The sequence below is a fragment of the Lissotriton vulgaris genome, chromosome 12 (assembly GCF_964263255.1).
Source record: "Lissotriton vulgaris chromosome 12, aLisVul1.2, whole genome shotgun sequence".
Classification (NCBI taxonomy): Eukaryota; Metazoa; Chordata; class Amphibia; order Caudata; family Salamandridae; genus Lissotriton; species Lissotriton vulgaris.
The window spans coordinates 748616059-748751797 of NC_141700.1; the positions used below are offsets into that span (position 1 = coordinate 748616059).

A 135739-nucleotide genomic window follows, 5' to 3' on the forward strand; every position below is an offset into this window, starting at 1 on the left:
TTCTAGTCTCTTATGAATTTTGGGGATAGTGTAGAAATATGGTATTGTTGGTTTCTTATTAGTCAGAAACTCTATCTCTTTCTTACTCAACCAATCGTTGGTTTGAGACTCCTCTGTTAGGTAGGCAATCGAGATCCTTAATCGTTCTCTGGGATCTTTGTCCAGTATGGCGTAGTTTCTTGTGTCCCCTAACAGGCGAAGGCATTCTCTTCTGTAATCTGTGGTGTTCTGTAGGACGATTGCCCCGCCTTTGTCGGCTGGCTTGATGGTAATGAGGTTGTTTTTTGAGAGTTCTAGTATTGCTGATTGTTCAGCTTTACTCGTATTGTGAAATACTTTGATTGTGCGTGGGTCCAACTCCTGTACCTCCTTCATGACTGCTTTCTCAAAGGTCAGTATTTCCACGGGTAGGCTGTGGGCCGGTGGGACAAAATTTGATTTCTTTTGTAGTCCAGTGTCACTCTTAGATCGTTCTGCGGAGTCTTTGTCTTGAAAAAAGACCTGTAGTTTGATTTTTCTCAGGAATTCTTTTAATTCACAGCAAAGTTTGAACTTGTCTGTGGTTGGGGTTGGTACAAAACCTAAACTCTTATTCAGTACTTGGATCTGTGTGTTTGTCAGGGTTATTGAGGACAGATTTACCACTAGACCGAGTTGGTACTCGTGGTGGGTTCCGGGGGGCCCTTGCTCCGTGTGTGACGTACTGTTGTCACCACTGGTTCCGCCCATTGTACTCCTTGGCTGGGTTTGTTCTTTGCTCGTTGGGCTGGGCGGCCTCTCCCTAAAAAAGGTTTCCTCTGGTTGCCTTGATTGCCTTGATTATTTCCCCAGTTTTGAAAGTTTGGTTGATGGTACATTGGTGGGCCATAGAAAAAAGGTGGAGGTGGAGGACCGTAGTTGTACGGGTCCTGGTACATTGGCCACATAGGTGCTTGGTTGCCCCTATAACCTCTTGTGTTGCCTCTGCCTCTTCTGGGTCTTCTGTTGGGGGTAGTATTGTAATTGCTTGATCCCCCTGAGCTGTCTGATCCTGCGTCAGAGCCATCGCTGTCAGTGTTATATCCAGGGTTCCTGCTACTGGTTCTGTAGTCATCCCTGACATAAGGATAAGCTTTTTCATGTGAAAATATCTTCTTATCCTTGGATAGTTTGATATATTTCGAATCCTTTAGGCTAATTTCGAATTCAGACATAGTTTTATTCAGCTCGTTTAGTCTTTTTGTGAGTTCTGCTGGGGTTTGGAAAGATTTCAGGCGAATCTCCATGGAATTAATCTCCTCTTTTAGGGAGTCTACTAGTCTGGTCGCTGTTTTTATGATCAGAACTAGCCAGTCTCTAGTACAGTGCCAAGATATTTGTGACCAGTCTAGTTTAAATTGTTTGTCGTGCTGAAATATAAATGGTTCGTTCCTGACTATGAGGCCTCTTGGTGCGGCATTCGCTTGTAAGTATTCTGCCATCATGATACCATGAATCAATGTTTTTATCTGTGTTCTCTTCAGTTCTGTTAGTTCGTCCCAACACTGGCTTGCATCACTGTTTTCTCCAGTAGGTGCCCCTGCATGTGGTAGCATAGAGGCGATAGCCCTGTCTACTTCATCTTCCGAGAAAGATAGTCCTGTATTTTGTGCCATGATGATTTTAGTGAGATCTTTAGTGTGTAATGTCTAGTCACTGGATCAACTAGGTATGTACCTTACAGTTGACCTTTTTTTGAAAAAACTCCCGCAGCCCGTGGCTGCTGAATGCAAGAACAGAAAATGGAGGGAGAGGGAGGTTAAACCAGACCAGGTCGGCCTCCAGTCAGTATACGCAATACAGGAACCCAATGTGAAGGGTTCAGAGACCTGGTTGGTGTTTTCTGGTTACTGCTTACTAAGTCAGTGTGTACCAAGAGTTTGAGAAAGAAAAATTTCATTACTAGAGTCCCCTCACTCACCGGGGTTGCCCCACGGTGAGATGCTTCATCATTGGGGCCATCCCAGTTCTCTACGAAAAGGGGCGTGCTGCGACAAGACGACTACGCAGGAGCACTTGTTTTGTGAGATGACTATGTGTGGTGTAAGTGTGGTGATGGTGGAGTGGGTGTGTAATTAAAAATACCGTGCTAGTGGGCCTCAACAATTTATTTTGCTCCTAGTGTGGTATAAATTAAAAAGGGGTAACACTGTATTCCAACTTTGAGATTGAGCTAGATCAGTGTTATGGTCGACATGTTTCAAGCTCCCCCAGGCTTTTCATCAGGACCATACAGGGTCCAGCCCTGTATTTCCACTCCTATATTCTAATGAATAGGTGTTTAAAAATAAATGCTAGTTATTTATGCTATACGCTGTTAATGATAAAACATGCGTGTTTTATATGGCAATTCAATCACTAGTTATCTCAAGAATCGAATACGGATGTACAACCCTAGCTGGTCTACCGAAAATTTCCACTGCACCTCTGAAAGCATGCCTCAATGCAGCAGCAAGGCTCGTTACCGGATCGAGGAAATTTGACCATATCTCCCCACATCTAAAAGCTCTAAACTGGCTGCCATAAGAAAGCCAGAATCCAATTCAAGATGGCATGTGTCACCCACAAAGCACTTCATTTCAAAACACCAAGATATCTGGCCCAGAAGCTTGAACTTTCAGGAGGAATCAGACCAACCAGGAACGCCAATGCGCTGATACTGAAACCACCCATCTTCCGAAAAAAGAAAACATACGATAGAGCCTTCTCAGGAGCAGCACCCAGAATATGGAACTCACTCCCTCCAAATATCAGGAAAATGACTAACACTACAGCATTCAAAAAGGAAACCAAGATCTTCTTAATGAGTAAGTTCCTTACATAGCAAGGAAATGACCTCAACAACACCACGTGCTAAACTTCTCCCTACGGACTAAGAGAAGAAGGAAGTGAGAGTCGCAAAATAGATGGGAACTTGCCTCAAGTGCCTTATGGACCCAAAACCGAGAAGAAGTATACACAAACAAAGATAATTTGCCTGATCTATATTTAAAGGAATACAATGATCAAATATATTCGAAGAGCCGTAGACGCTGACTGAAAATACTGATAATGTGTAAACAGATGTCAAATACTAGACTATACTAGAATATTCTATGTTATGTCCCTGATAGACCTATACAGACCCTAGCTCACAGAAATGTAAATGTGTACCTTATTGATCTTTGATGGATTCTTTTATAGAACTTTTATATGACCTATCTACCTCATAGCAGTGGGATATGCTACCATATAGCCACACATTTACCTACCTCACTCGCCATATAACAATTTGTATGTATTTAGTGCGAATTATATAACTCATGTATATGTCATTGTGAAGTGCTCTGATACCCATGGGTCACGTCCGCGCTATATAAAACTCTTTAAATAAATAAATAAATATACATACAGTTTGTATTTTACTCGTACTGCTGTAAAAGAGAATGACATTTGTTTAGTGGCAAACATCCCCCTTCAAAAAGGGGGAAAAACACACATGCAGCTCACTTCATCTAGGGCGTGGGTGTGCCCTGGGCACCATACTGGTGCGTGCTGGTTTTCAAACCGGTGTGGAAGATAAAACACTGTGAATAAAGTGGTTTAGTGATTTCACACAAAAGACATAAGACTTAATGTGACTATTGACAAGACACACAACACATACACATAAAATAATATATATCATGGCAGATAGTATATTTACATATATGAGTGTTAAGTTACACTTCATGGTCTTAGGAGAGGGCAGGATCGCCTCGTGGAAACATTGCTGTAAGGGGTTCAAGGTAAAGGTTATAATCCTCCTTATCTGTAGTTTCCTTCACGGAAAGTAAGTTTAACCCTTAAGAAAGGTTTGGTATGGTGGCATTACTGCGCCATTCTGTACTTACTTCCTATCGGCAAACCCGCTCGGTACTACCTGTTCACTCCTCACCCGACCGCATACTAAAGCAGAAAGGGTTTGCCGGTGTATTTAGATACATCGCGCTTCCGGGTTGCCGGGCCTTCCGAGACGACTAGAACGTTTCGTCTATGGCGGCCATCTTAGGAGTGTGTCGTTGGGATCGACACGAGTATTTGGCAATTTTGTGTGTAAAATCGGCATTTGGCCGAATTTCGGAGTGCGGGGTAATTTTGAGTGATGCTTAAGTGAAGGGCTTAGTTACAGTATAATTTAGAACACAGATTTCTATTTGTTAAAAGGAAGGGAAAAACGGATGGTAATTGTGGAGAGTTATTGAACTCATCCATTTTTGTTGTGGTGTGTTTTTAGGATGCTCAGACAGAGGATTGGTGTTTCACTTTGTCGTTAATAGATGTTTCTGTTTTCCTTCCAGAGGAAGGAGGAGGGTGGGGTTTGGACAGTTTCAGAAATAGTTTCAGTTTTTAAAAATAAGGTACTTGTCCTTATTAATTTGTACATAGCGGGTCTAGGGTCGAAATGCCCCCCATGGGATTCCATCGTTGAGCCCCAGGGTGTCAGTGTGCAAGCGGAACACCCATCTTTGTTCTCGTTCATGGAGGATTCTTTCCAGGTTGTCCTTATTCTTCACTACTTCCAGGACTACCCAAGTGAGGTCATTTGGTGTGTGGTTATGCTCAATGAAGTGGGTGGTCATTCTGGTGGTAGCTCGTTTGCACCTTATGTTGCTTCTGTGTTCTACTATGCGGGTGCTGACCTTCCTTGTGGTCATCCCTACATAGTGTAAGTTGCATGTGCAAGTTATCAGGTACACCACTCCACTGGTGTTACAATTGGAAAAACCTCTTAGTTCCCATCTTGTAGCATTGTTGAAGGTTATGGTTTTCGTTGTGGACGTTAAATGACAAACACTGCAATTGTTACATGGAAAATTACCACTTGGTAGTGGTTGGGATCTTATTGTTTGATTTGTTAGTATGGGGCGGGTATGTACCAAAAAGTCTTTCAAGTTTTTGCCACGTCTATGGCTGAACATGGGGGTAGGTATGGTTAGTCCACCACTGTTGATTATCGGCCAGTGTTTTTTGATTATTTTAGACACAGTGTCTGAAACTTGATTAAATGTAGTGATACAAATTGGTCTGTTGTTCTCAGATTGAGTTCTCTCCTTTGGTTCTAATAGGGCTTCCCTATTATTATTTGCTGCTCGTTTTTTTGCTTCCTTAATCAGTTTGTTTGGGTATTTTCTGTTTCTCAGCTTGTTGCCCAGGTCTTCTGCTTGGGTTAGGTAGTCAGTTTTTTTGCTACAATTCCTTCGTAAACGGAGGAATTGCCCGAATGGGAGGTTCTGTCTAAGATGGCGAGGGTGGAAACTGTCAAAGGCCAAGAGACAGTTTTGTGCTGTCTCTTTGAAGTGAGTTGTTGTCACTAATTTTCCTGACTCAGCATGTATATTAAGATCTAAGAATACCAAGTCAGTCTTGCTCATTGAGCAAGTGAATTTCAGGAAGGGATCCTGTTCGTTGAGCCACGTCAAAAAGGTTTGTGCTTCTTCCTCTGTACCTTGCCAGATCAACAGAATATCGTCGATATAACGTTTCCATTCCAGAATTCGGTGTCTGTGGGGGTTCCTCTCATTTAGTATGTTGTTTTTCTCCAACTGATGGACATACAGTCCGGCTATGCTCGGCGCGAAAGTGCTGCCCATGCTGGTCCCATGTTGTTGTTTATATAGTGTTGATTCAAAACGGAAAAAGTTTTCAGACAATGCTAATTGACAACATTCCATCACCACATGTCGTGGGGTGTGGAATTCCCACTCGCTCTCGTACAGTACTTCCTCCAATATCTGCAAGGTCTCCCTGTGTGGCAAGCTGGTGTACAGACTTTCAACGTCCAGACTAATTAGAATACTGGATGTTGGGTCAAAGGTTAGATCTTTTAGGAGGCATAGTACGTCCTTAGTGTCTCTAAGGTAGGTGTCAGTTTTCTGCACCAAGGGTCTGAGAAAGGCGTCCGCAAATTGTGACAGGGGTTCTAGGATTGACCCTATCCCCGAGACTATTGGTCTTCCTGGTGGATTTTCTAGTCTCTTATGAATTTTGGGGAAAGTGTAGAAATATGGTATTGTTGGTTTCTTATTAGTCAGAAACTCTATCTCTTTCTTACTCAACCAATCATTGGTTTGACACTCCTCTGTTAGGTAGGCAATCGAGATCCTTAATCGTTCTATGGGATCTTCATCCAGTATGGCGTAGTTTCTTGTGTCCCCTAACAGGCGAAAGCATTCTCTTCTGTAATCTGTGGTGTTCTGTAGGACGATTGCCCCGCCTTTGTCGGCTGGCTTGATGGTAATGAGGTTGTTTTTTGAGAGTTCTTGTATTGCTGATTGTTCAGCTTTACTCGAATTGTGAAATACTTTGATTGTGCTTGGGTCCAACTCCTGTTAAATAACTAGCATTTATTTTTAAACACCTATTCATTAGAATATAGGAGTGGAAATACAGGGCTGGACCCTGTATGGTCCTGATGAAAAGCCTGGGGGAGCTTGAAACATGTCGACCATAACACTGATCTAGCTCAATCTCAAAGTTGGAATACAGTGTTACCCCTTTTTAATTCATACCACACTAGGAGCAAAATAAATTGTTGAGGCCCACTAGCACGGTATTTTTAATTACACACCCACTCCACCATCACCACACTTACACCACACATAGTCATCTCACAAAACAAGTGCTCCTGCGTAGTCGTCTTGTCGCAGCACGCCCCTTTTTGTAGAGAACTGGGATGGCCCCAATGATGAAGCATGTCAACGTGGGGCAACCCCGGTGAGTGAGGGGACTCTAGAAAGAAAGTTTTCTTTCTCAAACTCTTGGTACACACTGACTTAGTAAGCAGTAACCAGAAAACACCAACCAGGTCTCTGAACCCTTCACATTGGGTTCCTGTATTGCGTATACTGACTGGAGGCCGACCTGGTCTGGTTTAACCTCCCTCTCCCTCCATTTTTTGTTCTTGCATTCAGCAGCCACGGGCTGTGGGAGTTTTTTCAAAAAAAGGTCAACTGTAAGGTACATACCTAGTTGATCCAGTGACTAGACATTACACACTAAAGATCTCACTAAAATCATCATGGCACAAAATACAGGACTATCTTTCTCGGAAGATGAAGTAGACAGGGCTATCGCCTCTATGCTACCACATGCAGGGGCACCAACTGGAGAAAACAGTGATGCAAGCCAGTGTTGGGACGAACTAACAGAACTGAAGAGAACACAGATAAAAACATTGATTCATGGTATCATGATGGCAGAATACTTACAAGCGAATGCCGCACCAAGAGGCCTCAAAGTCAGGAACGAACCATTTATATTTCAGCACGACAAACAATTTAAACTAGACTGGTCACAAATATCTTGGCACTGTACTAGAGACTGGCTAGTTCTGATCATAAAAACAGCGACCAGACTAGTAGACTCCCTAAAAGAGGAGATTAATTCCATGGAGATTCGCCTGAAATCTTTCCAAACCCCAGCAGAACTCACAAAAAGACTAAACGAGCTGAATAAAACTATGTCCAAATTCGAAATTAGCCTAAAGGATTCGAAATATATCAAACTATCCAAGGATAAGAAGATATTTTCACATGAAAAAGCCTATCCTTATGTCAGGGATGACTACAGAACCAGTAGCAGGAACCCTGGATATAACACTGACAGCGATGGCTCTGACGCAGGATCAGACAGCTCAGGGGGATCAAGCAATTACAATACTACCCCCAACAGAAGACCCAGAAGAGGCAGAGGCAACACAAGAGGTTATAGGGGCAACCAAGCACCTATGTGGCCAATGTACCAGGACCCGTACAACTACGGTCCTCCACCTCTACCTTTTTTCTATGGCCCACCAATGTACCATCAACCAAACTTTCAAAACTGGGGAAATAATCAAGGCAATCAAGGCAACCAGAGGAAACCTTTTTTAGGGAGAGGCCGCCCAGCCCAACGAGCAAAGAACAAACCCAGCCAAGGAGTACAATGGGTGGAACCAGTGGTGACAACAGTACGTCACACACGGAGCAAGGGCCCCCCGGAACCCACCACGAGTACCAACTCGGTCTAGTGGTAAATCTGTCCTCAATAACCCTGACAAACACACAGATCCAAGTACTGAATAAGGGTTTAGGTTTTGTACCAACCCCAACCACAGACAAGTTCAAACTTTGCTGTGAATTAAAAGAATTCCTGAGAAAAATCAAACTACAGGTCTTTTTTCAAGACAAAGACTCCGCAGAACGATCTAAGAGTGACACTGGACTACAAAAGAAATCAAATTTTGTCCCACCGGCCCACAGCCTACCCGTGGAAATACTGACCTTTGAGAAAGCAGTCATGAAGGAGGTACAGGAGTTGGACCCACGCACAATCAAAGTATTTCACAATACGAGTAAAGCTGAACAATCAGCAATACAAGAACTCTCAAAAAACAACCTCATTACCATCAAGCCAGCCGACAAAGGCGGGGCAATCGTCCTACAGAACACCACAGATTACAGAAGAGAATGCCTTCGCCTGTTAGGGGACACAAGAAACTACGCCATACTGGATGAAGATCCCACAGAACGATTAAGGATCTCGATTGCCTACCTAACAGAGGAGTGTCAAACCAACGATTGGTTGAGTAAGAAAGAGATAGAGTTTCTGACTAATAAGAAACCAACAATACCACATTTCTACACTATCCCCAAAATTCATAAGAGACTAGAAAATCCAAGAGGGAGGCCAATAGTCTCGGGGATAGGGTCAATCATAGAACCCCTGTCACAATTTGCGGACGCCTTTCTCAGACCCTTGGTGCAGAAAACTGACACCTACCTTAGAGACACTAAGGACGTACTATGCCTCCTAAAAGATCTAACCTTTGACCCAACATCCAGTATTCTAATTAGTCTGGACATTGAAAGTCTGTACACCAGCTTGCCACACAGGGAGACCTTGCAGATATTGGAGGAAGTACTGTACGAGAGCGAGTGGGAATTCCACACCCCACGACATGTGGTGATGGAATGTTGTCAATTAGCATTGTCTGAAAACTTTTTCCGTTTTGAATCAACACTATATAAACAATAACATGGGACCAGCATGGGCAGCACTTTCGCGCCGAGCATAGCCGGACTGTATGTCCATCAGTTGGAGAAAAACAAAATACTAAATGAGAGGAACCCCCACAGACACCGAATTCTGGAATGGAAACGTTATATCGACGATATTCTGTTGATCTGGCAAGGTACAGAGGAAGAAGCACAAACCTTTTTGACGTGGCTCAACGAACAGGATCCCTTCCTGAAATTCACTTGCTCAATGAGCAAGACTGACTTGGTATTCTTAGATCTGAATATACATGCTGAGTCAGGAAAATTAGTGACAACAACTCACTTCAAAGAGACAGCAGAAAACTGTCTCTTGGCCTTTGACAGTTTCCACCCTCGCCATCTTAGACAGAACCTCCCATTCGGGCAATTCCTCCATTTACGAAGGAATTGTAGCAAAACAACTGACTACCTAACCCAAGCAGAAGACCTGGGCAACAAGCTGAGAAACAGAAAATACCCAAACAAACTGATTAAGGAAGCAAAAAAATGAGCAGCAAATAATAATAGGGAAGCCCTATTAGAACCAAAGGAGAGAACTCAATCTGAGAACAACAGACCAATTTGTATCACTACATTTAATCAAGTTTCAGACACTGTGTCTAAAATAATCAAAAAACACTGGCCGATAATCAACAGTGGTGGACTAACCATACCTACCCCCATGTTCAGCCATAGACGTGGCAAAAACTTGAAAGACTTTTTGGTACATACCCGCCCCATACTAACAAATCAAACAATAAGATCCCAACCACTACCAAGTGGTCATTTTCCATGTAACAATTGCAGTGTTTGTCATTTAACGTCCACAACGAAAACCATAACCTTCAACAATGCTACAAGATGGGAACTAAGAGGTTTTTCCAATTGTAACACCAGTGGAGTGGTGTACCTGATAACTTGCACATGCAACTTACACTATGTAGGGATGACCACAAGGAAGGTCAGCACCCGCATAGTAGAACACAGAAGCAACATAAGGTGCAAACGAGCTACCACCAGAATGACCACCCACTTCATTGAGCATAACCACACACCAAATGACCTCACTTGGGTAGTCCTGGAAGTAGTGAAGAATAAGGACAACCTGGAAAGAATCCTCCATGAACGAGAACAAAGATGGGTGTTCGGCTTGCACACTGACACCCTGGGGCTCAACGATGAAATCCCATGGGGGGCATTTCGACCCCAGACCCGCTATGTACAAATTAATGAGGACAAGTACCTTATTTTTAAAAACTGAAACTATTTCTGAAACTGTCCAAACCCCACCCTCCTACTTCCTCTGGAAGGAAAACAGAAACATCTATTAACGACAAAGTGAAACACCAATCCTCTGTCTGAGCATCCTAAAAACACACCACAACAAAAATGGATGAGTTCAATAACTCTCCACAATTACCATCCGTTTTTCCCTTCCTTTTAACAAATAGAAATCTGTGTTCTAAATTATACTGTAACTAAGCCCTTCACTTAAGCATCACTCAAAATTACCCCGCACTCCGAAATTCGGCCAAATGCCGATTTTACACACAAAATTGCCAAATACTTGTGTCGATCGCAACGACACACTCCTAAGATGGCCGCCATAGACGAAACGTTCTAGTCGTCTCGGAAGGCCCGGCAACCCGGAAGCGCGATGTATCTAATACACCGGCAAACCCTTTCTGCTTTAGTATGCGGTCGGGTGAGGAGTGAACAGGTAGTACCGAGCGGATTTGCCGATAGGAAGTAAGTACAGAATGGCGCAGTAATGCCACTATACCAAACCTTTCTTAAGGGATAAACTTACTTTCCGTGAAGGAAACTACAGATAAGGAGGATTATAACCTGTACCTTGAACCCCTTACAGCAATGTTTCCACGAGGCGATCCTGCCCTCTCCTAAGACCATGAAGTGTAACTTAACACTCATATATGTAAATATACTATCTGCCATGATATATATTCTTTTATGTGTATGTGTTGTGTGTCTTGTCAATAGTCACATTAAGTCTTATGTCTTTTGTGTGAAATCACTAAACCACTTTATTCACAGTGTTTTATCTTCCACACAGGTTTGAAAACCAGCACGCACCAGTATGGGGCCCAGGGCACACCCACGCCCTAGATGAAGTGAGCTGCATGTGTGTTTTTTCCCCCTTTTTGAAGGGGGATGTTTGCCACTAAACAAATGTCATTCTCTTTTACAGCAGTACGAGTAAAATACAAACCGTATGTATATAAAACACGCATGTTTTATCATTAACAGCGTATAGCATAAATAACTAGCATTTATTTTTAAACACCTATTCATTAGAATATAGGAGTGGAAATACAGGGCTGGACCCTGTATGGTCCTGATGAAAAGCCTGGGGGAGCTTGAAACATGTCGACCATAACACTGATCTAGCTCAATCTCAAAGTTGGAATACAGTGTTACCCCTTTTTAATTTATACCACACTAGGAGCAAAATAAATTGTTGAGGCCCACTAGCACGGTATTTTTAATTACACACCCACTCCACCATCACCACACTTACACCACACATAGTCATCTCACAAAACAAGTGCTCCTGCGTAGTCGTCTTGGCGCAGCACGCCCCTTTTCGTAGAGAACTGGGATGGCCCCAATGATGAAGCATGTCACCGTGGGGCAACCCCGGTGAGTGAGGGGACTCTAGAAAGAAATTTTTCTTTCTCAAACTCTTGGTACACACTGACTTAGTAAGCAGTAACCAGAAAACACCAACCAGGTCTCTGAACCCTTCACATTGGGTTCCTGTATTGCGTATACTGTAATGGCCTATACATCAATATCCAATCCTCTCTTCTCAGAAAGTTGCAAACGGTACAAAATGCCACTGCAAGACTCATACTGGATATCCCCAAACATCAGTTTGTTAGAACAGGGATTCAGGACCTGCACTGGTTGCTAGTCGGTCAGCGGGTAACATTCAAGGCGCTCTGTATCGCTCACAAGGCACACCATAGAGAAGGTCCGACATTTTTATGGGACCTTTTCAGATGGTACTTACCCAACAGACCTCTACGATCGGCATATACCAATCTGATGCCTACTATCAGAATCAAAAAAACAAAGGGAGGGAGGAGTTTTAGCACCAATACCATAAAGGAATAGAACTCCCTTCCATTACATCTTAGGAAGATTCCCTCTCTTCCTGAGTTCAAACAGGAACTAAAGACGTGGCTCTTTTAGCTTTTAGGAATAGTGGTCTGAAACACAGTATGGAGAACCGGAAGCGCCAAGACACCTAAAGGTATATGTGCGTTATACAAGTCATAATAACATACGTAACATAACTTAAAGTATTTTGACCCCCCTACCAGACAGCTTGTGGTCCAGGCCTCAATTCTATCTCGGCTGGACTACGGCAGCTCGCTGATGTTAGGGGTGAATCAAGTGGAGGCCTCTAGGCTTCAAAGGGTGCAAAATGCCGCGGCACGGGCCATTGTGGGCCTCCCCAGACATTGCTCAGTGTCTGGTACTATCATGGCCTTACATTGGCTACCGTTCAGACAGCGAATTAAGTTCAAAGCGCTGTGCCTGGCCTTTAAAATTTTGAAATCTTCTTCGCCGCCGGCACTTGCCAACCTACTCACTCCCTATATTCCTTTGAGATCCTTGAGATCGGAGGCGCTCCACCTGGCTGTCTGCCCCCGTTTTAAACTGAGCAGAATGGGTGGCCGCTCCTTTAGGGTGCTTGCGGCAGGTTTATGGAACTCGCTTCCGGTGCACATCCGAGCTCTTGATGACTTGCTCGCCTTCAGGCAGGCGATTAAAACTTTCTTGTTTCCCGTGTCTGAATTGTTGCCTTTTTCTTTTATTGTGTGTTATGTTATAGTGTCTGTCAAAGCGCCAGGACGTCCCTTTGCCCGGGGCAGCTGTGCGCTATAAAAATATAAATAACATAACATAACATAACATAACATAACTTGTTCAGCATGTTGGTTTTCACCGCAATTAGCTCTAGAGAGAGCAGCATCACTATTGTGACACAGACAAAATTCATTATAAATCCATCTTAAAAGTTTATCAGAAAAATCTTAGGAAAACCTGCAGCTCCTTTTATACGCATTGCATTAAGCAGGCGGGCAATGATGGGAAAAAGATTTCCAAGATTGTAGCCAAGTTTATTGACCCCAAATTTACCTCTCCCTCTTTGGATCATAGAAAGTCTTTATGCTCCTATCTTATTGATTTGTTTGAGGATAAAATCCTCAAGATCCTGTATAATTTAGCTGGGATGAATAGCGCACCCAGGGGGTTAGAAACCCTAGTCCTGATTGTTCCATCATCAGACTCTAAATTTGTGACTTTCTCAACCTTTTCTTTGGAGGATGTGACTGCCACTTTTGGGAATTGCAAGTCAGGTTCACCAACAGACTACATACCTTCTCACATCTTGAGGTCTGTATTGAATATCATTGCTCTCTATATCGAGAGTTGGTTGTTATCTACCTTAAGTCGTGGTCGTGCCAGATGCCTGGAAGAGAGGTAATGTGATCCATTTTCTCAAAAATGCTAATGTGGATCCCTTATTCCTGTCTAATTTTAGACTGGTTTCCCTACTCCCAGCAGCTTCAAACGTTTTGCAACTCTAACTGATAACAACTTGCTTCATCCTTCTCAATCAGGATTTATAGCCCGTCACAGCACTGAAATCACATTACTTGATGTTTCAGAGGCCATTACTTTCAATTTGGATTCCGGTCGCAGTGTAGCTCTGGTGCTGCTGAACCTGTCAGCTGCAATTGACACAGTGGATCATAATATCTTGTTGGACAGGTTAGAACATCTAGGTGGGCTCAGCACAGAGCTGGCTGGGTTCATTTCACGAGAGACGTGAGAAGGAGGTTTGGATGAAGCCATGTGCTTCACGGGCAAAAGAGTTGAAATGGGGAGTGCCACAACATTTCTCTCTTAATCCTACACTTTTCCTTATTTACATGGTCCTCTTGGCATATTTGGCTGAATCCTTTAACATTAAAGTAATCTCATATACAGATGTCACAAAACTCCTGCTCTTGTACCATGAGCATGCTAACAATGTAAGGGTCACATTTGTTCAGTGCATGACAGCACTGCTTGATTGGCTAAAGGCTAATTGCCTGTGATGCAATCCAGCTAAAACTGAAATCTTACTGTTTGGAGGGACCCCCTTACAGGATGATCAGTAGTCTGGCCTAACAAAGTCTCACCACCACCCCCTCCATTGGCATTTGCGAGAAATGTGGGTATTATATTTGATGAGCTCTAGTGTCAGCTGCTTGCTTCTATATCCTTTGTATGCTGAAGAAGTGCCTGTACTTGTTTCCACAAGAGAGGCTGGTTATTGTGGTTAGGGCTTTAATCCTTTCTAGGCTGGACCATGCCAATGTTTTGTACCTGGGTCACCCAGATTTCTTAATGCAGCTGTTACAAGTTATTTCAAACATGGCAGTCAAGACTACTGTATAAAATTCCTAGAGGTGCGTCTGTGTCCTTGTTCAGGGACAGATTGCGTTGGCTGGCTGTGCACCAACGAATAATGTACAAGACACTGTTCCTAATGCATCAAGCCCTTCATGATAGGGGACCTATGTATTTGAAGGAACAGATCAGGGAATACATCCCAGGGAGACATCTTCACTCCAAGAAAGCCAGACTTATTGCAATCACTCGTTTTCAAAAGCAACAGAGGGGAGGTTCCTCCTTTTCCGTCATAGCAGCAGGGATGTGGAATCAGCTGCCCTATAACTGAGGTTTATATCGGAGGAAAACAAATTTTAAAATGAGCTGAAAACATCTGTATTCTGATTGAAAAAGTGTGAGCATTGTGTTAGTTTTTGGTTTCCATCTTGATCTTTACCTAAAGTGCCGGGACACTCTTTATGAGGAGCAGTGCGCTAGAGAAGTAATTTAATTCGTTCTTTCATCCACCTGCACTGTGAATACGTGTTGAGACTTTAAAGCATCCGCTCCGTTTTTCACATGAATACAGTGCAAGTTCGCAGCTGCCCTGGGAGAAGTGCATTGACTATAATGTGGCACACTATCCTGGTTAGCGCTGAGCGCTCCTTTTGATAGGCTTCCCAGCGCTAAACATGAAAATGCGCAGTATTGGTAATACGGCCCCAGAGAGGCAAAATTCTAAAATATTTTAAATGAATTACTTTATCTCTTTTCCATGTGGTCATATATGGAATATAGGTTTGGTAAGTTTCAGGTGACAGCAGGTACCAGAGAATAGTGCAATGTACATCAATCTGAAGCCATTTATCCCTAATATCATAGCCAGATTGAGTCCTTTTGCGCAGGGAAAATACTACATGGTCCATCTTTCATGCATTCCAATGTGTCTACCACTTGCTGACAGTTTTACCATCAAGAAAGTTTTGGGTAGGTTGCCGTATTTATCATTGAAATCATGTCAGTGGATCAATGGAGGAAAATTCTTCATGGCTATTATGAAATAAATGAGATCTGTAGGCCCATAAATATGTTAGATGTGCCCAAATTCTATATCACATCATGGAATTTGTACAAAGGATTCCTGTGGATAGTAGTGTACAGCTTGGAGTAGCCAGATACTAAAGATGTGAACAAGAATCACAGGTACCACATGGACACACATGTCCTCAAAAGAATCCAATGTGTACATGTCACAGTAATGTCAATTTTAGGTAAAGCTATCATACACAGTGTGGTATGCAAATTATGTAATTAGAAATGCACATTACTTCTAAAAACAACACAAAACACCTACCTGTGTCAACACTATGTAACATAGATGTGAAGTCAACAATAAGCTAACAATGGGAGATAAAAATAATGATCTTTAGCATATTTGAATTTATTGGTAGTGTAAGTATCTAGAGTGTATGTACCATGTCAGACACATATGACAGAAAATGAAGGAAAATGTATATCTAACTTCAACAGGTTTACAGTAGTAGACTAGAATTTCTTGGTTTGTCCTGCACCACGGCCCATTAGATATTCTTTGGTATTCCTTTTAGGTCTCAAGAGAATTATGTAACATTTTGGTGAAAAAATACACAAAACCAAAGCTAAGGTAGAAGACAAAATAGCAAAAATCTCCATGGCCACCATGTACTTGCCCTTGGTACTGAGATAGGCTGGAATAAATGAGAGCCAGACGCTGAGGAAGGCTAGCATGCTAAAGGTGATGTATTGAGCCTCGTTGAAGCTGTCAGGCAGTTTCCTAGCCAGGAAGGCCACTATGAAGCTTATGGAGGCCAGAAGCCCAAGGTATCCCAGCATGCACCAGAAAGCGACAGGGGAACCCTCATTGCATTCTGCGATGATAATTCCAGGTTGGGTGTGGGTGTTATATTCAGCAAAAGGGGGATTGAGAAGCAACCAAAAAACACATAGAAGAATCTGACTCAGAGTACTAATGCTAATGATCGTATAAGACAGGTTAGGTCCAACCCATTTCTTGAAGGCACTGTTGGGTTTGGTGGCATTGAACGCAATGACCACCATGATGGTTTTGGCCAAAATGCAAGCAACACAGAGAGCAAATGTGATTCCAAATGCAGCCTGGCGGAACATGCATTTTTCAGCTGAGGGGTATCCAATGAAAGCCAAAGCACAGAGAAAGCACAGGATGAGAGAAAGAAGTAGCAGGTAGCTGAGGTTAGAGTTGCTTGCTTTGACAATGGGTGTGTTTCTGTAATAGACAAAGATTCCAAGGATTAAAGCAGGAATCACTGATAACAAAATGCTGGTTGCTGTCAGTGTAGCTCCAAAAGCTTCCTTAAATGAGAGAAAGTCTGTGACCTTTGGAATGCATCTTTCACTTTTCTTATTGGGCCACTGATCCCAGGGGCATTTGAAGCATTCAATGGAATCTGAGATATGAAATAATGAAATGTGCATTAGTGCGTTGTTCTTGACCAACCAAATGAACATGCTCATTTCTCTTACCTGTTTGGTTAGAAATCTCCCCTAGTAAGCACTGGACACACTGGAAACAGCAAATGGGCTTGCCTGGTATAGTAAACTTTCTAAATCCAGTGGGACAGCTCGGATTGCACACAGACACAGGAACCTGGGCACAGAAAAAAGGGTCATAATGAGTAAGGGATTAATGTTCAGGGTATATTGGTTGTTTAAATTGCCATTAAAATGTTCAACCACTTTAAAAGGCGCTGCTCCTAATGATGAGAGGCCATAGAAAGGAAGCACAAAGGGTGAGTTACTACTGGAAACCATCGATTACTAGGAATGATTTGAAGGAGTTAAACCAATTCTCCAATAGCTTAGTTGCTACTAGGCTATTGATTGACTTTTGGGTCCCACTTTGGTAATTTTGGAACTGTCAGACGCAGAGCAGTCTCCCCAAATATTTCCCTTCTCTCTTCTTTTTTTGCTGAATTTGTTTTTTGTTGGCCTTGGGGATTCTCTGCACTTTATCAGTGCTAACCAGTGCTAAAGTGATTGGGCTCATTCAGTTCACTTGTAAGACCCAATAAAGGCCTACTATGGGTACCAACGGCCTGTAAATTAAATTAAATTAGCGAATCTGCAGCACTGATAGGGCTTTCTACTTCAGTAGCTTTTCAAACATGTCCCAGGCCTGCAACGGCAGCGTGTGTGTGCAGCTGGGACTGCCATCTGAACCTTGTGAAATAAAATGTTTGCCCCACACAAACATTCCTTTCTAATACATATAACACACTTCATGGAAGGCCCTAAACAGCCCATAGGGATGGGAGCATTGAATTTAAAGGGTTGGCCATTTACTTTTACGTTTTACATGTCCTGTGAGTGCAAAACGTTAGAAATTTGTTTTCCACTATTGCAAGGCCTACATCTCTCATAGGATAACTTTGGGTTACCTTATTACTTTAATAAGTGATAATCTGTGATTAGAGGGCAGGTAGGAATATTATGTTTGGTGTCACAATTATATAAATACCACATGCAGAACAATGGCATTTTCTTGTAATAACAATTTGGTGCCTACAAAATGTTTCCTGGGTCGCAAGACCAGGTGTAGTTAGTAGTGGGCTTTTGGGTATTCCTGCCAGACAGCAATAGAGGGTCAGGGTGTTGGCAGGATCGGCCATCCCTGTCAGGATAGAGGGTGGAGGTGTCACCTACCTCGCCTGACTTTCAAAGGCACTGGCTCAGCTCACACACAAAGGACTTGCATTTGCCCAATGTGCCCCGAGACAGACTGGGACCAATGCAGGGAGGCAGGAAATTCCAGAGACCTCTATAGGGGGAAACTCAAGAAGCTTCTCCTACTTCAAAAAAGGTATCAGGCATAAAAAGAGGAAGGACTCTTAGACCCAATCTTCAGTACACTTCTGGACCTGTGGATACTATAGAAGAAGGAAACCCTGATGCCCTGCTGCTTGAGGTCTGTTGTGCTTGTTGAGAAGTAAGACTGAGCGGCTCCTTTCATCCCAGTGCAAAGTGACTCCAATGGTCAGCTGACTGATGTATTTTAAGCCACAGGGACAAAACAAGATCTAGAGGCCTCACTGCATATATCCAACTGACCTGCTGCCTGGCACTGCAATGGAACCTGCAACTGGAGCTGCCTGAGTTCTGCAGGACACTGCCGGGGTGAGTTATTGATACTCAAAAGGTGCCCTGCAGATCTTGAATCCCTGGTGTAGCAGATGTTGAGATCATCCTTGAAGGAAAGGCAAAGTCCTAAAAGTTTTTGTCTCTGTGAAACTGAGAAAAGGCCAGTTCGCTCCAAGAGTTTGCTGCCTATGCCCCTGGCCAAAATGAAGCTCGGCTGAACCCAGCTCTTCACGCTACAGCCCCCAGAGCAACAGCCAGCAAAGCGAGATCTGTAGTTAGCGCTGCAACATCACCAGCCATCACCAGCCAGCGGTGGCCACCACTGCAAATCTCCAGCAATGACAGTCTGTATTCCCCACAGAATATTTGCACTAAAGAGAAGACTGACACCTAGCCTGCTCTTTGCACTACAGTGATAACCATCTGCAATGCTCTACCCAGTCCTCACCACCTTCTATACCACAAACTGGGCTCTTTGCACTTGTCATTAGAAGGTAACTCTTAAAACAGGAATAACCTGGTCCCTGTGCTCCATCGAGTTCAGCCTGAACTCTAACCCAGTCTTCCATGACAAAATAACTGCGAGTGGCACTTTGTTCTTTCAGGCACTATGCTTACCTTACTTTTTGTAATGTAATGTAAATGTGTTTTTGTATAGCGCAGCTATCACTCCAGGGAGCATATTGGCGCTGGGAACAAGTACCAGATTGATGAAAAAACTGGTCAACTGCTCTTATCAGTGGGGCTATACAATCAAATTAAAGCTTTACACCGTGTATCGGGAAGGCTCTAAATCCAGGTCTTAAGTAATTTCCTAAGACTGATTCAGAGGCGGTTTGGCAAAGAAGAAAGGGAAGTTGATTCCAAGCCTTAGATCCTAAAACTGCCAGAGATTTCCCTCCCTTTGTGATCAGTCTGAAGGCGGCAATGGTCAGCAAGTTTGCATTGGAGGATCTCAGGTTACGGGTTGGGAGATATCGTATGAAGCTCTTTTGAAGATACTTGGGCCCTCGTGAGTGAAAGGCCCTAAAAGTGATATCTAGGACCTTAAACAACACACGCTTGTTATGTTATGTTATGTTATTTTATTTTGTAAAGCGCAACGGATGCCGCAGCCAAGAGGCGTCCCGGCGCTTAGGAGAAGGTAAAAACACAACACGGAAACTAGTGACCAGAAAAGACTAAACAGTGGAAAATAACAAGGTCTTCAAGGCTTTTCTGAACGGGAGCAGATCAGGAATGGAACGAAGAGAGGCGGGCAGGGAATTCCAGAGAGCTGCTGCCATCACAGCAAAAGAGCGTCCGCCCATCCTTGCTCTTTTAAAACGTGGCACTACAGCAAGGTTAGTCCCTGAGGATCGGAGAGCTCTAGATGGCTCATAATGACAGATTAATTGAGACAAAATAGGGGGAGAAGCCAACTTCAAGATTTTAAAAGTTAGACAAAGGGTTTTGAATTTGATTCTTTGCCCCATAGGCAGCCAGTGAAGATCCTGAATAGTGCGACGCGCAGAAACAAACTTCGGAAGACCCACCAACATCCTGGCGGCCGCATTTTGCACCCACTGGAGGCGAACTAGTTCTGCTTGATTAACGCCTAAGAACAAAGAGCTGGCGTAATCTAATCTAGCCAAGACTGTGGCCTGGACAATGATCTGTCTCGTGTCAGCATCGAAAAACTTAAAAATGGGTCGCAAACACCTCAGGGCACCAAAACAAGTTCCGGCAACCCATTTAGTGTGGGCGGTGAATGAAAGTTTATCATCCAACCACACCCCAAGGTTCCTAACTTCAGCCACTGGGGTGGGAATAGGGCCTAATTCAGATGGCCACCACTGCTCGCCCCAAAGCTCACTTTCCCTACCAAAAATAATAACCTCGGTTTTAGAGGCATTCAGTTGGAGGCGATTGTTCGCCATCCAGCCCACCACAGCTTTTAACGCGGTCTGAAAAGAGGCAGCATCCATGTTGGTCTCTCCATTAAGTGCCACCGCCAGCTGCGTGTCATCGGCGTATGACACCATGGAGAGACCAAAACTATGGGCGACCTGAGCCAGCGGTTGGACATACAAATTAAATAAGGTAGGGCTTAGGGCCGACCCCTGCGGGATGCCCTGCAGGATCGGACGAGGAGCAGAAACAAAAGGGGGAGTGGAAACTTTAAAAGTTCGATCAGTGAGAAAAGATCGAAACCACTCGGGTGCTCTCTCTCCAACTCCGGCCTCCTCGAGGCGATGGAGGAGGATCTGATGGGACACCGTGTCAAACGCGGCACTAAGATCCAATAGGATCAGTGCCGCCGTTTGACCTTGGTCCAACATCTTCCTGATGTTCTCCACCACTGCTAGAAGAGCCGTTTCGGTACTGTGACCCGCACGGAACCCGTTTTGTGATTTATCCAGTATTTTCGCTTCCTGCAGATGGAGTGACAGGATGCGGTTAGCGTGAGATTCTGCTAATTTCGCTAGCCAGGGAAGCAGGGAAATCGGCCGATAATGTTCCGATTTAGTGGGGTCGAGGGCCGTTTTTTTTAGAATGGGAATGATGGTAGCCTGCTTCCAAGCACTAGGCACACAGCCGGTGTTAAAAGACAGCTCGATGAGACTGTGCATGGCCGGGTAGCAGCACTCAGCAAATTCCTGGAATTGAATGGGTCTCATGGGGTCATCAGGTGAGCCGGATTTAACCTTCGTTGTCAAGGCTTTAAATTCCTCTAGCGTAGGGCTGGGAATAGTCAGCAGTGGTATGGAAGCCTTAGGTGTTGTGTTATTCTCCTGGATGATAGACTGGGAGAATGACTTATAAATGGCCTCGACTTTTTCAATAAAGAATGACGCCAGATCCTCACAGTGCTCTAGGGAGGCTGCCAGAGTGGCAGATTGATTTTGTTTACTTGTAAGGTCTTTGCAGACCATAAAAATTACTTTTGTGGGATTGGAACTATTTTTTATCTCCCGGGAGTAAAAGGCTGCTCTGGCAGAGCAGATGGCCCGATGATAGACTCTCGTGCAGGCCCTGTAGGCGGACTTAAGATCCGCGTCGTAAGTTTTACGCCATGCACGTTCAGCTTTTTTACAGGTAGATTTGAGCAGTCTAAGGGATTCATCATACCAAGGGCTGGAAGGGCTAGATCTAGTCTTGCTCCACCTAGCTGGTATTAACACATCTAGGGAGTGATTAAGCCACTCGCAGAAGTTGTCATACCCAAGAGAGACCTCCGATGGAGGTTGAGGATGATGTTCCATCAACAACTGATGGAAATGTTCCAGATCGAGTTTTCTCCAAGGGCGCTTAAAAAGACCCGGGGTATTATTATTGTAGGAGGGATTAGGGATGGTGACATGGGCTTCTATCAAACAGTGATCAGTCCAAGCCATAGGCTTAGGCGAAAGCACAAGAATATTAGTGGTAAGATTTGTCAGAACAGGATCTAACAAATGACCACCTATATGGGTCGGTGATTGCACCAGTTGATTTATTTGAAAGGCTTCAAGATCAGCCAACAAGTTGGAGACCAGATTAGAAAGGGGGGCGTCCATGTGTAAATTCAGGTCGCCGATTATCGTAAAGTTGGATGATTTCAAAATCAAAGAGGAAACAACCTCTAAGAGACTATGGCAAAAGGAGCCCTCAGGGCCAGGTGGCCTATAGATTAATAATCCCGATAAAGAAAAATTGGGATTAACTGAGATATTAAAATGCGCGCTCTCACACCCAGCTATAGTGATGGGCTTCCACACACATGAATAGCAGGATTTTAGTGCAAGTGCGATACCTCCACCTCTAGTAGTCCGGTGTAGAGAGTGCATGGTGTATCCCGGCGGGAGGGCTAAATTTATAACAGCGTTGGATTGATCATGCAACCAAGTTTCAGAAAAGAAAAATATGTCCGGTTTGTCATCAGTAATCAGGGTGAATACATCTTGGTAGTGACAGGGCAAAGACCTGACATTCAGATGGAATATTTTAAGACTTGGTTGTCTGGCGGCATCAGTCGCCAGCTCCGAGTCACAAGTAGTAGGAGGACTAGAGAGTAAACTACAAATGGGCTGCGATTTTGGGATATTAAAACAACAGGTGGGACACTGAAAAGGCCCACTTAAAGGGTCCGGAGAGCCATGAGGACAATCTCTTACCTTACGACGCAGCGAGCGCAAAGTCGCCGCCGATAGCATCCGGCGAGAGCCAGAGTCCCCCGCCATAGCCCTGCCTGCCTGTGAATAGGTAGCCAGTGCAGGGCATCCAATGCAGCTGAGGCAGATGATTTCCTGGGCCATCTCAGCACCAGTCGGGCAGCTGCATGATGACCCATCTGCAGCTTATGCATAACTGCTTTGTTTTGACCTGCATACAAACTGTTACAGTAGTCCAGCCGGGATGTTATAAGGGGAACCGCCACCATTTGTCTGGCTGAGAGTGGTATTAGGTCAAAGAATTTCCTCAGACCTTTAATGATGTTAAAACAGCTGCCAGCCACGGCCAAGGCCTGTTGCTTCAATGACAGAGTAGCATCAAACTTAATTCCTAAGTACCTAGCTGCATTGATTGTGCTAGGGGGTGCAATGGCATTTTTTAGGTCACCACCGCTTTGGAATGAAATGATTTTGTAGCCCAAAAGTCAGAATTTCTGTTTTTCTTGAGTTGCACCTCAGGTAGTTGTTACTCATCCATTCAAAGGTGGCTGAGAGGCAGTTTTTAAGATTTTCTTCTGCCTCCGTCTAGTCGTTGTCCAGCACCAGGATGAGCTGCGTATCGTCTGCATAAGAGATGGTGTTAATCTTAAAGGACGATATTAGCTTAGTCAGGGGGGCCATATATACATTAAAAAGCGTCGGGCTCAGGCTAAAATCCTGAGGGACCCCTGATGTCAGCGCTTTTTCTTCTGAGCTGAACTGCCCTAACGTGATCACTTGCCGCCTGTTCTTCAGGAAGTTCTTAATCCATTCTAAAATGTTTCCTGCTATGCCAGATGTAGCTAGACGGTCTACGAAGATGGCATGTGAGACCGTGTCAAAGGCCGCAGACAGGTCTAATAGTACCAGAACAGCCTTTTTGCCCTGATCCATTGTAGAACGTAGGGTTTCCGCAGTAAAAAGGAGTGCTGACTCTGTAGAGTGTTGGGCCCTAAAACCCGATTGATTGGGGTGCCAAACATTGTTGTCCTCTAGGAAGGTCGTAAGTTGCCTATTCACAAATATTTCAGTTAGTTTACACAGAACTGGTAGAAGCGAAATAGGCCGTAGATTTGAAAGGGTTGTGGGATCTGCCAATTGCTTCTTCTGGCAGAGGCTTTACCGCGGCAAGTTTCCATTCTGTAGGAATCATTGCCAGACCAAGTGAGGAGTTAATTATATTATTAATAATGGGGTTGACAGTGTCAACAAGGGCCTGTACTATGGGGTGCAAGGATCAAACAGAGAACCCGTCTTAATAGACAATATAGCCTGGCGAGTTTCCTCCAGGTTGATGGGCAGGAAGGTGTTCATGCAGGCAGTGTCGGTACCTGCAGGGATCCCCTCATCTGGACTCGATAGAGTCGGGTGAAGAAAATCTTTAATAGGAGTCTGCACTTTTTCTTCAAAGAAGTCATCTAAGGCGTTACAGAGAATCTGAGAGGGGGGATTTCTTTCAGCAAGCTTTTAGGGTTTCTGAACATGTTTACTATCTTAAAGATCTCTTTCTGCTTGTTATCATTGTTTTTTATGGCTTCCATATAGAAGTTCATTTTAGCCGTCTTGGTCAGGGCATTATATTGTTTCCGTGAAGATTTATAAATGCTAAGATTCTTACTCTTATAATTTCGGTGCCACCTACGTTCTAATGCCCTTACTTCCCCTTGCTTTTCTTTCAAAAGGACTGAAAACCAAGGTGCGGACATTTTCTTATTACGTGCCCTACTTCTCGGAGCTGTGGGACTCCACTGCTCACTAAGTTCAAGCATCCAGTCCCCAAACAGCTGATTATCCGTAATCGGGTTTCCTGTCATAGTGGGTCTCCTTTCAAGAGCTTTAATCAAAAAATCAGGGTGTCCTATAACCGTTTTCCAGCAAGGTTTACCCTGTTAGGACATTATTGCTTTACCTTTGCCTGTGGGGCTATCCTTCACTGAAAGTTCAAATGGAATACATTTATTATCCGACCATGTTTGTGTGAGTGGAGGCTTTACTTTAAGCGTTTCTAAGTTAGAGCAGATGCAGTCGAGGATATGGCCTGCCCTGTGTGTGATATCCAGGGTGAGTTGTATTAGGCAGAGAACACTCATTATATCCTTGAAACAGATTGCAGCCATATCTATGGGGGAGTCCAGATGAAGATTTATATCACCTAGTAGCGTGAAATTAGAAAACCTGAGAGCCAGGTTACTGAGCACCTCCCCAATGCTCTCTGGGAACTCATTTTGCTGTCCAGGAGGTCAATAAACTAAAGCACCTGCAAAGGTAAAAGAGTTGTGAACCTGAAAGCAGAAGCTGATACTTTCCGCTCCTTTAAGATCCGGAAGCTCATTTGTTTTGCACTTCAGGGTCTCACAATAGATTATTGTGAGGCCTCTTCCACGTTGTTCAGGTCTATCTGCCCTTTGGATTAAAAATCAGGGGGGGAGAGAGTTCACAATTTCTGGGTTACACCAGGTTTTTAAACAAGTCTCAGTTATGAACAGACAGTCTAGTTCCCCCTCTGTTATTAAATCATAGAAATGCAGAGCATGTTTGCACATTGATCGAGCATTTATAAGCCCCCCGCGTAGGCCTTTAAATGGAACCTTTACCAGTGATGCTTGAGAGAAGCCAAAAGACCTTCTACAATGGTTGCAGCTAATCGGACCCTCCCAGTTGGCCACATTCAAGGACTAATGGCATATGTTTCGACCAGTATTTAGTGATATTATAAGATCCCTAGTGAGAGATTGTTTTGGGCCTGGAGAGGCAGCATATCTGGCCCTGGGCCCGTACCTGGCGCGGATCGGCGCAGACAGGCTTGCCTTTGACGCGCCTGCGCCATCAGTGCTGTAATTAGGAGGATGAGCTCTGTCCTAGTACGAAGACTAGACCGTCACCTCAGCCAAAATGGCCTCCTCTGATGTGCCCCCAGAAGTGAGTGTGATTCACTCCCCGTGTACCGCGCTTGCAGCCTCCCTCGACGCAAACAGCACAAGCTGCGGTGGACCGGGGAGAGAAGCAGCGCCTTAACAGTGAGTATCACAGATAAAAGTAAAATATAGTACACATAAACCAGAAACAAATAATGAATTTAAAAAGTGCTCTGCTGAATCGTAAATCAATCAGACAGTAATTGCGAGTGACAATCTAAAAACGGTTCCTTTAAAAATGAAGAGCTTAGTAAAGTGCCAGGTTACTTCTAAAGGCAGTCAATTCTGCCGCGCGTCAGTCCCAAAGCCCTCTAAATACGAGGCTGAGCTCGGTCCTAGTACGAAGACTAGACCGTCACCTCAGCCAAAATGGCCTCCTCTGATGTGCCCCCGGAAGTGAGTGTGATTCACTCCCCGTGTACCGCGCTTGCAGCCTCCCTCAACACAAACAGCACAAGCTGCAGTGGACCAGGGAGAGAAGTGGTGCCTTAACAGTGAGTATCACAGGTAAAAGTAAAATATAGTGCACATAAACCAGAAACAAATAATGAATTTAAAAAGTGCTATGCTGAATCGTAAATCATTCAGACAGTAATTGCGAGCAACAATCTAAAAACGATTCCTTTACAAATGCAGAGCTTAGTAAAGTGCCAGGATACTTCTAAAGGCAGTTGATTCTGCCGCGCGTCAGACACAAAGCCCTCTAAATAGGAGGCTGATCTAGGTCCTAAAAGGCAGACTAGACCGTCACCTCAGCCAAAATGGCCTCCTCCGATGTGCCCCCTGCAGAGTTTGTTTCTACTGATTGTATTTTTGTCATTTTTATGTCATATCATTAATTACATTCTGCTCTATTTTTCTAAATTGGTGAGGGATTTTCCTTTGATGAGTTTTCACTTTATATCTGTTTATGTGCTGCATAAATACTTTAACATTGCCTTTAAGTTAGGTCAGAATGCTTTTGTGCCAAGCTACTAGAGGGTTAAACACAGGTGAATTTGATGACATTTTTGGTTTACTCTGACATGAATTGTGGCTGTTGCTTGAGAAGGGCTCACACCCCCCTCAACCACAACCCAATTTTTCAAAGTATTGGCTAATGAGGCAGGTTGATTCTTAGGTGATGACATGTACCTAGAGTTGCCCTACATAGAAAACCTGTCTAATAGGGAGCAAATCCAGGGACACTGCCCCAAATTTGCTTCATGCTCTTGGTTTTAAATTCCATAGTGAATTAGTTTGGGGATTTTAGAATCTGAGTAGCTCTAGACTGCATGAACACAGAGTTAATGATACAATCAGCACAATAAAAACACAGAGATTGGTTGCCCAAACAAATATATTAAAGGTGTTTAGTATAGCTGGATTATTTTTTCTGATTTTATTCCTTTGTAATATAGACATAATGTGCATAAGAAGGGTGCTTAAAATAAGTATCCTTAAACAATGATAAAATAAGCCCTACATAGAAGTAGTGCATTTCAACCCTACAGAAGTCTACATATTCCTTCAAATGATCAAAAGGGCTGTATGACGTTGTAATGCATTCTGTTGCAACGCATGCCTTTACAACGCGAATAACATTGCCACGCAAAACCTGTACCACAAAAATGCCTTTATCATGCATACCTTTACAACGATTTTCGTTGTAAAACCATGCATGATATTGAAATATTCATGGTAAAGGCTCAGATCCCCTGCCCCAATTCAGCACTTGGATTCTCAGCTGTGATACAAGAATCTTTTTTTCTCTACTAGATGGCACCTGCTGCATTTATATGCAGTTTACTTTCAAGAATGTTCTTTTTTAATTCATTTTTCAATTCTTTTTGATTTAACAATTAATTTACAAATAAAAAGTTACTTTGCCCCATTCCTTTCTATGAATACCCCTGCCCTTAACACTTAAAATGTTGCCCTGCATGTTTTGTTTTTGTGGGGAGACCCCCTCAACACCCCCATTTTCAATCACACGTATTTTGGGGGGTTTTTTGGGGGGGGGAACACCCAACCCCCCTTTTTTAATTTTTCCTTTAGCCCCTATGCCTTTACTATGTATCTCGTAGTAAAGGTATGCATGGTAAAGGCTATTTGTGGTAACCACACATGCGTTGTAATGCATGCGTGGTTATGGTATTGCGTGGAAATGCCCGCGTTGTAGTGGCCGTTCCCCGATCAAAAGACATTAGTGTCATTAATTATTGTAAAGGTGATAGGTAGCCATATTACAAGTGCATTATAGCCTACAGAGCTTGTAATAAGGTAATGGAATGCCTTCACGTTTGTGATGGGGAAACGCGTCCGCCAAACTCTAAATCATACCCCAGGTTTTATGTTGTTACATGAGCAAAATTGCTGACCATCCTTCAGCAATATATTTGGCAGTGTCTCGTCACCAGATTAGGTAGTAAATGCTTGTTGCGAGTGGGATATTATCATGCATATAACTTAATACTAGCCTGATGAAACCATTTCTGACACTTTGCAAGAAGCCCAACTTGGTGAAAGCTTTCTTCCAGAAAGGGGTGTTATGCAGAATTTCCCCCAAAAATATTTACAGCAGCACCTGCTTTTTCCGTTTATCAGGAGAATAAACATCCCTTTCCCTTTGGTATTTTTATTATATTTGTAGAAGTTGGGGGTGCTTCCTGGGCTCCCTCTTTACATATTTATCTTCCTTTGTCCCTCTTTCAATGTACCATTTGAGTTTATGTTTCTTTATCCACACTGTTCTTGTTAAACACTGTTCTTTCCCAATAAAAAAATACAGGCTTTGCAACATTTAACCAACATTTGAACTACCAGTGGCAGCAAATTTACATCAGCCTTATTCGACCACATCTAATCCTAGATGCTGTTTCCGTTAATGTATCATCATCATCATCTTTATTTCGGTTGTAAAACCATAAAAGATACAAACATATTCTTCATTAACAGTAGGACCCATGATACAGTTAACACTAGTAAAAGTAGATATTTAGTGCACCAGGTTCAAATGGTCAAGTATCATATCATAAGAATTGTAAACACGGAGGAAATCACTAAGATGCAACATTTCTATGTGTATACTCAATTACAAATCAAGTAAAAGGATAAAACATGGATAAAGTGCAATATTGACTAACAATATCCACAATTTAAAAATGTTTGATAAAAGCTTTAAGAAGAAAGTTAAAAACAGGATCCTAAGGATTAAAGCACCCTTGAGTCATGAGATTTTTATTACAGCTGGTCCCTGGCAAAAGGAAGATTGGACAGGAGCCTTCGCCTAATGGCCCAAAACCGGCCAAGAAATGTTGCAATGGCACATACAAAGGAAGGTCTCGTATCTGATCTTAGAATTCGTAGTGCGTCAAGATGGCTGTGGGTCCCCAGCAGTCTGCATAGTGGGACCAACCAATTCCTTCATGGTCTGTCGTAGGCTGGACATGCAAAGAAAACATGGCCCACAGTTTTGTTTGGGCCGGGACAGGATGGGCATCCCTTGGGCTGGCTGATGTTATTTAGCCAAAGGTTGGTAAAGGCATTGATGGGTAAGCAGCCAAACTTAAACAGGGTATACAATTTCCTGTCCCCAGGCACTTTGATGATATCGAGATATTTCTCAAGGTATTTCAAGGTTTTTATGTCTAAAAAAACATCGGTTAGACAACCATGACGAATCCTCGAATAGGTGGTCTGTTCTACCCATAGCCAATATTAACGCTTTAGCTGGTCCTTTCAGTACTGTAGTGGAGAACTAGCAGGCTCATTAGGGAGGCCAATTGCTGCCCGAACAGTGTGAACATATTTTATCCACCCAATTTTTTTGTTCCTGTCTAGGGCGGACACTTCATTAAAAGCAGCAACATAAGGGGCCAGGTCGGGGTGGTGATCAACCTATACCAAAAAAGCAAGGGGTGCAGACTCGCATGGTCATTTTTAGACCTAACTCCCAGGTTAAGTTTCAAAGGAAGGAGGGGGTGCTAAAAGGCAAGGCTACAAGACTTCTAAAAAACTTGTTTTCAACTGTTGTTAATTTCCTTGCGTCCACCAGAACCCACAGTTCTGCACATTAGAGTACACTACTCACAACCTTTGAGCTGTAGAGTTTAAGAGCTGGGGCTACAGGCTTCGTATATGATAAGCAAATCTCCCGTCGTAATGCCCCTGCTAGCTGGGAGAATTTTAGAGACGCCTTATTCAACTGATTATTTCAGGTCATACTATCGGAGACCACTATTCCCAAATATTCAAAGGAGCTAACCCTCTCCAAAGGGACATTATCTAGGACCAGGTTCAGTTTAAAGGATATACGAGGGTTCATTACCATCAACTTGGTTTTGAGGGTATAACCAAGCCCCTCGCATCACAGAACGCCTTAAATTTGTCCAGCAGCTTCTGGAGACCCATAGGAGGTTTAGATACCAAAAGGGTATCATCAGCGAAGAGCAAATTAGCTATCTTCTGATTCGCCAATGAAGGGGCATCAGCTGGAGTTGAACATAAAAGGTCGACAATCTGGTTGACATAAAGAGAAAACAGGGTAGGGGCCAAGACGCACCCTTGCCATACCCCATGCCGAATCTTGATTGGGTCGGAAAGTTACCCTGGTTGCCCCACCTCACACATTCAAAGTTATCTTCATGCAACCTGACCAAAGGTTTTAGAATTTCGAGGGGCATTCCCATGTTCATGAGGGTTTGCCAGAGTTGGTCTCTAGGGACAAGGTCGAAGGCGTTTTTAGGTAGATAAAGGCAAGATATAAACTGCCTTTGCCCAACACAACCACCTTCCAATATAGCAAGAGAAGGCGAAAAGCCTGATCAGTAGTGCTGGTCTTCTGTTGAAAGCCTGCCTGTAAGGGAGAAAGGATGTTCTTCTCATCCATCCAAGGTTTGGATTTTAATTAAAAGCGAGTGACAGAAGCACAATCGATCAAGCTAATTGGGCAGTAGTTGGAGGGCATAGACCACTTTTGAAGATTGGAATCACTTCAGCCCCCTTCCACAAGTTCAGAATATTTCCTCCTCCGGCAATGTCATTGGCCAAGTTCCTAAAGTAAGTTACCCAGTTCGCCCTGTCAGCGCAAAAGAGATCGCCTGGGATGCCGTCTGGGCCTGGGGCTTTAGCAGGTATAATGGCATCCAAGGAGCTCATAATCTCTTTCCTGGTAAATACAATTATACTTCATTGGACGCCCAAACTGGGGGGCATCCGAAAACTATTGGTAGTATTACCAGAACATAGCTCAATAAAGTGATTGTACCATTCTAATGATGTAATGTTGTTGGCCAGGGGAGGGTTGCGTTCAAAATTTGTCTTGGCCACTAACAGCCGATATAGTCGAGAGTCAGGATGACCAATGGCTTCCTCTAGCTCTTCCCATCTCCCTTCCTCCCATAGCTTTTTGGCTATGCCCTGTACCTGTTTATAGGCCCTTCTGCAGTCACGGATGCTTACTAGGTCCCTGTTTTTAATAGCTGTGGTCAATCTTGCTCTAGCAAGCCTACAATCTTTATTATACCATGGATTTGCTCCAAGGCGGCTACCCCGAAAGAATCTGGTCTTTGAAAGTTAATGTATCAATATAGTATAATACCATATGCAGTCCTACATATAGGCACATTATGCTCAATATGTTTTACTTGTTTGCTTAATTGTTCGAGGAAATGGAGGTGCTTCACGCGCATACCAATCACCCAACCTGAAAGCCACTGTGGCAAAAATAAAATATAACAAAAATTCTCAGGCTCTAATCGGGTAAAATAGGGACTGATTCTCACAGCCACTTGGTCATTTAATTGGCACCAAGGAACTCATATTGAGGTCCTAACAATGGCTGCCAAGGTGCTCTGAATGCCAAATGGATCGAGCATTTACAAGTCAGTACCTTTGCCTCTGGACAGTGCTTTGAACAGTGAAAATTGCAATTTAAAGGGAAATCACAATCAGGTGGTACTGTTTTAAAAGAAATTGCACAGGTGCAGCCAATCAGAAACCCTTTAAAACTGATGCAGAAGCCCCCTGAAGCTTTTCACAATGGCAGCACTCTACGTGATAGCAAGAAGGATGAGGATCCATGCAGCAGCCCAGCGCAGAAAAAGAATACAGGAGAGGATTTTCAGAGTGCGCATCACATTGCTGGGACAAACAGAGGATGAAATCTGTGATAAGTAAAGGCTGAACAGTGCAATGATCATCCACCTAACAGCAGCAATGGAACCCCTAATGCAGCGCCAAACCCGTAGGACCCATGCTATCCCGCACATGTACAGGTCCTCTGTTGCCTGCACCTACTAGCCTCAGGCAGTTTCCAGGGGGTAGTAGCTGTAGCTGGAAGGGTATCACAAATCCCACTTTCACGCTTCTTCAAAACCTTCCTTGACGCCATGATGACAAGGATCCATACCCATATCACCTTCCCCACAACCCCACAGGATTTTAATATGACAAAATTGGACTTTACCAGGCAGCGCAATTCCCTCATGTGATCGGCTGCATAGACAGTACACATGTCGCTATTTGTCTCCCAGCAGTGAATGAATATATCTTCACGAACAGGAAATTCTATCACTCAATCAATGTGCAAGTAGTGTGCAATGCAAAGCACATTATAATGGACATCATGGCATAATTCCCTGGAAGCACTCATGGAAAGGGGCGACCACTCGGTCCCCCCGAACGTATGGCGGAGTACCACGATCCCCCCGGGAAGCCATCTTGGGCGGGAGGCGAGTCTCGGCTGGTATGCCCGAAGCGGCGTAGCCGGGGCCCGCCTTTTTCCCGCCCTGGAGTGGGCTGGCCTAGACACTGACGCGGCCGGGCCACGCCCTCGGGGCAGGCCGGGGCGGGTTTACGCCCGCCCTGAAGACGGATAAAAGGAGCAACAAGCCAAGGAAGCATCCTCTTGTTCCTGTGCTCTGAAGCTGCACCACCTCGCTGCACGTGAGCTCGAGACGGAACGAAGAGCCAATTTTGAGCGTTGTAATCTTTCTTGTTTGTTTTGCAGATACTCTGTCGGAGAATGCCTAAGAAGGCGGGAAAGCGAATGACTACCGACCAGATGCTGCGTGTTCTCATGAAAGAGGTGACCGACCTAAAGAAGCGAATGGCGGAGAAAGACGAGGAAGGGGGGCCGAAACGTCCTCTGGCAGGAGCAGCTCCAGGAGGAAAAGGCAAGAGGCCCAGAAGGGGAGCAGCTGGGGGAGACGTCCCAGTTCCCTGTACTCCACTCGAAGCACCCCCTGTGCCGGAGGAAGGGAATCCGATTCCCGTGGTGGTCACCCCCGTGTCCGGGGAGGATATGCCGCCCGAGCTGGCAGCACAATTAGCAGCGTGGTTGGGTAAAGGTAGCAAGGGCGCCACGGCTGACGACGCGCAGGTGTTGATGAAGCAGCTGCGGGAAACAAGGGAAGCGACGAAGGCACCATCGCCGGCTGCGGCAGTAGAGAAACCACCTGGGTCAGGTCCAGTCGCAGATACAGCTTCCGGTTCAGGTAAGCGGCCATTGCCGATTGCGAGGGATGAGTCGGCACCCTCTCGAAGGGAAAAGTTGGGTCAACATGTCCCTCTGGCTATCAAAGAGAAGATATGGGCAGGGGAGTATATAAACATCTTCTCGTTGCTTACCGATCATTATGAGATGGAGCATGTTAAGAGCCAGAAGGAGCTCATGCATCCGAGTGTTTGGCGCGCAAAGATGGCCACCTTTAAGGTAAATGAAAACATTGGTAATTGGGGCAAAGCATGGGGGGTTTTTACATCCATCTTGGGTGAACGTAGGCCCGAATTGCTGCCCGAATTGCCGATTTATCAGTCACGGATCATGGGGTATTCAGTATCTCACGAGGGCAACCATTGGTTTTGTTACGATAATATTTTCAGAAAAGCGAAAGAGCATGATAAAAACTTAACTTGGGATTGTTATGATTCTGTGTCCTGGTCCAAAATGGAGGATTCTGGTATGTTGAAGGTGCCATTGGTAGGGAGTAACGTTGGTGAATCCTCCCGCCAATATGCGGGGACGCCCTTTCGATCAGGTACGAGTAACGACAATCACTCGAGGCCAATCGGCAACGCAGGTAAAAGGGGGGTTTGTTGGAACTTTAACAGGGGGAAATGTACTAGGCCCCAGGGGTCATGCAAATTTAGGCACGAATGTGGGGGGTGTGGGCAATCATCCCACCCTGAGTCCATGTGCAGAGCCAAAACGGGTGATAACGGGGGTAGAGGAGGCGCCAAACAGGTCTGACATAGTCCGAGGGGCGCCTTTACCTACTCCGATTGATACCATGGCAATGATTCCCTGGCTCAGCGTATACCCGGATCACGCTTCCGCTGGGGTGTTGCGGAACGGATTTTCATATGGTTTCCGCATCCCAGTGGGGGAGTTTCAGGGTATAGCAAAATGTAAAAACCAGATATCGGTCTTACAGCATACGACCGTGGTACAGAAAAAGATCGGGAAGGAGGTGGCTCGAGGTCGAGTCGCCGGTCCATTTAATATGCCACCAGTTGCTAACTTTGTTTGTTCCCCTTTAGGGGTGGTCCCCAAGAAGGACCCGGGTGAGTTTCGGCTGATACATAATTTATCTGCCCCACGTGGTCTTTCCGTAAACGATGCGATAGACCCGGAAGTGTGTTCGGTGCGGTACGCATCCTTCGATGAGGCCGTAGCCATATTGAATCGCCTGGGGCCCGGTGCGCTGATGGCAAAATCTGATATCGAGTCAGCGTTCCGGTTGCTCCCGGTACATCCAGACGATCAGCGTCTCCTTGGTTTCATGTTTCAGGGTCACTATTACATGGATAGGTGTATGCCGATGGGGTGCTCTATATCATGTGCCTATTTCGAAAAGTTCAGTTGCTTCCTGCAATGGGTCTTCACAAAGAAGACGGGGTTTCAACATGTTATGCATTATCTCGATGACTTTTTGTTTCTGGGGGCAGCCGGGGATCCGGAATGTGGACAGGCTTTGACTGCATTTTGTGTCTTGATGAATCAGTTTGGCGTGCCATTGGCACCAGGTAAGACTGTGGGTCCCTCGACTTGCCTCGAGTTTCTGGGGATCGAGCTCGATTCCGAAGAAGGTTGTTTTCGTTTACCAGGTGACAAAGTGTTAAGATTCAGGGCATCCCTGCAAATGTGTATAAGTGAGTCTAAGGTTAAGCTACATCAATTACAGCAATTGGTGGGGCAGTTGAATTTTGCCCTAAGAGTTATTCCGATGGCCCGCCCCTTTTCTCGCTCGATCGCTCAAGCCATGGTCGGCCTGAAGGAGGGTCATCATCGCACAAGGCTCTCGGCAGAGGTTCGCCAGGACATGCGCATTTGGTTGGCATTTCTGGCGGATTTCAATGGTCGAATTGTCTGGAACAAACCGGCCGTGTCCTCTGAGGAGCTGGGGCTGTGGACAGATTCGGCAGGGAGCATTGGTCATGGTGGCATGATAGTGGTCTGACAAGTAACATTGCTTTCCTAGAACTTTTTCCCATTCTGGTGGCCCTGAGAACTTGGCCCGAGGGGTTCAGAGATCACTCTGTGGTATTCTGGTCTGATAACATGACCGTTGTTGAGTGTATCAATAGCCAGGCAGCACGATGCAAATGGATTCTGAGATTGCTCAAGGAAATTGTGTTATTGTGTATGCAATTGAATGTACTATTTAAGGCAAGACATGTCCCGGGGGTGATGAACCAGGCGGCTGATGCGCTTTCTCGTTTTCGTATGCAGGCCTTCTGGGGTTTTCTGCCCACAGCGGACCCGGTGGCAGCACCCTTTCCCGAAGCTCTCTGGTCTCTCGGTGCCCCGAACTACAGCACCTCGTGGGAGAGAGTTTAGCACCCAGGACGAGGAAGGCATATGAAGGGGCGTTCCGTTCCTATTGGGCCTTTTTGGGGGCGGCTAGAGGGGAGCTTTGGGGCCAGGAGGAGTTGGTAGTGAAATTCCTACTGTCTTTACGTCAGGCAGGCAAATCAGTGGCTACGGCCCAGAGGCATCGGGCCGCCATTTCCTTTGTGGCTAGGGCTCATGGGATCCAGGACCCGACAGCATCTTTCGTTGTGCAAAAAGCGCTATGTGGGTGGCAACGCCTTGAGGGTCGCAGAGTAGATGAAAGGCGCCCGATAGGTTTGGATAGGTTGGCCCTGTTATTATCTAGACTCCCTGCAACATGCTCATCCCAGTATGAAACAGTGTTATTCCGAGCCGCTTTTACGCTGGCATTCCATGGGGGTATGCGGGTAAGCGAACTAGTGGCGAGGAACAAGCAGGACGTGATGGGGGGACTGTGCCATGAGCACGTTCAGATCAGAGGGGAGACAATGACTGTCTCGTTCGTCAGGTCCAAGACCGATCAGGGTGCGATGGGTGATTGCATAATCATACAAAGGATCCCCGGGTCCTCCATGTGCCCGGTGAGTTGTGTAGAGGAATATTTAGCACAAAGGGTGGCATCATGGGGGGGGACCTTGTTGAGACACGCTGACGCCACCCCACTGACGAGGTTTCAGTTTCAGCGGGTGCTTGCGATGTCGATTACTGCTGCGGGCTTGAACCCGGGCGAGTTTGGGACCCATTCCTTTCGGATAGGGGCTGCTACAGAGGCTACAGCCAGGGGTCTGAATGTCGAACAAGTTAAACGTGTGGGGCGTTGGTCCTCCAATTGTTATAAGAGGTATGTGCGGTTGCACATGTTGTGAAGCTGTAATGATGTACTCACGCTTCTTGTTTTGTTTGGTTTCAGTTGCGCAAGCCTACGAGGCGGGGCGGACTATGCAGTCGACCCAACACCGGGCCAGCGGTCAGACTTCACCGGCTGTGAAAAAGGAGGTGTGGGTCGTGGGCCACTCATACGTGAGGCGTGCCGCGGACATATTCAAAGCAGGTGACATGATTCACGTGGCTGGGGAATACGGGTACAGTGTGTCCTTCTACGGAAAGGGCGGACTCTGTATTGACCAGTTTCAATCATTTTTTGAGGGTTTGCTAGGGCGGACGAGGTCACCGCCGTCTATAGTCATAGTACATCTTGGGGGCAATGATTTGGTCACCACTGGTAGACGACTTCTTCTTGAGGCGATGCTTTCCACTGTAAGTTGGTTGGCGAGGAGAGTTCCAGGGTGCACGATTGCATGGTCACATATGATCCCACGAAAAGTATGGCGGGGGGCTATTTCTGTTTCTGCTCTGAATCATTCAGTAAGAAAAATTAATAACAAAGTGAGTAGATTGTTCCGTTCCAATACACTGCATTCTATTTCGCATGGTTGTATTACTGGTGACAGTATGTATTTGGGGGATGGTGTTCATTTGTCCCGGGTGGGGAACGAGTTACTCATAGGAGACTGTATAGCTTGGCTAAAGACTTTAAGACATGACCTTTAGGTAGGAGTGTTGTGGGGGGTCCGGATAGCCGGTCAACTATCCGGCCTGTGGCGGTAAGGTCATGATCGGTGAGCACTAATTGGAAGATCCCTATGAGTGGGCGTCACCCATTACGGATGGGAGCGCTCGAGGGAGGTGGCCATTGGCCCCTCAACGGGGAAGGCGGTCCCTTCTAAGGATGGGCCGCCGAAAGGAAAGGAAAGGCGGTCAAGGCCCCTTCCTGGGTAGGAGGGGCTACAGCCCCCTCCTGGAGAATTTCCCGGGGCCAAGACATCTGCGACGGCAGATGTGGTAAGTTGTGTGGGGTTTGGGGGAGGGTCTACGCTACCTTCTAGATTCCTCACACGAGTCCTCGGACGACCTTTAAGTGGCGTCGAGTTTATAGGGGCCCCCGTCAAGTCAAGGGAAATTGGTAGTTGCACTCGAGGTACACCTCTGTGCGGTCGCCCCTCACAAGTGAGGGGGATATTTCTGGTTAGGGATCTTGACACCGGTTACGACCTTGCCGTTGGCCCTTAAACGTTAGGATGTACAATTTCAAAATTTCAAGTAAAATGTTTTGTAGGATGTTAGTTCGGCTAGGAGAACCTTTGTATTAGAGAATATGTTAAGGTTAGCCAAACATCGCAATGTGGTAATGAAATTGTACATAATATGAAACTGTTATTTTAATGTTTTAATTTTGTTTCATATTTTAATAAATACGGCCGGGAGGGTCACTCCCTCCCGTCTTCCAAAAGTTCAGAACTGTTTCCGGTTTCCCATCCTTGGGGATTGTGTTGAGAGGGGGTGGCGGGTATCTCAGCCATATGACTCCTATATATTCGGACGCAGTGGCATCCACACACGTCTGCTCAGGGGTGAATTTGGCGAAGGACATCTACTTAGTACACACATATACCTATTTGCAACATTAAACAAACAAGTGTCAATGAATAACTGTGGCTAACACTTTGCTTTCCACCCTGTAGGTGACAGCGCATACGCCAAGAGGAACTACATTTTGACAACAAACAACAAGAAACAAAACAAAAGTCAGTTGGTGCACTCTAGTAATCTTGTGGTACTCTTGTTTATCTGCGTAGGTTTTGTGCTACTTCAACCCAGTGCTTTGTCTGGAAGCACTTTCATTTGAAAATAGTTAAGGTAGGATGGAAGGTTCCGCCCTGGTGGGTGCGTGCACATTTACATAACTGGTGAAGTTTTCTCAGTTTATTCTCTTTTGTAATAAATTCATTCCACACTTTATCCTTTTTCAAGAATCATATTTTATTCCATATATCCTTGTGTATCTTTATTTCATTCTCATTTGAATAAACCATCTCATTGTTTCTTCATGGATTTTTAGTTTACCCAATGCATTTCGGGTCTTGAATCTGACCCTTCCTCAGGGGTCTGGGTAGGAGAGAAACCGAAACTTAAAGAGATAACCTCTTATAAATCTATAATATTATCATGCACATATATATACTAGACATTAAATTCACTTATGTACAATTGCAATCATCATCTTAGCTAATCGTCGTCGATATACCTTTAATACATAATCTCAGGTTAATGGCCAAAGTGAGGTGGTTTCTTCTCTTACATAAAAATATACTTTAGGTTGCGAGGGAAATCTGTTCTCTTCATTGCCTTAATCAGAATAGGCTTAAAGCCAGTTCAACCACTCATTTTACCTCAAACGCTGGAATACTCATCCCTGTATGGGAGAATTAGCAACCCGGGCTCAGCGGACAATGTACCTATAATTCTGAATTTGTAGCTAAGATTAGTTATCTGGGAGTAGATGAATAGTTGACAGAACAATGATCAGCCTGAGCACTACCCCTTTTGGCTCAGAGATGCCAAGGAAGACTTCTCATATTCTTTCCCAGGATCCTCCAAGATAGCCAGGCTCTAGTTGCAATGGGGAGTGGCTTTTGAGATGAAGACTGGCTTGCGTGGCAGCATACTGGTTTAGCCATCTTGAAACTGGGACTCATGGGTAATTTCTCAAAAGGCAAAGAGTAATTGCTGCAAAAGGGAATTAATAGATAATAGTTAGGATTAGGTGATAGAATTTTTCCAATCACTTACTAGTGAACAAGATAAATCTATCACTTCCACCACCATTTTCTCAGAACAGTTCTGTGCCTTGTATTATTCCAACAGGGTAAAAAGGCCCTGCTGGAAGAAGTCTCCTGGTTTCTGCTGGAAGAAGAAGACTTGCACACGACCTAAAGGACTAACTCCTGCTGGACACATAGTTTGGAACTGCTCTCAGAGGATCAAGTGGTTAGGCTCCTGTTTTCCTGCTTCAGGGAGACAAAAAAAAGCAAAGAGTGGACCATGCAACAGACTTGGCTGGAGAAAGACCCTGTGCCTAGAAGGAGCTGGGGGCTGCAGAACTACCCAGGAGGAGCTTTTACAGAACTTTGAAAAAATTGTGACTTAGTACTTTTTTCCACCTCTGGAGGACTAGAATAAGGGGCCAGCTGTACAACTGTTTTTTTGGCGGCAAACAGGAAATCAGCCTGTTTGCGACTGCAAAAAATGTTGTCAGTATGTAGAAACAATATTCTGCGAGCATGTGATTCGCAAAATAGTGTTTGCTAGTTGCTATTAACAAGGGGTGTGCCAAGGGCATCCGTTCCTAATAGTGAGTCAGAATGGTATGTAACATTGTTTTGCGACCGTATTTACGATCGCAAAACACTTGCAGTTTACAACCTACTTGAAGTAGGTGGTAAGCCACTCGCAAATGGGAAGGGTGCCCAGAGAACCCCTCCCCGTTTGTGAATTCATGCGAAAAATTATTTTTAAGAGCAGGCAGTGGTCTCACAGACCACTGCCTACTTAAAAAGATAAAACAGAACCATTTAATTTTTCTTTTTTAAATGCATCCCATTTTCAAAGGAAAATGGGCTGCAGTTAAAAATAAATTTCTGCTTTATTGAAGAAGCAGTCACAGACATGGTCTGATGACCCCAGCAGGCCATCTTCCCTGCGAGTGCTGTCCATTCACAATAGGCCGCAAATTGCAACTTACCTCATTAATATTGATATGCAAGCCATTAGGAATCGCAAACACATTTCTGGAATGGTCGCACACCTGGCCCAATGTGCTGAGGCATGCCGACAAGGGGTGCACCCAAGGTGAGAAAGAAAACTAATACACAAATTAATTCTTTCCACCCTGATGTATTTGCCTTGCTGAAAACTTGTTCAGCCTCACCTTCCAGCAAAGATAAGTGGAGTTGTGGAGCACTACCTTGCTATGGCTTGCAGTCATACCTCATTGGAAGAATTTGACTTAAGAAAATTTTATTACGACTGCAGGTGAAACCTTGGACTGGGGAGAGGTGGTAAATCTATCCAACTGACAAAGCATCCTCAAAATCCTGATTTGTCCCAGTCTGAGCTTTTGACACCAAAAACAATGGGCTCAGTGGGAGCACTACGACAACATATTCAACTTTGAGGGACCCTCACCATCCATAACATTGGACCTTGCCTGGCTCTAAGAGTTTGACATCCATTGTTATTGATTTGATCATTTTAATTGTGTTGTATTATCTACTTTAAAATTGTCAGTGTTGCCTGAACTTAGCACACAGTTCTAAGTTAATTACCTGCTACTTATGAGATAGCTACCAGTGTTTTTTTTTTTTCTATCTTCCATTGCTTTTTTATCCAATTCTTCATTGTTTTTAACTCAGCTGAGTCCTATAGATAATTCAGTGTGAATGTTTTATTTATAGGGAAATGCACCTATTTTGTAGAGGAGAATCATACTGACAGTTATCCTTATGTGTTCTCCCACCCTTTAGGTCGCATTATTCGAAGCAGGACCAATTGGCCTGCATCACAGACCAACCAAATTAAGGTTGTATACAAGCTCTACATTTCACTGTGTAGTACTAGTCGCCAAGGTCCTGAAGAATTGCTAGTTTAGCATGAAACATGTCGACCTCACCAGAGGGTTGTAGATAGTTCTGCCTAAAACTTCTGTAGCGCTCTATCTCCCCTCCCACCATTTTAACCAAGGGAGTCAGCCACGTTAATAAAAATCCTTGTGGACTGACCAACCTTTTTTAATCACCACCACCTTCTCACGACTACACTTTTTTGCCCTCTCACACGCATGCAGCATATGGCAGGAACAAAAGATCTCTGCTAAAGAGCCCCTTCGCGGGTGCCCGTCGGACATTGCAGCGCCAGTCTGACGAGGAGCAGGACCCATATGATGAAGCATGACACCTAGCTTGCTGGGTGTGTGAGGGTTCTAGTTCCCAAGAGGGGATTCCCCCTTCTTCCTCCCCCTCTTGGCTTTCCTTATACACTTTCACACTCTTCCTTCTCAGCCTTTTCTGGGGAACTTTGTGCTTTACTTTGCTAAACTATAGCTACCAGTGGCTCAGCAGAGATTTTCTCAGAACTCAGTTTTTACCTAACCAGAGCTGGTTAATTCTTGTGCTAGAGATGCCCCTCCCAACACCAAGTTAATAAGCCCATTTCAGATAACTACTATTGATTATTTATTAAGGCATGTATATGGATTTTAATTATCCCTGACTAGTAACAGCTTGCTCCATGTAGTATGATAAACAAATACCTATGGGCAAGCACATTAAAAAACATAAGTCCTAATTGGCGGCCATAATACTAACCAAGCCAGATTCTTGATCATATCCAATTCCTAGTTAGGGTTCTCCTTTTAAATATTCTACTTTTCTTATAAGCATTTCCTTATTCATGCGTGGCACTGGATCAAAGAAGCCATCTTGTCAATGACGTGACAATGGAGCTCTGAACACCTATAGTTGCTGAAGGCTTTGATGCATGACTGATCAAAGAGAACCATTTTTTCTTTCTCTGCACTGAATGTCCCCTATAAGATGTTCAGAAAAAATGTTTCAAACCTCTTCCTTACAGGTGTTAATCTCCTACCTGTTCCTTTCCAGTGATCCATTGTACAGCACTGGCATTGATGTTCAGGATTTTCCCATTAGGTGCATTAGAGTCATAGCTGCCCACCTTCACGTGCTTGATGGTGCCCGCTGGACCCCGCTGCCAGTTTACAATGTCATACCGTGCTGGGGGATTGCCATATTCATCAAAAAATGCCTTTTTGTCTTCTTTCTGCAAGCGCACCTTCTTGATATAGTGAAGAAGCTGGAGGTAGAGGCAAGTTAGAAGACATTTAGTAAGCAACATGCATTACTTTTGTTGTCACAGATGCACCATTTAGGGTCAGTCATGCATACCATTTTGACTGTAATCATCTTGGGGCATGTTTCTTAAAAAATGTTGCCTTAAACATATATTTCGATTGGCAATTGGACTCTTTCAATTTCAAATTTACTGCAAATGTAACCTGCTGTCATGCTTTGAATCATCCCTGAGTGACATTCGGGCCATACTTTTCATGTAGTTGCGTCACTTTTGCACCACGTAACAGGGGGTATGAGCCACGCAACTAGTAAGTGCAATTTATCAAGCAAAACATGCCGACCTTGCTTGGCCCAGAGTGGCTTGACAAATCTCGAGTAACGCAATACAGCACAAATTTCTGTGCTGCTTTATGGGGAGATGTTCCATGGGTGGTACATGGGTGTTCCCACGCAACACCCAGCGATTTTGGTGCATTTCTAGATTTGCCATAAGTGGTAGACCTGGGAATGCATCAAAACTGCTACACATCCCCAGGGGGATGCAACGAGGAAAATTTTATTTATGTCTCCTTATTTTTTCCTCTTTCTATGTACACTGCATTTTTCAGCACACATAGAAAGAGGAAAATGCCTCAATTATACCAAGTATTGCAATGTCAAAAGGGTAACATCATGCTGTGATGTTGTGCTTCACCTGTTAGAAGTGATGTTAATCCTTTGGGTTATGGGGATAAACCCATCAAAATGTTGGGTTACTTCATTGCGAAAGTTGAATTGGTTAGTTGTATAACAGTTGGAAAGATATACGTGACAAAGAAAGGTGATGCTTTGTTGAGTTGGTTACATCAGCAAGATCTTGGTGTTCAACTCAATCCTAATGCATCGCCTCAAGTTATAGTCCAAGAGATACGGGACATGTCGTCCATGTTTTCAGAGAAATTTCCTAATGTTTTTAAAGAAAGTTTAGGATGTTTGAAGGGATACAAACATCATATTAAATTAAAGGAGCATGCTGTTCCTGTGGTAGCAAAAATAAGAAGAATTCCATTATCTCAACAAGCTAGTGTTCAGAAAGAAATTGAAAGACTTGTTAAGAATGAAATTATTGAATCAGTTGAGGCCACGGAATGGTTGGCACCAGTGGTCATTGCTAAAAAAACGAATAATGGGATTAGTTTATGTATTGATTTATGTGCTTTAAACAAGGAGGTGGTTGTAGACCGATTTCCTCTTCCTAACATCGATGAGATGGTTGGTACACTAGAGGGTGCAAAATACTTTACCACATTAGATTTAGCTTCCGCCTATCACCAGGTGGAGTTAGATGAAGTCTCTTAGGATTTGACTGCCTTTATTACACCTATGGGTACGTTCAAATTCAGGAGGATGCCTTTTGGCCTTGTTTCGGCAGCCTCTGTATTTCAACGTATTATGTCCAGGATCCTGAAAGGTCTTAAGGGGGTGAAATGCTACCAGGATGATCTTTTGATCTATGGTAAGAACATTCAGGAGCATGTCTTTAAAAAAGGAAAAATGTAAATTTGGATTAGAAGAAGTAAATTATCTGGGTCTTCGTATTACGTGCCAAGGTGTGTTTCCAAAAAAGAATTAGTTGACTCCATTGACAAAGTTAAAGAGCCAGTTAACAAAGATAAATTACTTTCTTTTCTTGGCATGGTGGAATGTTATGGAAAGTTCATAACGAACTTTGCAGAAAAGTTATAAAATTTAAGGAAATTGACAGCAAAAAATGTCATGTATGAGTGGTCGTCTGAATGCAAGCAAGAGTGTGAGTGTATAAAGAATGAATCAAAAAAAGCTCCTTCTCTTCATGCTTTTGTTCCTGGTCTTCCTACTTATATGTTTACTTTTTTTTTTTTTTTTTTTTTTTAATTGTTTTATTTTCCTTCATTACAACATATTGTTATGAGCATTACATATATCACAATTTTATACATTAATTTATAATATAATACTTTAAACACCAGCATTAATTAATAATAACATACCACTTGTATACTACATCTACCTAAAGAAAACTTACGCATACTAATATTCAGCTATAATAATCGGTCAAACTCAAAAAATACCACAAAAAATAGAGAAGATGAAAACCACAGACAATAATGGTAACGATACCATCAACATTCTCCTTCCCCCTCCCCTAGTTACTCCTTCTTTGCCTCTCTTTCCAGTTACATATTGGCTCCCAAATTCTACTCCCCAATCGTCTTCCATTTCTCCCCTTTCGAGCGTACATTTTTTCCTCTATATTATATGCATACAGAGTGTTTGCTAGCCAGCATTGCAAGCTCGGAGGGCTTTTATCTAGCCAGGCCCTTGCTATTGTGAGCCTATAGACCGCCATTATTAGAAACATAAATTCAGCATATTGAACCTGCTCCTCATTATTCACACCTAACATAATCCACGTTGGCGTAAGGGATATCTCAATGCCGAGTGAAGTTGCCAGAAACCCCTCGATTCCACTAATCAATGAACGCAACTTGGGGCATGTTGCAAAAATATGTACACTATCTGCTTCCAGCTCGTTGCATCTAGGGCAGTTGATACCTTGATTCCCCCCCCATTTTGCAATCTTTGCAGGCGTAAAATACAGGAAATACAGTGTTTTATAATGCTGCGATTGCAACGGGGCAGCGCAGATTATCGTACAGCCCAGGTTTAGAGAATCATAAAACAAACTACCATCAATTCCCAATTTATCCTCCCATTTCTTACTAAATTTATCTAAATCACCTTGCTTCTCTTCCACCAATGCTGCATAAAAAGTTTTAATAGAGCAATCCCCCATCAGTTTTATTTTCTCCATAATCCCTATTTTATTAAAGCCCGCTGGACCTCCGACTTTGTTGTTAAGAAAGCTTCTGACCTGTAGATATTTAAAGAATCCCCTATTATCTAGGCCGTATGTATCTCTCAGCTCTGAGAATTGCTTAAAGCCATCCTGTGAGAGTAAATCACCAATTTGCATGACCCCCCTTGTAGCCCAGTCTGCCATAACATAATCAGCAAAAATTTCCTTAGGCAGTGAACTATTATTAAATAATTGGACATACCTATTATACCTTCCCATCTTTACTTTCTTTAAAAATGCATTCCAAACCGTCACTGCCGCTCTTACGGTTTTAAACTTAGTCCGTTTAAAATAACTATAGTCAATACATTTTAAAAAGCAATTCTCAGCGTTTACCCCTAACGCGACAGCATAAACCTCTGTCGACATCTGCTGCAAACTTACATCATCAGAATTTCCGCCAATAAGGCCTTGAATATATTGGAGCACCGTAGCCATGTAATATAAACGAAAATCTGGTGCCCCCCACCCTCCTTTTTCTCTAGGAAGCGTCATGTACCTATAGGCCCTCCTGGTCTTACCTTGGGCCCAGATAAATCTATTACATATTGCCTCTATAGTGTTAAACCAGCTGGCTTCGATCAACAAGGGTACAGCCCTGAACACATACAAAAATTTAGGTAAAATCATCATTTTGATTATATTTGTACATCCAACCAGCGAGAGGTGTAGGTTATTCATTCTTTCCAGATCTTTTTTCGTTTGAGCGATCAAAGGATCCATATTTTTTCCCACAATTCTACTTACTTCCGCTGTCATTTGTACCCCTAAATAGGTTGCTATGTTCGTTACTCTATCATCGTTGCAAATAGCCCACTGATTTTTAACTATCTGTGTTTTTGTAGTGTTCAAGCTGTAGCCTGAGAACTGACCAAACCTCTCAGCTTCTTCTTCAATTACCCTAATGGCATCTGAGGGTTCTGGAGTTAAGATAGCGACGTCATCCGCATAGGCTAACGATTTAATCCTACGACCATTTAGTACTATTGGTAATATCTCTTGATTGAATTCCAATTTCCTTACATAGGGGTCCAAATATAAAGCAAAAAGCAGAGGAGAAGAGGGGCAACCCTGCCTTGTACCTCTTTGAATGCTAACTGCAGCCGAGTACCCTCTGTTGACTCTTATCCTGGCTGTCGGATCAATATATAGTGTCTGTAAAGCCTTTATAAATCCTGGACCTATACCGTGCCACCTCAAAACCTCCCAGAGATATCTCCATGAGACCCTATCAAAGGCTTTTTCGGCATCGAGAAATACCGCTGCCATTGGATCTTCTAAAGTATCTGCAACATCAAATGCCGTAATTGCTAACCTCGTATGGTGGGTTGTTCCCTTACCAGGGATAAACCCATGCTGAGAGGGAATGACTAGGGATTCAATTTTTCTGGACAATCTTTTTGCTAGCATCTTGGAGAACACCTTGACGTCGGCGTTCATTAACGTGATAGGTCTGTAAGAGCCCGGAGCATCCGCCGGCTTACCTTTCTTCGGGATAACAATGATGTCTGCACCTCCCCAAGAGTGTGGGACAGACTCACCTACTTGTGCTAACAGCATCATGCTAAACATATCTGGTAACAGAGGGGATTGAAAGATTTTATAAAATTCAACTGGGATCTGGTCCGGACCAGCGGCCTTCCCAGATGGCAGCTCACTCAGGGCCTCAGTCAATTCCTCCACTTTGAATTTCTCTTCCAACTCTTTCCTATCTGCCTCATCCAATTTTGTCGACTCTATCTCCCTCAAGTAAGCCCTTATGTCCTCTTCTCCTCCATCTCCTTCTAGTTGGTATAATGCCATATAAAACTGCCTAAAGACCTCTCTAATCTGTTCTGGACCCTTAACTTTAACTCCTTGTTCATTTTTAATCTCTTTAATATCTGCAACCCCACCTCTTTGTCTAGCTCTTACCGCAAGTATATGACCAACTCTCTCACTGAGTTCATAAGCCTTCTCTTTATTAGCCATGTACTTCTCCACTGTTTTTTTTGCCATCCCGTCCATAACTTCCGCTCTAAGTGCAACTAGTCTCAGTAAAATCTGTTCGAGTGGTAAATGCATATTTATAGCCATCATAAGTTCCTCTTCTGCCTCTCTAATTAGTTCGTTGTCTCTCACCACTTTTTCCCTCTCCCTTTTCTGTGCAGAAATACCATAACTCAGGGTCATTCCTCTTATCCCAGCTTTGCAAGCATCCCACTCCATCCCTGGTGTTGAGGTACCTCTGTTAATTTCCCAATATTCCTTAATCCATTCAGTCATTTTTTCCCTGTATGTTTGGTCCTGAAGCAGCATTCTGTCAAATGTCCATTGTGACGGCTCCTTATTTCTCTTTTGCCCCAGATTTACACTTAGCACTAGTGGGCTGTGGTCAGAAATAATCCTAGGTTCTCTTTCTATCTTTACCCCATCTATTACGTCTCGTGTAATCAAAAAATAATCCAGCCTAACTAAGGTCTGATGGGGAGCTGAAAAAAAAGTACTCCCATCCAGATTCGGGTGACACTTTATCCATGGATCCTCTAAGGAATTATTTCTTGCCATGTCAGCCAGAGCCCTGTAGGTTCTCTTTTTCCTCCCTGCGTATTTCCTATTGGAGTCTAGAAAACTACTATCTGCATCATGCAGGTTCAAATCTCCACATAAAATAATAGGCTCTGGCCACTGTGCAAGTTCTGTATCCAAAAATTGAAAAATATCAGGATCATCACCAGTGGACCCATACACTGAGACAAGGGTAAAAGTTTCTCCCACAAATGGTAATTCTGCTATCACCCATCTTCCCCATTGATCCTCCAACTTTCTCTTGACTAGTGTATCCTGCCTTTTGCCCAGGATTACCACCCCTCGTGTCTTAGTATTCAGATTGGTTTTTGCTAAAACCTTAAAACCCAATTGATCTAATAAGTAAGCCTTAGTGCCCTCGATGTGTGTTTCCTGAAGACACACCAGGTCTGGTTTTAATGACTTTAACAAAGCAGCAGCTTTTAATCTCTTATTCAACTCATTAAGACCACATATATTTAATGAAACTATTCTACAGGTCATTATGTTTCAAAAATTTTCCTAATCCAAATTTCCATTTGCCCCAACAAGCTTTGGAAGATATCCTTAACATTTCCCCCACATTTTCCTTCTTGGGTATGGTTATATATTTTAGCCCATGCATCTTTTGGTGTATTTTGCATACCTTCCTACTACTTACTCCCTCACCGTGTTTATGCTCAAAACCAACCTGTTTGTCTCCCCCCCTTGCCACCCACCCCTCTCCCCCCCTTGCCCCCCACCCCTTAGGAGCCCCCCCCCCCTTGCTACAGGCAAATAGGCCAATCCTGGCCTATGTGTAGCCTCCTGTAGTCTGTAGAGCCGCTACTCTCTCCCATCCTGGTTCCTTACTATTAAGTCTCACCTAATCATTCTTACGGGGTCCTTGGTGGAGTTCTTGTAGGAGACCTTGGTGGAGTTCTTGATCTAGTTCTACTCTCATTACCCCTGCCAACTTCCGATATTTCTGCTAAGTATTCTGCTGCTTTTACTTCTGAGGTAAACATTCTGGTATAGCCTTTCCTAATCACTTTCAGCCTGGACGGGAACAATAGATACGCTTCTGCCCCTTGCTTTTGGAAAGGCCCTATCAGCTGCCTTAGCTTCCACCTCCTTTCCACAGTAACATGGCAGAAGTCCGGTCTGGAGAAAAAGGTGTTCCCGTCGGATATCTTCCTTGAATCAGGCCTAGCTTTATCTATTATCTCCTGCCTCGCTAGAAAGTTGCCTAAGAAAACCAACATTGCTCTTGGGAACCCCTTCTCATCCCCTCCCTGCTTCTTCTTGAACAATGGATACCTATGTGCTCTCTGCACTTCCACATCCCAATTCCATTTCGAGTCGGGAAAGGCCTCTTCCAGAATCTTAATCACATACCCTCTGGGGTCCTGCCCCTCCTTTCCCTCCTCTAGGCCCAAGAGTCTCACATTGTTTCTCCTTTGACGGTTCTCAAAACTTTCTAGCTTCCATTGAAGATCTTCAACCACCTTCACTTGATCCGATTTGAAAGATTGCCAGTCTGTCACCTCATCTTCAACCCTGCTTGTCCTTTCCTCAACTTGTGAGACTCTCTCTTCAACCTCCTCCTGTTTTCTGCTTACTTTCCTTAATGACGCTTGAAGCTTTTTAGTGTCTCTTTTTGCCCTTCTACTCTCAATCCTTGCCTCTTTCTGCATCTGTTTCAGAGTCCCAAACAGCATTTCAAGGGTTACATTCTGCCTATTCTGCCCCCCCTCCTTTTTCCCCCCTCCCTCCTGCTCGCCTTCGTTGTAGGTCTCTGAAGTAGCAGCATAATCCCACGACAATTTCTTAGTCATACTGCTCCTTGATCCTCTACCACCTCTTCTTTTGCCACTGCCAAGTCCTTTCCTCTTTTTCGTTGCGAGATCATTAGAGCCCCTACTAGTATCTGTGTCAGAGGTGTGCTCAGTACTTTCCTCATCCTCAGATTCCAATGGCTCCTGTTCACTAGCATTCGCATTTGAAGAATCTGACTCCTCATAAACCGAGAAAAACTCGGGCGAGCCTCCTCTCATACTTCTGTCTATATTTTTTGTATTCCTGCCGATATCATCACTCATATACAACCCTTTCTGCTCAGTTAAGCTCTGGGTGCTGCCCCAACTTGCTCCTGCACCCTGCACAAAATTGCTGTGTGGTTCTACCTCTACAGCCAGCAAAGCGTCCAACATCAGCTTATTGTTTTTATTCTCCAATGTGTTTGACACAGTATCCACGAGGCTGCTGTTCTTACCGACCTCCTTGTTCTCCTTACTGCAAGCTGCCGCTTCAGTGGCTTCTTCGTTCTCCTCCGCTCGCACTGAGCCGACTACTGCAGCACTCGTAGGTTGCCCAGCAACCAAGCCGTCTCTGACGCTTGCGTCCTCGCGGTCCTCGCGGTCCACCGATCCTGCTACGGCTCCCGCGTTCTCCTCCAATGCGTTTCCATGGATGCCATCAGACGCTCCCAACAGCACTACCTCCACCAGCGGTTTCTCCTGGCAGGGATCGATTCCCAGAGACTCAGTCCGTGGTACCGTTAGGGAAATTCTCGGCATGAAGGACTCAGGTAGAGTTGCTTGGCGTTTCTGATCTTTCATTAACGCTGCTTGTGCTGCTTGCGCGCGCTGTGATTTCCCTTCCAGTGTAATCTCCCTCGCCGTTTTCGTTATCCCCGAGCGGGTCTCCGGGCCAGCCTCGGATTTCTTTTCTTGTTTTTCATTCTTTTTCACTACTGCACTCTTCGAGGGTCGGCTAGGGATTTCCGGTGCTTTCTTCTGCAAGGCGACCTTTGGAACCGCTCCCTCTTTCACCGGAGCAGCTAAGGCTTTAGTCGATCCCGCATTTGACTTCTCTCTGTCTACCTTGCCTCTGTGAGACATGCTGGTGGCCACCTTCACGGAGTTTAGCGCGCCTCTCCACCAAGCCGGCCACTTCAATGCCTTCAATGACTTCAATGCCTTCTTTAGCACTATCTTCAACCCTGGGTTATATGTTTCCAGCGGAGCACGATGAAACTGGCAGGCCAGACCCCACATCTCTAGTTCAGCAGTACTTCAACATCTTCTTGGATGGGAGAGAGTGAGAGTGCGACTACTCTCTACAGAGCTACGGCGGCCATCTTGCCTCCCCAACTTCCAGCCCCTACTTATATGTTTACTGATGCGAGTGAAAAGGGACTTGGTTCTGTTCTTGTTCAAAAGAAGGATGGAAACGAGGTTTTGATTTGCTGTTCCTCCAGGTGTCTCAGAGGGCTAGAATTAAATTATTCTGTAATTGAAAGAGAGTCTTTGGCGATTTATTGGGCACTAAGGAAGTTTAAAAATTTGATTTGGGGTACTAAGGTTGTGGTGTTTTCTGATCATAAGCCTTTGAAAGAAGTGTTCTTAAAAAAAGGTTTGATTCTATTTCTTCAAGAATTAGGAGATGGATTATTTCCGTGCAGGAATTTGACTTTGAGGTACAATATATTCCAGGGGTAGCAAACAAATCTGCAGATTGTTTGTCTAGATTAGTTGACAGTGAGTGTAGTGATGAAGAAGCTACATATGATACGGAGGAGGTTATTAATGTCTGTGAGGTTACTGAGGGTGCTGTGGAAGAATCTGAATGCAAAAGTTAATTGGAGAAGGATGATGAGATGATTTCTGCTATAAATTCTTTGAAGGGAAATGTGCGTTTGAATAAACCTTGGTCTCTTGTGGCTGATGAGCTCTCTATTACAGATGGTATGCTGACTCGAGGTACTAAGTTAATTCCTCCTTTGGGTATTCGTAAAAAATTGTTGTCACATGTCTATAATGGTCATTTGGGTATTGTAAAAACGTAGGAAATGATGCGTTTGCTGTTTTGGTGGCCTAGTATGGATTTAGAAGTAGAGAGAATAGTCAGGGGTTGTGTTGAATGTTGCGCGAGTGATAACATTCTAAAGACTAGGCAGATGTCTATGGTGTGTAGAGAGTTGCCCAGTCATCCTTGGGATGAGTTTGCTATTGACATTTTAAGTCCTCTTAGTGGTGTATCAGATACCCCGTACTTGATAGTCCTTATTGACTTGTACTCAAGATGGATTGAAGTGACTGCGGTTAGAGACATTACCACAAACTCTGTCATTAAGTTCTTCGAAGAGATTTTTAAAAGGGAGAGTTTTCCTAATAGTTTATTGTCTGATAATGGTCCTCAGTTTGATTCTAGTTTGTTTTCTGATTGTTTAAAAAAGTGTGGAGTTGTACATAAGAGATGTTCTTTATATCATTCTGAGACTAATGGAGCTGTGGAGAGGGTGAACAAAACACTTAACGAGTCTATACGATTGGCTAGGTCAAATGGTTTGAACTGGATTGTAGCTCTTCAAGAAAGGATAAATGCTTATCGCTGTTCTCCTCATTCCTCTACTGGGAGGTCTCCTTTTGAGTTGTTCAAGGGTAGAATACCCAATACCTTGTGGTGTCCTAGTTGGATGAAACTGAATAAAGGTTTGGTTGATAATAGCATAGGAGAATGGAGAGAAAGGGAGTTGAATAAACAGTTGTTGAGAAAGATTTAATTTGATAAGAGGAAGTTTGTACATTTTCAAGAGTTTAAAGTTGGTGATCTGGTTAAAATAAAAGCACCTGTTGGATGTAAATCGTGGTCTAAGTATACAAATGTCAGGCCTGGTATAAAGGTTTTCAAGAATGCCATAAAGACACAGGATGGGAGAATCTGGAATAAGAGTTGTGTTGTGCTTGTTAAATCTAATATTTTAGTTTCTGATATGTCTAATGAAAATGATTCATTTAATGCCATCAATTTCTCTGCAGGTGATCCATCTACATCTTTTAATGCCTGTAAGAGGAGCATGAGATTACGGAGTGCACCTATGTACATGAAGGATTATGTTTAATCATTTCTTTATTTTTTTTATTTTGTTTTTGTTGGGAAGGAAGATGTGTAATGTTGTGCTTCACCTGTTATTTCTCTCTTGTTTCTTTAATTCATGTAATACTTGTGTCATATGATTTTATTTTGCCATCCTGTATTCTGGAATGTTTACTGTGATTTGAGTCAGTTGACTCTGAGCGTTTGTGGCTAAGGTTTAATAAAACATACGCTGAAATCTACATGTTTCCAGTTTGATCATTTCTACACCACACATGCAACATCCCTTCCAGAGAAGATTCAAAGTCAAAGGTCATATGACGGCAAATCCAGAGATGTTTTTATCCTCCCTGATTTGGCTTTGGGTATCCAGAATTCATGATCTATGCAGAAATTCATGCATTTTGCAGTAAGCTGACCCATACTGTCCAACACTAATATCCGATTCATCATTCTATGTGTAAATTTACAATGTAGATTTAAAACATTGGCACTTGAATATATATTCAAAGTTTCACAAGGAAAACACATTCAGAATAAACAGCTATGGGTAAAGATAGCTGTCTTACAACATAAGCTTCCATTAGTCCATGGGACACACACCTTGGTCCATCAACGTAACTGGATTCATGCCAAAGGGAACTGTGAGGCTGACTTAGCAGCAAAGGCTGTAGTACAGACTGTTAAATTAGTGGTCTTAATAAGATCTCAAATGAAGATTGATACAGATATTCTAACAGCAGTAAAAGCAACAATGTAGAGTGCAGCACCTCCTCTTGAATAGTTCTACACACTCCATTCAGATAACACTGCTGTGGTTACTATACCCGAAGTGGAAGGCAGGATAATTCGTAGTCAACTATCCAGACTACTTAATCAAAGCAACACATGAGGGATTGGAATCTAGTCATGCTGAGATAAATATAATTGAAGCAATACTACTGGTGGCCATGTTTCTAAAAACAGATCAGTGATGTTTGTCAACAGAATAAAGCTTCTACTGTTCGAAGATCTGAGCAGACGCCCTCCACATTCTCCCAGATACCATTTAGTGTCATATATTTGGACCATATCTGGCCAGTAAATTCCATTAACCAGTATAAGGACATATGTGTGGCAATCAATTTATGTTCTTGGTTGTTATGGATGAATCCCCAGACAAATGGAGGAGCTCAAGCAGTCATTAAGGATCTGCAATGTCTGAGACATTTGAGAACAGTTCATACCTTTCATTCAGCTAGTGGTCCTGCATTTGCCTCCAAGGATTACAGAGATGCAATGTCTACTTTGAGAGCATGCAATCGAGCAGAGAGTAACAGGATAATTGAGTGCGCTAATAGCATGCACAAACAAGCCCTAATTGCTGGGCTACTTAGTTTAGATCTTAGTTGGTACAATCATCTGTATGGAGTCCATAAAAAACCCAAGGATTTGCGCAGATGAGAACTGGGAGGGCGCAATCCATATGAAGTGATCTACAGAATACCTAGGTATGAACATGGCCTAGATAATCCTGGGAATGTGGCAGATGAAAAAGATTTATAATCTGGACAAACAATTAAATGTCTTACAGAACATCCAAGAGGTCAATAACAAGCTGTCTAATGTGAAGCGTTCTGAAGCCACCACTGGCAAAAGGGAAGGTTTTAACAGCTGCTGGCAGGTGGATCCCACAAGTATAGGATCTAGTTTAAAAAAGAACCACAATAAACAAGCTTTTGAGTCAATCTACAGACTACTCATTCCAGTTTTTGTCATAAAAGGCAAACACACTGTAATACTGCCTCCTTTGTCTGGTTCAAAGGAAAACTGACAGGTGTCCATTGACCACGTTAATAAGCTCTATGTGGTCAAATATGTACAGCAGACCCGTCTAGACATCAAGATGATTTCAGAAGAAAACGTCATCAACTCTCCCTACTCTAAATGAAATACCCTTGAAGAGCACAGTAACATTACTAGCTTGAGTATCCAGCTGGAGATACTTGAGCCTACTATGTCTGCAGCTTGATATCAAACAATGGATTCAATTACTACAGTTGCAAATTTTCCAAGCAAGCCGTGTATTTTTGTGAGCCCCCACGTGAGTCAACATCTACTGAGATGATGCCTTTTCGAGATACAACACTTTATGAAAATTCATCTGAATTCTACATAGAGGGCTTTACATCACCCACCTCAGTCATATAGTACTACAGAATTCTTCTTGCTTATCATTGGTTTTGCGACAGGTATTGATACCACTGTGGTCCTATGTTTGGATTGCTACAGACGTTTCTTTTCATCATGAGGCTGACAATGCTAACTGTTATTCTACTGCTACCTAATGGAGATTACATCCCTGAAAGAACTGTTCCACAAACTATGATCTCAGAACTTTAACCAAAACTTTCATCCCACAGAGCTTAACAAGATCACCACACTGCAAAAATTACAGCTTACCCTGTGCTTAAAGGCGTAGTGTGGGAAAGTGTTCCTTATCAGATTATGGGATCCACTGAGACATTGCAATTACCATATGTGCTGAAAGTTTTGAAAAATGATGGGATTATTCCTGGTGCTATTTCAGATGACTTGAACACTTAGGGGCTTATTTACAAGCCACTCTGCGCTACCGGCACACCATTTTTATTGACTTTCCGGTGGTGCATAGTACAGTGCCTTATCTATAAGGCCACAAAAAACCACCCTGCATGGCTTTTCGTGGCCTTGTAAATATGGTGTGAGATAACACAGTACAAGTCACTGCATTGCCTCACATTGCGATGAGGAGGCGTGCCATGGTTGTTACGGTGTGTGTTCCCACGTGACACACATGACATTTGACGCATTCCCAAATTTACAATGTTTTGTAAACATAGAAATGTGTCAAAAGCCTATGTCTCTCAGAATAGGCATGTGGGAATTTCAATGAGGAGAACTAACTGTATTTCTCCTTGTTTTTACTCTTTTTATGTGTGCTGTAATCAGCAGCACATAAAAAAGGAGGAAAGTGGTTGTGTTTGTGCCGGAAGCTGCTCGTGCTGATTTGCAGCACTAGGAGCTTGTTCCCTGCTGAAAAATAAGCTCGAACAGCACCACACAGCTCAAACTGATTTTTCGCAGCTCAAGTAGACTTTTTTACAGATTTTTTACTTGAGCGGCAGATTTCTCACTGCATACAGCAACCCTCCTTGGGAAAATCTCACCGGAAGCCCTCCAAGCTTCAGAAAATCGTGCTTGGGGTCGCCAGTTCTCCCTCAAGCTAACCCACTTACCATTGGCAAAGCATGCATGAGAAACTCCTCCGCCACTCAGCGATTGGTGTAATTTGGCCGGAGCTCCATGTTACATGCATAAGGCGGAGTGGCATAACTCCACCAACTCCTATTTATGATGACGCTACTGTTCGCGGATGACACCCTTCTAATTTCTAAGTCTCCAGTGGGCATCCAAAAATTGCTATCCAGCTTTAAGTCCTTCTGTGATGATAAAGGCCTGGCCATAAATATAGGCAAGACCAAGTTCCTTGTCCTCAACCCTCCCAAAAAAGCAGTTGTTCCCCCCGTTCTAGACTCCGTCCATCTAGAGAGAGTCAAGGAATTCGACTATCTGGGCATACGATTATCCGACTCTATGAGCTGGAGGGCACACCATCAGAAGGTGTTTCTTGCTCACAAGAGGGTAGCTGGTGCCCTGCTTAAACAGCAGCGTGCCTCGCCATTGAAACCCATTGGGGCAGTCCTAGATATCTATAGGGCAAGGGTTGTAAGCGCAGCACTATATGGCGCGGAACTGTGGGGCTCACAGAAAATTGATACCTTGGCCTCTCTTGATAATAATTTTCATAAAGATCTCATGAGGCTGCCCCACAGTACTCCTACAATCCCCATTTTGTTAGATGCGGGCTCCCGCCCAATATGTGACCAAGCAAAATTACGCCCTCTTTTACTATGGTCTAGAATATGGAATGTCCCTGAACTCCACAGCTACGCAGATGCTCTGGAAGATCTTCTGTCCCTTCCAGGATGCTACAAGATTACCTGGCTTAGGGATGTTAAGTGCCTTCTCTACAAACTGGGGTTAGGAGATGCTTGGGATAATAAATCAGCTCCCTCAAAACAATTACCAAAAAAGGCATACTGGTCTTGGGTGGACAACGAAAGAATGTGCAATTCTAATCACTGTAAATCTGTCGCCCAGTTTCTGTTAATTAAAGAACTCCCTTTTAGGGAACCCTATTTGGATTCTATCCACAACTCAGGTGACAGAGCACTGTACATCAAATTCAGGTTAGGTGTACTCCCTCTTGGTCAATTTACCTCAACCTGGAAGCCGCCCTTACAAACTGTGCCATTTTGTCCCTTTTGCGAAATGAGGGTTGAGTCTGTTGCACACCTGTTGTTCGAATGCAATACCTATGTAGCACCTAGAAAGTTGTGGCTGAGACCCTTATGTAGGAGTCTGGGAACAAGATATCATCTGGAAGCCCTGCGCATATTGTGCACTGATGCGAGAGCCTTTTTCGCCTGCTGCATGGCAAAATTCTTAGGCTGGGCCTGGCGCTTAAGAACGACAAAAAAATTGTTGATACAGTAGTATGCTTTTTTCCCCTCTTTTTTCCCTCTTAAAAACTATTTTGGCTGTTTTTATACTGTATACTGTTAATTATGTTGTTCATCGTACTGCCTGTGCCAATTATGTTTTTTACTGATGTGATGTGCAGCTTTTATGATATGTTTTTATATCGAAATAAAGCTTAAACTGAAAACTGAACTGATAATATATTTTATGATAATGTCTTTTATATGACATACCTTTTTATCTTATCACTTGAAACATGCAAGGCTTTAAAGAAGTATTTGTGCAAAGCGTACTACATTATTTTATGCTGTTTTACATACTTTACGATATTTCACTGATATCCATTTTTGTGGTTATGCTGATTTTATGCACTCATTTTAGATATGAAGTTTTATTCTCCCTTCTGAGAGCATATATTCTACTTATGTATTGTAACCTGAGGTCAAATACATACATTTCACTCGACTACATCATATTTAGACATAAAATCCAGAGGGCCTCATTTATGAGGCCCCTTGCGCCATCGGAACGTCACATTTTGTGACGTTCCGTGGCGCAGAAGCCTGCGTGATATTTATCAGGCAGAACTAAGCCACTTTTTTTTGCTTAATGCTGCCTGATAAATATCAGCCCCTTTAATGCAGTGTTCTGCATTAAGGGGGCGAGCAATTGGTGTTGCTGGGGGCGTTCCCAGCAACATCCATGGCCTTTTGACACTGCCCCAGATTTACGAGAAATCGTAAATCTGAGGCAGTGCCAAAAGCTTACGCCTCCCCAGGGGAGGCGTAAGGGAGGCGCAACAAGGAGAAATATCTTTATTTCTCATTGTTTTTCCTTTTTCTATGTGTGCTGCATTCTGCAGCACACATAGAAAGAGGGAAAGCCTTTTGTGATTATTTTTGTACAGAAAGGTTTCGCTTCCTGTACAAAAATAATTATCCTCACAACGCAGGCACCCTTGCACCATTGTGCGATGGTGCCTGCGTTGGCGCAGGCAGCCCATTGTGCGCCGGCGCAGGAGAAAAGGACAGGAATGCGCGGTATCTTATAGATACAGCGCATTCCTGCCCTTGTCTTTTGCCGTAGGGAAGCGCAGCAGGAAGGCCTGCTGCGCCTCCCTACGGCAAAACCTCATAACTGAGGCCCTGGGAGATTAAAGACCCATGGCCAGACTCAATTTTTTGCCCAAGCCTTGGCCTGTCTACCTTTAACTCAGATATCGCATGTCCTTATCTTTTGAGGAACTCGTAAAAATGTCAAATCATCCAGACAATAACTTTGACAAACATCCAAGGTGACATGAGTATAAGAGAAATTCCTTGTTATCTTTGTTTGAAGGTCAGACAGTGAGTATTCAATGTAAACAATTTAGTCTGGTTTTACACACTTTTGTCATACTGGTTTATACCGGTTCACCTTGAACTGTCATAGTGGTTCATACTGGGTGTGTCTGGAATAAATACAAATTCCCCAATGCAGGGTTAATGGTCAGTGGCCAATACAATAACAAAACAGTGATTGTCAACTGATTCAGAGAGGTCTTAGCCCAAAAGGTCCTGCCAGGTGGCCTACCAGGCTGTGGTACTCCCACAGCATCCATTCCTATGCTGAGAGCTGACACCAAGCCAAATCAGAGGGACGAGAAACGTAGCCCAACTGATGTGTGTTTCAGAGGTGACAGCATATAAGCATTTGTGCATATACACATGCAAGGGGCATGATGTTTATAGATAGCAAAATGCAGTGAAGACAAGCACAAGAGAGCAATACTGTGTAATTATTTTGGATAGCGGTGATGATAGAGTGCAGGGAGGAAAAAAGGAGAGATGCAACTGGCTGAAGTCAGTGGTGAGATGCTGGTAACAGGCACACATAGGTGCGCATTACACTTCAAGCACCAATTTGATACAGTAATTCTGCGGCCACATTTTGCAGCACTGCGGGACGCAGTTATTAGTCAATTCAAAAATATCACCCCATAATGAGTTTAATATCTCAGAATAGTGAATAACATGCGAAATGTTACTTTCCGCATGCCCACAATTCAAGCTGTTCGTCAGCATGAATAATGCTATGTTTGATCTGGAGAAAATTCTGTGTGGAAAAACCCTCATAGAGTGCAATTTGTCCCCCAATAAGTGGGACTCATGCTGTAGATGGGATGAAGATGTGTGGCCTCCTTTAAACCCTGTCAAATGTCTGCTGGTCTACCAGTTCAGCCAAAGCTACAGTTTCCATTCCTCTATTGAGGACCAGCTACCAGAATGAGAATCCTCATGGGGATCTATGCGCCCCCTCCAGTGAAGGACTGAGTTATTCTAAGACCCAGCGGTGCCAGGGAACAACACCTGAAACCTTCGTGGGTTACCTGTTCCGGCGTACAAATCACAGAGACACGGGACACTTCCTTCGGCGTCAAAGATCAAGGTTTATTTACTGCAGGGATACAGAAATCACAAGAAGTACACGTAGTGTAGGTTCTGAGAGACTGCTTCGAATTGCAACAGTGGATCGCTCCTTTTATACATATTTTAGTCATTGCACAACATGGCGAACAAAAGGTTACAACTCAGTTCCCACAGTAAACTTCAAAAGGGTTGCTTTCATGTATTCAAGAGCCCGGAACATAATTACAGTAGCATCGCCGGTTCCCAACTGTAAAAGTACGTTATCTCACCATTAGGTACATTCCATTCTGGCTGTAAACGAATTAAGAAAAGAGACAGAAACAGGTGCAAGGAAGACGAAGATAGACAACAGATTGAAAAAGAGTGTAGGGGGGCAATATCGGAAGCACGATTGCAGGATCAAAGGAGTCGTGCCTAATGCATGCACGACTGAAACAATAGACCGGCAAGATGAGCCTCGAGCGGAGCCATCTGCCTTTGCAGTGTCATTCCCCTCGTCATAAAGACACCCTCAAGGGAATACGTGTCTTCCGCAAGAGCTTGGGAATCCCAGGGTCGCAAAGCGGGCAGTGTCCGTTCGCTGACTACTTGAGGGCAAGAAACAAAATGGATGCCATATCTAAAATGGAACCCGTGGGTTCCGATGAAGAAGTCCACGAATAAGACGAATGGTGTAACGTAGAATAGCGAAAACTCGTACACCCACTAAACTCGTCATTTGCGGCTCATAGATACCAAACTCGTCCATATCCGAACGAGTCAAAAACGTCATTACGATTCTCACGGAACCTCAGACGCTCCTTTTGCCCTCAGGTAGGCAAGCACTGGTCGATATCAGAATCGATCTCGATATTCATCAGATCGTTCAGATGTTGCTGCAACATTATTCTATCCATCAATGCTTCTTTGGTAACAGATGGCCGTCTTATACACGTTGTAGCACAAAGGCCACATAAGGCAGGACCACACTGCACGCAAAGACAACACGTGAACAGAAACGCTACAACAACTCCGATGATCATCAGAATCCTCCAAACCCACGTCGACATCAGGCCCCAAAACCATCCTAGTAGCGTCCAATCACCTACATCCACGTGTATGGACTCGGAGATCTTATGCAACTTCGAGATGGCTTGATATACGGTTGGAGCGTTATCAGGGATGAAAATACAGCAACTCGAATGGATCACCTTGCACACACCACCTCTATCTGCAAGAACAACGTCTAGAACCATACGGTTCTGCAGCTTCATAAGCCTATCTGCCTGAAGCTCTGCTGTCAGATTACCAAGAGCACTTGCAGTTATATTAGCAGTCGATTCTACCACACGAGTCAACTGTCTCAGGTTCCTACTATTAATCATAGGTCCCCAAAACGGCAGGAAACCCTTAAAGAAGTCTCCTGCTTCTTGACCGGCAGTGTCCTCTTTGCTAACAACGCCTCTCACAACTCTAGTCTTGTGATAGTCCGAGGCAACTGTGAAAGTCGGTGGCAACAGATTCGCAATATAACAGGTGCCCGAGAAGTCACGGGGCAACCAAGTATATGCGCGATCATAACATACAAAGTATGTACCCTTGGCAGTCAGAAAAACGGGGGAAGAGAGCATTGGTAAAAAATACGTTTCAGTACAAGCACTCTTCCCAAGCTGAGCTCGCGGATTTCGACCAAGACCTTGCAAGCAAAAATTACCAAGATGGGGTACGATCCAGATCGGAGACGAGCTTTTAAGCTGTCTATCACCCACTGACATGCTATACTCAGCCTCACTCAGATCCTTGTATGCTCGCACCTCTTCCTCTGGAATAAGCGATGCATCAAAAATATCTCTATCCAAGTCAACAATCGCTCTTGCCAAAGTCTTGTGGTACGGGCCGGGACCAGGATCTGCAGAGCGTGGCTCTCGATGGGGGTAGGAATCTAGTGCACTACGGAACATAGTTTGGAATGCTCGAGCTGACCCCTGGGAGCTATAAGGAAAAACCAAATACGGAATACCCCTATCCATGGTATGTGGCATTAACCTACACACCCAACAGTTAGTAGTATTCATCACTAACTGATGCTGATGTAGGAGCTGGACAAAGGAGTTGTTCATGAATTCCGCACGTCTAACCTGTTCATGTTGGGGCAGAGGATGAAAGGAATGTGGAGAAACAGTGGGAATAGAATTCAGTTCAGGAGAGGAAGTAGGTGAAGTGGAGGGCAAAAACGACTGTATTCCAAAATACACTCCACCCACTAATAGCATAGAAACAGTCAGAAACAGCAGGAATACCTGAAACAGAAAGCATTTTGTTCGTACAACCTTATGTAATTTCGATCTTTGAGCCGACATCCTCTCTACTTCCACAGCTTAGAGAAATCCATCCTCTAAAAACCGTCCATAACGTTCTTGACGCACTTCGTTCTGAGTAGCGATTATCAATTCCCAGGAGTTCCCAGGAATCGACAAAAGTAACCGACCTAGTGTCAGGAACCTGCTAAACAGAAGGAAGTACCCGCACGGCCCTACGGTAAACCCGGATGAAAGGTTTTCTTAATCAAAACATTCAAATTTTAATACAAAACTCCTAGCTGTGGAAGGAAAAAAAGAACACACGTGAAAAAGAATTAAAAAATCACTAGAAGATGCAAGTGTTCATAATGTTCCTGGCAACAGTAAGGGGGTAAAATGAATTCAAAAAGAAAAACAAAAAGGTTTTTATTAGTCTTTGTCACGTGAACGAAGAAAATATCGACTTCTTCCTGGTCAAGTCTGGTCTTCAAATAATTGATCAGGTTGCGAACCAGTGTTCAATTGATCAGGTGACAGTTCAAGCCTCGAATTCTCCAATGCTGACGATTCAACAGATGTATCTGGCTGCAATGAATTGTCTCCTACAGGTTGAGCATCACTAAATGGCACAAAACGTAGAGGGGTCTCAGTTTCCGTTGCGGCAATCCCAGTTCGAACCCAAGAATCTGCTGGCAAAGGGATCGGGACTTTCTTGGTGTGGGTGGCGTGCACCCAATTCTTTCTGCCTTCCAACCGAACTGCAGTCCTTGTAGCCAGCAAAACTTGGAAGGGACCCACAAATCTTGGCTCCAGATTACGCTTTCTCCCAAAGTTGCGGGTGACAACCCAGTCTCCCGGTTGGAGCCGATGTCCAGGACCCTCTGTCTGTGCCGGTAGAGCTTCAAAAACCTGTTGATGAATGGACCTCAGTTTAGCAGTCAGATCATAAAGATAATCAATCAACATTGGGTATTCGAGACTATCAAATGCCTTAGGCCTCGGGACTCCCCAAATGTTCACAGGACGGCCGAACACAATCTCATATGGGCTAAGCCCTACTCGAGAGTGCACAGTCGCCCTGGTCGACAAGAGAGCTAGAGGCAAGGCATCAGGCCATGACAGACCAGTCGTCGCTTAAATCTTAGCAAGTTTTAGTTTCAGAGTGCCATTGTACCCTTCAACAAAACCTGCTGACTGGGGATGATTGGTGCTATGGAATTTTTGTCGAATTCCCCGGCCCTTACACACACTCTTCATCACACTCCCCACAAACTCACTTCCGTTATCCGACCATACAATCCGTGGCATTCCATACCGAGGAAAGTATTCCTTCAGTAGGACTTTCGCTGTGGACAGGGCAGTATTATCTTTAAGAGGATAGGCCTCAATCCATCTGGAGAACGCGCAAACCACAACCAAAACGTACTTCAGATTATTGCATCTCTCCATATGGATGAAGTCCAATTGGATGACTTCAAAGGGACATGTAGGAGGAGCAAAATGGCCAGGTGGAGTGGGGGTGCCCTTGCCAGGATTATACATTATACATACCATACAATTCTTAACCACCCTCTCAGCACACTTAGCAATACCATCATTCTTCCATACAGGAGACAACAACTTACATATACCTTTCACGCTAATATGTGACAAGCCGTGAGCCATAGTCACAACGGCTAGCACATATGCATCCGGTAACATCCACCTCTGACATTCCGACAAATCAATCCAACATCCATGCGCATCTAACTTTCCCGTGCTTTCTTTCCACTTAGTCTTTTCAGTTTCAGTGGCCTCATTCTGAATCGCTTTCACGCTCTCAACAGTGTCCTCACACATACCAGTCTCCTTCGGCCACCTCACTGAATTCATAATGTACATTCGGGTTGCAAGATTCTTAGCTGTTTCCTTAGCAATCTCATCCGCAAACGCGTTACCACGACCAACATCATCCGTAACCTTTCGGTGCGCACTGCATTTAATGATTGCCACCTGCTTAGGCAATGTAAGTGCGTCCAAAAGATCGTTCACAAGCTGTCCGTGTTGGATCTTCGTGCCATGCGATGTCATAAATCCTCTTTCTCGCCACAATCGACCAAAGCTATGTGCAACACCAAACGCATATTGACTATCTGTAAACACATTCACTCGCTTTCCCTTAGACAAAACACACGCTCTCGTCAACGCAATCAACTCTGCCGCTTGAGGTGAATTCTGGCTCAATCTCGCAGTTTCCACAACCGTGCTCAACGTCACCACAGCATACGCAGTCGTCACATCGCCATTCGGCAACTTAAAACACGAACCATCAACATACAAAGTACCATCGGGGTCTGCCAATGGAGTGTTTTTTAGGTCAACACGACCATTCGTTTCTTCCTCAGTTCGTAGATTACAATCATGTGGTGGTACATCATCTGATTCCATATTAATCGGCAACAAAGTCGCCGGGTTCAGCACATTACAACGCTTTATTTGTATATGACTTGCCAAAAGTGTTAACTCATAACCAGACAACCTTGCACTCGTCAAGTGCTGAGTTTTCGTCCGATTTAAAAGAGTGTCAACTGCATGCGGAACCATCACCGTAAGCATATTATTCATGACCAATCCTGCAGATTGCCGGATGGACACCGCAGCTGCCGCTGTCGCTCTTAGACAACTTGGCAATGCTCTAGCTACTGGATCCAAGGTCGAGGAAAAATATGCACATGGACGCTGCTTACCGCCAAATTGTTGCGTCAAAACACTCAACGCACAACCTTCTCTCTCGTGAACGTATAGTGTAAACGGCTTACTGTAGTCAGGAGTACCTAACACAGGAGCCAAACACAACGCATCACGCAATTCAGAGAAACTTTTCTGACACTCTTCAGTCCATGGCAAAGGAGTCGGAACATCCTTGCACGTGAGGGCTAACAATGGCTTCGCTAGCAATTAAAAATTTGGAATCCATTGCCTGCAGTATGACGTGATACCTAGAAAGGCACGCACATCTCTCTGAGTTGTTGACACAGTCATTCGAGCGATCGCTGCAATTCTTTCTGGGGTCAACCTTCTTCCCTCCTTTGACAATAATTGACCTAGATAGGTTACTTCTTGACAACAATATTGAAGCTTAAAAGGTGACACCTTGTGATGTAAGTCACATAGATGCTGTAACAGCGATACTGTAGCAGTTTTGCAAATCTGCTTAGTGTCAGCAGCCACTAACAGATCATCAACGTACTGAATCAAGGCCGCACCAACCGGTAACACAAACGCATCAAGTTGACTCTTAAGGGCTTGGCTGTAGATCGATGGACTCTCACAGTAGCCCTGAGGAGCGCGTTTAAACCTGAAGCTGCGACCACCTAATGAGAAGCCGAATAGATCTCTGCTTTCCTCAGCAATCGGAATGCTAAAGAAAGCATTCTTCAGATCGATTACCGAGAACCAAGAGGCAGAGGCTGGAATCAGAGTCAGTAAAGCCGTAATATCGGGCACCACAGGAAATTGTGGAATCACAATTTTATTTACCTCCCTCAAATCAATGACAAAACGATAAACAGGAGGCTTGGATGGATCAGTTTGTTTCAAAATACGTAACACAGGACTATTACACACATTTCCCCGAGTTTCCTCAATAACATCCATCTTGATCAAGTCATAAATGATCGCTAATAGCGCTCGTTCACCATCAAGAGAGATACGATACTGGGGGATACGTGGTAATCGCACATTCGATTTCAATTGAACAACATAGGGTGATATGTCCAGCAGGCCCACGTCATTGGGACCTGTTGCGCACAAAGACTCAGGAAGAGAACTCAATTCCGGTGGAAGCTTATCAGTTGACGAGTACATAGGAGAGATCACTCTCTGACCCAATGTAAGCTCCACTCCCGCAGGAGAACAGTACAGAGTCGCGTATAACCGTTTCAACAAATCCAGGCCTAAAAGATTCTCACCACAACAAGTAGTTAAAATCAAAGAGCTTCTAGCTCACGAGGCCCAATTGTAAGGGGCAAAGGGCTAGAAACCGGATTGCTAACCGGGGCGCCAGAAAATCCAACTGAAACATTTGTTAAGCCAGACAAAGGTGCTCCAGGGAGTTTCGAATGCATGATGGAACTTTTCGCTGCACCAGTGTCCAACAGAAAAGGCTCAACTACGCCCGATGTGGCAACTGCAACGTAAGGCCCTCTCTGATCAACCGGAACTGATACTACTCTCTCTCTTTGTCTGTGGCTGTCCTAGTAATTACCATCAGCATCAATATCATGCTCGACGTAATAGTCGTCCACATGATACTGTGCAGATCTACCAGACGATGAATCGCGCTGATCAAAGCAATTGTTCGAGTCCGATGAAGTGGTAGAACGCTCATTCTGATTTTGAGGGACACTGCGACCTCTACAACGAGATGCCTGTTGAGGACCACTCCGACCTCCTCGAGCCGAAACACCATTATTTCGGTCACGTAAAACCGGACAATTAAACTTCGGATGACCCTCAACCCTACAATATGCGCATTGATTATACCCAAGCATAGATCTCGGTGTAGAGGAGTCAGTGCACGACTGAGTCCTGGAAGACTGTAATTGCGATCGATTTTGCTGCTGTGAGTCATTTTGATTCGAGCGCGGAGGATACGCTTGCTGTAACAAAACCTTAGTCTTAAGATCCTTCGTGTTCTTATCTGCACGATCACTTTCTTCCTTTTCTCTGTTTTCGTAATATTGAGCCGTGGCTAATATTTGAGCAGTGGTAGAAACAGCCCACAAACTTTCGGAATTCTTCAATTTATTGCTGAGTTCAGGCAACAGATTTGACACAAATTTATCGAATAACAGTCGCTGACCTCCCTCAGTGCTCATATCCTGACCACTGTGATCGATGAATGCCTCCTCAAATCTGGTAAAGAAATCAGAGACACTCTCGTCTTTCTTTTGCTTGCACGCAGACAATTTATCCCAGTTAACTCTCATTGCTGGCATAAGTGTCTTCATAAGTGTAATAATCCTCTGGGGCAGATCCGTAATGAGCTGTTCAGGCTTAGCCCCACCAACTTGCCGTCTGTTAGCCGCCGCAAGAGCAGCCCAATCACCGCCTAACTCAGCTACGTGATTCTCTTGACTGATTTTTGCCCAAATTGGTTGAGGTACTACATTACCGAACAACATGTCGATATCGGCAAGGTTCATAATAGTAGCATCCACTAATTGGGATAACTCCTTATAATAACCTGCCGGATTTTTGCGGGGGTCAGGTAAAGATTGTTTCACCTGTAAAACCTCTGATCGTTTCCACGAGAGGTGTATCCAGACTCTCTGGAAATGCTGCAAAATAGGAGGATTAGCACCGGGATTACCTGGCATCCACACCGGGGGGACTTCTCGCATGGGATGCTGACCAGGTTGTGCCATCCACTCCTCAGTGTCGTCATTAAACAATACTCGAGGTTGTACTGTAGATCGAAATGATAAGAGACGCTCTAAAGCACGTCGAACATTACTACCCACAATCATACCGTTCGAAAACTGATTCTGGAGTTCAGTCATTTCGGGCGGTACATTGTCTACCTCATCATTATCCCACTCCTCTCGTAAGGATTTACACATTTCCTCAAACACGAATCTTTGTGTGGGCTCATTAAACTGAGAGAACGTCTCGAAAACTACGCGCGGGGTGTATTTAGCAGGATGCCTAATCCATTTACGCGTCATTTTCACTAACGTCTCACTTTCCCTACCACCAGGAATTTGACTTCATCTATGAGAGACATCAGAAACATCGGACCCAAGGATCGGTCCAAATGGAGAGTAAAGATTAGCAATAGCATTAGGTATGCGACTACGAACAGAAGGAGAAGAGGAGAGAAGTACAGGGGCAACAACATGAGGGCTAAACGTAGGAGCAGTAGGAGTAGCCAAAAGAGCAGAAGTAGCGGGAACGATAGACTGAGAAGGTATAGGTAGTGGAGCAGTAGGAAGAAGAGCAGGTATGGGAGCAGGGACAACTTGAGGAACAAGAGGATTCAGGAGGACAGGAATAACGGCAGGCTGACCAGCAGCTGCCGGAACAACAGGTTGAGGTACAGGAGGAACCACAGGAGCTGTAGTATCCTGTGCGTATGGAGGTGGTGATTTCAGTAGATAGGACAGCAAAGGGTCCTCTACCGCTTCTTCTCCCTTCTCATCAGAACTTGACGGTAAAACGGGATAACACTTATCCACCGCCATATGTTGCAGTCTAGCAAAAACTTGCTTTTCCTTCTCTTCTTTGTCTCGCTGAAACTGCTCTGCATTTCTCATCACCGTAATGATACCTTCTCTCTTGTTTTTCTTAATCTGTTTGATTTCTTTCTGCTTGGCCTCTTTGCGCCATAACCGGAAGGAATCAAACATGGCCGGCCTTGCTTTCTTTTTAAACAATTTTGCCTCGAGATTGTCCAAAATTGCAGTTTCGAAACTACCATGGGGTTGCCAACTAAGGACACCATCACTTTTAGTATAGCGGATCCAATAATCATTATATACTATAGGACCCACTCCGTGACGACTATAGAGCTCATAAATTGGAGTTCCAACTGGAGGTATTGGACATGAGTCCTCCAACCGGGAATCCGTACCGCAACATTTAAGGAAACCAAACAAAGTACTACGGCCAGGCATCGTGCACACTAACCGAGTTTACAAACTTCAAGGGTTATCGAATTACGATGTCCTCGCAAAAATGCAAGACCCTCGGTTTTTGGCAATTGCAATCGTCAAATAAAACCCAACAACTAAGAACCAACAACTAAGAACCACAAATGCAATGGAATCACGCAAACAACCAAGTTTCAACAACAACAACCAAGGACTATGGGAGCGACCCACAAATACTTAACTGAAAGAGCAATGGCGTCACCAGGAAGGCCCGTCTATCGTCTCGCTGTACAAAGGACTACGCCAGGCACCAAAACAGGTCGACAGTCAGGGCATCAGTCCGTCGCAGCCGTCAGGAGGCGGGAATCTTCGCGGGAAAAGTCTTCGGACCACTTATTTCGACAACAGGATCGATGAAGCGGGGTGCAACTTCCCTCGGAGATTTCACACGAAGTTCCTCACGATCGTCAGGCTTTGGACCGGTAGCGCTGATGTCGCCCCACATTGGGCGCCAACTGAAGGACTGGGTTATTCTAAGACCCAGCGGTGCCAGGGAACAACACCTGAAACCTTCGTGGGTTACCTGTTCCGGCGTACAAATCACAGAGACATGGGACACTTCCTTCGGCGTCAAAGATTAAGGTTTATTTACTGCAGGGATACAGAAATCGCAAGAAGTACACGTAGTGTAGGTTCTGAGAGACTGCTTCGAATTGCAACAGTGGATCGCTCCTTTTATACATATTTTAGTCATTGCACAACATGGCGAACAAAAGGTTACAATTCAGTTCCCACAGTAAACTTCAAAAGGGTTGCTTTCATGTATTCAAGAGCCTGGAACATAATTACAGTAGCATCGCCGGTTCCCAACTGTAAAAGTACATTATCTCACCATTAGGTACATTCCATTCTGGCTGTAAACAAATTAAGAAAAGAGACAGAAACAGGTGCAAGGAAGACGAAGATAGACAACAGATTCAAAAAGAGTGTAGGGGGGCAATATCGGAAGCACGATTGCAGGATCAAAGGAGTCGTGCCTAATGCATGCACGACTGAAACAATAGACCGGCACGGCAAGATGAGCCTCGAGCGGAGCCATCTGCCTTTGCAGTGTCATTCCCCTTGTCATAAAGACACCCTCAAAGGAACACGTGTCTTCCGCAAGAGCTTGGGAATCCCAGGGTCGCGAAGCGGGCAGTGTCCGTTCGCTGACTACTTGAGGGCAAGAAACAAAATGGATGCCGTATCTAAAATGGAACCCGTGGGTTCAGATGAAGAAGTCCACGAATAAGACGAATGGTGTAACGTAGAATAGCGAAAACGCGTACACCCACTAAACTCGTCATTTGCGGTTCATAGATACCAAACTCGTCCATATCCGAACGAGTCAAAAACGTCATTACGATTCTCACGGAACCTCACCAGGTCTCCAGTAAAGCTGCTGCTGCAACAAATCCTTTGCCAAGCAGATGTCATAATTTATGCCCCCACTCAGAAAAGTATTTTGTTTTTCAAAACCAAACTTGCAAAGAAGGAGTTTTATCTTGCAGAACAAAATAGTAATAGCCTTGGGGGCATACTGTCAGGCACCTTTGCATTGCTCTTGCACAAAGCATCTTGAAAATCAGATTTATGAATCCACACAAGGCCACCTTGTGTGGCACTAAGTGGCTTCATGAATTTGAGTAATGTAACTCAGCAGAGATCACTGCATTGCATTACTCTGCCCTAGGGAAAATATTCCATGGGCATTGCGTGGGTGTTCCCACGCAACATTCAATGGTTTTGACTCATTCACAGATTTACCAGAAGTGGTAGACATGGGAATGCGCCAAAAGGCCGACATCTCCTCAGGTGAGGTGTAACGAGGAGACTGCGTTTATTTCTCCTTGTTTTTTCCTCTTTCTACATGTTCTGAATTCTGCAGCACACATAGAAAGAGGAAAAGGCCACAAGGAGTTGTTTTTATGAAGGAAGGTCTTACATACTTGAGGGGTCCTTCCTGCAAACTACATTGAGGGCCCCCCCAGACTCAGTTAGGAGCTGTCACGCCAGGGTACTGTGCTGGGGGGGCCCTGAAGCTTGGGGATCCCACACCGCAGGGGCTTCAGGGGCCTTTGTTATGCCACTGCAGGAAAGTGTCCCTTCCTGAACAAAAATAATCCTTCTTACAATGCAGACACCCCAGCACCATGGTGCAAGGGTGCCTGAGTTTGTGCTAGTCAGCCAAAAGGGTGCTATTGCAGGGGAAAAGGCAGGAATGTGCAATATTGACTTACATTCAGCACATTTCTGCCCTTTCCTTGTCACAGTGCAGGGCAGCAAGGAGATTTGTGACACAGAACTTTTTTGACTCAGCCATAAATATGGCCCTTGGGGCATTCTCCTGACGCCTGGGGCCAATGTTCGATTTCTGCTGCCTGGGACCATCATGTATTCTTTGGGGGTAGGGGAAATGGGTGAATGTTACCCTGTCCTAAATAGAGCAGCTCAACCATTGCTGTTACCTGACAACAATGTTGCAGACGAGTCAACAGCTTAAAGTTTTTATGTGGTGTAGCTATATAAGGCTTTGCTATTAGAAACTCTATGGCAGAGGTCTTCAAACTTTTGGATGCCGAGACCCCCCTGTCAACATTTTCAGGCGTAAGGACCCCCTCCTGACAAAAATTTCTAAATCCTTTGTGGGTGACAAGAGTACCCAAGTGACTGCACAGTGAGCGATGCAACAGTGTGAGAGTAGGGTAAAAGGAGTGACTGCAGGGTGAGTGAGGTGACCATATGAATTTGGGTTTGGCTGTAAGTGCAGAGTGGGGCGAATTAATGCATGGTTAGTGTTGGCCTTGTTTGAGTGAGCTACAGATTGAGCAGGGAGGGGGACAGGTGAGTGAAGTGTCACATGAGCGCAGGGTAAGTAGTGTGCTCATGTGACTGCAGGGTGAGGTACAGGGTGAACAACGCAAGCGCATTGTTAGTGCAGAGAGATCACTGTGAATGCAGGGTGAGCGGGTGAATGTTGTGAGCACATGGTGTTCAGTGTGAGTGTATTGTGATTATTGTGAGTGCAGGGTGAGCGGGTGAATGGTGTGAAAGCATGGTGATCAGTATGAGTGCATTGTGATCACTGTTAGTGCAGGGTGAATGGTGTGAGTGCAGGGTGAGCGAGTGAATGATGTGAGTGCATTGTGATCAGTGTGAGTGCACTGTGATCACTGTGAGTGCAGGGTACGCGGGTGAATGTTGTGAGTGCATGGTGATCAGTGTGAGTGCAGGGTGAGTGGGTGATCAGTGTGAGTGCATTGTGATCACTTTGAGTGCAGGGTGAGAGGGTGATCGGTGTGAGTGCATGGTGATCATTGGGAGTGCATGGTGATCAGTGTGAGTGCAGGGTGAGCGGGTGAATGGTGTGAGTGCATGATGATCAGTGTGAGTGCATTGTGATTGCTGTGAGTGCATTGTGATTGCTGTGAGTGCATGGTGATCAGTGTGAATGCATTGTCATCAGTGTGAGTGCATTGTGATCAGTGTGAGTGCTTTGTGATTGGTGTGAGTGCATTGTGATCAGTATGAGAGCATTGTGATCAGTGTGAGAGCATTGTGATCACTGTGAGTGCATTGTGATCACTATTAGTGCATGGTGATCAGTGTGAGTGCAGGGCGAGCGTGAAAGTGAAGGCGAGAATGAGGAGTGAGTTGTCTGAATGCAGGGTGCATTCCCAGAAACTTGAAGCGTAGGGTTTCAGATATAAGTTAAACTATTGCTATAATGGCATTAATCAGGGATCGAGGGTAGAGGAAATAAATAATATGCTGATACAGCTCATTATTTTGATGGCCCAGAAATAAGCAGTCACCTAAAGCTGTATTTTTAGCACTTATCCGTGAATACTCATAACAGCAAATATAAATAGAAAGCACTTTTAATTGTGTTCTAGGGCTGCCTCAATGATCCATGACTGATAATTAAAGAGAACAAAGACAGAAAAGTCACATAGCTAATTATTACATACTTTTTTATTTATAACTCTATTTATTGCCAAGAGCAGGTCTCTGCGGGCTCTTTAAACAACACACGGCAGGCATTTTTCTTTTGGCTACCCAACTTTATATTTCTTTTCATTAAATGCATTTTCACACTACAGCAGTAAGTGTAAAAATACAAATGTAAGGAATAGGCAGAGTGGGGGCCCAGGGGGTACTGGAACCATTACAAAATCTAAGCCTAGGTAACCAGTTAACAAAGACATGTAAATATGCAAATGGTCTTTAAAGACCTGTGAAAAGCTGGCCGGAGAAAAGACTCCAGACACCTCCCAGCCAAGCCCCCAGCAGCGCGAGCTGCACTGCAGCAGCCCGGGCTGAGAGACACTACGGGGAAGGAGGGGGGCTGAAGCTATGGGCCTGGGCAGAAGTGTGAAGGGAATGCGTGACCCCCTTCCTATCACTCCACGGCCCCTCTGGGGGTCGCACCCCACAGTTTGAAGACCCATGCTCTATGGTTACCCCTCCTTCAAAGGAGGAATCATGGGTTTGGTAGAGTGTTGCATTTGGTATTTTATGGCAGATGCACCATTGTTTCAAACTGCAAACCCTTATAGTTGCCTTGCATATTCAGCAACTTTTTCATAAGCACACATACTTCGTAATTCACTCCCCTACATGTCTTTTGCTATGTTGCATGAGATGTCTTGAGATTCCAGGTAACATATTTTTTATTAACTTGTTGTGAGTACTTGACAACTGTTGAATGTAATCAGAGTGAGTGCTTTTTCGGCTTATGTGCCCCCCCTCTCCTTCTTCCTTGTCTTATGCAACACATGACCACCCCTTTCTGTGTAGGCAAATGTGACTATTGCTTTGTGGTTACATTCACAATGACATTGTTGGATGATATAATTTGATTGAGTATATACCTGCCATGAATGGAAGTCTGAGATGTTTGCACAGATATCATGATGAACAGGGGCGCCATTTCGCTGGCACATTCTTAGGTCTTCTAAAGCCAATGCAGTGGCATACACTGCATTGTAGATATTGTAAGTCAGTCTAAAGTCCATCATGTTGCTGATGAGAGGGTTGTTGAGGTCCTCAGCTCCTGTGCAAAGCTTAGTTTTATTACCGCTGATCATGAGTGAGTTTTCCTTATTTGACCACTGGCAACCAAAGGCTTCCTCCCAGAAGCTTCTCACAAAAATATCCCCTGGAGATGACAAAGGATTAATGTTGACAAAATAGTCTTGAAAGCCCATCATTCCTCCACTGTGGATTGCAAATCCGATGGTGCCCACAACGATCTCAAAGTATTTCTCGATGGAGAGGAGAGAATATGTAGCCCAGGCTTCGCTGGCAATCCAGATCCTTTCCGTCACATTTTGCCGCAAAACCTCATCTAGGAGTGGAACCAGGTAAACGTTTGAGGAGAAGATGATGATGGCTTTGGCAGTTGACTTTTTGATCACTTTTACAATATTAACAGCATTCTTGTCAGCTCGGTTTGGAAGGATTTTCTCTGTGAAAGCAACACATGCTCCAGCCTTGATTACTTCTTGCTGTACGATTTGACTGCCCAATTGCCCATAGTCATCATCTGCAGCTAGAATGCCAACCCAGGTCCATCCAAAGTATATCAATAACTGGGCCAGTCCACGAGACTGAAAGTCATCACTAGGGATGGTGCGGAAGAAAGATGGGAACTGGTTCCGGTCATTAAGAAGTGGACTTGTTGAAAAATAACTGATCTTTTGGAAAAGAAAAATAAGGACAAGTTACCACAAGGCTGTTTTTTTTAATGAAGTATTGTCAAATAGTGATCTGAATCCAGCTTAGTTATGAGTCCCACTGATGATGATTAGCAGGGTGAGGATGATCCAGGTCAGACCCATATTGTGTAAAACTAATGCGCTATTCTTTTAAAAGTAGAACTACAGGCATAATTTAAGAGTAAGCAAAAGACACGCAATTGATGGACGGAATGCAGAACAAATCAAAACATTCACCCCAAGTCAAGAAATATGGGTTAAATCCATCATTCTTTTGCTCACCATGCCACCCCAGTTTAGACCTTGCCATATGCAAATCAGACTTGACCTTGTGCCCAATGGAAACAGTCCAGCCCAAAATGCCAGGCCACCCTGTACTGGAAACAAGCGTACTAGGACCGGTTTTGGGGTTTCACCCCTCATCAGCCAAGATAGCTTGACTCCAGTGGCATTCTGCCCATCAATTGTTTTTTTTTGCAGATGTGATGCATTGGCACTCCAAATGTAAGGACTGTGTTGCAATGACTTCGGATGAAATGGTCTCTGATGTGACAAATGATATTCACTATCATGCATTAGTATATAATTCACATGCAGGATTTTCTGTTCATCACTTTACAAGTCTGTTTAAAAGTCAGAATTCTAGACTTTAATTAGCTCTTTTTAATTGAAGCGCTTACTTTTCTCGGATTGAGCATTAACACATCCTGATGATCTACAGTGTTGATAGAACATTGGAAAGTTGGGACTTCCAGGGAAAAGAACGGAAGCTGCCCAGCCAATAATGGTTAGCATAGACTGTCTGCTGTACTATTCCGATGTTTATTGTTTTTCACCCTTATTTAATATACACTATTCTAACGTCTGTGGGTGGAATGTGCTAATAGTAATATTGACTTTATGCTTTGGGTTATTCTGGTTGTTAAAGTTCCTCTCCTTCGTTATAGACCCTCTTCAGTGGTCCAGACCTATATATCAGCTTCAGGGCCTTTAACTAGTAATTATCACCATGTCCTACCTGTGGGTACATGTATAAACCAAGGATCCGCGCAAGAAGAATTGACCGTGTGGATAAGGAATCCCCAATGACAGCCGCTGGTGGCAAACTTCTGTGGCAGCGGTAGTTTGGAACTGGCTCTTCTTGTCCTGAAAGAATCCATAGTGTTCCCTTCAGAGAACGCTGAAGCATTGTACAGGAGTCGAAGATTTGGAATCCCAAGGTGATGTTGGGTAAAAGGTTGGGGTTGTTGTTAATCTCTTCAATGGCAAAGATCATGGCCTGGATCCACTGGTAATTCTGAAACCCAAACCTGAAATATGTAGAGAGACCGTAGACTTCAGACCCATTTAAAAATGACTGTAATACGTTTGTAAGCTGTATATAGTTGACAGCTGCCAAAATATTCATAGAAAGGGTTATTGTTTTTTTTATTTCCCAAATCCACTACTAAAAATAAAAGTTTAAAATAGCAGTCGAAGAGCCTGATTACAATTTGCATGGTACAGGGGTAATGGTAAAATTACTTTTGATTTTACTGTTACAGAGTGGTAAACCCATACCAGTAGCATATACAACTATGAGAAAAACCCCATTGCATGGGGAATGACCATAAGGAGGGAGAGGCGTTTGTTTCCCTTAGCAGTGAGGAGCACCACCAAAGAAAACAAACAAACTGGGAATGAGTGCTTGGCTGCTGCTTGCCTCAGGTGATTTTCCAAGCCAGAATAACAAGATTTAAAAATAGGGTATGGATCCCTCACATCAAGAAAAAACAAGCATTACACACTCTGAGTGAAATTCCATACCATTCTCTCCACCTGACTCAGAATAGAGGCCAAAGTTTTAGAGCTAAGAAACTAGCCAGAAGCTGTGTGCTGTGATTTTGAACATTTGGTACACTTGTAAATGTTCCACTTCTGTTGCATTGAGGGAGTTAATTTGATCTAGATTTAACAAACAATTTTAACTTCCCATTCCAAAAGATTAGTTTTTTTTAAAACATGGAAAAAATTGGATTCCCATGTAGGTTAGAGGTCAGTATTCTTAATGAGTTTTGGAGAGTTACAAGGTATCTATGAAATGTCTTTCCCAATAGAGGAAAGTGGTTTAGTCTAAAACAAACAAGTCATTAGAGGGCTGAATTTCCCAATTTATTTTCCTGGAGGATGAGTGGGAGTGGGATGAGTGAACTGAGCGGGGTTTGTAAACTTTGTTTACTTTCCCACCTTCACCCAACTGCGCCTCCCTGCACATAAGGGAGAGGTTTCACACTTAAGAAGATTCTCCATCATAAATTTAATTTTAAGCTTAGTTTTTCTCTCTTAAACATACTTTCAATAAATACCTCCTTCTAGAATTTGCCTATTTTTGAAAATTCCAAGGTTAGCAAACATTGTAGAGATTAAAAATAAAATCAAAATGCTCCAGATGAAAAAAGCTTGGCACCTATACACATCCAGAGTGGCAGAGTATGTAATGCTTTACTTCAGTGATGCTAATTGTTAGAAATGGGGTTTCTGGTTGTCACTCGGTATGCACCCTGTAAAAGCAGAAACCCTCACTCTAGTCAAGATACATTAAGGGCACACATACGTTGGGGCCTGATCACACTCTGATAGCTAGGTACAAAGCAGTCAGGCTAACCTACAGAGGCAATGTGTGAAGCATTTATGCACACATACAGTAACACAGTGAAAACACCACAAAAGGGCTCCACACTAGCTTGGAAAAATACCAATATTTATCTAATAAAATACCGAAACAACAAAAATCCAACATGCATAAATCAAGATATCACTTTAAAAATGTTATAACAGTTCAGTCCATAGAAAACTATGGATACGTCACTTTTATCATAAAGTACCTGGAATGCGTCAGAACCAAAGACAAAAACAGGCGCAAAGGTAGTGAGGAGCTGGAAAGCAAAGTGATGCATTGGTTCCTTACTGTCAGGGAAGGTGATACGTCGGTTCCTTACTCACAGGGAAGGAGATGCGCCAGTTCCTTGTCCACATGGGAGGTGATGTGACAGTTCCTTACTGCCAGAGAAGGTGCAGCATTGGTTACTTTGATGTGGGGTAATGTGTCAGTTTCTTCCTGCGATGGGAGTTGATGCATGTAGTGTCGGTGGAGACTTGGTGTACAGGTGTGATGCATGGAAAATTCGATGCAGTGGAGGCGAGACAGCTGCTGCACTGGTTTTCCCAGCCACGAGCAGGTGATGTGGCGATTTCTTCAGCCGCACAGAAGGGCCTGCGTAGGAGCGGGTGTCTCAGACGTCGGAGACACCGTGCATATGACTCAGGCTGCAGCAATTTTGGAGCTGCACGACAAGCGGTGTGGAAATGTTTCTACAACCTTGAGGTGATGCATTGTTTTTTCAACAGCCTGGCAAGCTTGTGGCAGGGAAAACAGGTGCTGAAGACTGGTGCATGGATTTTTTTCTTTTCTTTGCAGCAAAGCCACCTCCAAGGGCACAGAACTGAAAACGGCACCACTTGACAAGTCAGAACTCCCAGCACACGAGATCAGGGGCTGCAGGTGATTCATTTGATTTCCCTGAGACTTTCAATAGGAGGCAAGCATGTGCATGCCCTTGGAGAACCTTGACCAGCAGGATACAAAAGCACAGTCTTTTCAGTCTCCAAGAGATAATCAGCAAGCAGTTGGCCATCACAACCCAGCAAGCTGTGGGGCTACAAGTCTTATACCCCTTTTGGTCTTTGAAGTAGGCATACGCGAGCACTGTGCACGTCCATTGGCCGATGCGGCCCGCCCACTCAATAGAACTCCCGCACAGCGGTGTAATCTGCCCAGCGGCTAAGGAGTTAAAGGAATGTCTTTGCTGTCCACAAGATCCTGCCTTACCCTTCTTTAGCTCGAGAAATACTAGGAGGGGGGGTGGAGATATCATTGTGTGAGGACATCTGAATACAGTCCTATTCAGATGTCAGGGACAACTCCTCTCAACACTCTAGTTCAGGAAGACCCATCAGCTTGGTGATGGCTCATTAGGATATGCATGACACAACTCTGCTGACTTTTTTGTGACTGTCTAGAGTGAATACACAAACACCTCCTGTCAGCCTAAACCAGACACTGATGCCACATGCAGGCAGAGACACAAAATGGTAAAGCAAGGAAATAGCCACTTTCTAAAAGTGGTATTTTTAATACAAACAATTTAAAAAACAACTTCACTAAAAGCTGTTTTTTAAAATTCACCTAAACTTCAAATCTCTATCTCTTCCCAACTGAAAGTTACACTTGTAAGATGTTACGAGGAAGCTCCAATGAAAACCTATGGGAGCAAAATTGAAAAATAATTTGGCAATAATTCACTATCAGGACATGTGAAACATACCAGTGCATGTCCTACCTTTCATTTACACTGCACGGGGCTACCTTCGGCCTAGCTTAGGTGTGCCTTACAATTAGTAACAGGGAAGGATTGGGCCTGGTAAGTGGGTCCACTTGCCAGGCTGACACAGCAGGTAAAAACTGCAGTGGCAGACACTGCAGTAGAAGGCCTGAGATCTGGTTACAGGTTACAAAGATTGTCATCTGGGTGGCACAATCAGTGCTACAAGCCCACTAGTATCAGTTGATTTACATGCCATGGACACACAACATGCATTTTACTAGGGACTTACTAATAGATAAAATATTCCAGTCATGGATAACAAATCATAATCACAATTACACAGGGAGCACTTGTTCTTTAGCACTAATCAGCAGTGGTAAAGTGCCCAGAGTACACATACCAACAAGGACGAAGTCCAGCATACAGTAAAAAATAGAGAGGGTAGAGGCAAAAAGACAGGGGAAACCATGCCAAGTCTAACACTAATACTTTAAAATATGTTAAAGCAAGCACTGGCAAAGCATAGAGATCTCGCTATTCTTAAAGAAGCAGCAACATTCACATTTGCATGTCATTTCATCACAACAGCAGGCAAGTGTGAAGGCAGAGGCACTCAGAGCTGGTATATGATACGATTATTCCTGAAGATGCACGTGCAACACTAAAGTCTGCCTCCTGCCTCTCCTTATGCCTGTGCACCCAGATTCTCATTCAGCAACAGCTACTGTGGACTGGAGTGAGTGTGATCACCATTCTCTGCTTTGGGAAAGGCACTGAGCTACTGGCGGCCACTTTACCCTTGTCTTTTGACTCCTGCATTTAGTTGTGTATTGACATTTATATTGTGTATCCTAGCTGGGGGCATAGAGTGCTGCACATCAACTAAAGCTCTGAATATTTTTGAATTTCACAATGACATTATTTTTCACATATTTTAAATAGTTTACACAACAGCAATATGCATGGAATGCCTGAGACGACTGTGGGTGAATGGCCTGTATTCTAAGGTGAACGTTAGAGGTCATACCAGCAGGGCCAGTGAAAGGCATGGGCAGGGTGGTCAGCTGCCCATGGCCCTGTGGTCAGCTATCAAACATGGGGCCTTCTAACTATAGTGTAGCACAGTGAGGCCCATAGGAGTGGGGCATCCCTTCCCTGGGCCTCACAAGCAAGTGTTGCACTCTGAGGAAGAGAGACAGGGGCCCAGTTCCATTGGGCCTTCCAGCCCTGGACCATGGCTATAGGGCACAGGACAGTGGTGGGCCCTTCCATTGGCCTCACAGTGCTACACCTCAGCTACGAGACCTAGGGAGGGGTCCCTTTCCAGGGGTGCACACACTGTGAATGCTAGGGTAGGAGGCCCTTGAAGGAAGACCACAACAGCATTTTGCAGATTTGGTTTGTTGTCCCGCATTAGGGTGCCCCTACACATTTAACCCTTTCAAAAGTCAAGCAATTCTCACTCTTTTAACCGTTTATGAGCTGTGAAAGAGATGCTTGTCATTGTCGGGTAGGAAGGCACCATGCACCTTCAGTTATTGAGCTGCAAACAGTATTAATCCCTTGCGTGCTTATGACCAGCTCAGCTATATAGATATATATATAGCTCACCTCATTCCCACCCTGCCGGGGGCCCCATAAACCTTAGGCCCTGCAGACTTGACTGGTCCTGGAGTCCCAGGCCAGAGAGGCTTCCTCCTTGATGCTTGAGGGGATATTATTAGAAATACAGCAAGAGGAGAAGCTAAATTAGCAAGATTACACTAGACAGAACAGCATGAAGCAATATCCAGCTGTCAGTGGGGGAGAACCATTTTATCTTATTCGGATAATCAAGCAGACATATCCATGAAAAAAAGACTCTGCTTGGATTTAGGGTTGACTATAGGCACTTAGATATTCTATTCGAAGGACTATAGAAGATCAAAACACTGTGCCCTGCTAATAGCGTGTACATCCGAAGACAAGAATGGGGCGTCTTATCTGTGACAGCACAGCCTCGGAGAGCACAGCCTGGGAGTGCACAGCCTCTGAGAGCACAGCCTGTGAGTGCACAGCCTGTGAGTGCACAGCCTGTGAGAGCACAGCCTGTGAGTGCACAGCCTCGGAGAGCACAGCCTGTGAGAGCACAGCCTGTGAGTGCACAGCCTCTGAGAGCACAGCCTCTGAGAGCACAGCCTGTGATTACACAGCCTGTGAGAGCACAGCCTCTGAGAGCACAGCCTGTGAGTGCACAGCCTCTGAGAGCACAGCCTCTGAGAGCACAGCCTCTGAGTGCACAGCCTGTGAGTGCACAGCCTCTGAGAGCACAGCCTGTGAGTGCACAGCCTCTGAGAGCATAGCCTGTGAGTGCACAGCCTCTGAGAGCACAGCCTGTGAGTGCACAGCCTCTGAGAGCACAGCCTGTGAGTGCACAGCCTCTGACAGCACAGCCTCTGAGAGCACAGCCTGTGAGTGCACAGACTCTGAGAGCACAGCCTCTGAGAGCACAGCCTGTGAGTGCACAGCCTCTGAGAGCACAGCCTGTGAGTGCACAGCCTCTGAGAGCACAGCCTGTGAGTGCACAGCCTCTGAGAGCATAGCCTGTGAGTGCACAGCCTCTGAGAGCACAGCCTGTGAGTGCACAGCCTCTGAGAGCATAGCCTGTGAGTGCACAGCCTCTGAGAGCACAGTCTCTGAGAGCACAGCCTCTGAGAGCACAGTCTGTGAGTGCACAGCCTCTGAGAGCACAGCCTCTGGGAGCACAGCCTCTGAGTGCACAGCCTCTGAGAGCACAGCCTGTGAGTGCACAGCCTCTGAGAGCACAGCCTCTGAGAGCACAGCCTGTGAGTGCACAGACTCTGAGAGCACAGCCTCTGAGAGCACAGCCTGTGAGTGCACAGCCTCTGAGAGCACAGCCTCTGAGAGCACAGCCTGTGAGTGCACAGACTCTGAGAGCACAGCCTCTGAGAGCACAGCCTGTGAGTGCACAGCCTCCGAGAGCACAGCCTGTGAGTGCACAGCCTCTGAGAGCATAGCCTGTGAGTGCACAGCCTCTGAGAGCACAGCCTGTGAGTGCACAGCCTCTGAGAGCACAGCCTGTGAGTGCACAGCCTCTGAGAGCACAGCCTCTGAGAGCACAGCCTGTGAGTGCACAGACTCTGAGAGCACAGCCTCTGAGAGCACAGCCTGTGAGTGCACAGCCTCTGAGAGCACAGCCTGTGAGTGCACAGCCTCTGAGAGCACAGCCTCTGGGAGCACAGCCTCTGAGTGCACAGCCTGTGAGTGCTCAGCCTCTGAGTGCACAGCCTGTGAGTGCACAGCCTCTGAGAGCACAGCCTGTGAGTGCACAGCCTCTGAGAGCATAGCCTGTGAGTACACAGCCTCTGAGAGCACAGCCTGTGAGTGCACAGCCTCTGAGAGCACAGCCTGTGAGTGCACAGCCTCTGAGAGCACAGCCTGTGAGTGCGCATGCCGCGTGAGGCGCTGGAAAGGTGCAGAGACTCAGCCCTGAGATAGAACCGGGACCCTTCTGCAACATGAACAACGTGTGCAGTGATTTCAAACTGCACGATGTATAATTCTCCCACTGCACGAAGCCTCAGCAACACATCACAACATACTCCCTGCTGCAGTGCTGCAATAGCGATGCTTTAACCTTCCGGTCGGCGGGACCCCTCTCTCTGCTAACGTTGCCCTCCTCATTCCGGATCCCAGCAGACTGCCTCGTGGCTTGCTCCCCGCCGAGCGGCCAGCTCCAAGCATCTGCTGTGCAGTCAGGTGTTAGGCAGGCCAGAGCTCGAGTCGGGGGTACCACGCAGGTGGACGGCGTCCCCCCACATATTTTACCGGGGGGACACCGTCCCCCGTGCTAAACAGCTGGACTTCACTGTTTGGCCTCTCTGGGACGAGATCAGAGCTCACAGCACACTGTGAGCTCCGATCTTGTCCCAGAGAGGACGCAGTGGTAAGGTGAACACAATCCACGAGCAGATGGGCATTTGAAGGGAGGTGGGGCGGTGTATAAGAACTGCACATTGTGGACAATCAAGGGGGCGGTGAGATCTGTGGTCGGTGGACTCAAGAAGCCACCGGCTGAGCAACAGATACAGGACTGGAGAAGTTAGAAGAATATAGAGAAACGGAAGGGAGGGGGTTGGTGGGGGTGGAGAAATACGGGGGGGGGTGACTAGGGTTAGGGGAGCCAGAAACGAAAAAGGGGGGAATGGCAGAGTCCCGTTCTCTTCAGTGCGAGGAAGATGCGAAGGTGTTCTGGGGAAGGGGCGGAGGGCTTTTAAGTTAGGGATGTGACATCCCCCCTCCCTATGTTCATGCGATCACTGGCACAGCATGGCCAGATGAAGGCAACCCAGCCAAAATGCATTGGTATCATTAACAGTTATATTAGAAATGCAATGTATTCTGGGAATTGAAGTACTTATTGATTGGAAATGAAATCAACTGAATTGTGATGCAACAATTCCAATAAATGAAATTATTATGATGGACAAGGATCTTTTGTATGTTTGCATGTTCGATTAAACAAGGAAACCTTCATAGCAAGGACTTCAGCCTCAGTGCCCGGGGGACATTCGTCACATGGTGGGGATGCACCCGAATTGAGGTTCATCACTCTCAGGTTCAGCGAGAGTCTCCATGGTGCACCACACAGCCACAAAACTACATCCACAAAAACTGGTAGTGCGCCCAACTCACATCTTTGGGACTTATTAAGTTGCATCACAATTTACTAACCAATTCTTGTGACAATTGCTCATCTTGGTTTGTGAATGGGTTTTACTACATCAGACTCAAGATCTTTAAACATAGTTTTACATGCCATGATTTGGCCAAAAATGAGCGAAACATCTGTTTGTTATTTTTCTTTATATGCATTTATAAAATCATTCTTGTTGTGTGTGCAATGGTTTTACTTCTCTTATTTATATATTATAGTCTACATACATATGGGGGAAAGGAAGAATGCAACTCAAAATTGAAGAGAAGCAAAAAATATCTGTCTGAGCATTCTACCACATCACTTTGCTTTTGAAACACTTTACCTAAATTCGCCCACAACCATATAAACACAGTACCATGTACTGCAATTCTAATCTGTGCAATCCATGTCATACATATATTAGGTCTGACTACATACATTGAATTCTCTGTGCCTCCAACTGGTCTCATGTTTCTTCAGGAGGGTGTTTCAGCACCTGACCTCCGCACTTCTGTACCACCCACCTCCACCATGACCTTTTGTTTCCCCTGACAAGGTAGAGAGTGGACACCTTTTTATATGTATTTCATATCTAGCTGATTGGACTTTTGTGATCTTAAACAAATAACAACGACTTGGGATTTGCTTACGTGTGACATGATTCTGGCACTGGTTCCTCTTGGAAGGTGATTTGTTGCTGACCGGAGGCAAAGTGGACCCAGAAGATGCCACCGATCAGGATATCTCCATTTCTTGAGAACCCGCTGGCTTGGGTTTTTTGGAGCTGACAACCAGCTATCGCTGTATGAGGAGCACACACGGGGTACCAGTACCAGGACAGCAGGGACACAACAGCTCCCAGGTACAGAGGTTTGATGGAGCTCCTGATGGTCATGTTTCCAGTGGTTACAGGGAGTGTCTTGTTGATTACACTTCCGTTTTGGAGATGAAAAAAACACCTTACGTCTCCGCAGCCTTTTCCTTATTTAATAGTATAACTGGTAGTATTTTTTTTATTTTTATTTTTTCATTTCAGGTTTCACCTTTAGAAACCGAATCGATCCACCAGCCTCTGTATCCACAGATATAATAGCTTGAATCTCATGTGCTCATATAGAAGAGACATTTAATGGACCTTTCTCTCAAAGAATGACTTTGTTATTGGGAATATGGGAAGCCGAGATGCCCTACAAGGTGGCTGCAGGTTTGTAGACCTCAGCTAAGGCACGACAAGTAACAATTTGCGCGCAGCTGATACATAAATGATTATAAATATGGAAAAAATGAACTATAAGTGTATTGATGGATACAGCATCTCTATAAACAGTTGGAATTTGTGTGTGCTCAGTTGAGACAAAGCTAGGACTATAAGACTGATTTTTGTATCACCTTGAAGCCAAATAGAAATATTCTTCAGCAGCGCTGCAAAAAAAACTCAAGCAATAAACTCCAGCACTTATCGCTTTTATCTCAGAATCCCGGGCACTTCTAACTCTTCCTTCAGAAATATGTGTGCACAGAATTATGCACTGTGGTTGCCTGTGATCAATTCACCTGCGCTTTCGGTGCTTTTATATAAAAGATGGTCCCCTGGAGGTGCCCAAGGGAAGTCATTTGGGATGGTGTTAAAGCTGCCCTCTGTGCACGTGCTGGTTGATAATTGCAGCAGTGGGAAGGAGTGACAAATACACAGAGAATCCTCCCGGCATGAGCATCTGTGGGGATCAAGATGCAGAACAGCAGCATCAGTCATCTGGAGGCTGAAAGTCTTTACACAAAATTGTGGCTGTCTCGACCCAGATGTACTAATCTGTCAAGCAACGTAGTGCAGTGTTGCGCTGTGTGAAAGGGTGAGAGCAGATATGCGCCATATCTACTAAGATGCAATTCACTTCTGCTCCCTCCTTGCACTGGTGCACTGTGCGCAGCCCAGTGCAAATCCAGGCACACTTGTGTCATGCTGCAAGCGTGCCTGCATTATGAGCAGGTTTATCTTCATGCAGAAAAACAGTCCTTAAAATCTTTTTTCCTTTTTCTATGTGTGGGAATGCATCATACATAGAAAGAGGAAATACCAATGAGAAATAAAGATATTTCCCCTAGTTACACTTGGGAGGGACATCATTTTGAAGCATTCCAAAGTTTACAATTGTTTGGAAATGTTGGAATGCTCAAAAATCCATGGATGGATACTTGGGAACGCCCACACTCCACCCATGGAAAGCCTCCTCCTGGCAAGACAACGCAAGATAGTAAAATGTGCTGTTTTGTATTTCTTTGGATCTTATGAAACATCGCAGAGCCGCGCAAGATGGCTTTGCGTAGCTTAGTAAATCCCACTAAAGGACTTCAGCAGCCTTGTGTTGACTTGTGTTACGCAAGGACAACCCATCTTCCTAGTATATCTGGGCCTTGTTTGCTTGCAGTCTGGTGGTGTCACAGAGTCCATATTTAAATGTCTATGCTCACAAAACCCTCCCATCACTTTGCTTTTGAAATACTCAGCCACAAGACCTTGTTTTTCAGTTTTTTAAGTGATCACTACATGCTCTATCAATGACTGTTTATATTCCGAACTTTGGAAATACTATCAAGGGGTGAACGCTTCCCTGGTCCCTCCTGTTTTTGGAAACTGCTGTATTCCACCCATAGTTCATACTGTGTGTTGGTTAGAAACAGGCTGAGGAAAATCACCTGGAAATGATTTTCGAACACTTGCTTATCTGCCAATACAATTTTGGAAGCTGATTCATCTAAGACTTCAGAATCCCAACAAAAATCCTTGGAGATGTTGGACCCTATAGCCAATACTCTCTGCGTTGTTTATAGAACCGTTGGCAAGCACCATCAACACCAATGGAAACACAGTAGCACCTATAAATGGGTTGTGAAATATTAAATTATATGCTGATGACATTGCCCTATTCCTTAAAGCTGAGAAAAACATTCAGGAGCATGTTTTTTGGGATCTTTCAAGAGTTTCAAGAATTAGGTGGACATAAGATGTAAATGTAAATGTACAGGAATTTATATAGTGCAAATCATCGAGCGGTTTCTAAGCACTTGCTTAGGGAACCCGTCCTGGTATTCCCCTGTGAGATAACCCTGTCAGGGTATCTGCAAGGTGAAAGCTAGGCATCCCGCCGCGAGGGGCCATTGTGGAGATTAAGCAAGCTATTGCCCAGAGTGTGAACCCGTGAATCAAGTAGGCACTGGAGCGAGAATTGTCGAGTCCATGGACATTTTAGGACTCAAGATCCCACCAAGCCGGGAATTGAACCCTGGTCCCGGGCTGACCTCTGCCTCCTCTAACCAGTGAGCCACACTTCTCCAAGTTAAAAACTGAAATTGTATTATATAATTGCTCACAGGATACCCTACTGTCAGAATTTCACCACTCAAGTAATGCATGACCAAAACTTTATCTAGAGATTTGGATCTATGAGAATGTCAATGATTTGTACATATTGAACTACGGCCCATTAATTCATAAGATTAAGGCACTGCTGGCTAAATGGATACATCTGCCAATTTTATTAATGGAAAGTGTTGCCTTAATTCCCATGTCCACTTTGCTTTTATGTAATTATTTGTTGTCCGCTGCACCATGTGGTCTACAGATTGCATTTTTAAAGAGTTAAAGGGTTTATTCTCAGTATTTATTTGGGCAAATAAAATGTCAAGATTAGCACTAGACACCTTATATAGTGCAACTATGGCAGGACGGCTGGCTCTCCGAAATTGGAGGGAATATTGCTATGCCAAATCATAGATTTATTAGATCATTTGAGCAGCCTTGCATAGATAATTCTTTTATAGAGAGGGTTTTACAAGAATACCAAATTTTAGACTTCTTGAGACTTCCAAGAAACCCCAAGAAAGTAAAATATAAGATCTTGCAAAAGTTAATAAAACAGAAAGCACAACTATTTTGGTATTTATTATACCGCTGGCTAATGGTTCTATTCGCCTAGCGGATACATATATAGGAGACCGGCGCTTGATAGAGATGAACATTATACAAAAATGGGAAAGCAATGGACTCACATCATTTTGGATTGTTTGAAAATAAAAAAAATGGGATGATATTGAGAGATTTTGCTCTCACTACTTGGAACCAGGGATGGTCATAGCTGGACGGACAGCTGCTGTAGGATATTCTCCAGATATGCACAGCTGCCCTCTACAGGAGAAACGGTTATTTAATATTGTATTAGTTGCCAGATTGTAGAACTGGCGAACTGAAGTTACCCCAACAGCACAGAAATGGTTAAATAAAATGCGCAGAGTTGAGGAAATGGAAAAAAGATATGGCTTAATGTCAGGATCTTACTCTAAGTATAATATGTTGTTGAAGTCATTTTTTTAAAGGGGAGTAAGAAGTTAGGATGCAATATTAATTTATTAATCTTGGAAATACGATGGACAATGTGGCAAGGTGCAATAGGAAATGTGCAATTTTCATCAGTGTCTCATATTATAACGAAATGTCAAGAAGCCAGCTTTGCTATTTTCTTTTAGACTATATCTCTAGGTCACCCATAATATGTAATATGTAAGATGATGTATGGAATGTATAAGTGTCATGTATGTTTCATTTAAAAAAAAGTATATTTAAAGCATTATATTCAATATTTATGATGTTAATCATGTTAATAATATGATCGTTAAACACTAATAAAAATATTTATATTAAAAAAAATCTGTGGAGTGATTCCCGGGCCCCTGCCTGAAATTGTCATTTTTTTCACCTCTATTTGGGAGATCAGGCTACCATAAGCATGTTTACATTTTCAGCATTGTAAGACAAACAAGCTTTGGCATAGCCATTAAGTCTTGCCTTTGGGACCTTATAAGTGTTTAGACAGAGCTATTGGCTTTGCCAGTATTTTTAAGCTATGCAGGCGAGCATTGTGGCTGCATTGTAGCATGTTGAAACGTTATAATCAAAAATGTTTTAAGCATTTTAGTTATTTTATATGTAACCAAGAATATATTACGCAGAACATATTATGCAGAACTGAATCACCCTATTAGAAAAAGAATTAACCTAAAAAATGTCTTCTAGTTTTTTTGAAAAGATAGCTGTTATTTAATCATGGACAGATGTACCAATGCCCATCATACCTTTCACTGCTCTACTTTAGGTTATAAATACTTTGAACCTTTTAAGATTTATTTGTGTCTTATCTCATTAATATGCTATGTGAATATATTTTTTTTGTTTATAAATCAGAATCTCTAAGGGCTTTTCTTTCCTTTGGTTTATTACATGCTACACAAAGTATTAAATGAATAAACAAATATTTTCATCGATGTTTCAAATCACAGGATCTCTTCGTTGAGATCCTTGTCTTATAATGTCTTCATATCTCCATTATTTATTTAGGTGACCTTTTCGAGTGTAGTGACTCTCTTTATTCACAGCGCAATATTCCAAGGTTAGTATGCAGAAAACAGCACTTTGATATACTAGGGCTAATGTGAATAGATAAATTGCTGAAATGTACTTATTACTTTTATATTGAAATAAAGAGGAGGAAAATGAAACAGAACAGATGAGAAAGCTCTACAAATGAGAGCTTGGAACTCGGAATAGATATGAAGATCTACCTTATTTTTTGAGAACTCAATCTCTCTAAATAGTGATATCTTCGATCCAATATTCTGCCTCCTTGTAAAGGATCCCTATGATATCGTTTGGCTTATATCCATGGTTAGTGCCCCTATGCTCCCCAGCCAGGTGTGTGCTTTGCAGATACCCTTACACACATACAGGCAGCTAGTTTTTTCCAAATTATAATTTGTATGAAGTGATAAACTTCAAAAATTCAACAAGCCACTCGCTAAGTTTTTCAAACAAATAATTGGTGGGACACTTACTTTTGGAAAGAGGTCCAAGGCTCCGAGAGAGAGGCATTCTACTGCACCAGCGCACTTTGCCATCGGCACACGAGGCTCCCAGCTGACTCCTCGCCGCACCCGCAAGGCGGTAAGGGGCGCGAGGCACCAGCGGGGCTGCGAGCGTGCAGGGACTTCATTTCCCAGAAGTCCCTGCGAGACCAAGGAAGAGCTTCCGGTCCGCTCTCCCTGCTGGCCCGCCCCCCGCCCATCAAAGGATTTCAAAAGCGCACCTGCAATCTTTACTCCGTGGGACACTTACTTTTGGAAAGAGGTCCAAGGCTCCGAGAGAGAGGCATTCTACTGCACCAGCGCAAGCGTGCCTGCATTATGAGCAGGTTTATCTTCATGCAGAAAAACAGTCCTTAAAATCTTTTTTCCTTTTTCTATGTGTGGGAATGCATCATACATAGAAAGAGGAAATACCAATGAGAAATAAAGATATTTCCCCTAGTTACACTTGGGAGGGACATCATTTTGAAGCATTCCAAAGTTTACAATTGTTTGGAAATGTTGGAATGCTCAAAAATCCATGGATGGATACTTGGGAACGCCCACACTCCACCCATGGAAAGCCTCCTCCTGGCAAGACAACGCAAGATAGTAAAATGTGCTGTTTTGTATTTCTTTGGATCTTATGAAACATCGCAGAGCCGCGCAAGATGGCTTTGCGTAGCTTAGTAAATCCCACTAAAGGACTTCAGCAGCCTTGTGTTGACTTGTGTTACGCAAGGACAACCCATCTTCCTAGTATATCTGGGCCTTGTTTGCTTGCAGTCTGGTGGTGTCACAGAGTCCATATTTAAATGTCTATGCTCACAAAACCCTCCCATCACTTTGCTTTTGAAATACTCAGCCACAAGACCTTGTTTTTCAGTTTTTTAAGTGATCACTACATGCTCTATCAATGACTGTTTATATTCCGAACTTTGGAAATACTATCAAGGGGTGAACGCTTCCCTGGTCCCTCCTGTTTTTGGAAACTGCTGTATTCCACCCATAGTTCATACTGTGTGTTGGTTAGAAACAGGCTGAGGAAAATCACCTGGAAATGATTTTCGAACACTTGCTTATCTGCCAATACAATTTTGGAAGCTGATTCATCTAAGACTTCAGAATCCCAACAAAAATCCTTGGAGATGTTGGACCCTATAGCCAATACTCTCTGCGTTGTTTATAGAACCGTTGGCAAGCACCATCAACACCAATGGAAACACAGTAGCACCTATAAATGGGTTGTGAAATATTAAATTATATGCTGATGACATTGCCCTATTCCTTAAAGCTGAGAAAAACATTCAGGAGCATGTTTTTTGGGATCTTTCAAGAGTTTCAAGAATTAGGTGGACATAAGATGTAAATGTAAATGTACAGGAATTTATATAGTGCAAATCATCGAGCGGTTTCTAAGCACTTGCTTAGGGAACCCGTCCTGGTATTCCCCTGTGAGATAACCCTGTCAGGGTATCTGCAAGGTGAAAGCTAGGCATCCCGCCGCGAGGGGCCATTGTGGAGATTAAGCAAGCTATTGCCCAGAGTGTGAACCCGTGAATCAAGTAGGCACTGGAGCGAGAATTGTCGAGTCCATGGACATTTTAGGACTCAAGATCCCACCAAGCCGGGAATTGAACCCTGGTCCCGGGCTGACCTCTGCCTCCTCTAACCAGTGAGCCACACTTCTCCAAGTTAAAAACTGAAATTGTATTATATAATTGCTCACAGGATACCCTACTGTCAGAATTTCACCACTCAAGTAATGCATGACCAAAACTTTATCTAGAGATTTGGATCTATGAGAATGTCAATGATTTGTACATATTGAACTACGGCCCATTAATTCATAAGATTAAGGCACTGCTGGCTAAATGGATACATCTGCCAATTTTATTAATGGAAAGTGTTGCCTTAATTCCCATGTCCACTTTGCTTTTATGTAATTATTTGTTGTCCGCTGCACCATGTGGTCTACAGATTGCATTTTTAAAGAGTTAAAGGGTTTATTCTCAGTATTTATTTGGGCAAATAAAATGTCAAGATTAGCACTAGACACCTTATATAGTGCAACTATGGCAGGACGGCTGGCTCTCCGAAATTGGAGGGAATATTGCTATGCCAAATCATAGATTTATTAGATCATTTGAGCAGCCTTGCATAGATAATTCTTTTATAGAGAGGGTTTTACAAGAATACCAAATTTTAGACTTCTTGAGACTTCCAAGAAACCCCAAGAAAGTAAAATATAAGATCTTGCAAAAGTTAATAAAACAGAAAGCACAACTATTTTGGTATTTATTATACCGCTGGCTAATGGTTCTATTCGCCTAGCGGATACATATATAGGAGACCGGCGCTTGATAGAGATGAACATTATACAAAAATGGGAAAGCAATGGACTCACATCATTTTGGATTGTTTGAAAATAAAAAAAATGGGATGATATTGAGAGATTTTGCTCTCACTACTTGGAACCAGGGATGGTCATAGCTGGACGGACAGCTGCTGTAGGATATTCTCCAGATATGCACAGCTGCCCTCTACAGGAGAAACGGTTATTTAATATTGTATTAGTTGCCAGATTGTAGAACTGGCGAACTGAAGTTACCCCAACAGCACAGAAATGGTTAAATAAAATGCGCAGAGTTGAGGAAATGGAAAAAAGATATGGCTTAATGTCAGGATCTTACTCTAAGTATAATATGTTGTTGAAGTCATTTTTTTAAAGGGGAGTAAGAAGTTAGGATGCAATATTAATTTATTAATCTTGGAAATACGATGGACAATGTGGCAAGGTGCAATAGGAAATGTGCAATTTTCATCAGTGTCTCATATTATAACGAAATGTCAAGAAGCCAGCTTTGCTATTTTCTTTTAGACTATATCTCTAGGTCACCCATAATATGTAATATGTAAGATGATGTATGGAATGTATAAGTGTCATGTATGTTTCATTTAAAAAAAAGTATATTTAAAGCATTATATTCAATATTTATGATGTTAATCATGTTAATAATATGATCGTTAAACACTAATAAAAATATTTATATTAAAAAAAATCTGTGGAGTGATTCCCGGGCCCCTGCCTGAAATTGTCATTTTTTTCACCTCTATTTGGGAGATCAGGCTACCATAAGCATGTTTACATTTTCAGCATTGTAAGACAAACAAGCTTTGGCATAGCCATTAAGTCTTGCCTTTGGGACCTTATAAGTGTTTAGACAGAGCTATTGGCTTTGCCAGTATTTTTAAGCTATGCAGGCGAGCATTGTGGCTGCATTGTAGCATGTTGAAACGTTATAATCAAAAATGTTTTAAGCATTTTAGTTATTTTATATGTAACCAAGAATATATTACGCAGAACATATTATGCAGAACTGAATCACCCTATTAGAAAAAGAATTAACCTAAAAAATGTCTTCTAGTTTTTTTGAAAAGATAGCTGTTATTTAATCATGGACAGATGTACCAATGCCCATCATACCTTTCACTGCTCTACTTTAGGTTATAAATACTTTGAACCTTTTAAGATTTATTTGTGTCTTATCTCATTAATATGCTATGTGAATATATTTTTTTTGTTTATAAATCAGAATCTCTAAGGGCTTTTCTTTCCTTTGGTTTATTACATGCTACACAAAGTATTAAATGAATAAACAAATATTTTCATCGATGTTTCAAATCACAGGATCTCTTCGTTGAGATCCTTGTCTTATAATGTCTTCATATCTCCATTATTTATTTAGGTGACCTTTTCGAGTGTAGTGACTCTCTTTATTCACAGCGCAATATTCCAAGGTTAGTATGCAGAAAACAGCACTTTGATATACTAGGGCTAATGTGAATAGATAAATTGCTGAAATGTACTTATTACTTTTATATTGAAATAAAGAGGAGGAAAATGAAACAGAACAGATGAGAAAGCTCTACAAATGAGAGCTTGGAACTCGGAATAGATATGAAGATCTACCTTATTTTTTGAGAACTCAATCTCTCTAAATAGTGATATCTTCGATCCAATATTCTGCCTCCTTGTAAAGGATCCCTATGATATCGTTTGGCTTATATCCATGGTTAGTGCCCCTATGCTCCCCAGCCAGGTGTGTGCTTTGCAGATACCCTTACACACATACAGGCAGCTAGTTTTTTCCAAATTATAATTTGTATGAAGTGATAAACTTCAAAAATTCAACAAGCCACTCGCTAAGTTTTTCAAACAAATAATTGGTGGGACACTTACTTTTGGAAAGAGGTCCAAGGCTCCGAGAGAGAGGCATTCTACTGCACCAGCGCACTTTGCCATCGGCACACGAGGCTCCCAGCTGACTCCTCGCCGCACCCGCAAGGCGGTAAGGGGCGCGAGGCACCAGCGGGGCTGCGAGCGTGCAGGGACTTCATTTCCCAGAAGTCCCTGCGAGACCAAGGAAGAGCTTCCGGTCCGCTCTCCCTGCTGGCCCGCCCCCCGCCCATCAAAGGATTTCAAAAGCGCACCTGCAATCTTTACTCCGTGGGACACTTACTTTTGGAAAGAGGTCCAAGGCTCCGAGAGAGAGGCATTCTACTGCACCAGCGCACTTTGCCATCGGCACACGAGGCTCCCAGCTGACTCCTCGCCGCACCCGCTCCGCGGGTGCCGCTTCGCTGGTGAGCCCCCGTCCTAGCAGCTTTGTGGGAGTGCACGCGAGGTCCTAGGCGGCAAGGCGGTAAGGGGCGCGAGGCACTAGCGGGGCTGCGAGCGTGCAGGGACTTCATTTCCCAGAAGTCCCTGCGAGACCAAGGAAGAGCTTCCGGTCCGCTCTCCCTGCTGGCCCGCCCCCCACCCATTAAAGGATTTCAAAAGCGCACCTGCAATCTTTACTCCGTGGGACACTTACTTTTGGAAAGAGGTCCAAGGCTCCGAGAGAGAGGCATTCTACTGCACCAGCGCACTTTGCCATCGGCACACGAGGCTCCCAGCTGACTCCTCGCCGCACCCGCTCCGCGGGTGCCGCTTCGCTGGAGAGCCCCCGTCCTAGCAGCTTTGTGGGAGTGCACGCGAGGTCCTAGGCGGCAAGGCGGTAAGGGGCGCGAGGCACCAGCGGGGCTGCGAGCGTGCAGGGACTTCATTTCCTAGAAGTCCCTGCGAGACCAAGGAAGAGCTTCCGGTCCGCTCTCCCTGCTGGCCCGCCCCCCGCCCATCAAAGGATTTCAAAAGCGCACCTGCAATCTTTACTCCGTGGGACACTTACTTTTGGAAAGAGGTCCAAGGCTCCGAGAGAGAGGCATTCTACTGCACCAGCGCACTTTGCCATCGGCACACGAGGCTCCCAGCTGACTCCTCGCCGCACCCGCTCCGCGGGTGCCGCTTCGCTGGTGAGCCCCCGTCCTAGCAGCTTTGTGGGAGTGCACGCGAGGTCCTAGGCGGCAAGGCGGTAAGGGGCGCGAGGCACCAGCGGGGCTGCGAGCGTGCAGGGACTTCATTTCCCAGAAGTTCCTGCGAGACCAAGGAAGAGCTTCCGGTCCGCTCTCCCTGCTGGCCCGCCCTCCGCCCATCAAAGGATTTCAAAAGCGCACCTGCAATCTTTACTCCGTGGGACACTTACTTTTGGAAAGAGGTCCAAGGCTCCGAGAGAGAGGCATTCTACTGCACCAGCGCACTTTGCCATCGGCACACGAGGCTCCCAGCTGACTCCTCGCCGCACCCGCTCCGTGGGTGCCGCTTCGCTGGTGTGCCCCCGTCCTAGCAGCTTTGTGGGAGTGCACGCGAGGTCCTAGGCGGCAAGGCGGTAAGGGGCGCGAGGCACCAGCGGGGCTGCGAGCGTGCAGGGACTTCATTTCCCAGAATTCCCTGCGAGACCAAGGAAGAGCTTCCGGTCCGCTCTCCCTGCTGGCCCGCCCCCCACCCAAATCGCCACCTACAAAACACCATCTCACTCCCGCAGCGCGGGACGCAGCCCGGGCTAAGACTGGGCAAAGACAGGGCCGTTTTAGGCCGTTAGAGACCGATTAAGACCGGACCGGGCCAGCCCTCTTGGCTTTTATCTGTGTGTTTCTTTAGTTGGCCTCCCTGCTTTGATTATTTTTCCCTTCCACACAATGTCTTCTCGCGAAACTAGGAGTAAGGCTACTAAGACCTCCAAAAAAGCTACAGGCACTCTAGATGATTTTATCACCAGGACTAGCCTTTCTATTGATAATGAAATAACCAAACTTCAGCATAAAGTATCAATAGAATTAGAGTGTGCTAGGAGGCTCTCAACCGAACTTGCACTTAGAAAAAAATCTTCTCTAGGCAGTATTGCAACATCCAAAACTCCCGAACGCATTACTGGCCCAAAACCAATCATCACCTTGGCCGAGGTCCATTCAACAGTAGAGGAAACAATCCCTCTTATTAATCATGATCCCACTGGGCCCTCCGTTAGTGCCGAATCCGAAAGTCTTCCACCATTGAATCCTCCAAAGGAGAGTACTGAGGATAGCACAATGGGGCGACCTGTAAGCTACCGGTCGAGACAGAGACTAATAAAAGCCAGGCATCCGCTAAGGCACCATCAAAGCACAAGAGAAAGCGCAAACATCTAACTGCTTACGCTAGGAAAAAGGCAAAAGTAGCACTTAGCCATAATATCACGGGGGGAACTCCAAGTATGCCTAGTGTAACAATTGATAACACTATACACGATGTAGCGCCGGTAACCGTAGAAAGTACTAATGTCAGCGTAGATGAACAAATCTCTATTGTAATGGCTGACCATTCTGTCTATGAGGGCCAAAGAGTCTCGTCTGATATGACAGAACAAGATGGTGGAAGGGAAGAATTTCTAAAATTAGTGTGGGAGACGCTTAAGAGATTACTTAGACCATTAGAAGTCAGGCTAACTGGCATTGAGAACCAGTTACTTGAAGTTGAGAAAAGTGTCATCACCCTGTCAAGTTTAAGCCTCAACTGTACTGAAGTGTCTAGAACCCCTCAACAAGCTCCAGTTCCCGCCCCGGTCTTACCAATGAATACAAACCCATCGAACGTTCAGCAAAAAAAGGAGGGAATAGTAAGAAATACAAACATCAAACAGCCAACTAGCACTAATGATAAATTAAATCCAACTTCCTCAACCTCTACAATTGTAAATACCACTAGTAAACACTCGCAGAAAAGTCACGGACATAGTAACACATCTCAATTGCCAATTCCTACCACTAGCCACTCTTCTACCCAGAGTGCACCGGCCCCAAAGAAACCCCCATCAAACCCGCCTGTATACCCTTATATCACCCCTGCAAGCAATCAACCCTTGCCTGATAGATCTTTTGCAAATACCACCTATAAATCAAACTTTCAGTCTAGCCATACGTATAGTAATTTTAGAGGAGGGTATATAGATCTGCCACCTGACGCCAGTCCATTTGTAGCTGTTCTCACAGGGGTGCCTGAATTGGATAGCCAATATGAAGAGAACTTCCAATCCCTAAAAAATAAAGTGATTTTTGGCTAAATACAAATAAACCCATTCCGAACCAGATGAAAAGCAAAATCCTTATGGTTCTGAGGGTACCGTGGGTAGGGCCCATGGCTAAATCAATCACGGGTGATTGTATTGTTATATCCTTTGAGGAACCCCATAGTGCTGAACAGATCTGCAATTGGAAATCGTACGGTGCAACTCCTCCCATTGAAGCTAGGCCCTTATCATTCTTTTACCCTCCACCTAGACCCATTCAACACGGCCCCAACTGGAACCCTGTCAACCAGTATTATGGCTACGCACCTCACTTGGCCAGACAGGGTGATCATAATATGTGGTCTGGCATCCCCACCTTCAATAGATTTAGTTGTTTAGATACTGTTGATTGACTTGGAACTATGCCTGACTTATCTCTAAGTTATATGACACTTTCTGTAACATGGATAAAGGCAATCCCCATCTCATAAATGTCCTACAATTGTATGATGATGATCAGGTCACTGAGGATAGGATGTATAGGACCATCTTAAATCACAAGAAAATGGAATTATCTCCACCAGCTGGAAATGCATGCTATAGTCTAGTTAGGGGTGGTCCGGACGGGGGATTTGATACTGTAGTTAGAGAAAAAGCCAAAGACGTAGAGAAAGACAGGCCCAACTTACAGTTAGACAGTGTACCTAACCTGCGTGTAACCAAGCCTTCCCCTGATGACCAGAGCCTACCACCTCGCTTACTTATTCTATCGTGGAACATTGCAGGTGTTGGCAAGAACCTAAAAGACCCCGACTGGGCAGACTATGACATTTGTCTGTTACAAGAAACTTGGGCGACTGAAGTTCCACATCGGGTTGGATACAAAACTTATGGAACCAAGGCAGTCCAGTCTGATAGAGGAAGACCATCAGGGGGCCTAATTATTTGGCTAAAAATCACTCTGGTCATGCAGGTTGAATTTATCGATACAGGCACTCCTGATATTCTGGCCCTAAGGGTCATTCCCCCTAGTGGAAATGAATGTTACATCATTAATATCTACAACAGACCGATCGGCCATTCCAAGGTTTCGCCAACACTTGAAGCCTTGGATCTCCTCTTGAAAAACGTAGTTGGAGACACCCCGGTTATTTTGGGAGGAGACTTAAACTGTAATTTCGAACCTGTTCCGGGCATCTATGATGTTTTTGAAGACGAGGACCAAGCGTATAAAATTCCCCAGCTTGAGACCACAAAATTTGTCAAATACTCTACCCTGGCCGGCCAACTACTAAGACTAACCGTAGATCATGGTCTTAGAGCATGCAACGGCCGCCTCCCGTCGGACTTGCAAAAACAACCAACCTTCTCCAAAGCTAAAAGCAACCTAGATTTTGTACTTGTTTCTCTTAGCATCTGGCACTTTTTGATTGACTTGAAAGTGACAAGTAGGGAGGAAAGTGATCACTATCCTTTGGAACTTTACATCGATGTGCATATGGTTAGTGACACCATCACAACAACAGCTGAGAACACCCATGGAAATATGTGTGAGGACGTCCACATAAACAACAATAGACGCGCAGTAAAATGGCCCCGCGTTTTGGCGGATGGTAAGGCATTAGCGTCGGTGTACTCTCTTTTTGAGCAAACGTTTGCACATATAGTTGATCATACCTTCTTACCTGAACACTTTGATCACTTCATTGATCTCCATAATGTCTTCTTCAAAGAACTAAAAACATTTCTGTCAAAAATGCCAAGAAAAAAGCAACAAAACACAAGAGTGGCCAATCACGGAAAATTATGGTATGACCACTCATGCAGGATTGCTAAAAGAAACTTATTGCTCGCCATCAAAAACAAGGCAAAGGAAGAAGTTAAACTCGCAAGGGTGGAATACAAACGTGCCCAAAAAACATCTAAAAAACTCTGGGAGGAATCGATTTGGGCTGAGATGTTAGCGGCTGCAAAAACCAATGATAATGTTGGCTTCTGGAGGCTGGTGGCAAATGGGGGGCACGCTGGGAGAGTTGTGAAAGATGTGTTCCTGGACGAGATGACCTGGGTAACCCACTTTACAACTCTCTATAAACAATACGATGGTGACAACAACAGGAGCATATGGTCCCCTCCTCCTATTGAACCCCTTAACTTTACACTGGAGGAGACAGTAAGGGCGATCAACGAACTAAAAAACTCCAAAGCCCCTGGCCCAGATAAAATACTGGGGGATCTATACAAACACGATGTTGATGTCTGGGCCCCTTATGTGAACCGCCTGTTTAATGTCTTATCTTCAAACTGCAGCTTTCCAGATAGTTGGCGTGCAGCGGAGGTTGTGTTAATATTTAAAAAGGGGGATAGACTGATACCTTCTAACTATAGACCAATCAGTCTTATGGACACGCTCCAAAAACTGTATGCCAAACACCTGCTATTCCGGATCAACGACTGGCTGGAAGACTCGAACATAATCTCCAAATTCCAAGCTGGGTTTAGGAGCAAGACCAGCACTATAGACCAAATTTTTCGATTCTGTTGTTTGATCTGGAAGTATGTGCACATTAAAAAAGGTCACCTGTATGTAGCCTTCGTTGACCTGAGAGCTGCATTCGATCTTGTCCCGCGCAGCCTGCTTTGGAAAACTCTAAGAGAAGCAGGTCTACCAGGATGCCTCTTAGCCCAAATAGTTGAGCTGCATGCTGACAACTTTGCAAACATTAGGTGGGGCCGTAATGGTGAGTTGACACGCAATATTCCTATTGAACGCGGGGTTCGCCAGGGGTGCGTCCTGGCCCCTACCTTGTTCTCTCTGTTTATTAATGATGTCCCCGAATATTTGAATGCCTGTGTCAATGATTCCCCGCAGCTTAATGGAGAAAGGGTGCCTGCGTTGCTCTTCGCAGATGACACAATACTTATATCTCAGACAAAAAAGGGCCTCCAGGCACTCCTTAACTCCTTCAGCTGCTACTGCTTGACAAAGGGCTTGGAAATTAATGCTAACAAAACAAAATGTATGTCATTAAATCCCAGTATACCAGACAGAGGGTTCTTGACCTTGAATAGTCAAAAACTAGGTACTGTGGAAAACTTTTCCTATTTGGGTGTTGTACTCGATTCGAAACTAAGCTGGAAGGCCCAAATCGAGAAAAGTAAGATATCATATGCCCAAAATGTCAAACCGATCTTATGCAAAATGAATGCCAGCACAAGCAAAAGTGTAACCCCTGTTTTAGAACTTTTTACATTTAAAATTCAATCTGCCGTGCTATATGGAGCAGAGATATGGGGCCCTTGGGCAAAAAATAGTTTCCAGAGCCTGGACAATAAATTCATGCGTGCCACTGTAAGGGTCCCAAATAGTACACCTCTTTTACCCCTCCAACTTGACCTGAACTTTAGGAGAACAGACTATTTTGCTAACTTAAGACCACTAATATTTTGGGTTAGGCTTTGGACCACCCCGGAACTGATAGAATACAGAAATGGCTTACAAGAACTGTTGATTCTTGATTCTCTTAATTCCATCCAATGGCTAGTGCACATTAAAAAATGGTTTACACTCCTGGGCTTATATTCAATGTGGGAGACTCCTGACAAATTGCCTAACTCTTCCAAATTAATAGTCAAGCGAGCCTTCTGGACTCACATGAGTGAAAAAATAGTGGATGGAAGTAGTGTTGGGTCCGCAGTTCAGGTTTTTTTATCATTTAAGGATGAGTTTCACTTTGAATCTTTTCTGGACGAGATAGAGCCACCCATTGCAAAGACCCTTTACTTGAAGTTCAGATACGGGATACTTATGCTGAACCACAATACAGAACGATGGGCACAAAAAAGACTGGGAGAATTGAATGCTAAAACAGGGTGTTGCCCTATGTGTTCCAATGCCTGCATAGAGAACGAGGTTCATATGTTTTTTGTCTGTAGTGCATACATGAATGCTAGAAAGAAATGGCTAAAACCAATGTGTAACCTCTTGGGAACCAGATCCTGCTCTATAGCCTACAGGATCATGAAAAGTAATTCAACCCAGTACATTGTATTTAGCATAAGTAAATTCCTCTATTCTGTTTATATAATCCGTAAGAAACAAGGACAGGTACTTTGAGCTGGACAGGTGTATATGTTTACAAAACCTTCATATTTTAAAATGAAAAATGAAAAATATTAAATGGTATATGTTTATAAAATCCTTACATTACCAAAATGAAATGTATTTTAGAATGAAAATGTAAAAACTATTTTTTCTAAGCACCATTTTTTAATTAATTGTTGCATATTGCTTGATTGCTTATTTTCTATGTATGTATGCGACTTTTATGGCCAAATTGGCCGAAATAAAGTAATAATTAATTAACAAACAAATAATTCCACCTATGCTTTAATATACTATTGTTGCATATGTTAAAGTTTAAACATAGTAAAAACAGTGGGCCAGATGTAGGTAATTCATATTTACCGACTCTTAAATACCGAATTTTACCGATTCGGTATTTAAGAGTCGGTAAATATGAAGGAGGGAGATGTAGGTATTATAGATTCTGTAAATACCGAATTGTTAAGATTCGGTATTTACCGAATCTGTAAATACCGAATCGGTATTGCCCATTGATTCCTATGGGCCCTAAAGCCCATAGGAATCAATGGGCAATACCGATTCTGTAATTACAGAATCGGTAAATACCGAATTTTGCAAGGGTGCAGGGGGTGTCACTTTGACACCCTCTGGCACCCCAAAAATAGGCATGTGCGCCATGTGGCACACAGACATGCCCTAAGGGCATGTCTGTCTGTCACATGGCTAGGTGTGCATACACACAAGTGCATGCACACCTGAATTCGGTATTTTAACACCCAATTGGATTGGGTGGTAAAATACCGAATCTGTAGGGCCTTTGGGACTCAGAAGAGTCCCACCTACATCTGGGAATTACCGAATCAGTAAAAATACCGATTCGATATTTTACAGATTCTGTAAATTTACCGATTCGGTAAATTTACAGAATCTGTAAAATCTGGCCCCCTACATCTCAAGATGCCAAATACCGGTCGCAAACGGCCGAATTCGGCCGTTTCCAATCGGTATTTGCCACCTACATCGGGCCCAGCACCTCTCATTTCAGCTCCAATTCCATTACTAACAGAGATCTAGATGGTGCCATCTTTGATGCTATTACCAATATAATTTTCAGAGTTTAACCTCATAATTCAGCTTTTCTCACAGTCCACAAAGACATAGGCATGATCAATCTTTTTCTGGCTATCGTTTGGGCAAAAAATTAATCTTTTTACCAAAGGTTGTGTCTTGCCCTTGGAATACGGTATATGCTCTCCGTCCAAAATAGATGGTAACATACAACATTTGTAGCAGTTAAACTAGCAGGCATTTATTGTTTTTAAATCTTTGTTTATGTCTCACAGGAGTTAGTCCTAATTTAGATCCTGGCAGGTCTCCCGTCATTCTTCAGTGACAGCGTTTACAAGTACTTTTTCAAGCTGATGTATTCCCATCCACCCTTTTTACATGTGTGCTGGCTGATTCTCTATATATTTTGATATCTGTACGACCATTTTGCATGCGCAAAATCAGTCTCAAAAGGATTTTCGCATCCAAAAATGGCCGTATACAATGTTATGTTATGTTATGTTAATATAAACCTATAGAGCGCATTATCAGCCAGGGGTATCTAAGCGCTATCAACGGACATACACCACCAACGAGGGACGCAGAGACCCAGCTCAGAGGGGCCCCCAGGCCTCCAAGAAAAGCACAGTCTTCAAATTCTTCCTAAAAGGGAGGAGATTAGTTTCCTTACGAAGTTTGACTGGAAGGCCGTTCCAAGCCTGGGGGATAGTGCTAGAGAAAGCTCTACCCCCATAGACGCAAGGTTAAACCTGGGGCAGACCAAGTTACAAGCATCAGCTGACCGAAGAGCCCTACTCGGCATATAGTTGAACAGTCGGTCCTTGATATAGCTAGGGGCTGAGCCATTAATGGCCTTGTGTGCAATACAGAGGCTTTTGAATTTGGTTCTCTGAGTGATTGGAAGCCAATGTAGGTCCTGTAATAAGGGCGTGGCATGGGTTCGCCTAGGTTTTTTGAAAATTAATCTGGCAGCGTCATTCATTACAACCTGGAGCCTCGCCAGGAGGTTTTTAGGTAGGCCATAATATAGAGAGTTGCCATAATCGAAACGTGCCAGAATCAAGGCTGAAAATGCCAGTCTAAGAGTGGAGAATGACAGCAGTGTCGAGAGTTTCCGAAGCTGGCGCAGCAGACTGACACATGTTCCCACCACAGCCGACACCTGCTGTGTCATGGATAACAAGACATCAACTTTGATACCAAGACTTTTTACTGCCACTGCGGGTTGTCGGGAAAGGCCCCAATTCTGCCGGCCAAAACAGATCATTCCAAGGATTTGAAGCTTTGGTGACCGCTAAGACTTCAGTTTTGTCAGGGTTTATTTTTTAAAAATTATCCGACATCCAGTTGATGGTAAACTTGAGAATGTCTTGCAATGTCTCAGGTGAGCCGTTGATGAATGGTCGAGCTGGATCAGAATTTGAGAATCTTCGGCGTAATTATAAACCCTGCAGTCCATCGGTTCAGTGCTGCTATCAGGGGCTACAAATAGATGTTGAAAAGCAGAGGTGATAAAGCTGAACCCTGGGGCACTCCACATGTCAGCATGGCTGGGTTGGACACTAGATCCGCTAATTGGACTCGTAGGGAGCGTTCCCTAAAAAAGGAAGTCAGCCAGGTCAAAGCCGTGCCCTGGATCCCTGTACAATGTACAAAAGGCTATCACAATTGTCAAAATTGCGCTGCAAGGGAATACTGACTTGCATAAAAAGCGACTGCATTTTGCATTTCCAAAATTACGCATCACAAATTGCAACAAGCAAAATTGCATGTACGGAGCAACTTAGCGCATAAATGTACTTTTGCGCATGCAATTTACCAGGTTATAATCTGGCCCAACCTATAAAAACAGATCCAGAATGCATCACAAACCTCTCCACAATGGCTGCCCTGTGTGTGTTAGCGAGGAGGAGGGGATAATGGTGGCACTGCAGAGGAGGATGAGACAGGAGAGGATATTCAGGTCAGGCTGACATTGTTGGATAAGATTTATGAACAAAACAGGCTAAGTAACAGTGTCGTACTAGAACTCATAGACACCTTGGAACCACAACTTGAGAGCAGAACCTTGTGCAGCAATGCAATTCCCACATATGTGCAGGTCTTATGCTCCCTCCACCTCTTGGCCACTGGTAGTTACCAGGATATCAATGCAGTGGCTGTTGGTGTGTCTCAGAGTGCAAATTGAGTTTTCCATAATTTCTTAGATGCCATGCTATACGACATCCATTAACACATATACATGCCCAAAGATAATAAGGAACTAAACCAAACAAAACTTGAATTTTACAGAATAGCAAGGTTCCCACAGGTCATAGGGTGGATAGATGGGACCTCTGTGCCCATTAAGCATGGGCGAATTTTGCAAATCTCGCGTTCGCGAATTTTGCGGATTTGCGAACTCGCAATCTGCAAAATCCGTGAATTTGCGGATTCTTTTTTTTGTGTTCGCGCGGGTTTCTGCCAGGTCGCGAGGGTTTTTGTACAATTTCGCAAACGCGAACTTACCTGTCGGGTCGCAAGTTTTGCGAACTTGTTGTTTCTACGTGTCCAGCCTGTTTGGGACACTCTTCTTCATCACTGCCACCCTCTGTCACCACATGCCACCCTCTGGCTCACCCATGCCACCCTCTGTTTCATCACAGCACCCTCTGGTTGTCCAGTGTACATTATTGTGGCAAAGCAAAGCACACCTTCCCTGCCTCAAGTGACCTGAATTAATTTGGGGCTGATTAATGTGTCACAGAATATTTTTTTAGCTGGCACCTGCTTCCTTAGTGCTTCCTGATTAGTGATCTTTTGCACTTGCTAAGTGCTTTCATTGTTGCAAAATTAGTTACAACACCTGCCCTGCCTCAACTGACAATAATGAATTAGGGGCTGATTAATGTGTCACTGGATTTGAACTTCCAGCCTGGCTCCTGCTTGTCTCCCTTAGCTGTAATTCAGGACCTTTGTGGCATATGTGTAACTATTCTGAGGGTCAGAGCAGGGTCACATAATAGTTGCAAGTAGGCAACTGAACTCTGGAGGGGCCCCTCAGGAAGCACTACAGGAAATGGCTACTAATGATGAGCTTGAACTTTTGAACCTGGTAAGTAGTTTCAGTTTTGCTAAGATCGTATTTCTGCAATTTAGCGCTTATTCGCGGGGCGCGAAGTTGAACTGGGAAGCCGCGAACTCACGCGAACAGTGCGAGCAAGCCATAAAATCCGCTGCTCGCGGATTTGCGGATTTTGCGGGAAATTCTGGAATCTCGCGGATTGCGAATTTACCGAAAATCCGCAAAATCCACGAGCGGAACGGATTTTCCGCCCATACTTAGTGCCCATCCACCATCCTGCATTGAATGCATCTTTCGTAACAATAGAAGCCCACATTCCCTCAATATCCAAGTAGTGTGTGATGCTAAAAACATCATTGCAGACACTGTAGCCAAATTCCCTGGAAGTACCAATGATGCACACATTTTCAGACACAGTGGTCTACAGCAAAGGTTAGAAAGAGGTGACTTTGATGATGGATTCCATCCTGGGTAATGTTATTACCAGTCCCCAGATAAATGTTTATACACTTGTATGTCTGTAAGCATTTAACATCACATATCTCACAACAGGTGACAGTGCGTATGCCCTGTGTCTGTGGATCTTCAAGCTGTACCCGTCTCCCAACAATATACATGAAAGGTGGTACAACACTGCACACAGGCGCGTAAGAACAGTGATTGAGCGTACTTTTGGAATCATGAAATCACGCTTCAAGTGCCTACACAAGAGTGGTGAAGCTCTGCAGCATGCACCAGAGACAGTCTGTAAAATCGTGGTAACATGTGCCATGCTGCCCACCATGGCCTGCATGGGTGGAATGCCCATGGATATGTCTGACACAGATTCGGAAGATGAGGGCCATTGACCACCTACCCTACATCAAAGGGATGGTAGCATTGCAGAAGAGGGGAGAAGACGCATGGACCATACTGCCAACAACTATTTTTGAAAGGTACGTACACATCAGTTAGACACTCACCTGTACATAAAACAGTACAATTTATGACTATCAATGGGTGCTTTTTTGTGCAAACATCCATTACCTAACTTAGCACAACATGCCCATCTGCAAATGTATAAATAACAAGGGAAGCTAGGCCCAAAGGGACGGGGGTTAGGCTGGGCCGTTCTGAATGATAATCCCTGGAAAAATAGCATTTTATTAAAAAACTTAATGGGGAGAAAAAGTTCAAATGGACTGTCCTAGCGACAATAAATGTTACAAATAGACCCATTGATGTGGAAAGTGTTCTGCTACAGAAGGAAGCTTGCCTGAATATGAAATTCAATAGTACAAGCACTGGGTTAAACAGTATGAGTGAGCTTAATAGAATATGAACATATATGTCCCAAGACGCATCATGCACGGACTGTAAAGCATGTGATGGATTTATACATATTTAGTGTATGGGCACATGGAAATAACAGGAATATTGTGTTCTATTTTCAATGTACAACAAAAGTTTTTTTCTAAAAACAAGTTTTTCTTTGTCTAAACGTTATTGATTATTTTAGGAAAGATCGAATAGTGAAATCTAGTTCAGCTACATTGTATGAGTAAACACAATTGAATAGGGAACACCACTTCCCATAATGCACTGTCCCGGATCAGCAAACTTGCTTGAATGTGATTGGTAAATGAAAACAAAAACGCCCATAGATATAGGGTTCATCGCGCTGAGCTTTTTTTAAAAAAAAATGGTGACAGCCGTTTAAGGATTGCAAAGACTGGGAGATAAAACGCTCACGACTTTTCGCCGGGTGAGTACCTGGTGCGCAAAGCACGAAATATATTCCCATATAAAGATAATTAGTTTAATAACCACCACACGTGTATATATTTTCAGATAACTATGGTTCCAAGAAAATAAGCGCGAAGAACAAAAGAGCGGCTGTTTGAGAAAAGCTTGTAAAGAAAGGTATGCTTCCACACTGCTGAGACCACGATTAACAATGTTGCGGTCCCGGTTTTACAAATGCTACATTTTCCCTTCTTTCGTTGCAGAAAAGAGATACGAAGCCTCTAACAAAAGGTTATTGAGGAGCTAATCCGGCTGGATTTAGCGCATTTGAAAACAGGTATTTACCGTATAGCCCAGCGCTAATGGTGCACATGTTTGTTTGTTAAAGGAAAACAAACTAAGCATTGATACGCTTTCTTGAAGGGGCATTAATGGCTTCAAAATGCTTGTATAAGCACTGAAACACACATCGCCCAAAAAGGTAGGACATAACAAATAGACTATCGCAGATGCGACTAAGTCAACACTTACAGTAAACCATTGAATTAATACTTACTATTGTCCTCAGAAAACTGGGAGACCCCCAATCCAAGAAATATACTGAATAAGTAAGCAGCTGCAGTTTGAGAGAGTGCACCCACGTCATTCAGGTACAATGGCTTATATTTAGGCATTTTAAGTTAGAGTAGATGTAGAGTGAGAGAGTTCTTAATATTTACGCCAGTACTCGAAACGCGTCGGCGATTTGCAAAATAGGCTAAAAAATTGTGTTTGATTTTCACTGTACAATCAAGGGATTCAAAAGAATATTTTTTCCTTGTTCAAACTTTATTGATTATTTCAAGGAAGGATTGAATAGTGTAATTTAACATCCAAAAGATTGCTATTCTTGTTTATTGACAATATTTATTCACAATTATTGTTTGTATGTTTTGTGATATTGTCCTTTAGAGCACGATTATTATTATTTTTTGACTGTTTTTCCAAAATGGACAATGAAATGTCTTGAGATGTTGTGAAATATTGATGTTTTTCATTCTCTGTACACCAATGTATGAAATTTAAAATGAAGTATACAAGTTAAAAGGTATAATTCAAATACCAGGAAAACAGAAGGAAAGTGTTTGTCTTTTAGCATAAATAGATTAAGCTTTTTTTTTTAAATAATATTGAGGGGCAAGCTATTTTTCCAGAGATTATACATCTGCAAATGTAGGCATAAAATTGAAAGAAAATTCGATGGTGTTACGTCACCACACATTATAAATATTAAGTCATGTTAACATCTTGTTGGGAGACAACACAGTTCATTTCCTGCCCCTCCATAAAGCCTGGCCAGAGCTGCCACCACCCAACCCAGGGTGCCGGCTGCTGCCACGGCACATCACTGGTGTCTCTGTAGCTGAAACGTTGCTACAGCTTGACACCACCCTCTCAGTGCCACCCATACCACCTCCACCAACGATCATATTGGACTGCAGTGTTTCCACTGCTGCAGTTATCATCTCTAGACCACAAGCCACATCCCCAATGTAGTGGCCCATACCCACCTGCTGGTCAAGGGTGCGCTGGCTGTTCTTGTTACCAGCATGCAGAAGCTTAATAATGGCCCAGCTCAATGTGTCTAGTTTCTGGTCCCTGTTGCGCTCCATGTGCATAAGATTTGCCAGTTCCGCAGCCCACTCTTTGGCTAGGCCTGCCACTGTGTTATTGAGGGCATCCAGTTTTGCCTCAATCCGGGCCTGATTCTCATCCAGTTTTTCTGTGAACTTGCAAAAGCCCTGGATCATTTCTTTTTCTTTGTGTCTAGTGTTGCAGGTGCTGGATTTGCAACATCTCAGGATCTAGTGCTGCATACATGACTTGACTGGCTGATAAAATGGAGGGCAAACCTTTCTTACAATGCAAGGGCTGCTGTGTTGGCAGTGAGAGCCGCACCCTGGTGGTCAGAGAGCTTTGTGGTGTTGGGTTCTGCTGTGCAGCTGAAGTGACAATGGGGGAGGCCTATAAACTGGTTGCTGCCTTAGTTGCTGGGACGTCAGATGATCTTTGGGTAGTGCCTAGGTGAACGGATGAGTAGAAGCGTAGTGCCTGGGTGATTGGATGCATGTATCGGTAGTGCCTGGGTGAATGGATGAGTGCATGGTTAGTGTCTGAGTAAATGGGTGCTGCATAGGTATTGCCTGAGTGAATGGATGAGTGGACGGGTAGTGCCTGAGTGAATTTAATTGAATTGAATTGAAATGGTATTTACTTAGCGCATGGCTACCCGAAGGCATCCCAGCGCTTTATAGACCCCCTGGCGGATGATAAACAAGATTTACGGGAATAGCCACGTCTTGAGGGATCTGCGGAAGGAAAGATGATTGTGTTCGGCCCGAAGGGAAAGTGGAAGAGAATTCCACAGTTTCGAGGCATTTAGAGAGAATAGTCAACCTCCACGTCTGGTTTTCTTGATTTTAGGAATGGAAGCCAGGAGTAAAGATTTAGAGCGGAGGGTTCTAATAGGCTCATGTACAATGTTCTTAAGGATGGGAGGGCCTAAGTTGTGGAAGTGTTTATGAACAATGTATAGTGATTTGAAATTAATGCGCTTCTGGATAGGAAGCCAATGTAGAGCCCTAAGAGCTGGTCTGGCTGATTGAATTTTGGGAACATTAAGCAATAATCGGGCAGCCCGATTCTGGGTGGTTTGTCGACTGGCGATGGTAGCCAACGGGGACTCCAGATACAGCGCATTGGCATAATCCAACCTGGGCAAGACCAGAGCTTGTACCATGATTTTCCTAGCCCCAAACGGTAGAATGGGAAGAATTTTTCACGCAGTTTGAAGAATGCCAAAACAAGTTGCGGCTGTCTTTCTGGCTTGAGGTTTAAAGGAAAGGTCTTGGTCCAACCAGACACCCAGGCTTTTTAGCTGGGGTTTAGGCGAGGGGGTAGGACCTAACATGGTAGGCCAAATATCTTTCACATTGAGTGGCGAATGATTTCCTAAGACCATGATTTCACTCTTATCTCTTTATAAGTTTCAAGAAAGAGTCCCTCATCCAAGAGGCTATCTCTTGGAGGCACTTGTAAGGATCAGGAGAGATACTGTCAGATTTGTTAAGTCCAATCACTAATTGCGTATCTTCAGCATACGTGACGATGTGGATCCCAAAAAGAAGAACTGCCTTGGCTAAGGTGCAGGTATAGGCGTTAAAAAGAGTAGGGCTCAATGGCGAGCTCTGTCGGACTCCACAGCGGAGGGGGGTTCTCTTGTAGATTCGTTACTGGACTTGAACCATGCCAGCGCGGATCCAGAGATACTATATTGTGCAGCCTTTGAATTAGAATCTGATGGTTCACAGTATCAAAAGCTGCACTGAGGTCGAGCATCAAGATTACCGCTGTGCCGCCCGGGTCCACTACTTTCCTAGCTTCCTCTACAACCGATATCAGGGAGGTTTCTGTTCCCTGAAGAGGGCGAAAACCTGTCTGAGTTCAATGGAGGAGATTGTGGGTCTCCAAAAAGGCGGAAAGTATCCCATTGACATGTTTTTCCGTGATTTTACTGATCCCAGGTAAGAGTGAAATTGGACGATAGTTTCCCAAGACCGAAGGGTCAAGGGAGGGTTTCTTCAACAAGGCCTTCACCATTGCCTCCTTCCATGCAGGGGGACCACTCCCGATGCAAGTGAGGAGTTGACTAGGTCTAGAATCACCGGGAGCATTGGATATGTGTATGGTTTGTAGATGGCTGAATAGATGAGTGCATGGGTAGTGTGTGAGTGAATGGATGAGTACAAGGGTAGTGCATGGGGGAATGTGTGAGTGCATGGATAGTGCCTGGGCAATTGGAAGAATATATGAGTGGTACCTGGTTGATTGAATGAGTACATCAGTACTGCCTGGGTGATTGGATGAGTGCATGAGTAATTACTGTATGAGTGGATGAGTGCATGGGTAATGCCTCATTGAATGAATGAGTACATAGGTAGTGCCTCAGTGAATGGATGAACACATGAGTAGTGCCTCAGGGAATGGATGAGTGCAAGGACAGTGCCTTGGTGATTGGATATGTGCATGGGTAGTGCCTGGGTAAATGGATGAGTGCTAAGATAGTGCCTAGCTGATTGAATATGTGTGTGGTTCGTACTTGGCTGAATAGATGAGTGCATGGGTAGAGCGCGAGTGAATGGATCAGTGTAAGGGTAGTGCCTGAGTAAATAAATGAGTGGAAGGGTAACACCTGAGTGATTGGATGAGTGCGAGGTAGTGCCAGGGTAATTGCATGAGTGCATGGATAGTGCTTGAATGAATTAATACATAATGTCTACGTGATTGGGTGAGTGCATGGATGAGTGCATGGGTCGTGGCTGAGTAAATGGATGAGTGCATGCATACTGCCTGAGTGAATGGATGAGTGCAAGGGTAGTGCCTGGATGCATGGATGAGTGCATGGATAATGGGTTGGTGAATGAATGAGCATATGGATTGGATATGCCATGCTTAGTGTCTGAGTCCTTGCATAGTGCATGAGTAGTGGCTGAGTTAATGGATGAGTCCAAGAGTAGTTTCTACATGCTTGTAAGACTGCATAGGTAGTGTCTAAGTGTTTTGAAAAGTGCATGGTTAGTGCCTGGGTGATTGGATGAGTGCATGGGTAGTGCCTGAGTGAAGGGATGAGTGCAAGGCGAGTGCCTGGGCAATTGTGTGAGTGCATGGATAGTGCCTAGGTAATTGGAAGAATGTATGAGTAGTGTTTGGGTAAATGGATGAATGCATGGGTACTGGCTGGGTGAGTGCATGAGTAGTGTTGAGGGACTGGATGGGTGCATAGATAGTGCCTGAGTGAATGGATGAGTGCATTGGTACTGCATTGGTAATTTAATTAGTGCATGGGAAGTGGCTGGTTGATTAAGTGAGTGCATGAGTAGCACATAGGTGTCTGGATGACTTCAAGAGTAGCGCTTGGGTGACTGGATGAGTGCAAGGGTAGTGGCTTTGTGATTGGGTGAGTGCATGGATGAGGAATGGGTGATTGGATGAGGGTACTGCCTGAATGATTTGAATATTAAATGAGTAGTGCCTGGGTGAGTGGATGAGTGCATGGATAGAACCTCAGTGAATGGTTGAGAATACATCATGTCTGGGTGTTTTCATAGTGCATGGGTAGTACCTGTGTGAATGGATAAGTATTGGCTTAGAAATTAGATGAATTCAAGTGCAGTACCTGAGTAATTGAATGACTCCTTAGGTAGTGGCTGAATGAATGGAGAAGTGCAAATGTTGTGCCTGGGAGGTAGGATGAGTCTATGAGTAGAAACTCAATGAATCCATCACTAGATTAGTGATTTGACACACATAATATATCTTGACCTCCCGCCACTATGAAAGAATAGAAACAGACAAAAATGAATTAGAATTTCATTTCGAACATTAGGCAACCAAACAGCATATAATATTGTTTGAGGTAATGTTTACTTCAGCATAGACAAATGTTTTACTGTTTTTCCTATTTTCAGCTTTCATACTTGTTCACATTCAACAGTGCTTTGTATGAAGATTAATTCTGAAACAGTGGGAAAAAAACAATCAATGGATTGTAAGAAAAAAAAATGTGCACAGTAGATCATTACAACTCTGCCATACTGTTCACTGTACTCACTACAAGTTTTTTAATACTGGCTTGATGAAAAGAACTATATGGTAAAACTGTTTCTAATCTTATTATATCTGGTACACAATGTACAACAATTATGAAGCAGTCTTCGTTATTACATCTCCTTTTGTTAAAAATCATCCAATGATGTCTAAAATGTTGTTAGTCCATTTATGAAAAACATTACTCATACTACTACGTAGAAATTGCTTTAGCAGAAACAAAAGGGAAGTTACTTTTTATCTGTAGCAGAAACAAGAGGATTTACTTTTTATCTGTAGTAACACAATATAGACCTCAAATATTTATAAATTACTTTCCCGTAGTTAAAAAGAGTCCTTCATGTCTTACAGCTTGCTGTAGACAATACCCCCAATAGGTCCAATAATGTCTCAGAAACACATAATCCATATATATTTCCACACAATGCCATATTTTCTTATCCTGAAATCTCCTCAGAACTTCGGTTCGAGAAATAGCAGTTTTGAGTCTGATAACTTTTTGGGTAATCATGATTTGAATGTCACTTGTATGTTATTGCACTGTGTCCATCCTGTTTGACATCTTAAATATATTGTGTAGTGTCCAGAGGTAGTATTAAATCCTTCATGAAATATGATTGCTATAGCTGTGAAAGTTCTTTTTGAGATGGAAATGTTTTGCAGCTTTAAAGTTGGTCATTTTAGTTCCTAACTTAGTACCATTCAGTCTGCATTGTTGTAGCATTGCTATATTTTTCGTACCTCTGTAGAAACAACGTTGGCCTAAGTTTTGATTTGCAGTTTGCACAGGTCATATCTTAATGGGTGTTTGTAGCTAAATCTTCAAACAGCACAGCTTCACAATCTGGTAATGTCAAGTAGAGGAATCGTTCTGAATTGATTTCAATGATAGACGTAAATTTACAATCGTCACAGTTATGGGTCCATTTATAAGTTAAACCAAATAATTTATTGATATTCACATTTTCTTCATCTAAGAGATTAGCATTACCATTAGAAATGTTTGAGCATCCTGTTGACATTTTTTTGAGATACTATTATTAAACCAGTACAGTCATCTGAAACTTTTCTTATTCCAGTAGGTGAATGTATAATGCCTTTATCACTTCTTAATTCTTCAAGTAAACTACATAGTTGTGACAACATCATTTTAGCTACCTTTTCTTTATTAGAATTTGTAAATTGAGGCAAATGATATAGTCCATTTAGCCCTTTAATTGCTGCCGACGGCCAACGGTCCTCACGAGCGCTACCTCCCCAGTGCTGCGCACGACCGTTGGCCTTCGGGTCAGCATTCGTTCTCCGAACGTTCAGCACTGGGCGCTGAATGTTCGACGCTGGGAACGGGTTAACACTACATTTGCACAACAGTTAACACCAAATTTATTATTAAAGTGATTGCCTATTATTTCCTCATTCTGCTCTAGTATTCTTGTCTTTCTTCCTTGTTGATATTCTTTATGTTCATCTTTCTGTTCACCTCTGATAGACTGCTTAATATTTTCCTCTTTGGACATAGTATTGCTTTTTGATCCATAGCATATTGGCCTAAATCAGATGCATATTGAGCCCTTAACCGATTATACTTTGTTACACAGCTAACATCAGCATTTACTTTCTTCCCATCAAAATCAATCAGAAATAAACCGGAGAAATTTCGCAACAAAGCAACATATGAAATTCCTTCTTTGAATACACTACTACCAATATTAACAAGACCTGCATCTACACTTAAACCTTGTGATTTATGAATAGTTACTGCATACGCTAAAAACACTGGGAACTGCTTTCTCTGGACATACAAGTCTTTCACAAGTAGGAAGCGTACAACGCATCTACCAATCTGCTTAACTTCAGCAACATCATAACATTTTATGGCTTAGTATTCCACATCATTTCTGTTTGGATAATTGACAAATTTCATAACTTTACCCATAGCACTAGCTCTTCTTTAACATTTAAATTACGACGTAAGTTTATATGACAGTTTTTACAGATATGTAACTGTCTAAACTATCTAATTTTTATTGCAGTTTTTCTGTTAGTAGCACTGCAACACCTTGATGTTCCATTTTATAATTTGCTCTAAATTTGACAATCTTTTTCCAGTTGCAATAATTGTTCATTGAATTTACAACACACCTCAAGTGTTGGCATCAAACAATCACTAGACTTCTCTTCCATAACAAAATTGTAGATTACTTCAGCAGCTGAAACATTACTTGGAAAGAAATGTTTGATGAGGAGTGATTGGAATACTGTCTTTCCCTCTTTTGTGAGGACTCTCACTCTTATATCCTTTAGTATATATGGATGATACATATATTATGCTTAGCTCATAATTTGGATTAACTCTTTTTATTGAAAGTTTTCCCAAATGTTTACATTTCCAATACTTCCTAGTGCATTTCTTGTTTCATTATGTAGTAATTTCTTGAATAGAAATTGTTCTTTTACTGAGTTAGTTGTAGAAGGTCCTCAAAGACTATTAAGTGTTTTCCTCCAAAAAGCACATCGTAGTCAGTTTTCAATATTTGCTGCATTCTTAAATGTGTAAAAGCTAGTATTAGGTTAGCCACCATACTGACTTCATTAAATAATTATTAACTTTATATTCTTTAATACTCTTCGCACTTCATAACAAGCATTACCAGATAATTTGTTGTATTGTATTTGTTGTCTTGTCCAACACACAGCATTAACAATCGATGTAGGGTAATTTTGTTTAACATTATGAGCAGCTAAGCCTGTTGGTGCAGTGACTGCACACAATAAATTGGAATCGGTCATCTTCTGTAGGTAAATTGTCAGTACTCTAATCAAGACACTTCATCCAGTACCAGCTTGACCACTTATGTACAATATAACTGTTTATACATGGAACATTCACACTTTTTAATCTCATGGAGAAATCCATGCTCTAGTTTAGCATTTACCTCTTCAAAATTGTATTTCTGATCTGCATTCAATTTCTGTAATAGTAGTTATAAATCCACAGTTTCCTTTCTTACTTGATGCATTGAATTTTCTACCTCATTCATAGCTATTGCAGCGTCATTTTCAATGATTGGCTGTCCAATAAAATCTTGACTTCCAGGTGCTGAACTTTGACTGCTCTGAGAACTCTCTCTTGCTATATAAGCAGCAGTTGTTTATTCTAGTGTAATCTCATCTCTCAACATTTGAAGATACACTGGAAATAAAGAGCACTCAATGCTGTCTTCCACGGGGTTGAAAGAATCTTCATAACAGTCAAATACTCCAAGTAGTGCAATTTGAGTTTGCCATGTCTTAAACAACTGAAGCAAGGCAACATTGAAAAACTCTCTCCTGTCTGGAGTTTGGCAACTTAGATTTTGGTGGTTGATTACATTTCCTACGTTATGTCTCAGCAATCATCCTTCATATCCAGCCACAGCAAATCTACTGTCATCTAAGTTTTCATTGACATTACTTCTGAAAGTATAATGTTGAAGTATTTCATACAGTCAAATCCTTTCCAGATGATGACTTCTTCTTGGAGTAAGTATCCAGCATGTTACTCATCAGAATATCTGTACTTAGTGGCTCACATTCTGCAAGATATTGAATTTCAGGAAAAGACGTCCGTAATCTGTTGCAAGTATTTGCAAGCCCTAAACTCAGCTTAGAACTCTTCTATATTTAGAAAACAAACTTGCTGAGCTTAACCAGTTTACACATTCATAGGAGCATATTTCCCTGTGAGAAAGCATTTTCTAACTAAAAGTGCACAATTTCCTCTTAATACTCTTTTCCTCTGAAATCTCCTCCCATTTTTCTTTCATCTCAGTTTTCTCTGACTTTGTTATATAAAATGTAATGTACCGAGAAACGGCAATGGAGTTGCCCACAACAAACAGTACATCCATGATTGCATTCCACATCTTCAGAATCACAGGGTTGTAGACATTAATGTACTTGGAGGCCTCTGTTCGTCCTAGGTTGTATGTAGTTGTCATTGATTTCCTTTTAAATGTATGTCTGACTGTAGATAAAAAGCTGATGCCTCTTCCTTGTGAGACGACAGGTCATGGGAATCCGAAAAAGCATCTTGTATAAAATTTCCCTTTTGCTCTGAATTTTCAATGACAAAATTTTCTGCATCCATGATTTTGGAATAGTAGAACTTGTTCTCTTAATATGTTGTCCCTACTCTCCTTTGGGATGGAGCAAATTACAAACTGCTAAATAAAAGACAGCACAGACTTCTCACTGCCTGTTCAAAATGTTAGGTCATCTTTTACCCATAACATCATGTGAATATGGGTATCACTTCTGGCTTGGTACTCTTTACGGCAAAAGAAATAAGTCACTTCATCTAGGGGAGGTTTTATTTTGTTCAAGATGAAAGTCATAATTTCTTGAAATTTGTGTTTAAAATAATCTGTAAGGATTTGCTGGGTCTGGTAAGCACAGTTCTCCTTGCGTCTTCAGATGAACGTCTTTTATATTTGAATTTGCCTCCCGCAAGAATTCTAGCATGTCATCCCATTCAGCACAACTCAGCGTCAGGAACCAAGTAGGTACTCCAAGATTCCTCAACATGCACTTGAGTTTACCATGACTCCCATATTAATATTTATCAGTCCCATGCTGACATGCCATTAGGTTTATTTAAATGTATTGCAAGTACTCCTCTTTTCCGTGAACTTTTTCCAAAAGGACTCTTGATGATATATTATGCAAATTAACTCCTGTATTTCGAATATGACTCATGACATATGAGAGGCCAGATAAGTCACTCTCAAATAATAGGTGAAATATATATGGAATACACTGACGAAATCTAGGATTCTTTTAATAAAGTCCACTACATATAATCTCACTTGCAGGTATTTGCACAGTCCGCCCGTCATACCTGCCACCTACTCCGGTGGGAAAAAGATGTGGGAAACACTGAGCTGCTAAACTTGTTTCCCACACACTTAATGGAGCTTCATCTGCTTCTTTCATTTGAAACAGCCCAAAGGGTGGATACAATAATTTTCATTCATTTCTTCTGTCCTGGTCTGATCCACTTTCTCAATCTGATCTGTTGATGGAAATGTCTGATCCTCCATATGTATGATATGTTGCTGGCTTTTGACATTTCAATAGTGAACATTGCTTTGTACCAGAAATAAAGTTGCTTTTTTAACTTTGGTAACATTTACTAACTCATGCCAGATCTTCTTGTTTTTGATGGACACACCATGTACATTTAATGATGTAGAGTTTGAATAGGAATGAACCTAGAAATATTAAAACTTTGATGTGCTTCTGGAATGGGATCCTGTTCTAACTTGCTATGCACAGCTCTAGCAGTCATGTTATTATCCTCTAAGTTATTGCAGCAGTACTTATATTTAACTTGTCCTGTGGACAGGTCAAATCTTTCTTCTACAAATAAGTATAGTAAAAACTGTTGCCAGATATCCTTATTCTCTATTTCACTTTTAAATATGTCAACAGTCCACGCTTGATTTGTGTGAGTGTATTGACAAAATATACAAACGTACTGTGGTTCTTCATCACCTACTGTATTACATTTTGTAATCTCTTCTTCAAAACTATCAACTGTAGTACATGTGTCCTGTTCTACAACTCCTCCTGTTATCAATTCTTCAATTTCCCTACAGTCCTGTTCTGAACCTAAGAAACAAAACTGCAGATCATCACAATTCTTTTATACCTCTGCCACAGTACCATGCAAAAGTGCCCTATTCATTTCGCCTACACATAAAGCAGAAGTTTTCACATAATACAGCGTCCTAACAAAAGTTCACATTGTTGAGTGGTGTACAGCTAACATACTAAAATGATTAAAGTTTCTTTGGCACACTTTCTCTTGAAACAAGCTAGTGAGTGTCACTGCAAATTTGTATGCCCCTCAGGGTATAAAGTACTTATTTTGTATTTTAAACTTTGCCTTGAGAATATAAGTAGGAATTTCCTTAATATATCAATGGATTGCGGTCTAATACTACAAACACTACTACAATTCCATTTGCATACAGGGGCCGGACTATGCCTCCCTTGCACCTCTTCTGCAATAACTTCTTCTATATTTCTAGGTTCCATCACCTCTTTTGCTATAGGACTGCCATTCTTCATTTCACAACAGCATCCACTTTTATTGATCGCATGAACCAATCTGTTATCCTGGAAATAGGTTTCTTTATTAAAGATAGGCTCTGTACTAGAATTATGTATCTATTCTCCACTAAAAACTGTACAAATTTAACTTCTAATCTCTAAGCTTTTCTTCAGGTCTTGTCTCCTCATGCACAACATTATTTTGTCAAGAGTCTTCATTCCATTTTAAATCCAAAGGAAAAGATTCCTCTTCAAAGTAAAGGCCTCCTCAACTACTCTCTCAACGTGTTCTTTCTTTTCTATTATGAAACATCCTGATTCTGATGTCCTTAAACTGCTCCTGTCTCCTGGTTAAGGAAGGAATGTCAATCTTTTTTACAATTTGTTCTTGCAATGTACACTTTATTCACTCTTATTGTTTCTCATAATCATAATTTCATTTTATTTATTTTATAACCTTTGCAAATGCCCTCATATATTTTAAGAAATGACTTTGTCCTCTTAACAGTGGCTCTTTTTCCTTAAAGAAAGGCTCTATATTTGAAGTATCTATCCATTCTCCACTAAATTTTTTAGCAAATATGCTTCTATTCGCTATTCTTTTGGTCTGGTTTTGTCTCTTCATGCACAACACTATTTTGGCAAGAGTCTCTTTAAAGCAAATGCCTTATCAACTACTATCTTAACTATTTCTTTTTGTTTCAGTGCCTCTCTCACGTTTCTATACTTCTTTATAGTTCTCTGTAGATGTTTAGCCACTCTACTAAGAAACCTTCTGGCTCTGATATCCTTAAACTGCTTTTGTTACCTGGTTAAGGTCTGTTAATGACTTTTACAATCTATCCTGTTCTTGCAATGTACAGTTTGTACACTTTTATTGTTTCTCATAGTCAGGATTTCATTTTCTTTATTTTGTAATCTTTGCAAATGTATGCATATAAATAAAAGATATTACATTGTGCTCTTATCAGTAGCTCTTTTTCTTTCAGCACTTTTTCTGCATTTTGCCCCTTTTGTAAATTGTTTCTGCAAACATACTGTAGTTGCTTCAGTTGCTTTTTAGTCGGAGCTTTTGTAAGCATTGTAACTGTGTGTAGTTATGTAGATATAGGGCCAGATGTATGACCATCAATTTGCGATTCGCAAACCTGTATATATACCAGTGTGTTTAACACTGTTTGCAATTCCCAATGGGGTCGCAAATTGCAAGGGTCATGAAAATTAATGAGCCTTTCACAATTTATTTGCAAGCCCATTGGGAATGGCCGACCCTCCCAGGTATGGTGGCCTGCTGGGGTTAGCAGACCACCATGTCTGGGACTGTTTTTAAATAAAGCAGTTTTTTTGTAATGCAGCCCTTTTACTTTAAAGGAAAACGGTATGCATTTTAAAAAAAAATAAACATTTTTATTTCATTTTTTAAGGGCAGGTAGTGGTCCTTGAGACCCCTTTTTCAGAGCCTGTCACAAAGGGGAATGGGTCCCCTAGGGACCCCTTCCCATTTGCAACTCCATACAAACCTTTTGAAGAGGGTGGTAAGAGGGAGAGTGTTTTGGAACCGCAAATGCGGTCGCAAAACATTCGTACATGGGTTAGAGAGACGCTGTTTGGAAGGGAACGTCCCTTCCAAAAAGTGAGTCTCTAAACTCTTTTTTGCGAGTCACAATTAATTTGCGACTCGCAAAATTGTGTTTAGTATGTGACCATTCAATTTTAGCATGCACAAACAGGTTGCTAACCCGTTTGCACATGCTAAAATTGGTCGTATATCTGGCACATTGTTCTGTAAAAAAAACAAGTATATTTTAATTTTTACCCTAGCCAATCTACCAACTACTTTACTTCTCACTTACACATAATACAAAAACAGTGTTCATGTTATGTTGCAGTCTTAAATTATAGATGAACCTAGAAATATTGCTACATGCACTTACTTCAATATAACAAACACAGAGCAAAACACAAAATGTTATCTATTAGTAACCTTTTAACATTTTAGCACCTTCTTGTGCAACACAGCTACAGCATATCTCACTTCTCACATAAACACGGTGAAATAACTGTTTATCTCTTCTGCAGTGAGTTTTAAAATGAACATCAAGGCAAGGAGGCATATTTACAAGACCTAGCACTTTCTGGGGCATGACTTTTTTTTACACAATGGTGCTGTGATGTGGTGATCAATATTTACAATACCACGAATAGCCACACTGTGTGGCTTTTCATGGCCTTATAAATAGAGCCGCTTTTGAGGCAGCAAATTGCGTGAAAGCAGCATGCCATGGGATCTGCTGTGGGTGTCCCCATGCAACACCCATGTATCCTGCCACATACCCAAATTTACAATAATTTATAAAACTGGCAATATGTCAGATTCCTAAACCTCCCCAGGGGAGGTGGAGGGAAATGCAACAAGGAGAAATACTTTTCTTTCTTCAAATGTTTTCCTGTGTCTATGCATGCTGCATTGTATAACTCCATACAATGAGGAAAATACCTCTTGTGATTGTTTTTTTGCAGGAAGGGACTTGTTTTTGTACAGGAACGTTTCGCTTTATGCACAAAAACAATCATCCCCACTATTCATGCACCCTTGCACCATGGTGCTAGGTGCCTCCGTTGGTGCATGGTAGCCAGTTCTGGTTCAGCACGGGGAGATCCTAGGTATCTTTCATATTGTTGTAAATATGATGCATCTCTGTCCTTTTAAAGTAATGCAGCATGGCGCAGCCAAATGTTTTGCGGCTCCGCACTGCATTACTTTCTTCTAAATTCAGCCCTAAGTGACAAGTAAATGTAGTGTCTCAACACTATAAATTCAAAAACACAACATAAGAGTTATTGAATGCCTCTCTACCACTGTGTTAATGGTCTATTTACTATCTCAGTACCGTTCTATTTAAATGTATCAGATTTACATTTTGGGAAACTGTGCATAAAACAATCTGCATGTTAGTGACTTTCAATTCATATAGCTCACTAATTCTTCCAACTATATGCAAAGAGTATGTCACAGATTGCATATATAATTCACCAGAGATTCTAATAGACTAGATATTCTTCAGTAAAAGTTGTAAAAACAATTATTTGTTGTTGAATATATGAATACTTCCTGGACGATTGAATTGGTGCATACATAGTACCTAGGTAATTCTTTGAGGATACAGGCAGGCACTGCCTAGATGATTTCCCTGAGTGTATCAGATATCAATGGGCCGTTCCATACATGCATAGTTGCTGCCTGCATGTTTACATGAGTATATCACTACTATTTGGATGTTTGGATGAGTGCATGAGTGGTGCCTTAATGATTAGATACGTGCATGACTAATGGCTTAATAATTAATTACATGCAAAGATACTGGTATGATTATTAAATGAGTGCAATTTAGTGTCTGGATGATTGCAGGAGTGCACACAGGAGAAAGAGAGCAAAGTGGATTGGGTAGAAGCACACAGGGAAAAAAAGAAATGCATGGGAGGTGAAGCACACATGGGCAAGCCCATCACTGAGGGAGTGGGAAAGCAACATGGAGAGCGGTGGAGTGGCGATGGATAAAGAACCCCCCCATTAAACAAAAAAGATGCTATTATGCAGTCGCAGCAGAACGCACCTACAGCGTGCGTAGTTTACTTTTTCTTTACTGATCCAAGTTGTACTGGTAAATAAAGAAATATAAAGCAGTGCTAAAGCTTTTTTTTTTAAGACGGGTGGGGGGAAATACCGAAACCAGAGCTCAGAAGCAACACAGATGGGGGGCTGGACAAGAAGGGCGAGAGAGAGCAACGTGAAGCACATGAGAACAGAAGCGCATGGGAGAAAGAGAGCAACGTGGAACAGGTAGAGGCACACATGAAAAAAAACTACAGTACTACTACAGTAGTGCTAGGCCCTAAACTGGCATGCCAAGCAGAGCAAACATGCAGGACTTACAAACATATTGTGACTATTCACAGCAGTGTTTCAGTACTCTACGAGACAGCAGTGAAAGTGTTCAGATTAGGCAAGATCACAGTGCAGCTTAACCTACAGCATTCGTGAAGAGCTGACATACTGCAGTAAATTCCAACATGACTCGCGGCCACAAGACGTGCTCTGTGGTGAGGGAGGGGCATTGTAGCGCGAGCAAAACCGAGGCGGAGTGAGGTGTGCGCGCTTGGGCAAGCGAGAGGAAAGCCAGATGGCGCCTCTGCTCGTAACTGTGCATGTAACTGCACGCTCTATGCCACACACAAAGCTGTGGTTTACTTTTTAAAGCCCACTCACTAAATGTCTTTCCAGAGCAGCACGTCCGAGACCTAAAAACGATTATGCATCGTAGTGTATGAACATCACCACAGAGGGTATCAGAGCGCTTTACAGATTATGCATCAAACTGGTAAAAAACAGATTATGCATCATAATGTATGAACATATAAAACAGAATAACTAAGAGCGACAAAATAACAGTCTAAGATTGTCCAAACCTCTTGTGAGTGCAAGGAGAGCACATCAACAGACAAATCACAGACTAGAATTATACGACCTAATTGTGAACCAGGTGTATTAGCCAGACTCAACGGGTATGGGCCTAGAAACTGATGCAGGTACCAGGCTAAGGCAGACATTTCTTCATCAGGAGCCCTTTGGCCTCTTTCTTGAAGAAGACAGTAGAAGGATTCACCCTGACTTCGGGGGGGAAATGGAGTTCCAGATCCTCTGAGCCATCCCCGAGAATCCTCGGTTATAGGTCTTCTTTTTCTTGAATTTTTGAGGTTTAAGCAAAAAGGTTCTGACGCTTCTGGAAGCTGTAGATCCACAAGAGAGTTCCAGTTTCTGTGCTAGATACAACGGGGTCTTGAAGTGGAGGCTTGGTGAGCCACACATGCAATTTATAACTGAATCCAAGCTTCATATGGAAGCCAATCAGTTCCAGAAAGTTCGGAACGATGTGGTGGTATCTTTTTGTACCAGTTAAAAGCGTAGCAGCGGAATTAAGGGAGGCCCTAAGAGAAGCCGTCCTCACTGTAGGCAGACCACAAAGTGTTGCACTACCATAGACCAGCTTTGCAATCACTAATGCTTGTACTGCAAACTTGAAGTCATGAGCCGGGAGGAAGGGTTTGTGGAAAAATAGCAACCTTGAAGGCCCATGTTCAAGATGCATTATTGAAAGTTTAAGCTTCAAATACAATTGTGACATTGTCAGATATTCATAGTTTTTACTAACATTATGTATAAATGTATTTTTTTAGCTGTATACTGTCAATGCCTACACGTTTTACATATCTTTGTGCTCCAGACATTAGTAATATTAAGTGAAAATAGTGCCACAAACTGCAAATGGTACTCCATGGTTGTGGTAGACCTCGGCGTGATAAGAGGCTGACTGCAATAAAGCCCTAGTTAGTTACACCAAGTTGGTTTGTCCTGGTGAAAATTGTTAGCTCTATACTTTCAATGAAAAAACTTTTTTACATATCGCTGTGCTCCAGACAGTAGTAATATGTTTTAGTAGCCATTTGCCCATGCATTTGACTAAGTAGCTGTTTTGCCAAGGACCTTGTCCTCATGCCCATCAAGACTCCAAGTCCGAGGGGCACCCATGCTAGGAGGTGCCAGAGGAAGGGGAGGAGCACTGACATCAGGGCGCTACATAGTGCTGCGCTCTCGCCCACAACACGAGACGCTGTTTTGCCAAGGACCTTACTCTCACCCTCAACTTATCAGGATTCGAGGTCCCGGGGACTCCAGGGCCAGGAGGTGCCGGAGGAAGGGGAGGAGCAAAGACATCATGGTGCTACACAGTGCCAAGCTGTCACCCGCACCCCGGGATGCAGTTATGCCAAGGACATTTTCCGCACTCCCATCAGGAATGCCTGTCCCAGGGATGCACCAGGATGCGCCAGAGGTAGGGTAGGAGCGCTGACATCAGGGCACTGATAGTGCTGTGCTCTCACCCGCAAAGCTGTTTGCTGTTTAGCCAATGACCTGGCCCTCATGCCCATCATGACTACAGGCCCCAGGGATACCCACACCAGGAGGCTGCAAGAGGAAGGGGAGGAGTGCTGAAATCAGGGCGCAACATAGCGCCATGCTCTCACCAACAACCTTGGATGTTCTTTTACCAAGGACCTTGCCCTCACACCCATAAGGACTCCAGGTACCAGGGACACCCACACCAGGAGGTGCCAAAGGAAGGAGAGAGGCACTAACGTCAGGGCTACATAGTGCTGCACTCTCTCCCGCAATGCAGGACACGTATGGACCAAGATTGGCTCCGTCCGTGCCCGTCAGTGACTGGATGAAGCAGAGCTGAACAACCCCTTTTGGTTTTTGCCCTTGGCAACAGTGGCTGATCTTGACTATTTTTCACAGTTTTTGAGACTTTGACCAATGAAGAGAACCAGTAAATAAGACTTGTTCTATGTTGGGGGAATACAATATTTCTTGTCAACTAAGTTCACACTCCCTGGCCACAGTGAGAATTGGTGAAAGGAAACATACCACGATAGAGGGCGCCATTACTATCCCCCTATAAAAATTTCTAATTGTGGCAATGGGAGCCTGAAATACTGAGATTATGTATACTGAGGCAAAACTTGAGGAAAACATTTAAGGGGCTGGTACAATGACAAAGCATACTGAGCTTGTCGCCATAGCAGTAGCACCTATGAATCCCCTGTGTGTTACTGACCCAATGTCAGTACAGCTTCCAGGGGCTAGCTCTACCCTGCCCACATTAACACACCATCCCCAGGATGCCCCACAGCCCCCCATAAAAAATCTAACCAAATGGGCCCGCGATTGCGCCGTTCCAAGTTTCCACATACCCAGGCGGGCATTAAGATGGGGAAATGATGGGGGGGGGTCAGTGACATGACAACCATGCCCACTATGATTGTACAGGGGATAGTGGTAACAAATTATAGAGATATCAAAGACTCATTGGTTGCCATGTAACAAAGGATGTCCAACATGATATTTTTGTCATCTAATTGACCAACCACTATAGAGAATCAGCCACAGTCTTGCAGCGGAGCCCTGGAACAGATAACGAAGGGGATTGTCAGTGTTAAAGCTGCAGTTAATCAAATAGGCCCAGAGGTGAAAGGTGAGGGAGAGGCGGTTTGGGGACCTATGCAGGAGGTCTCTAAGTCCAGGGACACCAAAACTTTTGACGGCTAAAAATAATAATGCAAATAATAATCATGCATTTGTGCATAAACAGAAAAAGGAAATGGTAAATAGTTTAAATCCCCTTCCCCAGACTCTGGATCTGTCACCTGATTGCGCACCCTATGTGATTGACCTGGTAGGATTACCGCCGATCCCAGTAGACAAGGTTGAAACCTGGAATGATTAAAAAAATAAATGTGTCCATTGGATAGGGGCAAAGGCCAGACTGAAAGGTGTGAGTGAGTTGTACCAGAATATTATTATGGTTAGACGGGTGGGGTATGTTGGTAGAGGAGATGAATCTATTACGGGTGATTTTATGATTATGAAATTCGACAACATCGCTTTAGCTGAGAGGGTACTACATGTTTGTGGATCATTTCAACTGATGCCAAATGCCATTCCTGTTGTCTCTCTTATTTTTTTTCAAATCTCTTCTAAAAGAAAGGAGCCCAGTTTAATTTCTAAGGTGAAACAGAAGGTTATTGCGGGCCTTAGAGGTGGAGGTAATGAAACTCCTACAACCCCATGAGGCTCTTTTAGCTAAAGAAATGCCCACTTGTTTTGCTGTCAACTAGAGCAGAATTCTACTAGGTATGTATCATTGGAATCTTTGTTAAAAATATTCAGGCCCATTACCATTTAATGCCTTGAAAAATTTACAGAGGGCTTTAAACTGGGCACGCTGTTTGACAGGGAGCCAGTGAAGCTGTCTTAGTTCCCTCTTAACTGCGACAAACCTTGGTGTGCTCATCAGTAGCCTGTCTGCTGCGTTCTGCACTACTTTGAGTTTGTTCAAGAGTCTCCTTTGTGTGTTCAGATAGAGGCTATTACAATAGTCCAAGCGTGTCACAATAAGTGCTGTAACTGCAGTCCTTCAGGAAGAAGAAACTTTATTTTCTTCTGAGGACAAAGTAACGTGAAGAGAACACACCATTGATCTGGTCTTCAAACGTATGTTTTTTTATCAACATTCACCCCCAAGTTTTTCACCTTTTCAACTGGTTCTGGAATGGTTCCTAATTCAGTGGGCCACCATTCTGGCGTCCAAATATTAATATTATTCCTGAAGATGATAACTTCGGTTTTCCTGGAGTTCAATCTTAACCAATTGGAGGTCATCCAATCTGAGATGGCTTTCATGCAGTCATGACATTTCCTGCCTGTTTCCAATTCCTGGCCTCACTGAATGGACAGTACTATCTGCTTGTCATCCACATAGGGCATCAGTTGGAACCCAAATGATCTTATCAGGGCTCCCAGGGGTGACACATATATATTGAAAAGAGTGAGACTTAGAGAGGACCCCTGGGGAACCGAACATGGCAAAGAGAAAGGCTTGGACCTAGGTTTGTCCAGATCCACTGATTTTGACCTGCCTGTCAGAAATGATTTAGGGAGGTTCCAGGCCGTACCTTGAACTCCATTATCTGATACCCGGTCCATCAAAACTTTATGATGGACCATATCGAAGGACGCCTAGAGATCTAACATGATCAAAATTGCGGCGCCTCCTTGCTCCAAGCCCTCTCTAACCTCCTCTGTGGACTTGATCAAGACCAGTAGGATGCTGTGTTCCACTCTAAAACCAAACTGCGTTGGGTCTAAGATGTTGTTGGTTTGCAGGAACCGACTAAGTTGCACGTTCAAGGCTTTCTCAATCAATTTTGCGGGTAGTAGAAGGCGAGAGGTGAGTCTATAGTTGTTTAGGTCTTTGGGGTTGAGGTTCTGTTTTTTTTAGTACGGGTAGGATGGATGCCATTTTCCATTCCTTTGAAAAATGTCCCATTTTGAAAATGCGATTGAATAAAGGAGTGAGAGCAGTCACAATGGTTTTTGGAACTAGCTTTATCACGTCGGCCAGACATGGATCCAGTCAATTTCTATAATAATTGCTTTGACAATCTGAGATGCCAAATAGTGTCAGACCTGGAGATAGTTATCCAGTCTGCAATCTCATTGCATAGTAAATATATGAGACTCATATGGGTGGGAGATTTTAATGTACACCATTGCCCATTTATGGGCAAGCCAATCTACGGAATTGCAGATGTGCAAGAGGAGGCACTTGCTCATTTTAAAAATAATCCATATGGAACAGCTTTGAAACACTTAATGATGAAACTAAGTATCAGGTTATATGATATAATGTGAAAGTGTATGAAGACTTAGCACCCATATTCTTTAGAAATAACTGCACCTCCACTATTGATTTTATCTTGGTGTCTAAAGCCTTAGATGATGTTATTAAAGGCTTTGCGACTAGCCTCTCGGGTATAGTGATCATGTAATGTTAGAAATTAGGGTGATCTTATCCCCCCCAAAAAATAATTTACCTAAGCTAGGTTTTGAGCTTACTCGGGCCACTACAAATGGTTACTCAGTGAAGCAGGAGAAAGTAGACCATTCATTGTTCCTCCTATCCTTCTTGCAGCATACTATGGTTGAGATGAAGGTATGCCTAGACACTGAGGCTTATCCATCTCGGATAATTTTAGCTTTTTCTGCTACTGCCTCATGCGTTAAACAGGCATGAAACTTAGGGTACAGGCGCTGTGCGCCCAAGCGAGGGTTTGGTTTGATTCAGACTGCACAACAGCTAGAAATCAGCTGCAAAAAGCTCTCCAGCAATGACCAAAGAAAGTGGCAACAATAAGATTTGCACATGCACACTTGAAACAGGCTATCACTAGTAGAGAGGAACACATAAAAGATGAAGCATGGAAGGCCCTGGCCCAAGCATGCCTTCAAAGATAGTAGATCCTTTTGGAACGCGAGTAATAATGAGTATTTTAGTAAGTCCAATGAACCTTCAACAGAGGTTCAAATTGCAGAGGAAGGTTAGGTCTAATATTGTCCTGTAATTTATGACAATCACAGAGTCCTGAATACTGAACAAGTGGCAGATAACACTCTAGGTTCTCAAATGGGCCAAAGGCGAGATAATATACAATATATTTTAGAATCCATCAACCTGCCTGCGGTTTAAAGGGCTGTGCATGAAAGCAGCAAGGGGAAGGCTCCAGGCCCAGACGGGATTCCCTTGGATATGTTCCGCGAACAGCAAGATCTATGGGCCCGCTGCTTACGGATGTTTACAGCACTATTGTTGCGATAGGACCTCCCTCATCATGGAAATCATCCATCATAATCCTGATCCATAAAAAAGGTGACAAATCCCTAGTACAAAACTATCGGCCATAGCACTTCTGAATGCTACTGCTAAGGTATTGGGTGTGTATTACTCAACAAATGGAAAAATGGGCAACTACGAATAATATATTAGATGACACACAATAATGGTTGAGTACAGTCATCATTTTTTGAACTTGAGCATTACTAAAGGGAAATACACTGTGGCCAAAAAGTGCATAATATGCCCATCCTTTATGGATTTGCCAGCAGCTTTTGAATGCGTTTTGCACTCAAAACTGTGGAAAGTTATGGAAGACCTAGAAGTCGAGATGGAAATCATCACTTTTTTAGACAGTTGTACTCTGATGGAAATGTTCAAGTGCATTTTGGCCGGGAGGGTGAAAGCTTGGGTAGGGTAAACATCAGAAGAGGGGCCAGGCAGGGGTGTGTGTTAGCTCCTTCCTGTTCTCACTAAATACGAACCAGGTAGAATTAGCCTTCTGCTCGCGTGTGAGCCACACAGCGAACATTGGTTTGCGCTCCCTCCCTATATTACTCTATGCAAATGATGCAGTATTGTTTGCTAGAATGGGACGGGGGCTTCAAAGTCTTATTGATGATTACATCATTTTTATGGCCTACCTGGATCTGACAGTATATGGTACCAAAACTTACATCATGACTTGCTTGGCTAAATCCAAGAAAAAAACTACTTTATGCCGAAGTAATCAAATCGAGCAAAACCCCGATGATAGAGAATAGGTGTGCCCTAATAGAGAAATCCATCAGTGGGGTGTCTTCTTTTGTTTAAAAAAAAATCGGGCATTAAGGTGTTCAGGAAACTCCTCATCATATATCAGAGTAAAAGTGTGGCAGTGTGGCAGTGGCAGTGGCAGTGGCTTCATATGGTGCTAGGGTCTACGGAATGGCCAATACACAGAGTATCGAAATGGTGGAAAATGTATTTTCTAAACATCTCATAGCCCTACCCGAGAGCTGTGCGAATGTTATCTCTCATTCGGAAATGGGAGCCTCATCTATAACAGATAGGATTAAGATGCCCCCTGATTCTGTTGTGGCAGTCTATATGCTTGCATGAGAAAATATGTTTCAACAAACTGATACTCATGGACAGCATGAATTTAGATCATGCACTGAGATATGTGCAGTCAGATTGCAAGGAGATTCACTTTGTGGATATCTTTAATAAAGTAGAGGGAATTAAAACTTTGTGCGGAAAATAAAGCCATGATGAAAAGATGTGAGGTGCAAAAATCAAAGTCATCAGAATCACTCTATATTAAGATGTCTCCTCTGGAAGGCGTACACATTTATTTGACAATAGTACAAAATGCACAGCAACGATTTATCTTGACCCGATTTAGGGTTAATCTGCTGCCATTAATAGGAGGGTTTCCTGCCAATTGTTTCTCCCTGTCAGGTCTTACTCCGTGCCCTTGTGATGGTGTGTCTCCCGTAACCAATATGCATATTGTATTTTTCTGCCAGTACTATGAACTCCTTAGGAAATAATATATACTGTCCCTTTTAAAAAAATATATTATCAAACAGTGTAGGCCTTTGCTGTTGATAGAGCTCGGGCTCACCCTCTGAACATACTCACCTGGGCCCATATATCTATATATTAAACAGGTAAGCCTACACACTCTATTCAATTGATTTTTTTTACCATTTGGATTTTTACACCTTTTATCTTACCAATCCAAGTCACCAATACCTAAAGTCCTAAGGATCAAGGGAGTTAGAGAGAAATAGATAGTAATAATAACATTTAATGTTTCATAAATAACCACAAACTCTGGAAAGGTTTAAAATAGTTATCTAAGTAAATCTTTGAAAATTAAATTTATAAACATGAAACTCAAATTAATTTCTTATTTTAGACTAATGCAGATTTAAAAACAAACATTTGCAATTATTTGGAGAGAAATTGTTGTTAAGCATTAGAACAGAGGGTGGGTAGGAGAAAAGGGAAATGGTACAATGACAAACCCACACTTAATAGTTACCTATTCCGGTGTGATGACCAACCCTGGCCGTAGGCTGAGTCAAAGAAATAGAATCCCAAAGTACCTGTGCCAGCAGAAAAGAACAGGTGCAAGCCAGAAACAGAACCAGGACAGGATTCGGACCAATTTGGATCAAGACAGGACAACCACAGGTTTCAGACTTGCGTCAGAGTTAAAGTTCAAAACGCCAGCGTAAAAACCCTCTCTGCAGCTAACAGTCGAACCCTGATTGGGTCATCGATCTCCTTCCCAATAACCCCGATTGGATTATCGAATCTTCTGACAGAGTGCTCCACCAGCAACTCTGCTCTCAATCACCTATTGAGTACGTTTGGTCAGTGACAGGTCAGCTATTCGGACAAGTCGGACAATCTAGCTAGCTAAGCCTACCCTAGTTATACTATTTTTCAGGTCAGTATACCACCCCCAAATGTTGCAAATGTGTGAAATCCCACAATTTTATTGGACAAAGAACGAGGAGTAGCCATTACACCATATTTTTTTAGAGGCAACTTGTCAATCATGTATTCATGACATTCCCTCCCATAACTTTATCAACCCATGTTCTTTTTATTCCTCCCGGTAATGAAATGTATCAAATGTTTTATTTTAATAAACAATTTTATCAATTCAGCTTCCTCTGTGGAGGCAAGAAGTTCATTCTTCTCTGCCTCCATGTCCGTCTTGGCCATTGATTCTAGGCTATAGCTTCTCTGGCTTAAGGACATTTGTCGCACAGGCGCAGTTCAGCAAAGCATTTAGGCCCATTCAGTTTATCATGTAAAAATAGAAAAAATGAATACACTGTATACCACTTCTATCTACTCTACTCCCATTATTTTATTTTATACTATTGCGTTAGAGATTATGCGAAACAGACAGCTTAGCAAGGCAGCGGTGCAAGCTTCTGGCACGTTAGGACACATAACGGCCGTCTTAGTTCTATTGCGCAGAAGCAGAAGTTTTCCCTCCAAGCATATCACGTGGGCATGAAAGGCGCATGCGCAGTAGAAAATCCCACGTAGCAGCAGCTATTTAAGTTCAAGTGGATTATTGCTAGTAAAGCACATTGACAATCTTCCCTTAGATACCTATCATGTCATGTAATGCAATATTAATAAGACAAAAACATGTTAATTAGTACAATAATGTTATTACGAGAAGGTTTGAGTACGAGCAAGTCACTTTACGTGTAAAACTTTGCTCCATCACTGTTTTTTTTGCAACAAGTAAATAATCCTCTGGTTTCCTGTGCAATGATCTCATATTTATGGCAGGGATCTGCGGGTGGAAACCATTTAAATCAAACTGCACCTTTGCACGGTTATGCGTCCTTTTGTTTATAAACCTTTCAAATTAAATTTCGTAACAACTATGCATTTATTCTATCCCTGCAATAACCAAATAGTTTACTGGATTGGTGTGTTTTATATTTCCATTTGGAATGCACATTTGTACGTTATGCATTTTCACTGATTATGGAATTTTTACTGATGGAATTCAATAGTGTTTGCAGATCTGTATCACCTGAAATGCATATTTGCACAACTATGAGTTTTAGTGTTTGTGAATTAATGTGAAAGTTTTTTGATGTTCGTATCTTGTATATACTTTTATGTTACTGAAGAGTAACAACTAAAGGTATTTGATGATGACTCATTAGCACTTCCTAGCAGCAAGGGTGTTGCTTGTGGCAGCCCTGTTTATATATTTCTGTCCTTTGCTGACCACAACTATAGGAAGGTTGTGTGTGGTTCTATTCTGTACCACTGCTTGCCCCCTCTTTAATAAATATCTTCACTTGTATCTTCAAAAATTAAGTTCTGCGGTTTCCCTAATTGGATATTTGGCGTTTTGGTGTTATTTTGTTAATCACATTATTTGCTATTTTTCCAATTCGGTTTAGGATATTTGTTTCTTTGTGTTTAAACTCTATTATTGTTTTGGTGCTGCATGAATACTTTATACATTGCCCTAAGTAACTCCTAGCTGATCTGTGCCATAGCTACCAGGGGATTCGGCTCAGTTTACTTTAGTGTCTTTCAGGGTTTACCCGGACAATCTTTGGGATTTCTCCCTGCAGTGCGCACTAACCCACACGAAATAATAATCTATATTTTTACAGATGTCTTTCCATCAATAGAGAGAACCCTGGCTCAATCTATCCATTGGCGCCAAGCATAAGCAGTGCCAACATTTCTCTGTATTGGAGTTACCAAGAAGTTTCTCTTTTGGAGACATCTTCTGCCTAGACTGGACTAATTTTCACCACTGCCTCTTTCGTTTTGAGTTCTGAACAAGATCAGAAATGGCCATGCTTAAGTCATCCTAGTTTCTCCTGGTTAGGTATGAGAGGCATCAGGAGGATCCTATATCACAGCAGCAGGGCAAAGTTCTACACCAGGGCTTGTACAATGCATACTCCATGAGTGGGGATTGAGCAACACTTGAACTTCAACCTCCCTTCCAAAGTAGTGGATGAGAATCCAGCAGCCATATTGTTGGACTTTGTAGACTCTGGATTCTGGGAAATGTTTGTAGCCTGGTGTAATTAACCACCATACAGACCCATTCTGTGATAAGTTGTCAGATGTTGTACTTTTTGTGCTGTCTTAGCTAGGAGTTGCCATGGTACTGTTAAAGGTTATTTGTCAGATCTTACAGTCTTTTTATGCTTACCGGACAAACCGTTACATGACCTTTTGTGATACATTTTCTTAAAGGTCTGGTGCATACGTTTCAAACTCAAATCCTTTTTGATGTCACAGTGGGACCTTAATTTGGTGCACATTTTTCTCATATATTATCTATTTGAGTAATTGCAAAACTAACTGTTGCATCTCCTGATTCTCAAGGGAGCCACTCACAGCTGAGCTATGGTATGGCGCCCCTTGCCAAAGCACTCCCTCTCCCCTTTTTGAGAAGGATCCAGTATGTAGGTCTTGGAGTCTCAGAGACACCTCTGAGAGAGTCCACTGTGTAAAGGGAGCCTCTCGCAACAGAGATAGGGAAGTGATACGACTTCCCCTGGGATCACAGCTTACTGGACTTTGGACGTTGCTTTGACTCGTCTACCAGTTTGTGTCCCTGTCGCCCTTCCCCCTCTTCTTTCCATGCTGTGTCTCTCACCCACCCCTCCTCTTTCCCACCTTCATTATCTGTCTTCTTCCCCAGCTCCTACCCACATACCCTGAATCTCTCACCTTGCCTGCTTTTCACCCCTACGTATTTGTGCTTATTGTTTATCTCAACCTTACAAGTAACTATGTTGCCATGCTCTAATAACTGTGTAACCTTTGTAACAATGTAACCTGTAACTATGATCTGATACTCATGTAAAGCCTTCTGATACCTCCGGGTCTAGCCAGTGCAATACATTTTTTTTTAAATAAATAAAATAAGAGCATTGCATGAGTGAGTTACAAGCTCCATCCCTTCACCACCGTACACCACTTTTTTCGTTGAAAGACTGGTGCGTACTGGTACACGATTCTTGCTGAAGGCTGTGATGCCTTTTCATGTCAGTCAATCCATTGCTCTTCCTGTACACTTTACTGCACCATGCCCCTCGAAAGAATAGGAAAGGCTCCATTATTTGGACACCAAGAGAGCATTGAGTTTTTAAATAGTTCTATCTAGGGACCATCTGGTGACATACAGCTCTGTGTGGGTTTCACTGGGTCAGAAACGGTAAGACATCTGGCAAGCTGCAGACTGGCATCAAGCCACATGTCCATGGAGCAGTGCTGTCTTCATTGCAGGTCCCAGAGGAAGTGTATTTTTTCCATTTGGTCCTGCAGGGATTTTTTGTCTGAGCCATTCTAAAGACCTACCACCTTGGGAGGTACTGCTTTGGTATCTACTGACAAGGTAAGGAACCTGTGGTTACAAGTATCCATAGGAAGAACAAGTTACTTATCTTTGAAAACACTCTTTCTGGTGGATACTCTATCTAACTGCTGATTAATTACTGCCTCCCACCTCTCTGTTCTGTTAAATGTACTCTTTTATCCATTAAAAAAAGGTCCCAAATACACAGTCATATCTTATCACTTATAAAGCTCCACATCTGAAGGTGCGGTCAGAGTCAAGAAGGAAAAGGTAGTCAGCATGCAGGGGTGGTGGTAACGTGTGGCTTCAATGTCCCTTCCAGGGCAGTATGAATCAGGTTCAGAGCTGCAAGACACCACCTACCGGTGTACAGGACCAATGCAATGAAAAATGCCCAGATCCAGCGTGGCAGTCGGATAGAGTATACACCAGAAAAGCTCTGAAGGTCTAGACAAGGGTTTTTAGTCAGGTTTCAAAAGGGCGCACTGCAAGGGATTGGCGCAATTTTCTCTGTAAATTCTCAGTCTGATTTGAGGTGCAAAAGGGCGAGGGGATGAGCCTTATAACCCCCCAGGAAGTGTCAGCCAAGGTTAACACTGCATATAAATAACAAAACAGTACCCATGCACACTCTAGTAATATACAAGAGTGTGCATGTCAGTCTCGACATGAGAGGCAAAGGAGACAAAGCCTGTATACAACGGCATAAATTGTATTCAAGAGTCAAACGTTGTTGTATGGTGTCTTTAATGTTCATAACACGAGAACCAGCCGACACGTGTTTCGTTGCATGTGGGACAATCTTCCAGCGACTCTTCAGGGCTGTATACAAGTAGATAGTCATGATAAAGTCGCTCTGTCAGTGATAATTCCGACCCGACAGGGCCCTGGACTGCTGGAAAAATGTCGGGGATACCCCCAATCTAACAATCGTTCTATGTTAATAAATCTGGTTCCGGTTGAGAGGCTTTTCTCCGACGCACCCGTCTGTCTACACAGATCGTCATTCTTTGAACATTTACACCTTGAAGTGCCTCAATAACCTTGACTCAACCAGATTTATTAACGGAACATAGATGAGGACTGGTGTCTCTGCTTAACTGCTTTATCTTCCAACCAACCTTCCCAACCAACCTCCCAGGCCACTGTTGTAATAGGTGTTCATGTCACTCCTGTATAAATACAATCTATGATCGATTCATTCATCAGGGAGTAATTGTCAATATTATTGCAAGGATTCTGTTCTGGAGCAAAGCCCTCCTAACCTTCCCAGAGTAACAGTTAAGTTAGCACCCCAGAACTAACACTTCCCCCAGAGGGAACAGTGAGAACAGAACATCACCTTTTATTCTCTCACTC

The 135739-nt window shown here is 43.4% G+C and overlaps 1 protein-coding gene across 1 annotated transcript; it reads right to left on the bottom strand.

The window, feature by feature from the left end:
• Nucleotides 1–16013: 16013 nt before the first annotated feature.
• LOC147678567 (vomeronasal type-2 receptor 26-like) lies at nucleotides 16014–75436 on the bottom strand. The gene is made up of 4 exons (XM_086946602.1): nucleotides 75179–75436; nucleotides 42011–42235; nucleotides 17010–17133; nucleotides 16014–16933 (listed from the first exon to the last, which is right to left on the bottom strand). The coding sequence occupies exons 1-4, from the start codon at nucleotides 75434–75436 to the stop codon at nucleotides 16014–16016; spliced, it is 1527 nt and encodes a 508-aa protein (XP_086802728.1).
• Between the last annotated feature and the right edge of the window lie 60303 nt (nucleotides 75437–135739).

Bases quoted from the DNA above. Each gene is read 5' to 3' on its own strand.
- LOC147678567 (XM_086946602.1), bottom strand. From the start codon at position 75,436: ATGATCTTTGCCATTGAAGAGATTAACAACAACCCCAACCTTTTACCC. The intron at 17,134-42,010 runs GTAGGAGATTAA...TTCTGTGCCCAG, and splicing joins GGATCACTGGAAAGGAACAG to GTTCCTGTGTCTGTGTGCAA. The intron at 16,934-17,009 runs GTAAGAGAAATG...TTCATATCTCAG, and splicing joins GGAGATTTCTAACCAAACAG to ATTCCATTGAATGCTTCAAA.